This window comes from Gopherus evgoodei, chromosome 12 (genome assembly GCF_007399415.2).
Source record: "Gopherus evgoodei ecotype Sinaloan lineage chromosome 12, rGopEvg1_v1.p, whole genome shotgun sequence".
Lineage (NCBI taxonomy): Eukaryota > Metazoa > Chordata > Testudines > Testudinidae > Gopherus > Gopherus evgoodei.
In genome coordinates this window covers 35,532,355-35,676,533 of record NC_044333.1, presented here as the reverse complement: position 1 = coordinate 35,676,533, position 144,179 = coordinate 35,532,355, and the positions used below count along the sequence as shown (strand labels likewise).

The window sequence follows — 144,179 nt, the reverse complement described above, 5'->3', positions numbered from 1 at the left end:
TAATTGGGTTCTTTGGCTATTCAGAATGATATGGCACTCAATTACTGTCTCTGACTTCAGCATCATCTCGGAATATTTTTGGTCCAGATTAACCTAAATTTATAATGCCACATTCACATGAAACTTAATTTAGGTCCAAAATATTTTACCCAGATCTCTTAAATACCTATAAAAATGTACATCTCCTGGGAGGAACAGAGGTTTAAGGACATCAGAGTGAGACTAAAGCAGAAGGACTGGTCAGATATAGGAAAGTGTATACCAGGCAGATGATCCTTGACTTTGTTGCAAGAATTATGGGGTGAAATTTTGTGGCCTGTGTCATGCAGAAGGTCAGACTAGATGATTATAATGGTCCCTTTGGACCTAAGAATTTGTGAAGAGAAAGATAAATGGCAAAGGATAATCTAGCTGTTAAGGCACTGGAGAGGAATTCAGGAGATCTGGATTCAATTGCAAGCTCTGCCCAAATTTCCTCCTTACCCTTGGCAAGTCACTTAATCTCTCTAGAGGAAATTTATAGCAACATTTCCATTGACTTCAGTGACTCCCAGATTTCAACTTCTGTGCCTGATTTCCCCATCTGTAAAGTGTGGTAATGCTTATTCTATCCCACCTTTTGTGTCTTGTCTGTTAGATTGTAAACGGGGGGGGGGGGGCTTGCTAATTGTCACATTGTCTTTCTGAAAAAACAAAAGCGCCACAAAAGAGTTTGCAATAACACAATAATATAGTCAGAGTAACACAAACAGATGACCATGCTGCCTCCAGGCTTATCCCAGTGGTTTGATGCGCTTCTTGAAATAGACAAATTTAAGAATTTATCTTTCTTCAGACTAAATAAACAGCACGTAAAAATGGATTTGGACTTGTGCTGTGTATTGGGCATAAGGGACAGATTAACTTAGCACACTCACCGTATACAAAGTCAGATACCTTTATATAAAGCTTAGGCTAAAAATTTTTAGCCTTTTTCTTTGCCTTCAACGGGATTTTTGCCTGCAAAAGAACTGTAGGATCACATTGTTAAGTATTAGAATAGTATAAACCACTAAGCAGGGAAAGGAATGATTTAAGGTCTCAAAGAGCAAGGAAAGAGTAATTGGAGGTGGTGAAAAAGGTTATAACAAGGAATAATAAAACGAAATTGAGAAAAAGAAAATTTAGAGTGACTATTAAGGAAACTTTCTTACTGAGAAGATTGAAAATAATTCTATGGTCTGTCTAAGATAAATGACGGAGCTGCCAACATATGAGTAATTTAAAATTAGACCAGTCCCTCCATGCATAGTATATAATACATCTGGGCAAATACCCAAAAAGTTTTATCACTAATAGTTATTCCTTTTTTCAAAATTACTTTTAGAAGGTTTTATGCTTTTTTTGTGCTTACTTTCTGCGAATATTCTAACCAATTAGTCCCCAAAAGCCATTCAAGCTTGAATTGCACATTTCACACTCACCCCCACCATACAAAACTTGTCCTGTTTTTTTCAGTTTCCCGATTGAGGGACTAGCCAACAATACCATGTTATTTATGTAACTAATGAGCACATCCTGAATTTCAAATAGCCAGCATTCTCAAAGAGCTGTGAACAAACAGTCTGCATGCTGAGAATTGTTTGCTGGAAAGATTTATGAATAATTTCTCACAACAAATACATATGAGAATTTTGCAATTTGTCTGCAAATAGGAAAAGTGGCAGAATTTGTTGAATAGATTTGTTATGAATTATTCACCAAAGTCTATTGTATGGAAAGAACAATTCTGCACTGATACATAGAATGTAGATTATGACCTAACAGGTCTTTTCCATCTTTGGTTGCTATGGATCATTGATGACGCTGAAGGTATGGCTTATATATCATACTCCACAACACTTAACACTGACATCCACCTGAAACTAATAAGGAATACTTGCTATAAAACTACTGGCATGGCACAGTGTATAAAATGGTTCCCAATTATCTATCCAATCTGATTAATTTAAAAGCACATTACAATTTAATATTTCAATTCTCAGTCATTTTAAAACTTTGCCACACACTAGTTTGTCTGTACACCAGTTCCAGACAGTCCTTTATAGCGATTTTACTCCAGGGCCTACATGAAACCAATCAATCACTTCCTCCTCTCACCCGCATAATTTTGTTTTAAGCTGTAATTGAAAGTGGTTTCATCTGCTTTAAAAGTCACAGAGCAGCAGCTGGTGATCAGTCCTCTTCATGGAAGCCACAAGTCTGCAGGTTTTAGGAATATTGTCCTGGTCAACTCAGTCAAAATTAATTACAACCTAGATGGGATTAATTAGTGGCTATCTTTATTTCATCTCTATTGTTGCACAGGCAATTGTTTAGCATTTGTTCACATGATTTGGCAATTACAGTAAAATGAAACCACTTTAAATGAAGTGCCTTGAATACGCTGTGATAGATTTACAAGGGTGGGTATTGTTCAGTAAGTAAATAATTGATATAAATACATAAAAGGGAATTGCCAATTCTTGTTACCACTCAGTAAGGCACCATATGATGAAAGTGACATCAGAAAAATACATTTCCAGAAAGACATGTCAGAAACGTAAACAGCTGGTTATGTAGTTCGGGGAACATAAGTCCACATATTCAGTAGACCTTCATCCTTTTGCTTAAGCTCAGGATCTGAACCATCATTTCTAAGACAAAACTGAGCAGCTAGTGAGGACTAAGGAGACCAAGATCAGAGAAGACGGACAGAAGACAAAGATAAAGAAGAGTGAGGAGCTGCACAAAAGAAACATTGCCAGGGAGAGTAGGTTGATTAACCCCAGGTTATAGCAATAAAAAAAGTACCTCCAGCATCTTATCCATGTACTTGTTATTGTTGTATAGGCATTTTATAGCAGCATTTCTATAATGTGTACATACTGTTCTATGGTAGTAGGTCATCAGTGAAATGATACCAACATATTTTTCATCTCAAAGTGAGAATGGCAGTCTTCTGCAGTGTCACCATATTTAGACAGTTAGAGAAAATCCTTTTTTTTATTCACAAGCTGCTTTTTCTAGCTCTGAACGATCCTTCCCATCTGTCAGAGACATTGTGTGAGACTCAAGCCTCTTGAGTGGAATTTTGTTACAACGATTGAGGAGAGGTACTTTTCCTGTTGATTATTATGTCTGAGGGACTTCCACAGATAGGTATGAGGAACAATGGACTTTCTGATATCAGACATATGCAGAGAAACTATATCGTCATCTTGCATTGCAGGAGTGAATTCTAATCCAGATGATCTGGTTCTGGTTAGCATTTCCACAAGCTGTTACACTCTGTGACTGTGGATAAGTGGCATCAAAATTGCCACTTTTGGTCTTTGGAATCTATGAAAATAGCCAAGAAATAATTTCTGCTCTGATCCTTACAGCTGAAACCCCATAAGTAGGGGGCAAACACACCAGCTCACATATGAGCTGAACTTCTGAAAAGCAAGATGTGATGCACTGGGCTCATTATAGATGTTAATTAGAAAAGCCAAATTGCACTAAGATAATGAAAAGAGCTTCTCTTTGGGCTTGTCTACACTGGCACTTTACAGGGCTGTAACTTTCTCGCTCAGGGGTGTGAAAAAACACCCCCCTGCGCACAGCATGTTTCAGCGCTGTAAAGTGCCAGTGTAGACAGTGCACCAGCACTGGTAGCTACGCCCCTTGTGGAGGTGGGTGTTTTTAGAGCACTGGGAAAGCTCTTCCAGCGCTGCGCCACGACTACACAAGCCGCGTTAAAGTTGTAGACTAGTCGTCTTTTGATGATTGCTTGTGATAGCCTTAGAACCTGGTGGCTCTCTCACCAGAGGCAACTACTTCATGCTACCAGGGACAATAAATGAATGGTCTTAAGGATTCCATTAGCAAAGGCAGGACGGGTACTTATGAGCTTACTCCTGAGCTCAAAGTGGGGATGGAGAAGGATGCTTAATTTATCTCTGTTCCTGCAGCTAAGAAACCACAGAGGCGTAGGGTCATGGAGAGGCTATTTTTGGAGACTTGAACCTTATGAAATTATCATGAGTTTCAAATGCATAATACATGAGAGGCCAGAAAGATGCAGCCCCTGCCTTCTGATCCAGCTTGTCATGCACTTTGCCGTTTATGGTGGTATTTTTGCCTAATCAGTCACATGACAAGCTCAGTCAAAAGAAGGAAGGAAGCAAAGAAGGAATTTATCTCCTTTACAGCAACAAAATTCCCTTTCCAAGTAACTAGCCTTCTACTTCCTGAAAGTCGTCCCTCTTAAAAGAAGGTGTAACATCTTTCAACAGAAATTCAAAAGAGGACAATTTTGTAATTTTTGTGCTAATAAAGGTCCTTTCCCCCATCCTGTGAAGCTACGTCAAGGATGCCCAGGAGATGGCACATAAAGAACAAATATTTAAAAATAATCTCAAAACTTTTCCAGGAGTCTAGTAAGGTTAAAACTCAGTCACAGGGTCAATATGACTCTGAGTTATACTATAACACTGATTTAACTGATGTAATTCTGGATTTACACCATCGTAAGTTGGATCCCTGTAGTTTTTCTGCAATGATGATTTTAATAACACTCCTGAAACTGAAGAAGCTAGACAAATTCATTAAGTAAAGTGACATCTTTTTCCTAAAGCTATCGTAAGTGTGTGGGAGCAATATAACATGCCCCCAAATGACAATAAAATGTGAAGATACAGAGAATTGTCAACTGCTGAGGAAAATGTATCCATTTGAATTGAATTTAGAAATACAGATTTTTTCCTTTCAGTTCTTAAGAGGATCAATAGCTATTTATTGCAGGTCCCCCAAATGCCCCCTCCCCCGAATTACTGCAGTAAAAAATTAAAGCAGCTGGAAGTCTTGACGTTGGAAAAGGTCATTACTTTCATTATGTTCATTGGAGCAGGGACATATATGATTAATTCAAATAAACTAAAATAAAAAAGGGTAATGTTCTCATTGGTTTATTGAGCAGGAAGTTTAATCAAAAAACAAATTGGGTGACAAAGATTCCCCATAAAATAGCAATGTATTAAACAGAAGATCTCCTTGCACACACAAATTTCTAAATATTACAGCCATCATATTGCTGACAGATTCCTGACTGTGCTGCAGCAGCCTCATTTTGACCTGAACTGGGTGATGTTGGCGATTTGCAATCTCTTTTCCACCTTGAAATAGGATTTAGAGCTGAGTTGCCGAAATGTAAAAGCACATTGCCCATTTTTATTGAGATCAGGCTATGTGAGCTGGCATAGGTTCATTTATTTCAACAGAAGTTAAGTAAGTGATTAAGCCCGTTGCTAGATCAGGGCCTTCGCATTGTAAGGTTTTTGGGTTAGGGACTGTCTATTATGTGTACAGTAGCTAGCACAATGGGCTTCAATACCTGCTTGGGACCTCTAGGTGCAAATACATTATTTGATGTTATGATGTAATTCCACTGAAGTCAGTGGAATTACACTAGGAAGGAATATAGCCTATTACCTACACTTATTACGGAGAATTACATATGCAATTAATTGACAATCTGTAATGGCTCATGGAAACCAAAATTCCAGATGGACAGGCTACGTCCAGACTACCCGCCATATCGGCAGGTTAAAATCGATTGCTCGGGGATCGATATATCACGTTCCGGAATCGACACGGAGAGCCGTGAACATCGATCCTGCACAGTGTGGACGGGTGAGTAATCCGATCTTAGATATTCGACTTCAGCTACGTTATTCACGACCAACCCTGTCTCTTGAACCTTTGTTCTTGGTAACTTGCCCCTCTCAATTTATATATTATATCTATTTTTCAAATTGGTAATCATGTGCTCTTTAAATTACCTTTAAACCTTTAAACACATCAGCACTTCCAGTGAATGAAATCTACAAATCACTTCCACTATGTGTTAATATGAATAATAGATGAGACCAGCTGATGGTTCCAAATGACCAATTTATCACAGGTTCTGCATTCACATGTGACCCTGCAGAATTCAATATTAAGTTTCAGCACCAAAAACCCTTAATGGAAATCTCTATTTCTCTCAGTAGGATTTCTATTTCCATTGAGAGGGGGCCCTCATAACTATGTGGCCTATCAAGCAGATCTTACAGTGATCAGAGTTTTGTGAACATAACCTATAATATCCTTTTTCATTATGTGACATTTTCCAGGGCTTCACTGACACTTAGGTATCAATGGGGCAGTACTATTAACACTTGATGGATGATAATCAAGATGAAAAAGGATTGGGAGGGAATATGCTAGCAAGGAGGATTAGGGGAAATAAGAAGAACTGAGGATATAAGGAAAATAATGTTGGTATATAAGGAGTGCTACAATTAAGAGGGGGAGTAACTGTCCTCATTAGGTGTAGAAATAATGGATTTGAATGAAAATGAGTAACATCCAATGTAAATATTAGAATAAAAATAATTGTGTGATCAGCTAGAGAATAGACCTGATTTCTGATTCTGAAACAGGACAGTTTACTGGTTGACCAACAATAGTAGCAGATGGTATATCAGAGGCCTACAAAAAGGTTGGGGGCTGGGCCAGGTGATGTAGAGTACTTAGTCCTTTCGAATCTCAGTCGTTCTTTGATTACATGCCTATTTCTTTTCAGATTAAAGTTGTCCTCTGTCATAAAGTGCCTGTCCCAGAAACATGGAAGGACTGCAGAGTTCCTTGTAGTTGTAGTTTCTACCTAGGCATGCTATTTATGTGGCCTTTTATGTATCAAGACAGAATCTTACTGTTTGGAAAAAAAATTGATATTTTACAATCTGTAGAATCAGCATGCCCACTGAGAAAACAAAGGACAGCTCATGAATGTATCCCATGTCACGAGAAATGTTTTACTGAAGGCATCATTGCAGTACCTTGTTGTAAGCATCCAATCACCGCATGGCTCTACTCCTTCATAATTATAAGTTTAAAAGCAACTAATTCCTCATTACGTCCTATTTGTCCCTTAAAACTATCCTTTGGGAACTGGAAAATAGCAAACAGACAATCATTTCCAATAATTTCCAGCTGGAAAAGAAACAAGAAAAGCTTAGAAAGCTTGCACTTAGTCCAACCATACCACTATCTCAGCATGAGATACACCCATTTCAGTGAGATACAGGAAACCGTAACAAGAGGCATTTTGAAATTCTCTCTTTTCCAATCGTACAGGCTACAAAACTGCATGAAAACTTTCTTGCTTGGGTTGTGTTTAAAAAACCAAATTATCTAAAATACAGAACATTCAAACTCCAACTGCAAAGCTGCATTATGTTCAATGAACCTTCTGTCTTTTATTTTTTTTCTCCCCTTGATTTAAACAAAGCAAAACTTCTCATAGTGTTTTTATAATCAGCTTTTTACAGGATGTATAATTTTTCCTAAGATTTATCCTAATGGCATGGGCTTGATATAATTTCAGGGGAGGGTTACATTTTTAAAGCCATTTGATCACAACAACTTGGTAGGGCATGCAGCACAAATTGCTTTCTACTGTTTCCACTTGGCTGGTTGGCTACAGATTGTACAGCTGTGACTTCATTCCCACTGAGGGACCTGCTGCTACTGCAGACAGATCATCATGTTTTAGTCATAACAAAGGGGGGAAAACATGCATGGTTATTTAAGGCAATTGCCTCCATTGCTTTTTGTGTTGTGTCTGATATTGATTCACTCTTAATCATGCTTGGCTTTGAATGACCCTTATGTGTAATAAGCAATTTAATCCAGCCATGAGGAACACTCTAGGTTGGTTTATAGTTTATAGACAAAGTATTGTGTGTTTGGGACAATTGTATTTATTTAGATCAGTGGTTCTTAACCTGGGGTTCACACTGCCCCTTGTCATAAACAGATAGTTAAGGGTTAATGTCTCTTTTACCTGTAAAGGGTTAACAAACAGGGACCCAAACACCTGACCAGAGGACCAATCAGGAAACAAGATACTTTCAAATCTAGGTGGAGGGAAGCCTTTGTTTGTGGGTTTTGGGTTTGTGCGTTGTTCTCTCGGGGTCCTGGACGGGACTAGAGTTGTAACCAGGTTTCTGCCAATCTCCCTGCTACAGTCTCTTATCTATTCAGAATAGTTAGTAAGTAAAAAAGGCGGTTATAGTCTTTTAACTTGTTTTTCTTATTTGCAGATGTGTACTTGCTGGAAGTAGCTTAAATTGTGTTTCTGCTGGAAAAAGCTTCTTTCTATTGTTTATAAGCTATAAAACCCCTGTATATTTACCATCTTGATTACAGAGACAATTTTTATGTTTTTTCCTTCTTTATTAAAGTTTTCCTCTTTTTTAGAACCTAATTGATTTTTTTGGGTTATCTTTTGTAAGACTCCAGGGAAGGGAGTCTGCACTCACCAGGGAATTTGTGGGAGAAAGGAAAGGGAGGAGGGAAGAAAAACCTGCTCTCTGCGTTTATCTCTGTATCTCTCTCCGGGGAAGAAGGGAGGGGGAAGGGAACATTCCTTTCAGGTGGGGATTCAAGGAATTGAATCACGGTGGTCTCCTAGTGTACCCAGGGCGGGAAGGAGCTGGGAGAAAGAAAGGAGGGGGAAGGGAAATGGCTTATTCTCCCTTTGTTTTGAGACTCAAGGAATCTGGGTTTTGGGGGTCCCCAAGGAAGGTTTTGGTGGGACCAGAGGGTATCAGGCCCTGGAATTTCCTGATTGGTGGCAGCGCTACAGAATCTAAGCTGGTAATTAAGCTTAGGGGAATTCATGCTAGTACCCATATTTTGGACGCTAAGGTCCAGATTTGGGAATTATACTATGACAACCCTTGGGGCGCGAGATGCCCTTTCTGGGGGTGCGAGACATGCCAGATTTTTTTAGAAGGTAGATAATTAAGCACAGGCACATAAGTACAACTACTTTGTTTAATCAAACCTATGTATTTATTAACATTATACATTTTAATGATTACTGTAATATACGAACAAAAATATATCTAGGTTTAAAGAACGGACCTACTTCAATGATTTTTGATAAGGGGTGCGAGACCTTATTTTGAGAACCAAACGGGTGCAGGCTGCAGCAAAGGTTAAGAACCACTGATTTAGATGAAAAGAGTCAAAAGTGTTAACATGACCCTGTAAATGTCCCAAATTAAAGTTTTAGGGTTTGGTATTCAGAGACCTCAGCCTGCTTAGTAGAATGGCAAACACACAGCTGAAAATCCTTCCAACCTTTTATTAAAGATATGGGGTGTGATGCTGCACGAAGATGACCATTTGTATCATTGTTGCTACCACTGTTGCATAAGTGCACTACATCTGATACAAAGTATGTCATGTAAGGTACCAATGGAATGGAATTGCCAAGTATTATAATCCTGTTTACATGCATGTATCATCTTTGTATCTGAAGTTATGAATATTTGATATGTATTTGTATCCCAAACATGTGTTGTGTTCCTGGGTAACACCTCCCTAGACAGATTTGCATCAAGGCAAGCCAGCCTGCTTGATGGCCCATTAAAGACAATCAACTATACTAGTGCTGCTCAAAGCAGGTCCGCTGCTTGTTCAGGGAAAGCCCCTGGCATTCCGGGCCAGTTTGTTTACCTGGTGCATCCACAGGTTCGGGCGATTGTGGCTCCCACTGGCACAGCCCATGGTTTTATCAGCCACTGCAAGATCTGGCAAACTTGAGAGCAGCATCAGGCTGTTCAGGGCGTTGCATTTAGCTGTCTTTCTGATCACAGGCTTACAGCAGTGATGCAAAATATGCAGGTTTGGCCAGCTAAGCCAGACTGTTATTAAACAGAAAGAAAAAATGAGAGAATTAGGAAAAGGAAGAAATAAGGCAGGGAAGGGAAAGAACACACGGGGGAGAGGAGACAAAGTCTCACATCCCAGGTGTCTGGAATTTAGCCAGAGCTGGTGGAGATGGGGGCACCCGCTGGGCCCCTGTGTCTGCCCAGTTCGGTCAGGACATCTCTCAGGAACAATGATGTCGTTCTTGATCCCGAGCTCCCAGAGACAGTGGGGGTGACAGTCATCATGGTGAAGCTTGCTCCTTCCCCTTCTCTTGTCTTTCAGGCAGTCAGTGTTTGTATCTGTCCATCTGCCAAAGGCTTTTTGAGGACCTCAAAAGGGAGTGATGGATAGAATAGTCCATCATCTCATTATTTTGTTCATCAATAAGGTTTAATTTCCGACACACCAATTTTGGTTCATTGATTGCCAATCCCACACTCCTCTTGTTTACCAGGTATGATTTTAACACAGGCCTTTTATGTTCATAGGCTTTGCACCTTTTCCCTTCAATATTTGTTATTGTAGGTTATTGTGACGTCTTATGAACTGTCAATTACTTTTCACCGTTGATCTCAGAATTAGGGTAAATCTGTAGGCCCAATTATCACAACAGGACTCTCAGGTTATCCATTAAACAAGTTAAGGTTTAGCTCCCTTTCTATATGAGCCACAGTAGCACACAGGACGGTGAGGCCTCTAGCAGGGGACCTCATAAGGCCTGGCACACCATCAGACTAAGCATTCCTTGTCTTAAGGGTGTTAGAAGACCAGGACTGAGGGTATGTCTACATCTAAAATTTTGCAGCGCTGGTTGTTACAGCTGTATTAGTACAGCTGTATAGGGCCAGCGCTGCAGAGTGGCCACACTTACAGCAACCAGCGCTGCAAGTGGTGTTAGATGTGGCCACACTGCAGCGCTGTTGGGCGGCTTCAAGGGGGGTTCGGGGAACGCGAGAGCAAACCGGGGAAGGAGACCAGCTTCGCCGCGGTTTGCTCTCGCGTTCCCCAACCCCCCCTGCAAACCACAGGGAAGGAGACCTGCTTGCTCGGGGATTCGGGGAACGTGAGAGCAAACCACAGGGAAGGAGACCTGCTTGCACGGAGGTTCGGGGAACGCGAGAGCAAACCGGGGAAGGAGACCTGCTTGCACGGGGGTTCGGGGAACGCGAGAGCAAACCGGGGAAGGAGACCAGCTTCGCCGCGGTTTGCTCTCGCGTTCCCCGAACCACTCTGCAAACCGCAGGGAAGGAGACCTGCTTGTTCAGGGAACGTGACAGCAAACCAGGGAAGGAGACCAGCTTCGCCGCGGTTTGCTCTCGCGTTCCCCGAACCACCCTGCAAACCGCAGGGAAGGAGACCTGCTTGCTCGGGGTTCGGGGAACGCGAGAGCAAACCGGGGAAGGAGACCAGCTTGATTACCAGAGGCTTCCTCAGGTATGTTGGGATACCTGCTTATTCCACGGAGGTCAAGAAAAGCGCTGGTAAGTGTCTACACTTGATTACCAGCGCTGGATCACCAGCGCTGGATCCTCTACACCCGAGACAAAACGGGAGTACGGCCAGCGCTGCAAACAGGGAGTTGCAGCGCTGGTGATGCCCTGCAGATGTGTACACCTCCTAAGTTGCAGCGCTGTAACCCCCTCACCAGCGCTGCAACTTTGTGATGTAGACAAGCCCTGAGTTTTGCATCTTGGGCCCTCTATGTGTTCTATACACAATGGACAAAACATCCACTTTCAATCCAGAGAGCATATATTTTAAATCAAGGAAGTAATAAAGAAAGGAAGACAACACATTTTTGTGATTAATTTTTTCTTGATTTTCATAAAGGAACAGACAATGAAATGTATAAAAAGGTAAATGACTTACAATCAGTATATATTTTTCCAAATACTGCATACTTCATGGGATCTCCAATACAATTAAGCAATTATGCAATTTTTCAACTTGTCAAAGGTTCAATGTAAAAAACTACAAAACCAAACAATACCACATTTAACAGTGGCGGTACCAATAATAAAATATGACAGACATATGTGAATAGGGGGAGGAGAGAAGGAGGGGACTGGGGGAAGGGAAAGGGGAAAGAAAAGGGATTAGGTGGGCTGGCGCTCTGGTATTCTTTGACCCCTCTCAACACTTTTTATCCAAATGTATCTAGAAACGGGGTTCAGATTTCTTCAAAATCATATAATTGCTCTCTACAGCCATAAGTTGTTCTTTTTGGCTGCTAACTTAGACAGGGCCAAATACCATTGCTGTATTCTGGGCACAGGCCTACTCTTCCAAGGTGGACAAGAGTTAAACTCATGCTTGGCTTCAGCAGCCAAACCTCAGCTGAAATTACATCCTAAATTATTTGCCTACTAACCTGGGTTTAATTCCAACGACTTGGGTTCTTGAGGACTGCAGTGATCACCGACGCAAGAAGAGACACATTTCCATGAGAGAGAACACAGTGTGCGTAATTTACTTCATGACGGCAGCCATCTTGAACTAATTTTTGCCTTCCTGCAAAAATGGACTCACTTTGCAGTTAAGGGTGAAAAGCAATGTGGTTTAGTAGAATGGGCACTAAATTAAGTCTCTGGAGACCTGCAGTCTATTCCAGTTCTGCTACTGACTTGTTGTGTGACCTTGGGCAAGTTAGTTCCTCTCTTTCCCCTTTCACTCTTTGGGGAAGGGATTGTCTCCTAAGTGTTGTACAATGCCTAGCACAATGGGACCCTGATTTCAGTGGAGGCCTCTAAGCGCTACTGTAATATAAATAGCAACAGCACAAAAAGCAGTCTTGCAGCACAGTTACATGCACCACCGAGTCCATCGTTACCTTGTATTCAACCTAATACTATTCCTGTTCCCTTTTCTTGAGTGCACATCAGAATCCTTCCATACTATTATCTATAATACACCTAAAAAGTGGAGTAGTCACATAAAAGGAGATACCCCTAATCCAGCACGGTAAAGCATATCACCAAACAACAGGACAAATAGTTTTTATTGGTGAGAGTGAGGTCACTTGCAATATTGTCCTTTACACAATACTTTACACCACTTGGGAAGTATGATCCGTTTCTATGACAACCATTCTCTCTCTCTCTCTGACATACACAAAAGTGCCATTTACTCCATTGTATTACAGAAAATAATTGCTCACCTGGTGCCCTTCACTACATTTTGGTGAGTGAGTGGGTTCAAGTGTTTGACCATCCCATAAGTGCGTTTTCCACTCAAGGATATATGTTTAACTGGGATGTTCATAGGGATGGAAGGGATGTTTCTCAATGCACATCTCTGATTTATGAGTACATCTGTGTAGGCCTCCAAAACGATTCTGGTTTCTATGACAACATTCTTGATTTTGAGATTAATATTGCCTCGTCCCATGTTATCCTATGTCACAATGCTTGGGGAATCAGAATAATTGTCTTAAAGGAAAGTATGCAAAGATAAATCTATACAAGTTGACAAATCTTTTGGAACATGCTTGAGTCACATGCGAAGTCCCTGACCCTTCAAACACATTCTTCGGGCTTGGGATTTTTATGTGCAGAAAGTCAAGCATCCGTTTAAGTGCAGGACAGGGACCATTTATATTGTATATTATTGTAAATACCACTAAGTGCTCATTGACACGCCTCCAAAATTATACTGCACAGCTATAGCTACACAGGACAAAAAACCAAGCAGGTAGGAGCCAGCCAATCCTTACAGATCTCATATCTAGCCATACACTGCAAAGCATTCACACACTTTGAGGTAGGATCTCATTGCTCTTTGCATGTTTTGGAATGGATCTCATTTTCAGACATGAGTTTTTAGGAATTCTCCCTTATTCATTATCAGTTTTAAAAAAAGTATTTTATCAGAAATCTAGCTGCAAAGTGGTGTGATCAGATGTCAAACCCAGTTAGGTATCATCACAAAGGAATTGAAAATACTCAGCTACTGAGTTATATGATTTACATAAATGAAGTTAATATATTAAATAAATAGATTAAATAGATGTTTGCAAATATCAAAATCACTGTAGATGTAGTATTATAATTTTACCTTTGATTTTTTTTTTAAAATGTGCTCAATTTGATTAAAGAGTCAGTAATATGACAATCTTATTTCTTCCTAGTTTTTCTGACTCTGAATTAATACGGAAGTTTCTTTCATGTGATTTACTTTTCTCAGGGATTTTGATTGAAAGAAAGGAGACAGAAAATGGCTGCCTCACAGAGGTCATGATAATCTGCTTGGCAGCTGGCTTCCTTTCCCTGAAGAGGCGAGCTGACCAGCAGTAGACATGTACCATAATATGCTTTCAAAATCATGAGTGCTGCTAAAGGTACAGTAGTTGGCACTAGAGAAGAGAGAGTGGTGCTGTGTCTCTTCTCTTTTATACCAATGTAACTATGGGCTGCTACACTAGCAGGGAGGGTCGATGTAAGATACGCAGCTTCAGCTACGGGAATAGCGTAGCCGAGTCGACATATCTTATTTCGACTTACCTCCCATCCTCACGGCACGGGATCGACAGCTGCAGCTCCCCCGTTGACTCCACTTCCGCCTCTCGCCCTGGTGGAGTTCTGGAGTCGACAGGAGCGCATTCGGGGATCGATTTATTGCATCTAGACGAAATGTGATAAATTGATCCCCGATAAATCGATCGCTATCCGAAGTACCCTATTTTGTCTCCCTTGGAGTTCCTCCTGATTTACGCCATGGTAGAATAGTGCAGAATCAGCTCCAGTAACTTTAACAGCAGACCAATGGGTTTATATTTCCAGGCTGTGTGGGAAGAGGTCATTGTATGACGCATAGTCTTGTATATGAAGCATCAAAATTCTACAAATTAGAGATGGTATAGACTTGTCAGGCCATTTAGTCCATCCGCCAAGATTGTTTCAAGTGTTTAGGTTATGTAAACACTGGAGCATCCATTACTCTTTTTGGGATGCTATGTCCTAGTCCTGTATAGTATTGTTTCTGAAACTAAAACAAAGATGTTCTCATAACTGTGCTACCAGGGCCGGCTCCAGGCCACAGCACGCCAAGTGCGTGCTTGGGGCGGCATGCCACAGGGGGCACTCTGCCGGTTGCCGGGAGGGCGGCAGGTGGCTCCGGTGGACCTCTCGCAGGCGTCCCTGCAGAGGGTCCGCTGGTCCCGCGGCTCTGGTGGCATGCCGCCATGCTTGGGGCAGGAAATTGCATGACATGCATCTGACAAAGTGGGTATTCACCCACGAAAGCTCATGCTCCAAAACGTCTGTTAGTCTATAAGGTGCCACAGGATTCTTTGCTGCTTTTATAGATCCAGACTGACACGTTTACCCTTCTGATACTTTACTGTTTAAGTTATGGAGAGAGATGTCACCTCTCAGCAGGAGCAGAATTAGTCGAGTGAGGAGAAATGACCAGAGTGGAGCGTGAGCGCTGTGATATGGTTGAAATCATGTTCTTAAGTGGGAATGCTGAAGTTACTGAAGAAACTGAAGTATCAGCAAATTAATCTCTTCATCGTGTACTTTGAACATTTTATTCTCATACTTTAGAAAGTGATTCAACTTCTGGAGTAGAGATCACAGTATTTGCCAGTCAATGACAATTGGGTGCTCTCAGATCTTCCCAGTAGTATTACTTTTGGAAGTAATACTTTGGCCACTGTTATGGGTTGGATGTAATTATCACCCTTTATTTAAGATAGTTGTAAAAAAAAACCCTATTTAGCTCCTTTATGGATCCAGGTAGCTGAAACAATAGGAGTCTCCACCCAGAACACAAGCGTATCACCATCAAAACAAAGGCAGATTCAAGGCTTTTTTTAACTGGGTATTGCTTTGGTAAAAAAGAGAGAGAGAGAGAGAGGTAATGAGAAACATCACTGAAACAGGCAGGGAAGGAGCAGAAAGTCAAGCACCCATCCTGAACAAGGATTGGGAGCCTGGCCTTGGGAAAAAAAGAGAGACCTTTTGGGGCTGACTGCTGGCTGAAAGAGGCTTGGAACTGTGAGCAAAGAAACTGTCTTCTGTTCGATTACTTCCGTGTCCAGGAAAACGAGACTTTATTCATTCTTTGTAATTAAAGAGAATTGCATCAGAGATACCTGACTTTATAATCAATTTTTCCTGAAATAACCCACAGAATCTCTATTTTTGGCTAATTGCCCAAGTCAAAAGTGGGGGTAACAATGCCACTCAACATGTTGGCAACTACTTGTTCAGTGAAGGTTAGGTGGCCAAAATACCCTAACTATTCATGGGTCTCTGATAGACTAGGTTTGGACATATATACTTCATGTTTATTCATATGGAAAAATGTGTAAAGTAGTTGAAAAAAAAAGATTAAGTACCCTGGAAAATAAACGGCATTGAACATGAGAATATAAAAGCACACAAAATTTGGAGTATAGAAGGTAGAACAGAAATTACAGCAAGTGACTATTTCAGGTCTGCAGCATTAGTTGCCAGGAAACACTACAATTTACAGATTTACCTGATCACATTTCTGTCACTTGGGACTGTAGTTTGTTTTCAAAGCCCAAGAGTTCCTCATTCAACATACAGCAAAACACTAGTTTCTTCTTGCATGATCGATGTAAATACTACACTGTGCCAAGGATCACAGCTGTCCTGCTGAAAGATTTCCTTTACTTGTAATCACAAGTCTAAAATGTCTGTATGGGGTTTTTCCTTCACTACTTGGAGAATGATTGTGTGTGTGTGTGACAGAAGTGAACAAGGGTGAGACTGGGTTCCGGAATTTTACATTAGAGTCCCTCTCCTCCCACTCACACACTTCTTGTTTCTGGATACAACCATCTATAATTGTTATACTCCTTACTGCCTTTCCACCACATTGCCTTCTTCATTATTAACACAGGCCCAGATTTTTGGAGCTATGTGCACAATTTCAGTCAGACAGCTAACCAGCCACATGCGGGCACAATCATGATCATTGCACACCAAAATTAAGCATGTGCATGCCCCATTTTAAAAATCTGGCCCATGATGTTACTGTGCATGACACTTTCTGTACCAAAAACTGAAAAAGACAAAATGTAGGCTGTGTTCTGAGAAAATTAGACCTCCCTTTCCCATCGGGGGCAGAAGGATCCTCTGATTTTGGAAGTGAAATATTGTTGGAGGAAATATATAAGGTTCTGAATTGTAGGCCACTAGGGAAAACCTCATTGATGAGATTTTTGCCCTAAATTCTAGAAAGCCTTCAAGGACCAACAAGCCTCATTTTGCTAAAACTCTTTATATTCACATAAATATAGAGTCTCCCCCTCCTCTCCCAACTCCTTACCCAGCTTTGTCCTTCTTACAGATCCCACTGAACGCCTGTTACAGATATTTGCAAATAATGAGGCAAACTGATTAAGCAATGTAGTAACTGGGACATTTGAATCAAACCAGATTTGTGATAAGCAGAAAACATCCAGAAAATATATGCCAATGTGACTGTATAGTGCTTATATGTAATTTATAAGCCTCGATCAGAGTATTTTAATGGGAAATGTTACCCTTGTGAAAGGGTGAAATGTCTTATCAAAGGTATTTCTACTTGTACTGAGTTCACAGCAGATAATTTCTTATACTCAGTTGACCCTGTCTTTTTTACAGCTGACATTGCGGATTCATTTAAATCACACATGAGTTATAGGTGTATATTGTATCCTAAACTCTACATTAAAAGAGTGTTAAGGTTGTGTGTGTTTGTGTGTGTGTTTGGGGGTTACTTGCTGTGTGCTGAGCTTGTGTTTGTCAGTCTGTTTGGTTTGTTTGTTTGAAGGACCGTGTGCTGTAGCTGGCAGTTGGAGGTGGAGCTACTAGGAAGGTTTGAAAGCTAGAAGCCTCTGGTAATTGGCTGAACCTTAACCAGTGGGCGGGGCATTCGCTCAGGCCAGGGCTTTATAAAGCTGCGCACAAGCGACCAGGGAGCTTAGCGAACAGGAGCTGCTAACAGGGAGTTTTGCAAGGGAGTTCTCCAGGTGAAGGAGAAGCACCTACAGCATCTGTGGGGTAAGTGACTGTCTGCAGTGTTTGGGTTTGTGTGTGTGTTTGGGGGTTACTTGCTGTGTGCTGAGCTTGTGTTTGTCAGTCTGTTTGGTTTGTTTGTTTGAAGGACCGTGTGCTGTAGCTGGCAGTTGGAGGTGGAGCTACTAGGAAGGTTTGAAAGCTAGAAGCCTCTGGTAATTGGCTGAACCTTAACCAGTGGGCGGGGCATTCGCTCAGGCCAGGGCTTTATAAAGCTGCGCACAAGCGACCAGGGAGCTTAGCGAACAGGAGCTGCTAACAGGGAGTTTTGCAAGGGAGTTCTCCAGGTGAAGGAGAAGCACCTACAGCATCTGTGGGGTAAGTGACTGTCTGCAGTGTTTGGGTTTGTGTGTGTGTTTGGGGGTTACTTGCTGTGTGCTGAGCTTGTGTTTGTCAGTCTGTTTGGTTTGTTTGTTTGAAGGACCGTGTGCTGTAGCTGGCAGTTGGAGGTGGAGCTACTAGGAAGGTTTGAAAGCTAGAAGCCTCTGGTAATTGGCTGAACCTTAACCAGTGGGCGGGGCATTCGCTCAGGCCAGGGCTTTATAAAGCTGCGCACAAGCGACCAGGGAGCTTAGCGAACAGGAGCTGCTAACAGGGAGTTTTGCAAGGGAGTTCTCCAGGTGAAGGAGAAGCACCTACAGCATCTGTGGGGTAAGTGACTGTCTGCAGTGTTTGGGTTTGTGTGTGTGTTTGGGGGTTACTTGCTGTGTGCTGAGCTTGTGTTTGTCAGTCTGTTTGGTTTGTTTGTTTGAAGGACCGTGTGCTGTAGCTGGCAGTTGGAGGTGGAGCTACTAGGAAGGTTTGAAAGCTAGAAGCCTCTGGTAATTGGCTGAACCTTAACCAGTGGGCGGGGCATTCGCTCAGGCCAGGGCTTTATAAAGCTGCGCACAAGCGACCAGGGAGCTTAGCGAACAGGAGCTGCTAACAGGGAGTTTTGCAAGGGAGTTCTCCAGGTGAAGGAGAAGCACCTACAGCATCTGTGGGGTAAGTGACTGTCTGCAGTGTTTGGGTTTGTGTGTGTGTTTGGGGGTTACTTGCTGTGTGCTGAGCTTGTGTTTGTCAGTCTGTTTGGTTTGTTTGTTTGAAGGACCGTGTGCTGTAGCTGGCAGTTGGAGGTGGAGCTACTAGGAAGGTTTGAAAGCTAGAAGCCTCTGGTAATTGGCTGAACCTTAACCAGTGGGCGGGGCATTCGCTCAGGCCAGGGCTTTATAAAGCTGCGCACAAGCGACCAGGGAGCTTAGCGAACAGGAGCTGCTAACAGGGAGTTTTGCAAGGGAGTTCTCCAGGTGAAGGAGAAGCACCTACAGCATCTGTGGGGTAAGTGACTGTCTGCAGTGTTTGGGTTTGTGTGTGTGTTTGGGGGTTACTTGCTGTGTGCTGAGCTTGTGTTTGTCAGTCTGTTTGGTTTGTTTGTTTGAAGGACCGTGTGCTGTAGCTGGCAGTTGGAGGTGGAGCTACTAGGAAGGTTTGAAAGCTAGAAGCCTCTGGTAATTGGCTGAACCTTAACCAGTGGGCGGGGCATTCGCTCAGGCCAGGGCTTTATAAAGCTGCGCACAAGCGACCAGGGAGCTTAGCGAACAGGAGCTGCTAACAGGGAGTTTTGCAAGGGAGTTCTCCAGGTGAAGGAGAAGCACCTACAGCATCTGTGGGGTAAGTGACTGTCTGCAGTGTTTGGGTTTGTGTGTGTGTTTGGGGGTTACTTGCTGTGTGCTGAGCTTGTGTTTGTCAGTCTGTTTGGTTTGTTTGTTTGAAGGACCGTGTGCTGTAGCTGGCAGTTGGAGGTGGAGCTACTAGGAAGGTTTGAAAGCTAGAAGCCTCTGGTAATTGGCTGAACCTTAACCAGTGGGCGGGGCATTCGCTCAGGCCAGGGCTTTATAAAGCTGCGCACAAGCGACCAGGGAGCTTAGCGAACAGGAGCTGCTAACAGGGAGTTTTGCAAGGGAGTTCTCCAGGTGAAGGAGAAGCACCTACAGCATCTGTGGGGTAAGTGACTGTCTGCAGTGTTTGGGTTTGTGTGTGTGTTTGGGGGTTACTTGCTGTGTGCTGAGCTTGTGTTTGTCAGTCTGTTTGGTTTGTTTGTTTGAAGGACCGTGTGCTGTAGCTGGCAGTTGGAGGTGGAGCTACTAGGAAGGTTTGAAAGCTAGAAGCCTCTGGTAATTGGCTGAACCTTAACCAGTGGGCGGGGCATTCGCTCAGGCCAGGGCTTTATAAAGCTGCGCACAAGCGACCAGGGAGCTTAGCGAACAGGAGCTGCTAACAGGGAGTTTTGCAAGGGAGTTCTCCAGGTGAAGGAGAAGCACCTACAGCATCTGTGGGGTAAGTGACTGTCTGCAGTGTTTGGGTTTGTGTGTGTGTTTGGGGGTTACTTGCTGTGTGCTGAGCTTGTGTTTGTCAGTCTGTTTGGTTTGTTTGTTTGAAGGACCGTGTGCTGTAGCTGGCAGTTGGAGGTGGAGCTACTAGGAAGGTTTGAAAGCTAGAAGCCTCTGGTAATTGGCTGAACCTTAACCAGTGGGCGGGGCATTCGCTCAGGCCAGGGCTTTATAAAGCTGCGCACAAGCGACCAGGGAGCTTAGCGAACAGGAGCTGCTAACAGGGAGTTTTGCAAGGGAGTTCTCCAGGTGAAGGAGAAGCACCTACAGCATCTGTGGGGTAAGTGACTGTCTGCAGTGTTTGGGTTTGTGTGTGTGTTTGGGGGTTACTTGCTGTGTGCTGAGCTTGTGTTTGTCAGTCTGTTTGGTTTGTTTGTTTGAAGGACCGTGTGCTGTAGCTGGCAGTTGGAGGTGGAGCTACTAGGAAGGTTTGAAAGCTAGAAGCCTCTGGTAATTGGCTGAACCTTAACCAGTGGGCGGGGCATTCGCTCAGGCCAGGGCTTTATAAAGCTGCGCACAAGCGACCAGGGAGCTTAGCGAACAGGAGCTGCTAACAGGGAGTTTTGCAAGGGAGTTCTCCAGGTGAAGGAGAAGCACCTACAGCATCTGTGGGGTAAGTGACTGTCTGCAGTGTTTGGGTTTGTGTGTGTGTTTGGGGGTTACTTGCTGTGTGCTGAGCTTGTGTTTGTCAGTCTGTTTGGTTTGTTTGTTTGAAGGACCGTGTGCTGTAGCTGGCAGTTGGAGGTGGAGCTACTAGGAAGGTTTGAAAGCTAGAAGCCTCTGGTAATTGGCTGAACCTTAACCAGTGGGCGGGGCATTCGCTCAGGCCAGGGCTTTATAAAGCTGCGCACAAGCGACCAGGGAGCTTAGCGAACAGGAGCTGCTAACAGGGAGTTTTGCAAGGGAGTTCTCCAGGTGAAGGAGAAGCACCTACAGCATCTGTGGGGTAAGTGACTGTCTGCAGTGTTTGGGTTTGTGTGTGTGTTTGGGGGTTACTTGCTGTGTGCTGAGCTTGTGTTTGTCAGTCTGTTTGGTTTGTTTGTTTGAAGGACCGTGTGCTGTAGCTGGCAGTTGGAGGTGGAGCTACTAGGAAGGTTTGAAAGCTAGAAGCCTCTGGTAATTGGCTGAACCTTAACCAGTGGGCGGGGCATTCGCTCAGGCCAGGGCTTTATAAAGCTGCGCACAAGCGACCAGGGAGCTTAGCGAACAGGAGCTGCTAACAGGGAGTTTTGCAAGGGAGTTCTCCAGGTGAAGGAGAAGCACCTACAGCATCTGTGGGGTAAGTGACTGTCTGCAGTGTTTGGGTTTGTGTGTGTGTTTGGGGGTTACTTGCTGTGTGCTGAGCTTGTGTTTGTCAGTCTGTTTGGTTTGTTTGTTTGAAGGACCGTGTGCTGTAGCTGGCAGTTGGAGGTGGAGCTACTAGGAAGGTTTGAAAGCTAGAAGCCTCTGGTAATTGGCTGAACCTTAACCAGTGGGCGGGGCATTCACTCAGGCCAGGGCTTTATAAAGCTGCGCACAAGCGACCAGGGAGCTTAGCGAACAGGAGCTGCTAACAGGGAGTTTTGCAAGGGAGTTCTCCAGGTGAAGGAGAAGCACCTACAGCATCTGTGGGGTAAGTGACTGTCTGCAGTGTTTGGGTTTGTGTGTGTGTTTGGGGGTTACTTGCTGTGTGCTGAGCTTGTGTTTGTCAGTCTGTTTGGTTTGTTTGTTTGAAGGACCGTGTGCTGTAGCTGGCAGTTGGAGGTGGAGCTACTAGGAAGGTTTGAAAGCTAGAAGCCTCTGGTAATTGGCTGAACCTTAACCAGTGGGCGGGGCATTCGCTCAGGCCAGGGCTTTATAAAGCTGCGCACAAGCGACCAGGGAGCTTAGCGAACAGGAGCTGCTAACAGGGAGTTTTGCAAGGGAGTTTGGAAGGGGAGTAGGAAGGGAGGGGGTGTCCCTTGTCGGTCTCATCTGTGACCCATTGGTCCCCTGAACCCATAACCTGACCACATTGAAAACCTTTCTGTTTACAGCAGAGAGGACTTTGAGAGAGATTGACAGAGGGAGGCTTACAATGGTGAGGAGGACCCGCAACACCTGTGCTAGCACTACTTCTGTCTCCTCCACCTGTGCCTGTAGCCAGACAGAGCACCAAAGCATGGATGCTTTTACCCAGATTCTGGTGTGGGCTTGCAAAGACTGTAATTTGCAATTTCCACTTACTGATATCCAGGCTGGGGGTGGCATCCAATGTGAAAGGTGCCTGCTGGTGGAATCTCTCAGGCAGCAGGTGGGAGAGCTACAGGAGGAGGTGGCCAGGCTGAGGAACATCCATGCCCATGAGCAATTCCTGGACAGTATCCATGTGGAGACAGCTGATGGTGCTGTCCCTGTTGACAGGACTACTGACACTCCAGAGGAGGAGGAGATGCTTCACACTCCAGTGGAGGAGGAGGCTCAGGGCGGACACAGCCAGCTGGTTACTTCTAGCAGCAGGCAGTGCTCCACCGCTGCTGCGAACCCTCCTGTTGTGGTAAAAGATAACCATTATGCTCTTCTTGATACAGGAGAGAAGAAATCACCCCCAGTAGTTAAGGGGGTGAAGCCTCGTACCCCTAAGGCTGGGAGGACTGCTGCCACCACTGCTAAGAAACGTAGGGTAGTGGTGGTTGGAGACTCTCTGCTGAGGGGGACGGAGACACCAATCTGTCGCCCTGACCGTTCATCCCGGGAGGTATGCTGTCTGCCAGGGGCCCGTATCCGAGATGTTACAGAGGCTTTGTCGAGGATTATCCGGCCTTCTGACTACTATCCCATGCTACTCATCCATGTAGGCACAAATGATACTGCGAGGTGTGATGCTGAGCAGATCAAGAGTGACTACAGGGCTCTGGGAGTACGGGTTAAGGAGTTTGGAGTGCAGGTGGTATTCTCTTCGATTCTTCCTGTTGAAGGTAGGGGTCCGGGCAGAAACAGATGCATCGTGGAGGTGAATGCCTGGCTGCGAGGATGGTGTCGCCAGGAGGGCTTTGGCTTCCTCGACCACGGGATGCTATTTGAGGAAGGACTGCTAGGAACAGATGGCGTTCACCTTTCGAAGCGGGGAAAGGCCTTATTTGCGCACAGACTGGCTAACCTAGTAAGGAGGGCTTTAAACTAGGTTCGACGGGGACAGGTGAGCAAAGCCCACAGGTAAGTGGGGAACAAGACCTGGGAGATGGGTTGGAAACAGGAGGGAGCACGGGCTATAATGGCAGAGAGGAAGGAGGGTCAGGGCAAAGCTGGGAGGCGAGATCAAACCAGTATCTTAGATGCCTTTATACAAATGCAAGAAGCATGGGTAATAAGCAGGAAGAACTGGAAGTGCTAATAAATAAATACAACTATGACATTATTGGCATTACTGAAACTTGGTGGGATAATACACACGACTGGAATGTTGGTGTGGATGGGTATAGTTTGCTCAGGAAGGATAGACAGGGGAAAAAGGGAGGAGGTGTTGCCTTATATATTAAAAATGTACACACTTGGTCTGAGGTGGAGATGGACATAGGAGACAGAAGGGTGGAGAGTCTCTGGGTTAGGCTAAAAGGGGTAAAAAACACAGGTGATGTCGTGCTGGGAGTCTACTACAGGCCACCTAATCAGGCGGAAGAGGTGGATGAGGCTTTTTTCAAACAATTAACAAAATCATCCAAAGCCCAAGATTTGGTGGTGATGGGGGACTTCAACTACCCAGATATATGTTGGGAAAATAACACCGCGGGGCACAGACTATCCAATAAGTTCCTGGACTGCATTGCAGACAACTTTTTATTTCAGAAAGTTGAAAAAGCTACTAGGGGGGAAGCTGTTCTAGACTTGATCTTAACTAATAGGGAGGAACTTGTTGAGAATTTGAAAGTAGAAGGAAGCTTGGGTGAAAGTGATCATGAACTCATAGAATTTGCAATTCTAAGGAAAGGTAGAAGGGAGTACAGCAGAATAGAGACCATGGATTTCAGGAAGGCGGATTTTGGTAAGCTCAGAGAGCTGATAGGCAAGGTCCCATGGGAATTAAGACTGAGGGGAAAAACAACTGAGGAAAGTTGGCAGTTTTTCAAAGGGACGCTATTAAGGGCCCAAAAGCAAGTTATTCCGATGGTTAGGAAAGATAGAAAATGTGGCAAAAGACCACCTTGGCTTACCCTTGAGATCTTGCGGGACCTACAAAATAAAAGGGCATCATATAAAAAATGGAAACTAGGTCAGATCACGAAGGATGAATATAGGCAAATAACCCAGGAATGCAGAGGCAAGATTAGACAAGCAAAGGCACAAAATGAGCTCAAACTAGCTATGGGAATAAAGGGAAACAAGAAGACTTTTTATCAATACATTAGAAGCAAGAGGAAGACTAAGGACAGGGTAGGCCCACTGCTCAATGAGGAGGGGGGAACAGTAACGGGAGACTTGGAAATGGCAGAGATGCTTAATGACTTCTTTGTTTCGGTCTTCACTGAGAAGTCTGAAGGAATGTCTAGTATAGTGAATGCTTACGAGAAGAGGGTAGGTTTAGAAGAGAAAATAACGAAAGAGCAAGTAAAAAATCACTTAGAAAAGTTAAATGCCTGCAAGTCACCAGGGCCTGATGAAATGCATCCTAGAATACTCAAGGAGTTAATAGAAGAGGTATCTGAGCCTCTAGCTATTATCTTTGGGAAATCATGGGAGACGGGGGAGATTCCAGAAGACTGGAAGGGGGCAAATATAGTGCCCATCTATAAAAAGGGAAATAAAAACAACCCAGGAAATTACAGACCTGTTAGTTTAACTTCTGTGCCAGGGAAGATAATGGAGCAGGTAATCAAAGGCATCATCTGCAAACACTTGGAAGGTGGTAAGGTAATAGGGAATAGCCAGCATGGATTTGTAAAGAACAAATCGTGTCAAACCAATCTGATAGCGTTCTTTGATAGGATAACGAGCCTTGTGGATAAGGGAGAAGCGGTGGATGTGATATACCTAGACTTTAGTAAGGCATTTGATACGGTCTCGCATGATATTCTTATAGATAAGCTAGGAAAGTACAACTTAGATGGGGCTACTATAAGGTGGGTGCATAACTGGCTGGATAACCGTACTCAGAGAGTAGTTGTTAATGGCTCCCAATCCTGCTGGAAAGGTATAACAAGTGGGGTTCCGCAGGGGTCTGTTTTGGGGCCGGTTCTGTTCAATATCTTCATCAACGATTTAGATGTTGGCATAGAAAGTACACTTATTAAGTTTGCGGATGATACCAAACTGGGAGGGATTGCAACTGCTTTGGAGGACAGGGTCAAAATTCAAAATGATCTGGACAAGTTGGAGAAATGGTCTGAGGTAAACAGGATGAAGTTCAATAAAGATAAATGCAAAGTGCTCCACTTAGGAAGGAACAATCAGTTTCACACATACAGAATGGGAAGAGACTGTCTAGGAAGAAGTATGGCAGAAAGAGATCTAGGGGTCATAGTGGACCACAAGCTTAATATGAGTCAACAGTGTGATACTGTTGCAAAAAAAGCAAACGTGATTCTGGGATGCATAAACAGGTGTGTTGTAAACAAGACACGAGAAGTCATTCTTCCGCTTTACTCTGCGCTGGTTAGGCCTCAACTGGAGTATTGTGTCCAGTTCTGGGCACCGCATTTCAAGAAAGATGTGGAGAAATTGGAGAGGGTCCAGAGAAGAGCAACAAGAATGATTAAAGGTCTTGAGAACATGACCTATGAAGGAAGGCTGAAGGAATTGGGTTTGTTTAGTTTGGAAAAGAGAAGACTGAGAGGGGACCTGATAGCAGTTTTCAGGTATCTAAAAGGGTGTCATCAGGAGGAGGGAGAAAACTTGTTCACGTTAGCCTCTAATGATAGAACAAGAAACAATGGGCTTAAACTGCAGCAAGGGAGATTTAGGTTGGACATTAGGAAAAAGTTCCTAACTGTCAGGGTAGTTAAACACTGGAATAGATTGCCTAGGGAAGTTGTGGAATCTCCATCGCTGGAGATATTTAAGAGTAGGTTAGATAAATGTCTATCAGGGATGGTCTAGACAGTATTTGGTCCTGCCATGAGGGCAGGGGACTGGACTCGATGACCTCTCGAGGTCCCTTCCAGTCCTAGAGTCTATGAGTCTATGAGTCTATGAGTCTATGAGTCTATGAGTCTATGAGTCTATGAGTTGCTAAGTCAAGCTCTCAGAAATTAGGAAGTGCCAGAACTAAGGTTGTCTGTGCCTAGCAGGAACTCATATTCTGACACTTGGACAGATCTTTCTTTACCTATAAACTGAATAAATTTCTTTGGAAATTTGTGGGGCCCCTTGACGATCAAAATACAAAAGGATCGCTTAAAGACGATAAAGTCATTGCAGAGAAACTAAATGGATTCTTTGCTTCAGTCTTCACAGCTGAGGTTGTTAGGGAGATTCCCAAACCTGAGCCAGCTTTCGTAGGTGACAAATCTGAGGAACTGTCACAGATTGAAGTGTCACTAGAGGAGGTTTTGGAATTAATTGATAAACTCAACATTAACAAGTCACTGGGACCAGATGGCATTCACCCAAGAGTTCTGAAAGAACTCAAATGTGAAGTTGCAGAACTATTAACTAAGGTTTGTAACCTGTCCTTTAAATTGGCTTTGGTACCCAATGACTGGAAGTTAGCTAATGTAACGCCAATATTTTAAAAGGGCTCTAGAGGTGATCCCAGCAATTACAGACCGGTAAGTCTAACGTCGGTACCGGGCAAATTAGTCGAAACAATAGTAAAGAATAAAATTGTCAGACACATAGAAAAACATAAACTGTTGAGCAATAGTCAACATGCTTTCTGTAAAGGGAAATCGTGTCTTACTAATCTATTAGAGTTCTTTGAAGGGGTCAACAAACATGTGGACAAGAGGGATCCAGTGGACATAGTGTACTTAGATTTCCAGAAAGCCTTTGACAAGGTCCCTCACCAAAGGCTCTTATGTAAATTAAGCTGTTATGGGATAAAAGGGAAGGTCCTTTCATGGATTGAGAACTGCTTAAAAGACAGGGAACAAAGGGTAGGAATTAATGATAAATTATCAGAATGGAGAGGGGTAGGGTAACTAGTGGTGTTCCCCAAGGGTCAGTATGGAGGCATTAGAGCTTTGTCAGGATACCATCGTGTCCAGTGGATCCCCAGTGGCTCAAAAAGCAGCACAACACAGAGCAGCCTAGAGATGCTTGCCAAAGCTGGGTTCAAAGGGCTGTAGCAGTGGCTTGTCATGTTTTCCCCATCCCATAGACTTATGCTGAGCCCAACCTTGCCAGTCTTTAGGATCAGGTGCATAAAATTAACCATAGCAAAAGCCAAGAGAATCTGTATTAAAATACTGCTTCTGAATATGAGACTGCTTAAACAGAAGATTTATAGTGAAATAAAGTAAATATCACTGCTGTTATATCTAAATATTCTTGCAAGAATACTTCATGATTATTTATTTGACCGGTACTTCCACTATAATAAGTATGACTATACAGCAGAGGTGGCCAACCTGTGGCTCCGGAGCCACATGCGGCTCTTCAGAAGTTAATATGCGGCTCCTTGTATAGGCACAAACTCCAAGGCTGGAGCTACAGGTGCCAACTTTCCAATATGCCGGGGAGTGCTCACTGCTCAACCCCTGGCTCTCCTACAGGCCCTGCCCCACACTCCACCCCTTCTCGCCTGCTCCCCGAGCCACCATGCCCTCACTCCTCCCCATCCCTGCCCCAGAGCCTCCTGCATGCCACGAAACAGCTGATTGGGAGGGACGGGGAGGCGCTGATTGGTGGGGCTGCCGGTGGGTGGGAAGCGCTGGGAGCAGGGTGGGGGAGCTAATGAGGTGCTGCTGACATATTACTGTCGCTCTTTGGCAATGTACATTGGTAAATTCTGGCTCCTTCTCAGGCTCAGGCTGGCCAACCCTGCTACAAAGCACTTTTATAACAACATATTGCCGTACAAACACCAGTTAATTCTCTCAATATTCTTGAGAGGAAAGTAAGCAACCGAGACAAAAGAAGCTTATATACCCTGCCCAATACAACATAATTAGGTCCATAATTATATTTGGCATTAACACTATTGATTTTTCAATGGTATATAACAATTGTAAATATTGTAAATGTGGACTAACATTATGGTTTATCTGAAACAGAATGAAAACATTGCTTTTGCAGCATCACACACGACCAAGTTTTATTACCTCTGCTACCAGGAGGAAGAATAATTTGTGATTAGAGTGCAAAACTGGGAGTCAAGAGATAAGGCTTCAGTTACCAACTCTTTCACAAACTTTCCTTGTGAACATGGGCATGTTACTTAACTTCTGTGTCTTTGTTTCCCCAGGTAAAATGAGAATTTCTACCACCTCACAGGGTGGTGCGAGCCTTAATTAAGAGTTGAATACTACTTTAATATCCTCAGATAGAAGGTGCTATCAAAATGCAAATGTTGTTACTGCACCATGAAAGAGTCTATGAAACCCTTACAGAAGAATAAAAACCTTAACGGTTTCTACCCTGAAAAAAAGAAGCATAAAATATAATGGAAATGCATTTTAAAGGGAATCTCTCCTCAACAGCTAATATGCATCATTTAACTTCATTTCCTTCCCTAACAGAATGTGATGAACATGCTTTAAAAAGGAGTGGTTGGAACACTCATTTCCTGCTCACAGCAGCATCAGTTTGAGAACATGACACATTAACTTAAGCAAGAGGAGCAGACTGCAGTCAGCATTAAGTGAAATCAGGCTAGAATAATTCAGCCCAGACAGCCATCAGGCAGGACAACAAACTCTAACTGTCTCTTCCACGCTTTCAACATTTATGCTTTTGGATGATATGTAAAAAGAGTGACTCTGAGAACCTGCAGACATTAAAAATGCCCTGGCACTTTTCAGAGGAGTTGGGGACTTAATTCTTGCGTGCTGGCCACACTACATCTCTGCCAACTAAATTCCTGCTTCTGTTTCAAGTAGATTAACTATTCCCCCCAGTTCAATGCACGGCTGTGCATCCAACTTGGATGAACGATTACCACAACTGTGTGCACAAATGCACTAGCAGCACAGGTAATGATACACACTTGTGAACATATGGATATTTTGTGAAATACTGAACATCTGGGCCAAAATATCACTCTGATGTCTTATCTACCCTGTAGTTTCCATACAGTAGACAGCAACGGACGCGTATTTTAAATGCTGTTGTACCCTCATGTAGAATTTGCTTTTGAAAATATTATAGTTGCTCCTTGTTCACGGCTTTTGTTTCGTTAAACAAAACATCTAATGAGAGTGTTTTATAAAGAGGAGCCAATAAAAAGCAATAGCCATTTTCTCTGGATTACCTCAGAGTGGAAGCACCACAAATATCACTTCTTCCTCCTGTTAGGGGATTTTTCACCATTTCAGCTGATGGAACAGCACATTGGTTCTATCAAACTGTGTTTCATTTGTTTTAATTCTGTCCTTCATCCATTCTTCAAAGTGTTGGTAAAACCAAGTTTCAGAGTAGTAGCTGTGTTAGTCTGTATCAGCAAAAACAACAAGGAGTACTTGTACTTTGTTAGTCTCTAAGGTGCCACAAGTACTCCTCGTTGTTTTTGGTAAAGCCAAAGTTATTCTTAATGGATAATGGCAGTTAAAAAAAGAGCACAGCCAACATGCCTTTATTTGCACATTGAGATCTCTGTTAAAGTTAAATACAAATGTACTGCATTGTCTTTAAAAAATCTGTTGGGAACATGAACAGAAGTCACTACTAGGTCAGGAAACCTATGAATTTAAATAGATAAAGTCCATTTTTTGACTGCTTGGCCATGCCCTGTAAAATCCCTCCATTGATCCTCTAATGAAAGACCTTCAGACAACACTTTCCATGATGTTCGGAGGCAGGGAGATTCAGAGTGATGCTGAACAACTACTTACAAACATACTCTGCTACCCATGGTACTTCTCTCGTGCGCCTGTAGTAACACTGACAGACCCTGCCGTCGGCAGGTGGGATCGAATCGGGGACCTCTGGAGAATAGTGCATTAGCCTCTACCGCATGAGCTAAAAGCCAACTGGCTGTTAGCTAAGGCTGTAGAGCAAACTCATTAATCTCTCTCTCTAAGTGGTCTTGGTGCCACTAGATGGGACAGAACACCACACCTGGCTGGTGTGTGGTTTACATGTGCACTTGCCAGAATTCAGGCCGTGGTTTTGAGTGGCTTTCATAGATGCATAACATGCAATATAATACGATTTCATTTTAGTACACTAGAGCATTGAAATTTGTTGCCGTTGCTGTAAGAGGCTGCTACTTCTACCGTTGGTGACAAAACACTTCTTGCTTTATGGATTATGGGATGAGATTTTCACTCCACTAGAAACCTAGTGCTCTGAGTTATTGCATAGTCATGCATCTTCCCTGCCCCCGCTTTAACACAAGATAATGTCAAGAGTGTCCAGTTCTTTCTTTGAGACTAGTTGCAAATTAAGTATTTTCTACTTCTGTAAAAGGGAGTTGGCTGCCAGCAGGCAAAGTATTTTGCAGAGAGGAGTGCAAAGCCTCTTGCAAAACCCAGAACTTCCTTTGTGAGTACCTAAGGACACACTTCTGATTCACAGCAAGACTCTCTTTTTTTAGCCATATATGGCAATCCCTTAAAAGAAAAGCAAATCAGGTAAAAATCGAGGACATCACAGAGAAAACCACAGGAGATGGCTAAATGCAGAGCTTAATGATTCATGCATGACAGCAGCAGCATGTAGGCTTAGATTATTTATACCTTTTATGGTAAGGCTCTGGTGCCATTCTACTATACAAAGGTCAGATTACACAGGGAATCAGTGGTCTGGGCCTGTGGCAGTTCTGTATTACTCAGCATTTTAGCAATACTCCAGCAATGCTGTAAGTATATATGTGCATTCTGAAAAGCCACTTAAAGCCACAGTAAAAGCCAGAACTCAATGACATGAATTACAGGTATAATATAATGACTCTGTGCAGTGTTCATGAGACCTAGCTGGGAATGGGTGATAGGATGGATCACGTGATGATTGCCTGTTCTGTTCATTCCCTCTGAAGCATGTGGCATTGCCACTGTCGGAAGACAGGATCCTGAGCTAGATGGACCTTTGGTCTGACCCAGGATTGTTCTAGTGACAACCTGGACCAAATTCATCCATGGTTTAATTGCACTGTGTTCAAGAGATGAATCTGGCCCCATCACAAGTCAGAGTTTTGCAATACAACAATTAAAATTATGAATATTCAGAAACTAAAGGCAGCAGCAAACACATATTTCTTCCATTTGGTTTTAAATGATAAGAAAGATGGATTATTTTGAATAATGCTAGGAAGTAAATTCCATAACCAAAGCCTGATAACCCGACTGCAAGTGCACTGTACTACAGCCTGATAAATCGAGGTTCCAGGCTATCCAGGGGTACTTGGGATGATAGGGTGATGAAAATGACACTGCCTTTGATTACACAGACTCTCTCTAATAACTGCAATCTCTGAGAGGCTAGTGTGCCTCCAGATACATATGTCAATGCTGACACAAGGGAAGGTGCATGATGAAGGTAAATTAAAAGTTCTCTATCCTGTTTCATTGCCCCACAGGGTGATAGCCCCTTTGATACATATATTAGGCCAGTGTGAGTCCAATGACAAAGAAACAATTCAGGTATAGCCTCTGATTCAAGAAGACAAAAAAAAAATTGGTTCAAAGAAATATTAAAATTTAGGTAGCTAATTCTGCTGGATAAAAATACATAGACTGCTAAATGTATCATTTAAATTCTAGGTTAAGTTGTCAGACTGAAAAAAGGCTCTGCCTTAAGTGACACTTAACAGTAGCTTTAGGAAGCAATTTATTACTCTGGAATTAAAACCTGGAGATTTCCTTTTCAAGACACTGATTACTTTTGATGAAGCATTATCTAGAGTATTTATCCAGCTGCAACCAAAATCCTTCATTCTTGAAATTTAGGTTTTCTCTAGCCTTGGTAAAGGAATAAAAAATAAACCCTAAGCTACCTCTTTGAATATTCTATCATTTGTTTTTTGGTAGTGATGGTTGGATTTTTGTTCTGCTTTGTTTACAATGACTAACTACAGTTTTGTAAAAATCTTTGGTCTTGCAAACCAATACACATTTATCTCTAGCTTACAGTGCTGGCCACAAATGCTTCCTGGACTTTGTGGTTTTCTTTTTCTTACTTCTTTCTTTCTTAATTTTCCAGCATTTGCTCCAGTTTCCTTAAATGGCTATTTTATATGTACTCTTCATTTCTCAGTAGAGCCCTATCACTTAAGATATTTAAACTAGATTGGACAGAGCATTAAAAAATACTCTGAAGGGAATGCTCTTTCATTTGCAAGGGGGATGGTCTAGTTATTAACCAGGTTCTCAGCCACGCTATTCGCTGTTTGTACGGGCTCATGTTGTAAAGGTCCAGAAAGCTTCTTAACCAGCTGGTTTTCTGGAGATTTGCCAAGTGTTGGGGGGAAATCTAGGTGGCAGCAAGCCAGTGAACAGAGGCTCAAAGTCACTCTCTTTGTAGGCCTGTTGCAGAGGGGATGTGGCTAAAGAAAAGGGGCTTTCTAGCAATCTCTGTCTACTGGTCTGGAATGGTCTCTTGAGACTGGCCATTTGAAGTTGAATTAGAAGCCAAATTGACCATAGGATTAGGGATTTGCAAAGGACACCTTCCCTCCCCCCATCCGTGCTCCTGGGCCAAACAAAGCTCAGAAGGATTAGAGTACCTGGCCTCCAGTTTATATGATTAATCCATAAAAAAAGTTAGGAAAATCAATGCAACAGAAAAACAAGAATGTGTAAAACCATACATTCACCGAGTTATTGACCTTCAAGGGCTAATTAAAGGTGGAAGAAAAACGTAACTCAGATTAAGATGCCTGGCCTTCCCTTATCCTGATTGCATAATTTTTCTCATTGGCATTAATGGGAAATCCATATACAGATTCAGGGGGAAGTTAAAACGTAACTCATGGAAGTCTGGAATTAACATGATCCTAACAATCCTCTACTCAATCCCCAAAATGTATTTTGCAATAGCAAAAATGAGTACTCTATAGCATCCCCATATAGTGCCACTAATTGTTTCTAAATCTGAGCAATAAAAAAACTCTTCGTAAATCTAGTTAGAATTTTAGCTTGAACACTTGTCATTAGAATACCCAATGATGGTTTGTCAGCTACACAACATGCATGTTAACTAGCATCAAAGGTATTTTAATTATACTGTATATTTATTACAAAAAAATTTCATGTAGCTTCCTGAGAGAGTCAAACCAAGGATGGAGTTTGGCTTATATTTTACATGTTGTCTTTAGAGATCATGGGAAAAATTCTGCTTAAAGACATATAAAATGTCCATCTATACACATAAGCATAGATTTGAGCACTCAGATATGGGCTCCATGAAGGCATACAGATTTGAAAATTAGGATTGATGTATTTCTCTTTATTAAGAGACTTCTTGTATTTCTTTATTAAAAAGGCATTTTTCTTTTGCATGAAACAGTCTTAATTTCTGGACACCATCTGCTTCTATTGCTTATTCCACACCTACAGTTATAATCCTGCTGAGTGTGAATTTGTAATTGTTCCTATCACTGCCAAGTCTGATGTCACAATCATGGCAAATTTAAAATAATCTTTACTGTCTACTTTTCTGTTGTAAGCACACTATTGCCACCTTGTGGATGTAGGACCAATTTGTGTAAGGAATTTGGAAAATCTATAAACAAGCCACTAACTTCTATAAGTTTTTACTTTTATTATACCAACTTACCATTAATTTTTAGGGCATTCGTCACAGCAATATATGATGCCTTTTACAAGGCTTAAATTTAGCCAGTAAAGTTTCATTGGTTTTTTTCATGTTATCCTACAGTAATGTCAGTTTGGCACACGAGCTTTTTCATCCTAACACTACATCATAGCTTTTACAATACCAGTGGAAGTGGAAAGAATTATGTACATCACTGAAGTGACAAGAGGAATTATTTCCTTTAAGGTAGGCAGAATGTAATTAATCACATTAGAATAAGATAACACCCTTGTGTTTTAGAGAAAGCACCATGGGATTTCAGCAGTTACAAGTGGTCGGGTAAGCCCCCTGGCAGGCCGGACTGGTTTGTTTATCTGCCACGTTTGCAGGTTCAGCCAATCGTGGCTCCCACTGGCCGTGGTTTGCCGTCCCAGGCAATGGGGGCTGCGGGAAGCGGCATAGGCCAAGGGATGTGCTGGCCTCCCCATTGGCCTGGAGTGGCGAACCGTGGCCAGTGGGAGCCGCGATCGGCTGAACCTGTGGACACGGCAGGTAAACAAACCGGTCCAGTCTGACAGGGGGCTTACCCTGGCGGGCCATGTGTCAAAGGTTGCTGATTCCTGCTCTAAGGATTATGGTGCCATCAAATAACTTTTAACTCTATTAGTGACAGTAATTTAAAAAAGAAACAAAAAACAATTTCTATTGATTTAATACCAGAGCGAGGTATTATTATTATACAGAGAGAAAGCACTCTTTTTCATCAGTAGATCTCAAAGCACTTTACTAAGGAGGTCAGTATTCTCAGCATGGAGAGACTTGCCCAACGTCACCCAGTAGGCCAGTGGCAGAATTGGAAATAAAACCCACAGTCTCCGGAGTCCCAGTCCTGAGGTCAAACCCTCCAGTTTTAATAGGATGCATTCAGCACGAGTATTTCTGTAGGACTCGAACTCCACATTAAAGGTTTAAAAAGAAAAGTGATGAAGAATCTGCTTGAAATATTATATTATAATAGATTTGTCTCTAATTTGCTTGTGTGTGGAAAAAGTGACATGGTTGGGTGTAGAAGAGGCTGAATCATGACGGTTATTGAATGTTAAATGATGAAGCTGATAACCAGTCCCCTGTCTAGCACCTGATTTGTGAAATGGCACCAATGGCTTTGAAGGAAGTTACTCATCTTCCTCTCAAGCCTAAGCCTCAGCACTGAAGTTTGATGGGAGACCAAAAAAGTGAACTAGAAAGGGGGTAAATAAGGGCAATTTAAGCAGCATATCTCTGCTGAAGGTTACTTTCCCTGAAGTCAAAAGAAATCCTTGAAACAATTATTGATTTGAAAATAGCAAGTTCTATGAACAATTATGTATCAACTTCAGCTTAGTCAGGTAATAATAGTCTCATAAATGTTTATATTTCAGATTCAAAGAATGCCCCATTCCCAGCACTGACCCTGTAACCTTGCTTTCCACTCTCAGCACATTATTTATAGCCTTTTTTTTGCAGTCAGCAAACTGGCATAAGACTAATCATTTTTTCAACAGCAGGACTGCAGCTTAACTCTTAGAACCTGAGGTTTTTTGTATATCGTTCCTCTAATGGTTTTAACCTGAAGGACATGCCAAGAAAACTCTGCTCTACTCTCATATCCCACCCTCTTGTCCCTAGTCTCTCCCAGCTATATCTTTAGCCCTTCCTACGTCTTGCAAGAAAGCTCTTTCTACAGTCCCCCACATCTAGCTACCACTGAGCCCTGTTTAGCTGCTCTTGCAAGCTTCCTGCTGAATCACTGCCTGCTGGCTGTTAATTGCATAACCTTAGCACTACCGCAAGGTGAGGCCAGTCAACACTCACTGCAGTCAAGTCACAACTTGACTCTGCCTCCTAGTGATGAGAAATTCTCCCTCCTCCTGCAACAGTGCTCCATAGCAGTCTAACTGCAGACCTTTAAGAAATGTTTAATACTCAATTAATGGTTAATCCTTTGGGGGTCAGGCAGAATTATGAATCAACTTAAATAAAGAAGGACCATAAGTTTCTTCCAGGACCAGGGACTTTGAATCTTATTCTTTTTTATATCTTATACCATTTTCTTTATCCTTTCTCTTACCTGACCTGGGCAGAACTCATCTTTTCCTATGTACAGAGGAAAGCAAAAAGTGTATTTACCACTTCCTATCCTATTTCCAGATGAACAGCCCTGAATTTAAATAACTCAGGGGGTTCTTTTATTCATTCTTCGAAAAGGGCTGTTCTTTTTTTTGCAGTTCACCATCTATCTTCTTTTATTATTCTGTTCCTATTAGAACTTCCCAGGTCTTGGATTTCTTAAATATTCCATTTCATCTCTACAGATTTCACCTCCCCCTTTACCCAGATTTTACTGACCTGTTGGGTCAAACTTTTAAAACAGCCTGACCTATTGCAAGCATTCAACTTGATTGCATGCAGACACTGATGTGTGTGCCAGTCCTGATATATGTGAGTGTATACTAGTGTCCAAATTATGGGTTATATGAGCGTACTAGAATTTCTTTACATGCCCTATTGCAAGTATGGTCTCTGACTGTGGGCTCTGCTCCTGAACAGTATCTGTAATTCATCCTAGTTTTCCACTTTTGATTTCCCATCAGCTCCAACCAATTTCCTTAAATGAATCATAATATTTCTACACTAGTCTTGTTAAAGTCCATTATCGCTGTGTTTTACACTCAGCTTTTCAAACCAGAAGACATGATCACTGTATCTGAGGCCCCTGTAAACTTACGCTGTGTGTAGTCCTGAAGATTATTTAAAAAACTTGATTCACAGCAGCCTCTCCCTGTGCTATTCATGATGTAAATCACACGGTAAAGGAGAGGCTGAAATCCATGTGATACTGTCACAAATCCATGGCTACCTACGTCATGGCTGTCCCTGAGGTGCACAGAGGGGACATACAGAATGTCATGGCAACAACAGAGACAAGCGGGAAAGAAAGCCTACATCCTCCTGCCCCAGAGCAGACCCCTCCTAGCACTATAGGGGGAGACTCTCTGAAGGGCCAGCAGCACACTGCTTATGGCATAGGCTGACCCCACTTTAGGCTCTGTACTGCTGGCCCCTTCTGCCCATGAAAAAAAGGCTGGCCCCAGCACTAGAGCAGTATGGGATTTTCCCTAAGGGACCAGCAGTTTGGGACCTATGACTCGGGGGCTTGCCTGGCACAATAGGGCCTATGACATGTAGGCTGGTCCTGCAACACAGGGCTTTTGACATGTAGGCTGGTCCTGGCCCTGATGACACAGAGTCTGGCCTGCCAGTACAGGGACTATGACACATGGGCTGGCCTACAGTGCAAGGCTTATGAGACACAAGCTGGCCTCGCAACACAGAACCTATGACACACGGGCTGACTCTGGTGACACAGGGTCTGGCCTGGTAGTACAAGGACTATGACACATGGACTGGCCCTGCAGTACAGGGCTTATGAGACACAGGCTGGTCTTGCAATACAGGGCCTCTGACACATGCACTGGCCCTGCAGTACTGGGCTTATGAGACACAAGCTGGCCTCGCAACACAGAACCTATGACACACGGGCTGACTCTGGTGACACAGGGTCTGGCCTGGTAGTACAGGGACTATGACACATGGACTGGCCCTGCAGTACAGGGCTTATGAGACACAGGCTGGTCTTGCAATACAGGGCCTCTGACACATGCACTGGCCCTGCAGCACTGGGCTTATGAGACACAGGCTGGCCTCGCAACACAGAACCTATGACACACGGGCTGACTCTGGTGACACAGGGTCTGGCCTGGTAGTACAGGGACTATGACACATGGACTGGCCCTGCAGTACAGGGCTTATGAGACACAGGCTGGTCTTGCAATACAGGGCCTCTGACACATGCACTGGCCCTGCAGTACTGGGCTTATGAGACACAAGCTGGCCTCGCAACACAGAACCTATGACACACGGGCTGACTCTGGTGACACAGGGTCTGGCCTGGTAGTACAGGGACTATGACACATGGACTGGCCCTGCAGTACAGGGCTTATGAGACACAGGCTGGTCTTGCAATACAGGGCCTCTGACACATGCACTGGCCCTGCAGTACTGGGCTTATGAGACACAAGCTGGCCTCGCAACACAGAACCTATGACACACAGGCTGACTCTGGTGACACAGGGTCTGGCCTGGTAGTACAGGGACTATAACATATGGACTGGCCCTGCAGTACAGGGCCTCTGACACATGGACTGGCCCTGCAGTACTGGGCTACGACCCCTGGCAGGGGGCGGGGGCTCTCGCTCTCCCTCTCCCTCTCCTAGGCACAGAACCCTACTCCCTCACCTCAAGTCGGCCTTAGCGATGAAGTAAAGGGGCGTGGCCAGGGCGGCCATCTTTGGAGGAGCCCTGCAGCAGAGACCCCGCCCTCCAACCTGACGTCACGCCTCAGACCCGGCCCACTCACATGATCGCGGCACAGCCCCTCCCACAGATACTGGGACCCTACCCGGAGCCGCCCTCCTATTAGCGGAGCGACCCATCCGTCAGGCCTCGGGCCCGCCCCTCACGGGTGGCTGCCGCCCCGGCAGGAGGCCCGTCTAGGCTGAGGGGCGGGCACGTCATTCGCTGCCGCTCGGGACCGGGAGTCAGGCGGCCGCTGCGGAGAGACGCCGGGGAGCGCAGCCGCGGCCAGGTGAGGGGAGGAGAATCGGGGACAAAGGGAGCTGTGAATATTAATGAGGGGGCGTGCTCATGAATATTCATTGAGACGGGGTAATGTTATGAATTAGGGGCCCTCCCGTAACTATTAATAACCGTTAATCGTAACGGTTAATGACGTCTGCTGTTCGTTAGTGCGGATCAGGAGCTAATCTGCATATCGTGCGCCTGTGCAGAGGGTGCGCCTATTAACGAGGGGTGGATCGCGTATATTCACAGGCCGGCTGTGCATATTAATTAGTTGGCGTGTGTCTAACCAGGGCTAATTATTCATATGAATGAGATTGGCACGTTAATATTCATAACGGGGGCCCTAGATTCTAGCCATTGGTGGCCCCCCTTAGCAATACCCCTAGGGGAGAGCTCCTGGCACGAATGGGGAGTGGTGAGTGCTCCTGTTGCTAGAGCCCAGGGATTATTGGCCTGGGGGGCCGAGGTGCTACTTTAGGCCTGGCCAAACATCTGTCTTTAAGCCTGGCAAAACAAACTGTCCATTTTTGTTATAACAGCGATGCTTATTTCTAAGCATTTTTTAAATTTTTATCAATTTCAAGTGTTCACAGTTGTGAGATGGGGGGCGAGGGGACGCACAGGCCGGAACTCGTTAATGACAGCAGGTACTGAGAGTCACAGAGTCAAAGCTTTTGAACCATTAAAACACACATTGTCAGCGCCAGACTACATAAAATAAATATCCTTACATCAAACTCTAATAAGTTCTCAAGCAGTGCGCTCAAAGCAGGTGGCTTTGCCCGTCTGTTAGTTTTGATCATCATCCACGGAAATGTTTATTGGCTATTTGCCTGGGGAAATCAACGTTTCTGGTTCTTCCAAGCCTGCTCATGTCCATTGGAGGTGCTGGCTGGGCAGTGGCAGGTGCTGCTCTTGGCTGGGGTTGTGTAGCCTGCACCCAGGGGTGGTCTCACTGTGAGACTTTTCAGGAAGCTCCTGCCCAGCAGCTGTTAGGACAGGACAGTAAATCTGTTTGAAACCCTTGAGTGCTTCCATAGGGCCGAATCTCAGCCCTTGCTCAGAATTTGAGTGACCAGGCTGTGCACACGATCTGCAGGGGATGAGGGGGCTGGGCAGGGAATCCTCCTCCAGGCTCAGTAGCCCAGGCAGGAGTGGCTAGTGGATCTGCTTAGTTAAGGATCCTTGTCCCAACAGCTGCTAGCCTGTGGTTTGTTGGATTTTCTGAAAAGCCTTGAGTTTGCGTGGGTGCATGCTGAACTGCCCCAGCACACAGGGCAGCAGCCCATCTCCAATCCATCCCATCCCTGTTCACCCAGCATCCTCTTATGGATGTGAACAGGAGTATTTGTGGCACCTTAGAGACTAACAAATTTATTTCAGCATGAGCTTTCGTGAGCTACAGCTCACTTCTGCATCTGAAGAAGTGAGCTGTAGCTCATGAAAGCTCATGCTGAAATAAATTTGTTAGTCTCTAAGGTGCCACAAGTACTCCTGTTCTTTTTGCAGATACAGACTAACACGGCTGCTACTCTGATATCTGTCATTATGGATATGAGTCTCTTTACCCCTCCCACATGAACCCTTGCACTCTGGAGTACAGGGAGCCCATCCAGAACACAGTTTTGCAGTATATGGGCAATACAAACCCCTGTGTGTGGTCCTACCTCTCTTCTGCTCTCCATAAAGTAGACCTTCATCAGTTCTGCTGCAGCCATGGAGGGAGTGAGACCAGGATTTGTTTTCTAGTGTGCGTTTGTGATATTCTGTACCTCGGGGGAGTGTTCTGGAATCCTCATATTCCTCATTTTATATAATCGTGATGTTACCTTATTTTATATGCTTTATATGTATCGGGGAAAGGTTATGATCTGCTGAAACTCATTTCTCTATCCATATATTTGGGGTGACCAGATGTCCCATTTTTAAGGGACAGTCTCGTTTTTTGGGACTTTTTCTTATATAGGCGCATATTACTCCCCACCACGTATCCTGTTTTTTCACAGGTTTCTATCTGATAACCCTACATATATGTATATCATTAATGTATATGAAGTTATGAGAAGTATGTTATATGGTTGTCACTAAAACATGCTGTAAGATGGGGAATCAGCCAGATATTACCTCCCCAGAGGCAACAGCAGGAAAAGTAACCAACACCGGGGCTGGGTGTCAAACAACCCATCAACAACCATTGTACAGCAAGGGAGCTACAATGCAATGACTCATCTGCATGAGGCCACACCAGGACAATTGCTCAACCTTGCCTGGGGACTCAGCAATGCCCACCCAGACGTGCCTGGACTTGTGTTTTCCAAGCACCTGAACTGAGGATAAAAACCGAACACAGGCCAAGCATGGGCCCCCTTTCTCCTTCACCGACCTCCATTGCAAGCAACAAGGACACTCTGAAGACTCTAACTGAGGGAACTGGCTCAGATTTCAAGGGTGAAATCTGTATACTATGAACTGCAATATCCAGTGGGGTGAGAAAACTGCTTAATCTAGATGTTGCCCAGTCTAACAGGGGTGAGAGTTTAGACTGTATGCTTATATTTTATTTCTTTTGGTAACTAACTCTGACTTTCTGCCTATCACTTAATTTTACTTAAAATCTCTCTTTTGTAGTCAATAAATTTGTTTTATTGTTTATCTTTACCAGTGAGTTTGTATGAAGTGTGTGGCAAATTTGCTCTGGTTTTGCAAAGGCTGGTGTATGTCCACTTTCCATTGATGAAGTGGTGAACCAATTAATAAATCTGCATTGCTCGTCTTGAGCAGTGCAAGACGGTATATTCCTGCGGTACAGTGTTGGGAGCTGGGGAGATTTGGCTCTGGTGCCTTTCTCTGTGTTATTCATGAGTGGCTCTGGGAGCATTCACGCAAACTAGCTGGGTGTTGGGTCTCCACATCCGGTTGTGATGAGTGATAACAGCACCTGGAGGGGTTTGGTGCTGGTCACTAGCAAGGCATTATGAGACACAGCCCAGGCTGGAGAGAGAGAAAGGGGCACAGTCTCAGGCTGCACCTTGGGGATCTCGTCACAGCCTGTTTTCAACTTTGCCTCAAATACCTAGCTAACACCACATCAGAATTAATTCAGCAGCGCTAGAACTTAGGCCCGGGAAATCATTTCATGCTGAATTTCCTTCCTTTACTATTTCCCTGTGGCTTGTTTGCTAGAAGTTGTTGTTGATATTTAGCTTTGTGTGTTTGTATGGAAAGATAACTTGGGAAGGGGCAAATGTGCAGGTAAAGCTTTGGTAGTTTGTTGATTCCACTGCGTTGTAGATAGATGACTTCTTAGACTGTAGAGTTGTCCAGTAAGAAGGGTGAAAAAGGTGGTGGTGGTGGCATCTGAGAGAAGGGGTTTTGGTTCTAGAGAAGCCAAGAAGGGTTTGCAAACTTTGAAAAAACGTGTCTAAATCAGCGTGGATGAAGAAGGTTTATTGGTAGCCACTAAAGTAGACTTATTCATCACTAATACCTTTTTCAAAACTAAATGGAAGTTAGCAAATCTTTTCCTAAAATATGCGGAGCCCTATTGAGTGTCCTGGCTGAACTATGCTCAACGCAGAAACAGAATGGAGGTATAGGAAAGGTGGCTTTTCCAAAAGTAGGTCCTGTTCCTGTTGTTCCTCCCTTTCAAAGTTCTCAGCCTTTGAGTTTTGAAATGGCTGTTGTGCTTTTGGAAATTTTCCTCTTGAGCTCTGGAGAGAACTAGTTTTATGTGGGTTGCAGCTGTCCCTTTGTGCTCCCAGGGCTAGGCTTGTTCATTTGCTGAGAGTCCTTAATAACTGTCTTGTTCAAAATTAGACATTAAGGCACCATTCCCTTCCTCCTGTGCAGAGGAAGTGTCTACTACTCAGGATAGTGTTAAGCAGATTACCTATCTACATAGTATGGAAACTCATGTTAGCATTGGGGTGTTGTAGTTTAACATAATAATCCTGTGGGTTGGGTACTATCTCTCATAAGTTACCAGCACCATACGAACCAGATTCTTGAGCCCTTATCTATGAGTGCTTTGTCATGTCATTTTCCTTGGCTGTTGTTTGAATGACTTATGAAGTCAGTCTATAGAAAAAGAAATTAGCAGCTGTTCTTCACTGAGACCCTACCTATGACCGATGTGTTTTTTCCTGTCATGTTCTACTGGCAGAGTTGTCTTCAGTCCATAAACCCATCAGAAAGAAACAACATAATCCGTCATAAAGATTCCATAACCAACTTGTTCACTAGCATTTACTGATGTATTCCAACTGACAGTTTTACATTAACTCTGTTGAAACTAATTTAATCATTAAATCATATTATTTTTTTCCATTTGATAAGCCCCAAATGATGTTTGTATTGGTAGAAAGGGTGGGCTCTTACACTTACACTACGTGTTGTTTTTTTAATGTTCACATTTTTCTTCAAGTGTGTTCAATCTCTGTTTTCACAGAGTCCTAATGGCGATATTTTATGACTAATTTGATTATTTCCCCCCTTCACAAAACTTGCACATACAGTAACTTTTCACTTAATGCTGTACTTATGTACCTGAAAAATGTGACTTTAAGTGAATCCAATTTTCCCATAAGAATGAATGTAAGTGGGGGGGTTACGTTCCAGGGAATTAATTTTTTTTGCCATAGAGTGCAGTACTATAGTTGGGAGGTGCCCCTGCCTTACCCCACACAGGCACAGCCCACTGGCACTGGAGACAATGAGGCAGGCGAGGAGGCTGAAGGTGCTGTAGGCTAGGAGAAGCACGTTGCACAGCAGCAGCTTCTCTACTCTGCAAGCACCAGGGGCGGGAGTTCAACTCTCAGCCCACCCACTCCACCCCTTCCCCCAAGCCCCCACCCTTAACCTGCCTCTTCTTCCCCTCCTCTCCCTTTAGTCCACACAATGCATCCTTGCTCTTCCCCCCTCCCTCCTGCCTGTGGCAATCAGCTGGTTTGCAGCATTCAGGAGGGAGGGGGGAGAAGCAAGGGCTCAGCACATAGGCTCCTCCCTCCCTCCCCTGCCTCCTGCCCATGGCAGTCAGCTGGTTTGTGGCATTCAGGAGGCAGGGAAGTGAGGGGAAGCCTGCGCACCAAGTTCTCACTCCTCCCTGTCGCGAGTAGGAGGAGAGGGAAGGTGCTGATCCGCGGGGTCTGCCGGCAGGCGGGAGGCACTGTGTGGGGCAGGGCGGGGCGGGGGTACAGCAGCTGATTGGGGGGCTGCCAGCTGTGGACAAAGCAGGCAGCCAAACAACGTTATAGCGAAGCATTGCACAACTTTAAATGGAGCATGGTCTGTAATTGAGCAGAGACATGAGATCAAAACAATGTTAAGCGAGAAGACGTTAAGTAGGGAGTTATTGTATATGTGAGGAGTTTTTTCTATTCAGTGTTGAGGTATTTCCCCCCCCCCCAAAAAAAAAAAATTACTTGTTTTTCCCATGCTTTTATCCTTCTTTTTTCCTTTCATCTTCCTCATAGGATTCCATCACTTTTTTTAAAAGATGGGAAATGTGGAAAGCGGTTGCTATGAGAACCACCTTTCAAGGTTCTTTCCTGAGGAAAAGACAGATATCGATGGAGTATTTGATACCTTATCTGGGTTGGATGGATCAGGAGAAGTAAAGATTGGAAAAGCTCCCAGAAAAGCTGTGACCCTGGCAATGTTAAAGGCAAGAAAACCTATCATGCTTAATATATCTGTAATGTAATTTATTGAATATTTTTCTAGAGAAAAAAGAGATTAAGGTAGTAGTTAATTTTAGGTGTTGTTTCACTTTAATTGCATGTTAAATATTGCTTTTTGAGGGGGAAGGATATATTTAATTTTTTTTCTTACAGTTCAAGATTATTAATAACTGAGGTTTATTTGTACTCAATATCTCTTCAGTTGCACCCAACTGAAAACAACAGGTCTGATTCTGATGTATCTTAGCAGCAATATGAATATGCTTTGCAGAAGCCAACAAATGGAGAGAATATTTCTCTTATCCAGAATTTATGGGTGTGTTGTAATTTACAGAATTTCTTGGCAAGTTGTAACATAATTAGATTCATGTTTGGTTATGTCTTTCTTGACTGCTCTCACAGCCACTAATCTTCACCCTTGTACTGAAGTGAGAACATTTAATTTTGCGTGATTAAGCCATGTAAATTAACATATTACACTCTGTGATTAACTTTGCATTAATTTTCTAATCAAGTAAAAGGAGGAAAAATATTTTTGTAGCATTTGACAACTTTAGTGTGACAGCAGTCAAATGCCTAAATGTACATCAATCTAGATACATCACCCAAGTCTGCGAAAAATATACACTCCTGAGTAGTGTAATTAAGCCCCCCAACTCCTGGTGTAGACACAGCTAGGTCAATGGAAAAATTCTTCTGTTGAACTAGCTACCACTGCTTGGGGAAGTGGATTACCTACATCAACGGAAAAGCCCCTTCCATCAATATAGGACGCATTTACATTACACTCAATAGTGGCATCCTGCAGCTGTGCACTCTAGCACCCATAGTGTAGACATGGCATAAGTTCCTGCTACTTGTCTCACTTCAAGATCCTATGGCACTTTTAGAAAACCTCTTTACGTACCAGTACCCTAGGTGTCAGTCCCTCTTTCGATATAATATGCTTAATGTCTAAGGGCAGGTCTAACCTAGAAGCTCTCCACTGGCGCACCAATGCAGCTGCACCACTGTAGCACATCTGGTGAAGATGCTCTGTGCTGACAGGAGAGCGTTCTCCTGTCAGTATAGTGCCGGAGTGGACAGCGCTTGAGTTGCTGTAACTTGTGTCACTCTAGGGGGTAGGGGGGTGTGTCTCTTTTTCACACCCCTGAGCGACGTAAATTAGATGGACTTAAGCGGCAGTGTAAACCTGCCCTAAGACTGTGGGTTCCAGTTCTGCGGCGGCTGAAATCAATGGGAGTTCTACCACTGACATCAGTGGGACTGAACCCTGCATATTGGCTTTGCTGTACATATAGCGTGTGGTCCAGCTTCCACAGATGTCCACAGGAGTGTGGACATTTATTTCACTGGGACTACTAGAAGGGGCACTGCACTGAAGGAACCCGATTCTGATCTCTGACTGCTATTACACCAGTGGAAATTAGAGATGAATTAGGCCGAAGGTATTGAACATATTATGTGAAGTGCTTTACATTCTGTCCCTTAGGTGTTATGCCAGTGGAGGGCAAACTTTTTGGCCTGAGGGCCGCATCTGGGTATGGAAGTTGCATAGCGGGCCATGAACGCGCATGAAATTAACAATTCCGAGATATTCAAATAAACTCTATTGAATAAAGATACATTTTAGTGGAAATAAAAATAAAAAACTTTATTTTTTATAAATATGCCATCATAACAATGTATTACAATAATTAAACCAAACTTAACCCCTTTCCACGCCCTCTTTGAATAATGTGAACAGTGCAGCTAGTCACCTTTTTTTACAATGGCATCAAAGTCCGGTTTCATTCTCGTTGCGGAACTCTGCAATACTGAGCAGAGATGCTGGTCAGTTAAATGGGATCTGTAGCGAGATTTATTGTAATTCAGCAGGGAAAAATGTTTGTTCACACACAAACAAAATGCTTGTTCAACAAAGCAAGGATTTTCTGTGCCACCTTGCAGATATTTGGGAACTTAGTTTCTCTCAAGAAGGCATAAAACTCATCCAGTTTTTCTGAATTGTACTTTTCCTTCAAGGTGGAATTGCACTGGAGATCAATAAGCTTCAGTTGTAATTCTTGTGGAGCTTTCTTGTAGTCAAATGACAGTGGGCATGACACCAGCTGTCTTCATCTTCTGAAAGTCAGAGAATCAATGAGAAAATTCTCTGGGCAAGTCACTCAAAATTTTGCTGTACTTTTCTCTCTGTTTTGGTGACACTTCCAAGTACTTTCCAACAGTGAAATAAGCGAACACTTTGTCCTTAATTTGTTTTGAAAACAAGACTAACTTGGCTTTGAAAGCTGTCACACTAGAATACAATTTGTGTACAAACACATTATTTTCTTGCAAGTTTACACTGAGTTCATTTAGATGGGTCAAGATAGCCACACCAAAAGCAAGGTCGCACACCCAGTTTGAATTCTTTAATTCAGGGAAATCATTTTCTTTCCCCTGCATCTCTAGAAAAGTGCAAATTTCATCTCTGAGCTCCCACACTTGCTGCAATACCTTTCCAGGGCTGAGCAAGCGGACATTTGTATGATAAAGTAAGTCAGGGTGTTGGACGTCAGTGTCTTCAAGAAGGGAAATGAATTGCTGATGATTAAGTCCCCTCGCTCTTATATAGTTCACTATTTTTCACTACTGTGTGAACAACACGATCAGTGTCCAGAACATTTTTGCAGATGTATATAATACAATGCAGAAAAATCACCTCTTTATCAGGGTCTTACTCTTTTACTTTGTCCTGAATTCTTTTGAAAAGTCCTACATTTTTCCCAGTTAAATTTGGTAATCCATCTGTGGTTATGTTTGCCAGTTTACTCCAGGGGAGCTTCAGATGTTCAAGGAACCAGACACCTCTCATATAAATCCTTAGCTGTGCGTTTCATTGATTCCATTGATAAAGATTCCTCTGTGATTTCAAATTTGTTGTCAATTCCTCTGACAAAATTCAGTAACTGCTGTGTCCTTCCTGTCAGTGCTGTCATTGAGAGCTGACGGAAACAATGTAAAGCCCTGTGCTTTTTTGTTCTACTCAGAAGCCAAATGTTCATCAGCTACTTCTTCACGGCGAGTAACAGTTCTTTGTGGCAAACTAATGTTCTCAAATGTATTTTGGTATTCCAGTCACAGCATGCCAGCAACATCAACCATGCATTCTTTCAAAAACTCCCCTTCAGCAAAAGGCTTATTTTGTTTAGTGATTTTAAATGCTGGAACATAACTTGCCTTTGTAGTGGCTTCCTGAACTGCAGCTTGTCGCACATAAGTATTTTGCTCAGTTTTTAAGTTTGTGGTGAGTTTCAGCTTTTCTTGCCCTTTCTTCAGTTGTTAAATTGCTGACATAATTAGGATGTTTAGTAGAAAAATGGCAATTCAAATTGTATTCCTTGAACACCACGATGCTTTCCTGACAAATCAGGCATACAGCCTTCGAGTTCACGTTTGTGAAAAAATATTTTGCGTTCCATTCTTTGTTAAAAACCCAACACTCACTGTCCACTTTCCTTTTTTTTTTTTTGCAGCACTCGTTTTTGAAAGGGAAAAGAAAATCCTAACTGCTGCCCTTATTTCAAACTGCTGTTTTACAAGGTGGCATGCACTGTGAAAAAACTGGGCCCTCTCTCTAGCCTGGATTTGTCGGGGGTCAGTGCCCCTGACAATTTTGAGCCATGGCACACTATCCCAAAACCCATGTGAACGAAAAGAGGCAGGTGTAAACTCACCTGTAACTTTATGCCCCAGCCTTCCCCCAAAAATGTTCTTACTGTTGTACTTTGAGTTCTGTTTACACTGTTGCATTCATTAAACGTTTGTATGTAGTAAGGGATGTTACCGCGTTGTGGTGAGAGGACTCATGAGGTGTGGTGCATGGGGGGGGCTCCACGGGGCGGTAGCAGGGATTCCTAGGGGCCCTGCTGGAAGTGTGACACCAAGGCAGCTGTGCCACATGCGGAGGCCCCTGAGTTAAGATGGGAGCAGTTGCGGCCCCTGGGCGGTTACCTTCCACTCGAGGCTCTCGAGGGTGGGGCCATAGGAAACCAGGAGGGGATTTGGCACACTGCTGCATAGGGGTGGTGAAGTCATACCTGTGCAATGTGGCGTTTTGCTTGCCAGAAGAATCTTCCCAGAAGATGGTGCTCAAAATGAACTGCTCATCACTGAGGTCAGGGCTGGGAGCGCTAGGCAGAGCACGGCAAGCCCCCAGCCCCACTCCCCCAGAGAGAGTGCGGCAAGCCCCTGGCCCCACTCCCCCAGATGGAGCGTGGCAAGCCCCTGTCCCCACTCCCCTGGCCAGAGCTCAATGGCTGGATAAAAAGGTCCCCAGCCCGCGGGCCATAGTTTGCTCACCTCTGTATTATGCTATGTAATCACATTCTGTTCTAGTGTATGTATATATTTTGTACACTTCAGTTAGTTTATATACTGTGAAAGCTTCTCAAGTCAAGAGCCAGAGATCTCCTTGAATATTATGTCTATGATATATTCTATGAAGCTCTATAGAAATTAGACAGTAATCCAATTCTTGCTCATCTTACTCTCATGATCAGTCCCTTTGATTTCTGTTGTACAGCATCAGTGGGACTCTTTACATGAGTAAGGTGAACTAGATTTGGCCCAATGATTGAATTTAATATGCTGTGCAGAGTAAAAATCCTTCTAAAGATAGTTACTATACATGCATCTTAGTTACTTTTCAGAGTTAATTATCTTGTCTGCATTTAGTTTTTAAGAGGCAAAATTAGACAGGGGAAATTTCACTTACTTATTTCTGTAAATGCATTTGTGAGCTATATTTCCAAAAAGACGCATCTTAGACTGGCATAATACAGTCAAAACTTTGGTTTCACTAACTGAGCCACAGGTCTTTGAAACGGTGTTTTCTTATGGAAATCCTTCACTTGCATGTTTTTAACTTTTTACAAGTTCTAGTTTAAGATAGTTACAATAAAATGACCCTGGCCTTTACATAAGAATGGCCATACTAGGTCAGACAGGTGGTCCATCCAGGCCAGTATCCTGTCTCTGAGAGTGGCCTGTGCCAGATGCTTCAGAGAGAACGAACAAAACAGGGCATTTTTGAGCGATCCAGCCCATCCCATCTTCCAGTCCCAGCTTCTGGCAGTTGGAGGTTTAGGAACTCCCAGAACATGGGGTTGTATCCCTGACCATCTTGGCTAAATAGCAATTGATGGACCTATCCTCCATGAACTTACTTCATTCTTTTTTTAGCACGGCTATACCTTTGGCCTTCACAACATCCCCTGGCAACAAGTTCCACGGGTTGACTGTGTGTTGTGCGAAGAAATACTTCCTTTTGTTTGTTTTGAACCAATGGCCTATTAATTTCTAAGTAACTAAAGGTCTTACAAAATTCTGCTGGAAGCCTTAGGGATACTATAAAGTAGTTGATGAAGATGGAGACTGCCTCTTTGAGAAGTGATCTTCTGTGAAGGTTTCACTCTAATATATATATTAGATAGTAGGATATTCAGTTCCTAACCAGTACACCTAAGCACAGATCAGCTGGACTGTTTTAGCTGCCTATAGATGTCTTGTTCTTCCCAGTTAAAAATCTGTCCTTAACTCTTCTTTCTCTGACAGGCCCACGTCCAGGAAGCATTACCAGAGCAAATGACCTTTAGGCTATACAATGGAATGAAAAGTGTTGACCTGACTGGGAAGTCACCTGGCTCAAGTGAACAGATTGTTAAGGAGCAGTTCATAGTTTTTATGTCAGCCCTTTTAAAAGGCAACGTAGAGGAGAAGTGTAGCATAATAATGAGAATGATATCTAGTATCGAAGGGCCTGTGAAGGGAAAACAAATCCAAGAGGTAAAGGGAAAAAAAAATCATTTGTGTGTATTTTGCTTTTCTTAAGTGTTTTGGGGAGGTAGTGGTCAGAGCCCCGGGCTGAGATTCAGGACTCCAGGGCTTTTCCTAGCTCAGCCACTGGCTCCCTCTGACCTTGGGGAAATAATCTGGCAGTAGTGCTGTGGGGATGGACTTACATAAGCCCCCTGTGAATCAGTCTCAAAAGTCAGTGGCTGCACGAGGAGGAGCATATAGACTGCTCCCTTGAGGCACACTCAGGGTTCACACACCCAAAGTGGGTGTAGAGGAACCCAGAGGGAGGAGAACAAGCTGCACAAACAAACGGGTTGATGCAGCCCGAGCGCTCCCAAGTCCCTCTGGGGGCAGTATAGCTCCACTTCACCTCCAATATAGGCCAGATAGTGTAAATTACACTATCTGACCCTCTGTTTCTTCTCAGTTTACCCATGTGTAAAAGTTGTTTAATAGTTACTATACCGTGGAAGGATGTTTGAGAATTAAGGTTTATACTTGAGATCATTAGGGGAAGGGTGCTTAACAAATGCAAACTATGATTATTTATGAAATTTAACTATACTGGACAGGTGTTATTAATAACATTTACTTATGGCAACGACGTCCATATCACCCAGACCACTGTGATAAGCACCGATTAATACCCTTGTGGGGTGCTCTGTGGTGTTCTTGACAAATTTTCTTTTAAATATGGAAAGAAGAAGGTTGTAATGGCAGCATTATGCCCTTTAAGTTCACAGAGGATCTGATCACCTCTGTAGTCCATGTACTGAGATCCAGAAATCTGCTGAAGGGCTGGAATCTGGAGATGACTCAAGATCCTGCCAGTGGAGTAAAGACTCTGGCTTCTCAGCTGTTATCAGAACTGAAACTTGAAGGTAAGCAGTGAAACTACTGAAATAATTTATGCCAAAATGGTGCAAATATTGCAGAGTCAGCCGTTTTTGCAAGATATTTACTCTCTCTGACCTGGAGTTCGAAATTCAGATTAAGAACCAAAACAAGAGGGTTGAACTCAGATCTGGAGATTTTAATTACCCACCTACACTTCCTGATAGAATTTGGGATCCGTTTGAGTTTGAATTCCCAGTTCAATCTAATTTGTAGTCATGCAGATTTATGGCTACGTGTTTTATCTCATTAGGTCTCATCAGCGTTGTAGAATTACATGGCTTACAGTTGATTGATGTTTTGTGCATTTATATCCATTCATGGCTGTCTTTGCTTATGCTGGATGAACGAGACCATGCTTTGCTATGCCATGGTATTAGACCTGGCTTGAGCATTGGCCTGATAAACCCAGGGTTGTGAGTTCAATCCTTGAGGGGGCCATTTAGGGATCTGGGGCAAAAATCTGTCTGGGGATTGGTCCTTGTAAACGGGTTGGGACTCACCACCCGCGGCGCCTCCTGCTGGTGATTTTGAGAATTAGCTCAATTCCAGTGGCGCGCCCCCTCCTGGTGGTGTCCCATCCATTGTTCTGCCCTCTGCTGTCGCTGGACCCACGTTGCTCCCTGCTCGGCGGCATCCTCTTCGAGGCCACTGCCCTCCAGCAGTGTCCCTTAGTCCATCTGGACCCCCCTTCCGGGGATCAATGGATCAGCAGTTTGACATTCCAGCCACCATATGCAACCACACACCCCAAAGTCTAATCCCTCTTGTCAGGGATCGGGCGTAGTCTATAATGGCCACTCCCTACGGCTAATGGCTGAGTGTACTGCAAGGAGGAAGGGGGAGGGGGTCCCAGCCCAGGGGCCCTCTACTCTGGGTCCCGACCCAGGGACCCTCTGGCGTCAGCCTCGCTGTCTTCTTTCTTTCCCCTCCTCTGTCTGTTCCCCTGGGCTGCTTCCCCTACGGCCCCTTGCACCCGCTAGGCCCTTCCCTTCAGGGCCTGCAGCCTGGCAGCTATGGGCTAGAGCCGTCTAGCCTCCCTGAGCCTGCCCAGCACTGCAATGTCCGCAGTGCTATTCTCCCCCTTGGAGACTGACCTTCCCCTGTCAAAGGCCTGGGACAGACTGACTGCTCCCTTCCTGAGCAGCCTTTATATATGGGTGAGCCTGGCCCTGATTGGTTCCCTCCAATCTGGGCCCTGATTGGCTCCCCATAAGCCCTTTTCTGATTGGCTCCCAGGCTGCGCAGGCTCCCTGGCCTGCCACAGCCTATCATCCCAGGGAGTGGGGCAGTCTGCCCCACTACAGTCCTGCTTTGAGCAGGGGGTTGGACTAGATGACCTCCTGAGGTCCCTTCCAACCCTGATATTCTGTGATTCCATGATCTTGTAGAAGCCATCTGATATCTTATAACTGAGGCGTCATATTTTTCAACCATCTTTCCAGCACAGCTAGAGGTTGTCCCAAATTACCAAGAGTTCTGCCCCTTTCCAATGCATACATTCACTTAATCTTGCAGACAGTATTAGCTCCTTCCATATGCAGTTTAATATTTGTTTGAATAATGAACAAATGCGAATAAGTGTTTCCACTGTAAAAAATTAGAAGGCAAGTAACTATATACTTGAATGCTATAAGCATCTTTGCAGATCCCTTGTGAGAAATGTACAAGTTATCTTGTGTTAATGCATTCATTATGTAGATGGGAAGAAACTCGTGGGACCTTCTCTCATGGATGCCATGTGTGATCAAAGTACCATTGAGAACTGGGTGTTCCAGGTTCCACAGATCTCTACTTTCCTCAATGTTATCATCAGGCAGGGGCTCCTTGTCCTGCATTCACTCCCAGATCAGGCTAACGACCTCGTCAAATTGGTTCCAAAGTGCAAGGGCATCAAAGGAAGAGGATTTGTTAGTCTTCTTGACATCCCTTCTATCATATACATCAACTCACACCTGCCCTCGGAACTACAGCATAAGTGGAGGCTTTTGTTTTCTTCTCGGGTTCACGGAGAAAGTTTTTCACAGCTCTGTGGGCAAATCATAAATCAGGGTCCCTGTATATTGGTCTTAAAGGACTTGGATGGATATATCTTTGGTGGGTTTGCATCAGACTCATGGGAAGTTAAACCACAATTTCAAGGTAAGAATTTCTTTATTTTTCTAGAAAATCTCATGGCTTAGAGTAGCTGCATGGCATGTGTTAATGAAGACTTTTTATCAAGGGAGCGAAGGGAAAGGAACTCTTGCAAGACAGTTGAATCTGTCCTCTTCCAAATGTTAACATGTGGCTATCTTTTGACTTAATTTCAAAAGCTTATCTGTCTCAGTGGAAGAATAATTTGTTGACCCTGTAGTTCTCCACTCTTTATTTTCTGTTTTCTCACATACAGAATTGCCCATGATATTGGTACGAGAACATCCGGTAGATAGAATCATAGACTTCAAGGTCAGAAGGGACCATTATGATCAGATGAACCCTTACAAAACATAGTTTAATCATACCATTCTTTCTGTCGTTTATTGTTTTCCCTTAGAAAATGTCTCTTCACCTGCTAGGCTGATGCTCTAACAAAACCCGAATGTAGCCGTACTGGTCGTTGATGTGTGGTTCATCGGTATCTGTTGCATTGCATGTTGTTTAGCAGGAATACCTTTCTATATCTACTTCCTGAACTCAGGAATTTTACTGGGCTAAGATATCATGCTTCTCTAAAACGTAGGAAATGCTTGCTTCCTTACTTCAAAATGAAATTATAATTCTGTATGTTGGTAAAAACGTGGCTAGTTCCTCTGTCCTATTACGAATGCAGACTCAACACTGATGGTTGCTTTATAGTTTGTATCTGTTATTCATTGACAATTTTTAAATCCGCAGGACTTACTGACCACAAAATAAATACCCTAGAACAAATTATCTTTTCAGTTCTACTTACTGACTTCACTGGAGCGCCATTGGTATAAACGAGAGATTTATACCAGATTTCATTATTTAATAGATTAAAATAAACGTCCACTAGATGGCGGTCTTGTGTTTGTTTGGCTGTTGCTCTACATCAGGGGTCGGCAACCTTTCAGAAGTGGTGTGCGGAGTCTTCATTCATTCACTCTAATTTAAGGTTTCACGTGCCGGTAATACATTTTAACGTTTTTAGAAGGTCTCTTTATATAAGTCTATAATATATAACTAAATTATTATTGTATGTAAATTAAATAAGGTTTTAAAAATGTTTGAGAAGCTTCATTTAAAATTAAATAAAATGCAGAGCCCCCCGGACCAGTGACCAGGACCTGGGCAGTGTGAGTGCCACTGAAAATCAGCTTGTGTGCCGCCTTCGGCACCTGTGCCATAGGTTGCTTACCCCTGCTCTACACAGTGAAAAAATATACCAATACACACACACGCTCGGCCAAATTCCGCTCTGTATCGCTGGAAAGGCTCCAGATTTACATTGCTGAAGCTCAGCAGAATTTGTCTCAGTATGTTTACATCTAACAGATGGATATTTCTGTAGATGGATGGATGGATATTTATGTTCCTGTTTAAAATACAGCAACAAGGGGTTTCCCTTGGATCTAAAAGCTCTCACTCATGCTAGCTGAACCCTTTATTTTCCCTTTACAAAACTTGGGCAGAGGGGACTTTAGCTTTTGAAGTAGTAACTGAAGAAAAAATACACACAAGGTAACATATAAATATGATTTTTGTGTTTCTCTCACTCCAGCAGGTTAATTTACAAAATATATTGCCTTGCCAATTGCTCATCGTGTGGTTTAATCAGTGCCTTTGGGATGGCTGGGATTTGAGAGGCGAGGATTTGAAGAATTTTAAATGGCCAAGTTGTTTTCTTTTCAAATGCAGCTTGCCTCATGCAGTTATCACCGTTATTTTCTGGTGAGAATTCATGCACCAGGTCTTTAGCAGTTGCCCTTAGAGAACAGTTATGGCAGACACGTTGCAGAAACTGATGACATCTTATTGCAGGGGACACTTTTTAACTTGTAAATATTGATTCAAACACGCCTTGATCTGATAAATTAGACAGGAAAAATGAGGTTTGATTAAAATCCTTGTGAAGTTTTGCAGAGAAAATTGATTTGTGAGTGTAGAAACTCTGTTTGCATTGATTTAATAGATAACTTACCCTGCTGAACGTTCTCATTTATTAATACAACTCCCTAAGTTATATATTTACTCATTTGACTTCATATTACACGTTTTTAAAACCTTTGCTCGTTTTAATTAACCTTCCAGTCTGGATCCCTTGCCAACTGTTCAGTAGGGCATTATCCAAGATATTGTTTCATATTTTTAGTTCTGTGTTTCTTAAACTCAGGGAAAATGCTAGCTGAGGTCTTGATTCAGCAAAGAACTTAAGCACATACTTTGCTGAATTGGAAAACGTAGGCCCTGATTCGCCAATGTCTTGTACTGTGTGTAAATACACCTGTACAAGATAAAAATATGCTACATGCTGTTTACGTGGCATTTTACACCTAGCTTGTACAGGTGTAAACAACAACAGTGGTGCAAGGCGGTGAAGCATCAGTCCCTTACACCTTCATATTAAACTTGCATCAAGCTTAACTATAAAAGTTTTTTACGTCGATCAAGCTGAGTTGATGCATCCCAGTTGTAGATAGAACCAGGAGTGTCCACACATAAGGGTTTGCACTGCTCTAACTGAATGGATTTAAAAACTATGTAGGTGAACCCGTGCATGTTTTGTGGGTAGCCCAGTCATTACATTGTAATCAAACATACCCATGGTCTCTAGATTCTGTCCTCATTTACAGCTATGCAATCCCATTGATGTCTGTAGTGCTGCACAGTTATAACGGAGAACTTTGGCTATGTGTCTTGACTAAGCATCGGTACTCGTGCTGCTGACATACCCGTACTTGTTCTGAACTGTTTTGCTGTTCCTTTTTGGGATCTTGCTTTCCTGTCCTATTCATAAGTAAGTCACACTTTGTCCATTGTTTTGTCTCTGATACTTTACACGGATGCGATTTATAGGTGACAACAGATGCTTTTTGTTCTCCGTTTCTCCCTCTCTTATGGTGTACACATACACTGGATACAATGACCACTACATGTATTTGAATCATGGGCAGCAAACTATCCCAAATGGACTCGTAAGTACTAAGAAATGACAGTTTGGAAATCAGATTCGTGGCTGGTCTTTGAAAGTGTCTTGTGTATTTGTTTCTGCCTTTTTAAGCTGACATATTTCATGTGCTGTGGTTCTTAAAGGAAGTTTTCATCTTGTGTATTCGCTCAGCACTTTTACTACAAGGATTTCTCATCTTAATACATTTTCATTCAGAGTAAAGATGCCAGTTTATCTGATTATTTACAGCTGATGTTCATATTTAAACAGTAAATTGTTTAGGGTAAAATCCATTTGATGCATTTCTAACCCAAGTAACTGGGCTTTGGGCAGGTGCAGTTTCTGGGGAGTTAAGGAGTAGAATCCATCCTCAGGTTGTGAACAATGTTCAGTGTTGGTGTGCACCCATCTGGATGCGACCACTCCAACCTGTTGGCTGGAAGAGTTGGTTGCACATGTCCACACCACTTGCGTGGTGTTAGATTCCCTAGACCTGCATAATTGAAGATCCATATGACCCATCCTTAGTCTCTACTCACTGCCATCCTCATGCTGGTTTATGCATGGCTGGCATAAAGAAACCTCCATCAAAAACTATGCACAAAGGTTGTAAAGTTTGTCTCTGTGTACTACTCCCTGGAAGTTCTCTGTTGAGTCCCACACAGGGTCTTACAGGTGGAGAGGACTTTTGCACCAGTTCTCAGCACCATGGTGGATTTCAGTTATTTTAAAAAAGCAGGCAAATGTTTTAAGACAGAATGTGTCAGCATTGCCTCATTAGTTACTTCAGTAATCACTGCATCCCAGTGAAATCTTGCTTTAAAGAAAGCCACATCAAATTGTTCATGTTGCTTTAAATGGGAAAGACTTGGCTAAAATGGGTATGTTGTCAAACAAACAGTAGCTGTTAAACTACATAGCGGGTTACATTTCCAAAGCAAGGTACAGCTGATGTATCTGCAGAATTGTCATGCTCCTATAGGACATGCAAGGTGGGTATTGTACAGATAGTTTGCACACGCAAAGATTCAATGTAGATATATAAACAGAAGTTTATCTGAAATGCCCTATTTTACCAGCTTTGGAAATTTGGCCATGAATACTAAAACTAGCAACTTACAATCTACCGCTGAGCCCTGGCCTAGTTTCTGGTTTATATTTGTTTAATAAGCATTTACTGTGATGCTTTATTTCACAGGGCATGGGAGGACAGCATGATTACTTTGGGCTCTGGATAGACAGTAACTATGGGAAGGGACACAGCAGAGCGAAACCTACCTGTACCACCTACAACAGTCCTCAGCTGTCAGCTAATGAAAACTTTACGCTAGATGCCATGGAGGTGTGGGCAGTGGGAGATCTCCCAGAAGGCGCAGTGGTAGGTGAATACAGTGTTTCAAACGCTGGCAAAATTCGCCTACATGTGTAGAAACATACAAGGGAGAATATATTGAACATATTTCGATGATGTTTTAAATATGTTGACTTTTTGTCCATATTGTGAGAAATCACATTTTATTTATTTCTTTAGCACCCATTGCTATGGCAGCTAAATACTTGCAGAAATGTAAAACACGTAAAGTATGTATGCCAACTGGAACGAGAGGCATAAATGGAACAAACCAGGACTACTGCAGCTGTCTGTATGAAACATTGGCTGTGCTGTTGTAATCCTTTTAAATGACTCTATCATGCTATATATTTGAAGTATGTAAATATCAAGGAGGCAGTGGGATTATTTTGGGTGTTAAAGAGAAGAGAATCTAGAGAGCCATCATTTAGTCAGGGGTGCAGGAAATCTTTGTGGGGCTTGGTTTCAATAAGAACAAGTGGGGAAGGTCTTGTTGCCTATGATGTGCATAAATAAACTTGCATGAAAGTTTCTCTGCTCCTGAGGCCAAGTTGAGAACTCTGTATAGTAAATCTTCCTCAGTTGTGCCTGTTACATTGTCTATTTTATGCAGCTGATATTTTCTTTTCACATTATGTAAACATGCCCAGAGGCTATACAGTGCACACACATCTGTAAATAGAAACAGAACTGGTCTTTTAGGAAGACTGTCAAATTGTATTTGAACCACTTAAAAGTTCATGTCTGTACTTGAAATATTGTGTCAGATTAACCAGTATACTCTGACTGGTTTGTAAACCAAAGCATCCGTAAACAGTAAACTGGCCTGCTGAGCCAACTTTACAGCTGACTTGTGTCACTGGAGTGGCACAAAGTAGTTGGTATGTCCTAGTGAATCATTTCCGTTTACGTTCACCTGGGAAATCATCATAACAATCTTTAAAACCAAACAAACAGTTTATGGATATTCAAGGTGACCTGACCTTGTTGTCATTTGTGATGACATTTTAAATTGCCTTTTTGATTTTGTTTAAGATAAAGGGTAAGAAGAGCATCCTCAATACAGACCCTGAGGCTCAGGCCTTGTTAGAAATGACTGGAAAAAGTCGTCAGAGCGATGGTTTGCGAGAGCAGATTGAAGATGATGACGACAACTAAGATGACCCATGTGATTTGGATCGTTCTGCTTGATCCCATCAAGTGCTGATATTCCTTGGACAGGATATTTTCTCATCTGTTTCCACTTGTATGATTAGCTTAAACAAAATTACAGTGTAAAGAGTACTAGCGTAATAAGTCCAGGAAGATGTCATGACTGCATGTGGTTTCTTTTGGAAGAGTGGGAATTTAGATAGCTGGCTAACTCCTGGCTGTAGCTGGAAATAAATTTGATAGCATTTGCAATAGGTTCATTTTTCTCTCTGTGTGCAGATATTAAGCACAAATATTATTATTGCTGTTGAGTCACCTGGCGTATTAACTGTTACTATATATAGAATTTTAAAGATGTCACGCTTTTAATACCTCAGCTGAAAATAATTCCTTGCATGCAGTGAAATCAGCTTCATTATTTAAATGTCTATGCAGTGTACAAATCGTTATTTTAAAATGATATCTGTAGAACCGTCCAGTTCAGTCTTTATAAAGGGTGTGCTTCATTTGATGCTGTAAAAGCTGCTTCAAAGTAGGATCTATTTCTAAGCTCAGCTTTTCCATAAATTACGGTATATGGATTGTACGCAGAAACCTAGAACTCTGGATACACTGCATCCAGTTCTGCACTGTCTTATGCTAGATTTCATTTGAGTGAAATTTCCCTTAATTAATAAGCCAGCACAGAATTTGGCGCTTTGTAAAATAGTTTTAGAGTGATTCAGGGATTCAACCGCAAAGACTCCTATCAGTGGGCCCAATCCTGTGGTTCTTACTCAGGCATAACTCCCATTGAAGTAAATGGAAATTCTCTTGAAAAATGCCTTCAGAGGTAGTCTCGCTTGAGACTGGAGTGCGCGATTACGCTATAAGGCGTCATACAGCTAAAATCCAATACAAATGCCTTAAAAATGTTGGCGTTAATGTCTATAACTTCTGAAAATATTTTCTAATTACAGATTTTGTTGCAATGAAATCAATGATCACTAATTTTTAAAAAAATATGTTGACCTCTATCTTTTTTTTTTTTTTGGCTCCTTCTCTGTCATTTACAACACTCGTCTGTGCTGGTGAGTAGCTACAATCAGTCACATTCAGGGCTTTTTTCTACTAGAATCAATTGGCAGCTATCAATATTTCAGTACCTTGAGTATTGCTAACCCTCTAGCTATGTAATTTACTTGCCAAACAAACCGACTTCTACTGAGAACTAGAATTTTCGCCCCAGCAAGTGACATGGGGAATTGAAAATCAAGTATTTATCTCTTTATTGATATGAATAACTGAGGAATCTTTCTCCCAGTAAAGCAGATCATCACATGAAAGCATCTTTGTATTAGACTGGATTCACTGTCATATAAAGGGTCTAGGTTTTCCCTGTTGACACTGCATGGTGCACAAAATATACTTTAACAGTGTATATGGTCATTTACTACTTTGATCAAGTTCCAATGAACTCTAATGCCACCCTGAAAGTATTTTCTGGTGTACCCTTACCTATCTGCTTCTTCATTGGGTGCCAAAGTAGGACATTCAAATTAGCTTGTATTTGCGCCTTTGCTTTATAATGTGAGAAGTAGGTGGTATTCATGATTATTATACATAAATTATTGTTGAAAGGGGAACATGGACAAATCCTTCCTGCTATAGACCCTGGTAATCATCTATGCATTTTATACCCTACCCATAATAATGGTTAGCGCAGGAGTCGGCAACCTCTGGCACGTGGGTCGCCAGGGTAAGCACCCTGGTGGGCCGGGCCAGTTTGTTTACCTGCCACGTCGGCAGGTTCAGCCGACCATGGCTCCCACTGGCCGCGGTTCACCGTCCCAGGCCAATGGGGGTGGCAGGAAGCAGTGCAGGCGAGGGATGTGCTGGCCGCAGCTTCCCTGGGGTTAGAGTATACGTGGTGCCTATTCATCAGTATATGTTGGGAAGGCCTACGCTAATATTATGTGTTTATCTAAATGATCGTTATGTTCCAGAGTCTTTAATGTGCTCAAAATTCTATGTTGAGTAATTATACTGAAATTTTTACACAATTTTGTCCTCTGAATGTTTTTATAATAATTTTTAAATGATATGTAGCCGAACTACTGTAGAAAATTATATAATAAATATATTTGGTTCTTTCTGTAACAGGTTTTTTTTTTTTTTTTACATCCTGCCTCCTGAAATTTCCCCAACAATTTCAATTAACTATTATTCACTGCCTGAACTGGACGATTGTGTAGTGTGACTGAGTGCTGTTAAAATAGCTTCTGGGCTCCATGCCAGAGATTGCTACATTTCTGGAATCTTCTAGAAGAAAACTTTAGTAAGTTATCTGAGAGGTGGAGGGGGGAGTTAAAGCAATTTTTAAGCAAACCAAAGAGCCAGTTCATAGTTTTTGATAAGCTGGAACAAAAGAATTGTCACCAAAGAATAGCTACTGTGGTTAGTTGTGTTTAATTTTGTTTAGTGAATTGCAGAAAACTTCTCTTCACCAAAAACTTAACATCTGAAGATCTGACTTGTCTTTGAACCAGTCTGAGTCAGCGCAAAAAGGAGCCAAACTGGATTGGTATTGTGAAGGAAATTCATGTTGAGCTACACTTTATTGTACATCAGCGTAGCATTTGACTGCATTGAAGTCCTGTGATTTGTGACCTTGGAGGAGCTGGACTTTTTTATCTTTCAGTCAGATCATATAAGGTGAAGGTGGTTGGTGGGGGAGAGAGAACTCGAACAGGGTGATGCTTTTAGTGAGTGTTCTGAAGGAGGATCTATTTACAGACTTGCCCAGCAAGATGATGCTGATACAAGGCACTTCCTGGTAAGTGAACAAGGAACTTTGGATGTTGTAATTGCTGACAAAATGCTTACTGTATTGCAAAAGTTGTATTCTGCCACAATAACCTTGCCCAACCCTCTCCATGCTGTTTAAACAAAGGGAACAAAAACTGCTTTATATTTTAGCAGTTCTAAAAAAAAACCCCTCATACATCAGCAAGTGTAACTTTAACAAAGTGAACAAACTTAGGGATGGAGTGATGTTCCAAGAAGTGTTTCAGCAATATCTTCTGTATGGAAATGAAGCTCCCAAGTTCTGTAATTACATAGAATCTTATGGATAGAAGGGATCACAAGGCCTCTCTAGTCTATACCCCCTGCCACGATGTAGGATTTGTTGTATCTAGACCATCCAAGACAGATGGCTATCCAGCCTCCTTTTGTAAACCAACAGTGAAGGAGATTCTACAGCCTCCCTCCGCAGCCTGTCCATTGTCCTACTGTTCTTGCAGTTAGGAAGTTTTTCCTGAGATTTAACTCAGTCTGCTAAGCTGCAGACATGGGGGTGCAGAAACGGAACACGCCAGTGTACAAAACAAGCAGTCCATTTGCAAGTGAGTATCTTTCCCCCCTGGTCTTGTCTGTCAAGCCCAAGGCTGTTTCCCATGCACCACTGCATTCCAGTGCAAGGATGTAGAAAGGAATGAGCTAGCAATGAAAACATCCCCTCATAGGTTTTCATTGTTGTTCCGGGTTTTCATAATGCCTCCCTCCCACCAAAATATTGTGCACCTTATCTACTGGCCAACAGTAAGCTGTATCACAACCCCTATCCTAGGCTACGGTAAAGGTCTTTGAATGATGAAGGGCAGCAACTCCTAGGTCAGTATAACCATCGTTCCATGGTGCTCCATTACTGTATTTAGCACTGCAACACCTAATCTGATTTTCAAAAGGGATAGAAGCGTTTAGGAGCTTAAACCCCATTAACTGTCAATAGGATTTAGGCTCCTAAATGCTTAAATCTCAGTTAAAAAATGAGATCTAGGCTCCTCAATAAGTGCTGAGCACAGAAATGCTTAACTAGCTTTACAAATCTGGCCCACAGCCTGTAAATCCAAGAAGCTTTTGATCTAAAGATTACTGTAGGGGTGTGAAAGAAGATGAGCAGTGCTGAGTCACAGATGAAGCTGCCGAGGATCTTGCTTCATTACACTCCTATAAGGTGAAGGCAGCTGAAAGGCTTGGATTCTGCAGCCTGATGGGGAGGACAACCTAAAACAAAGCCACTGTTAAGCCCCTATTCAGCAAGCATGTACAGCTCTTGAAAAATGAATGTAAGAATCCCCAAGCTAGGCACTTGTTTAAGACCGTTGCTGAATCAATGTCAGCTAGTCACAGCCTTCATCAAGGGAAATGAGATAAGGTGTCCTGGTAATAAAGGCAAAAGAATGGAGAGACACTTTTAAAAGTGGAGGTTACGGCCTAAGTCAGGGGTGGCCAGCCTGAGCCTGAGAAGGAGCCAGAATTTACCACTGTACATGGCCAAAGAGCCACAGTAATATGTCAACAGCCCCGCATCAGCTCCCGCCCCCAGCGCCTCCCACCGGCAGCCGATCAGCATCTCCCGCTCCCTCCCCCACCTGCCGAGCAACTGTTTCGTGGCATGCAGGAGGCTCTGGGGGGAGGGGGAGGAGCGAGGGCATGGCAGGCTCAGGGGAGGGGGCAGGAAGGGATGGAGTGGGGGCAGGGCCTGTGGCAGAGCCAGGGGTTGAGCAGTGAGCACCCCCCAGCACATTGGAAAGTTGGCACCTCTAGCTCTAGCCCCCAAGTTGCTGCCTATACAAGGAGCCGCATATTAACTTCAGAGCCACATGCAGCTCTTCAGGAGTCACAGGTTGGCCACCCCTGGCCTAAATAACAGCAAGATTCTCCCTCAGACGATCACTAGTTAACTTTTTAAATCCAGATTTTATTAACAAAAATCCTTGTGATTTAAATAAACAAACATCAGCTATGTGCAGTAGATTGTTCTGTACAGGTGCATGGTCACACTGAGCTGGAGCTATCACTCTGCACAAGTGGACTGGTCAGCATTGTATGAAAATATATATAAATCTGTGCAACAGAGGTAGTGCTTACACCCTGGGGCAGACCGCTTGAAATAGCCTAGGTGAAGAAAGTGGCAGGAATATTATCTGATATGGGAAGGGCTATTGGTCTAGATTCACTTTAATACTTTCCACAAGGATTTGCACAGTCACAAAAGGACGCATTTGAATTACAAAATAGCAGTTTAATTCAAAGAACGTTCTTTAGAGAGGTCTGTATCCGTTATACTTCATGAAGATTCTTCACTTTCTTCGTTCTGCAGCAATGCTTTTCACACACTTTGATAAGCTCCGACACAATAAAAACTGAAGACGACAGGCCAGTGAGAAACAACAGATCTGCCCAGGAGTGAGGGAAGAAAGGGGAACACAGTGGGTCAGCTGCATTTTTGTGCTGGGCAAGAGTATTCAGATAAGGCTCTGTCTACATTAGAGAAATTTGCACTGATGTAACAACATTGATCTACAGCTGAACCCTGATCTTATAAACAACCAGTTATATGACCATCTTTTGGCTGCCAAATGTGATTTCGATCCTTCAGTTAATGGTCAAGCGGCTGTACAGTTTGAAAAGGCTGAGAGATTTGGCAGCAAAGAAGAGATGCAGCTTTCTCAAACAAAGAGAAAAATCAGGCCCACTGTATCCATTCATTACCAGTTGTTATGTACACTATCACTGAATGATTAAAAAATAACTCAGGGACTGGCCCTGCTGTCATTTGGACATATTTCATTTTATGAACTTTTGGATTTTATGAACTCCTCATTCCCCAGTTACTTCATAAAATAGGAGTTCTGCTATAGTAAGAGTAGCACGACCATTTATGCACCAGTGTGAAGGAGGCTTTACATTGCTATGACTTAGGGCTGGTCCACACTGGGGGGGGGGGGAAAATCGATCTTAGATACGCAACTTTAGCTACGTGAATAACGTAGCTGAAGTCGAATATCTAAGGTCGGATTACTCATCCGTCCACACGGCGCAGGATCGATGTTCGCGGCTCTCCGTGTCGATTCCGGAACTCCGTTGGGGTTGATGGAGTTCCGGAATTGATATAAGCGCGCTCGGGGATCGATATATCGTGTCTAGATTAGACGCGATATATCGATCCCCGAGCAATCGATTTTAACCCGCCAATACGGCAGGTAGTCTGGACGTGGCCTTAGTCTGGTAGTAAAAACACACTCTCATAAACCTTGACACAGGTGCATTAGGGGTTTGCACTGGTGTCATGATTCAAGATATTTCCACCAGCACAAATGTCTATAACGGAGACTGAGGCTAATCTACAAAGTTGTGTGAAGCACTTGATGTGTCTAAATATGAAAACATGAATACAACCACTCAGATATTTTGTCTGGTATATGAGGGGAGTTGGATAAGGGCATGAACATAAACATTTATAACCTGTGCAACCAGAAATAAGAACAATCAAATCAAACTGATAGCCTGGAGGGAAGAATCTTCCTCCTCCCCAGCAATGTGCAACAAACACAGCTGGCTGGCTGCACTGTTTCCCCACCTTCTTCTGAGTCATCATGTAACAATGAGAGCTGCACGAGATGGCACAGAGGTCTAATCTGATCTGATAAATCTCATATTTCTCTTAAATAGCTTAAAACCACAAGATTATTGCTATTTCCCTAATAACTTACCTAATGCGCCTAAATTCTCTGTTAGGAAGATCTTTTGTAAAGGCGGGATGTAAATGACAGCCATCTGCCCCAACAGTGACCCCAGCACAGAATATAAGAACATGCGGTTTCGGAAAAAGCCAATTTCAAAGATCAACTTTGTCTGGGGAAAAAAAAAAATGAAATGTCAAATCTTTCTGCTTCTTGTTTGTATGTGAATCTACATGTTTTCAGTCTGCCTGTCCAACAGCCAACATAAATATCCCTTTAAACAAATTAAAGTTGTGTATGCTAACTCAGGTAAGCGTAACTTTGTTGTAAATTGGTTAATTGTTACAAAACCTAGTTGGTTAATAAGATAAAACCTGAACTTTTTTTCCCAGTTACAATGAAGAAAACATGCCACTTCCTGTTCAGAATATTTAGATTACCACTAACTTGAAGCATACATTTAAGCTGCTATTTAAAGACAATGCTGACATGGCTATTGTCTGTCTCACCTGAGAACGACATGTCAGGGCATTGAAGAGGTCAAAGAACACAAAACAAGTAAAAGTCATTGTTGTGGTCCTGGGAGTTGTGCCACTTTCAGGAATCTGCAAAACACATGTAAAATTCAAAGTTATTAAAAAAAAGTTTGGGCCTTATAAAAGCATGTTAACACAGCACTTTAGTTTAATAATAGCTACTTTGTTTAAAAAGAAGTCACGATCAACTTAATCTAATCCATTTATAAAAAGAGAGATAACAGTAGTTCCAGGCACTGCAGTGAGCACCAACCTCAGATTTCAATGCCAGGTACCTAAATACCATTGTGGAATTGGGCCTCTCTCACTACTGCCACTATTTCTGTTTTACAATCAAATCTTCAAATATTTTAAAATCAGTGGTGAATTTAGCCAAAAGACCTTTAGAGAATTTATTTTCATGTTATGTCTAATTAGCAATAATTATTTATGTACTACTATACAGATAAAATATATTCCAAATCTAGCATCATATAGAGGTGTCTCATTTAGGGGTCAAGTGCTGAAATTTTAAGTTTCTCAGTAATTGGGATTAACCTAATATTACTGAACCTGGGCATCAGGATCAGTTGGTAGCCTGACATTTCCCTTCAAAAGGGTAATAACTGATACTTGTGTGGTTTATGGTGATTTTACTTGGGTACAAATACTCCAGTGAAGGACCCAATTGCAAAGAGATTACACTGAAGCTAAATTTAGTGGCATAAAAAGTCAGAAGCTAAAACCCTGCAGCCAAAAACGTACTCCTTGAAATACCTAATAATAGTATTTGTAGTACCTGACACGTACATAGTACTTTTAATCTCTAGACCTCAATGAACTTTAGAAGGGAGGTTAAGCATTCTCATCCTCATATTATAGGTGGAAAACTCAGATACTGAAAGGTGAAGAGACTGCACAGCAAATTAGTGGCAGAGCCAAGTTTCTTGACCCTCGTCTGGAGTCCTCTCCACTGGACATTCTACCTTCTGAGAAAATTGTCCTTAAAATGTGATGAATTGTGCCCCATGTCAGTGCAAACAAGATGGGATTAAATATTTCTCACCTCTTTCCAAAAGACAAAGAGGGTCCCACTGATGATAATTATAGCAGACATAAAAATTTTCAGGATCAATGCTCTGCTGAGAATTGTATCTGTAATATTTCGAGGGGGTTGTTTGATGGCATCTTTGTCAACTGGTTCAACTCCCAGGCTGTCATCAAACAAAACAACATGCAACATGTTTAGCAGATACAGATCTGTTACATGTGTTCTAAAACTTTAGTGCTGGTGCAAGGAAACAGACAAAGCCCAGGAGGCTGAAATCTTTTGCTTAGTCGCTGAAGGTGCAAAGCACGAGAAACATTAGTGCTAGCTCCTCTATGGTGTCGTCATGCCTCAATCCTGTCCGGGATGGGTGGGGGGCGAATGTAGGGGTGTCTAGTAAGGAGTTACTGATTTGTGCCCCAACATGTGATTTATGTATTAGACTTGCAAAATGTTGTGCTGGATTAACAGAGGGGCGCTGACAATTTCTATACACCAACCCACGAGTAGATTCAGTCACAAGACCAGTGATTACAAGGCATGAAGGCTTTCTTTCAACTGCTACATAAACATATTTTGTTTTTAAAAAGTTGCTGGGTGCTGTATTACTGGACACAGGTTGCCGAAGGCAAGAAAACCAGATGACCAAAACCCAGCTGGACCTGCGTCTGATTGGTGGTGGGTACACATAGGGTAGTGGATCCACTCCCAGTCTATAGGTGGGAGAATTTGGCGATTCCACCCCAAGAGGCCCAGCACCTGACCATGACAGCTTTTGTTAAAGCGTTGTTAATGCCTTTCAAGACAATGGAGTTGCACCACTTTTCTCCAAGGCTAATTTTGGCTCAATGTGTAATTTCATTACCTTTGAGCTGGGGGTCCATCCATTATAATGTTGATCCACAAGATCTGCATGGCGTTGAGTGGATTTGGTAAATTCAACACTGTCGACAGAGTGATTAAGCTCAATGCTGAAATGCTCCTGCAAAGCAGATGGAGCAGGAACACCACATTACTTCATCCAGCCAAGCCAAAAAGCTGCCCATCACTGGAGCTTCAGCAAGTGTCTACTTACGTGCTAAGCTGAAACCGGACAAAGTTTTTTATATTGTAAAATATTCCCTTTCCCTCCTCTATGGCATTCCTGGAAAGGAGAGATGTGGTAATTTATAAACTGATGGGTATTCATGACATTTCATATCTAACCTAGTAATCACCTAAGAAACTTTATAGACAAGAGAACAGCCTCCTAGTTTATATTCTCCCCTTCCCTTTCATTTCAATGGAAGTCCAATATCAGGTTAGGACAACTCTAACATGAGAGGGATATCTATACAACCCTTTGATTAAGGGGTTGCTGTTGGAACTAGGAAGCCTGAGATGAGATCGGTCCATTCTGTTTTGGTACATGGACCTAAGTGTACATGAAGTATATGTCATTCTGACCACTCTGCCTGCTAGCTCTATTCTTGTGAACCACAGGGTATTACAAGCTACAGGAGTCCTTTCTATGAGCTTCCTGGGGAGGCAGGCAAAATGGAGCAAGATATGGTGGATGTAATCCTCCATATGTGCCTCCAAAGACACAATGGGCTAGACCAGCAGTGAGTGTAAATTGGCATAACTCCATAGATTGCATGCAGATTTGCACCAGGTGAGGATCTGGCCTTTGACATATTTTCAGTGCTAGTCACACAGAAACTCATTGCATTCAATGTCAAGAAAATATCTGAAGCGCAACCTACATTATAGTTGAGAAGTCATCGTCCACCAGTATCATGTTGGCAGCCTCCTTGCTGACATCTGTGCCTGCTTGTCCCATTGCAACCCCAATATCAGCAGATTTTAGGGCCACTGCATCATTGACCCCATCTCCTGTCATTCCCACAATGGCACCAGTGCCTTGCAAAGCCTGTGGAAATGGAGAGATGAATAAATTCAATGCCACCAGGATGGGCTCTTCAAAATAAACGTGGTCCTGCAGTGATTACAATGTTTGTAATTTATATTCCACTGCAGAAGAAGGGTTGCACATCTCAGATGGGAATATGGACTTTAGCAACCCAGAGGTGCACAAAGTACCATGGGTAGTGCACAGAGAAACAAATGAGATAGTCTACTTAGGGGTTGATTTCCAGAAGTGCACAGCCCCCAGTATTTCAGCTAGAGCAGTGGATACTTCCACTCTCATAGATATTAAGTTGCCCATGTAATCATAGCTCTATTCTATTGACTGCTGTTTCAAAGAGCCCAGTCCTATTCAGCAGGAGACCTGCCAGTGCAATGGGCTGGAACAGTATCGGTGCCCTAGTTTGGGTTTCAATTTCATATAACAGTGTTGGGAGGAAATCAGTACCTTTATGATTTTTAGCTTGTGCTTTGGGCTTGTTCTGAAGAAAACAGAAACCTGGACAATGAAGAGGAAAAAAAGCTCTCAGACTCATGCTGTTTTACGTGGAATCCTACAGCACTATTGGAAACAGTTTAAAAAGTTTACATTTTTGACTGCAGATGATAACTCTGACTCTGCCACATGGTCCAGCTCTTGCCCAGACATGGCTTTCAGTTTCCCATTACTGAGTCCAATACTTCGTCCTGCACAGAAAACCCAACAGAAGAGCAGTCCATTACCACCAGGAGTGGCTAATTATTTTCTGATTTGAAACAAAAGACTCCATTCAAGAGGATCACAGAAAATGACTATGATGAGCTGGTGTCACCTATGGAGGCATGGGAAAAAAAATTCTTTCAAGGTCTCTAATGTGTCAATCATGCATTTCTTACTCATTGAGAATTTTGCATGAGCAAAGCGTTAGATGTACAGAACTGGGTACAATATTAAGGTGCATTTCCACAGAGAGTAATTTGGTTTTGCAGAGGAATAACCCTCGGAGAGAACAGGATACTTCATGTGTTTCATTTGCAGAGACTCCTTCTAATCGTTTTCTTTGGGTGAAAACAAGGCAGCATTTAAATGCCTCTGCCATGGACTTTGCAATGGATTCATCTCCTGAACATACAGTAAGCAGAAGAGAGTCACACTTGGCTAAGTATGAGATCATTGGGCCAGACCCTCAGCTGCCGTCAATCAGCAAATTTCCAGTGATTATAGTTAGAACAACGAAAATTGACACCATCTGAGGATTTGTTGTTCCAGTTTCTGCTGCATGCATGATTTATTTCTATGTAAGCTTGGGGCAGATGTCCAGTGCAGGTATTTCGATGGGAATGGATACAATTATCTGATCAAATGGATTGGAAAAGGATTTAATGGAGGTATTCTTTAATAGAGTGGAAACAATGGGAGTTCAGGGCTTCTAGGACCGGTACAGCAAGGAGCCAATGCTGTCCTCCTTTATAGCTCCCCTTCCCCTCTTAACTCTTGTTCAAGAGGGATGAGGTCCCAGCAGCAGACTGGCTTGGGACCAGGATAGGTACAGGGGAGGGCTGCCAGCAGCCCCCCAGGTATATATAAATGATCATGGAATTATCTGCACTGTACAATTTTATCTGCCAGGAATAAAGCTGCAACCTAATTAAACCACACCCAGCATCTCCTGACCTTCCGACATAGCCAGACAAAGTGCACTACTGTATAATGTCACATCTGTAACTCAAGGAATCTAATGCAACAAATCATTAATGATCTGGATGATGGGATGGATTCCACCCTTAGCAAGTTCATGGATGACACTAAACTGGAGGAAAGGTAGATGCACTGGAGGGTAGGGATAGGGTACAGAGCAACCTAGAAAAATTGGAGGATTGGGCCAAAAGAAATCTGATGAGGTTCAGTGAGGAAAAAGTGCAGAGTCCTGCACTTAGGACAGAAGAATCTTATGCACTGCTACAGGCTGGGGACCGACTGGCTAAGTGGCAGTTCTGCCGAAAAGGACCTGAGGATTACAGTGGATGAGAAGCTGGATATATGAGTCAACACTGTGCCCTTGTTACCAAAAAGGCTAATGGCATATTGGGTTGCATAAGTCAGAGCATTGCCAGCAGATCGAGGGAAGTGATTATTCCCCTCTATTTGGCACTAGTGAGGCCACATCTGGAATATTGTATCCAGTTTTGGGCCCCCCCTATAGAAAGGTCACAAATTAGAGAGAGTCCAACGGAGGGCAATGAAAATTATTAGAGGGCTGGGGCACACGACTTATTAGGAGAGGCTGAGGGAACTAGGCTTATTTAGTCAACAGAAAAGAAGAGTGAGGGGGAATTTGATAGCAGCCTTCAGCTACCTGAAGGGGGTGTCCAAAGAAGATGGAGCTAGGCTTTTCTCAGTGATGGCAGATGACAGAACAAGGAGCAATGGTCTCAAGTTGCAGTGGGAGAGGTCTACGTTGGATATTAGGAAACACTATTTCACTAGGAGGATGGTGAAGCACTGGAATGGGTTACCTAGGGAGGTGGTGGAATCTCCATCCTTAGAGGTTTTTAAGGCCCGGCTTGTCAAAGCCTTGGCTGGGATGACTTAGTTGGGGTTGGTCCTGCTTTGAACAGGGGTTGGGTGAAATGACCTCCTGAGGTCTCTTCCAACCCTAATCTTCTATGATTCTATGAAATGAAAAGAAAGGTAAATGGGCTAAGTTTTTCTTATGAAGTTCAATAAAATATAAGATTTGGTATTGATCTGAGAGACAGACAATGCAAAATGTGGGGAAATAGCTAAATTGTTACCGATAGCCATGGCAGTTTCCAAGGCATCTCCAGTTATCATCTTCACGGATACACCACACTCAAAGAGGAGTTGAACGGCTTCTTTAACTCCGGCTCTTGGTGGGTCAATTATTCCAACCAGCCCTAAAAATGTTAGTCTGCCAAGTTCTGGACCTGAAGCCAGAGCAAGTACTAAAGAAAGAGAGAGAGAGAGGGGGGAAAGGATCAAGTTATTCCACATTAGTTTCCATATAAGAATCCATATTACATTTAGTTTGACATTTTCAAAGATTCTTAATCAGACTTCCACTTTTGCAGATGAAAATCAGGTAGACAGACCATATCTAGTCACGAATTTATCAGGGCTTAATTGGGCTGGTTTAGTTATACCAATGCAACTTTCATGTGTGGATTCTCTTCTCTTGGTTTAAAATTCAGTTTCTTAGTTCAGGTTGAGTCTGTAAACTTACCAACACTGGTAAGAGAGTGCCTACACACAAAGGTGCACTGATTTAAGTAAATCAGGACAAAATTATATGTTTAAACTTGTGCATAGACCAGGATCCTTGACTGGAGCTAAACCAAAATAAGCTACACTTCAATTAAATAAGTGTCTACACAGAGGCTTGCATCAGTTGAACTAAATCAGTTAAAAGTCATGTCTTTAGTTAAAACTATGCAACTTTCCAGGTAGACAAGGCCACAAACATTTAGATGCTGTAATTTGTGTCTAAAAATCTAATTCTACAGTTCTTGAATTTTATCGCATTGATTTACAGATGTAACTTTCAGAATATGTCATCAGATGTGTGTATGAAAGTGTTTCAAATGATCTTTCTCACTCATCACAAGTGCCACATCAGTTGCCAGAGCCAATCACTTTTCTGCAGGACAGTAATTCAAGATTCATACTGTGAGATCATGGTAATGTTCCTGTGTCGCCTGCTTTTTGTAACTTGTGAAATTTATAAATATTCAAAAATACATGTATTTATATACAAGAGAAGACCAAAGGGTGGGATGGACCTGATAACAGTCTTCAAACCTCTAAAAGGTTGCTATAAAGACAACAGTGGTCAATTGTTCTCCATGTCCAGTAATTGGCTTTGTTTGAAGCAGGGAAGATCTAGGTTAGATATTAGGAAAAATTTTCTGTCAGGATAGGTAAGTACTGGAATAAGGCTCCAAAGGAGGCCGTGGAATCCCTGTCATCGGAGGTTTTTAAGAACAGGTTAGACAAACACCTGGCAGGGATAGTCTAGATATATTTGGTCCTGCCTCACCACAAGAGACTGGACTAGATGACCTCTTGAGGCTCCTATGACTTTTCTCTGATTCTATATGTCCCACAGACAGACTATATGTTGATATGAAGTAAGAGTCAAACTGAGGGCAAGATATTTCCCTAATTAAAAAACAAAACAATCAACCAACTTCACTTGTAAAAACTTGATGCTGAAATATAGGGCCTGATCCCATTCTCAGTGAAATCACTGGGAGGGATTTCAAATGGGGCTGCAGCCGGCCCACAGGGCTAAGTCCTGAAATCCTGACACAGACTATGATCAGTCTTTACAAAGGCAAGATTCCCATTGGCTTCCATACATCACTTCCAAATGTGCTTTTTATTGCTGTTGAAGTAGCTTCTCAGACCAAAATCTGGCTACAGAACAGACTATGCAAGGTACGGTGTTCAGTTTGTTAGTGACAACATTAACCTGTGTCTCAGACTATTGCAACTGTTTGTGGAGGACAATTGTTCACACTCTTCAGTGGTTGTGTACAGTCCCTTTGCATTTCACTGATATTTCTTGGTGGTTTATATTAGAAAATGAGCAGCCAACACACTCAGAACAAGGCTCTTGGAAACAGAGGGGAAATATAAAAACCATCAGGCCTGATCCTGCTGCTGTTACTCATAGGAGTAATGATAATAACCGACACTATATTTTCTAACCATCTCCCCCAAACTCTTCCTAGTGTTAAATACAGTAAGTATTCTTGCGCTCATTTCACAGGCGAGATCTGAAGCAGGTAGGTGCTGTGACTTGACTCAAAAACACAGTCACTACCAGAGTTGGGCCTGGAAATCAGGAATTCCTGACTCTCAATCTGTGCTGATTTCCCTAAAACACCCAGCCCTTCCTTGGGACAACTAACATAAGGGCCAAGTGACTGATCCTTTTATGTTTCACTACGCAGGAATAAATTGCACCCAAAGCTTTTTACAATGGGCCAGATCCTCTCCTGGCCAGTACTTTTAGAGACAGCTAGGACACTGGCAGATGCCTGGTTATTGCTATGGGGTGAAAATAGGGGGTGATTCTCACTGAAAAGTACTTTACTGCTGCTATATAAAGAATCATCCTTCTCCTGCAACTTGTGCATGAGGCACTAGAGAAGCAAAGAGTTATTCTTATTCGAAAATATACAGAAAGAATAACCTGTAAGCTTAAAAGGATGCAATACTAACTGACCCCGCAGGCCTAGAGATCCCATTCTTCTCTCTTCCTGGACGTAGGAGGCTTTCTGCTGTGGCGTGAGAGGCAGTGAGATGCCATTATTGTTATACATGGTACAATACTGAATAACTTCTTCAAAGGCTCCCTTCATAAAATAAACATCTTCCTGTCCCTTTAAAATAAGAAGACAAGTTACGTCATTAAAAAATATTGACAATATTAAACCCTTTACATCTTAGATGTGCAGGTTCCCTTGTTTGTGCCTTTATCTATCCCATAAAACACAGACACTTGCCTCTTAAATAATGCATCATTTCTGTGGTGAACGCTTTATATACTGAATCTGAGTGACCCTTGTAGTGAAAAAAGTTTTTTTTGTTTGTTTTGTTTTTTAAATAGAGAATAAAATTAACTCAATTAAAGCAGGCAGGACAACAAAGGATGCAGTTTCTCAGAAATGTCTATTTTTCCCTATTGAAATTTTGATGTAAAAAAATAAAATAAAAATGTTAATGATTTTTTGCAGTTTTACAGTTGTTTGCAAAACAGGATGAATTTTTCTCAAAAATTCACATTGAAATCTCATCCTGGTTTTTTTTTTCAGTGCTATCCACAATGTCAAAACAAAGTGTCACTGAAATAGTGGCTTTTGAAAATGATGATGTAATTTATGAAAGCACCATCTACCTGTGTCTGGAACCCTGTGTATGGCTACTGCCTATGAAACGTCACTTCATTTTCATAGATATTTACATACAAGATAGGAAACACGAAACCAGTCTATATAACTGTTGTACCTGATTTTTCAGCATGCATTTTACTGCCATCCACTTTTGCTCCGAGCTAAATGGAATTTCCTTCTTTCTTATATAAATATCTTTTATATCACTTAATTCCATCTAAAATAAGGAAATTAAAAATATTATTGTAATACTAAACAATGCTAGTTTTTGCGCATACTCTGTATAGCACTTTTACATACAGCGAGTTACCAACATTAAACAATGATCACATGTCCTTATGCAGTAGTGTTTTACAGATGAGGACACAGAAGCAAAGAGAGAGATCAAGGCCCACAGTTTCAGAAGCTTTTGCTTATCTGGGCTGCCTAATTTGATATCTCTTAAGCCTGTGTGGAGGTTTGTCTGAAAGATCTGCTCTAGGAATTGTTTTGGGGAAGTTCTATGACTATGCCGCAGGTCAGATCAGAAGATCCCAATGGTTCCTCCTGGCTTTGGAATTTATGAAAAGCCCAATTTTCAGACATGCTGAATAGCCATGATGCTCATTGACTTCATCTGCAGTTGTGGATGTTCAACTCTGAAATTCAGGGCCTTGGTGTCTTAATCCAGGAATGCAAAAATTAATCAACATTTATGAAAATTTAGGCCTATGTAGCTTTCCCAAGTCTGTGTCAAAGCTCAGAATAGAAACCAAAATTCCTAACTCCTGGTCTTGTGCTTTAATTACAGGACTATAGTTCCGTTGATTCATTCATATTCCAGCCTTCAAAAAAGAGGGAGACTACAAATAATGGGTCATGGTTTCATTTATTTCCTGTAGTCTCAGCTTAGAAAGGAACTTGAACTCCAAAAAGCCCCCTCAGGGTGTTCCTCTAGGGAGCTGACAACTTGAAAAACAATTCAAATCTAAAAATATATTCTGTCCAAATTGACACACACTGATTCATATTTAACATGCCGAATATCACAGAGTCAAATAAGACATGCCCTGCACTGCAAATAAGACTGCTACATTCCAAAAGTTCTGTTTTGGGGTGTGTTTCCTGCCACTCTGGTTTTGACTGCTTTGTAAAAGTCCACTCAGCTCTGGTACTTTTCCAAATCACAGTGGTAGCATTCATACAGGCGAAAGTGACTACATAAGGTGCAATGAAGTGCTAAATCAGCCCATTATTTGTTGTGGACAGTATTTTGCACTCCACACGAGAAGGTCAATAGAACATTCAACAGAATTCTTTGTTTTTCCACAACTGTAGGAAAAAGGTAAGAAAGTAGCAGATGACAAAAATACAAGAAAACCCTAGGCCATGACTTCTAATTTGACTTGTGCCTGTTCATTTGTCTGCTGTTTTCTCACTGGTGTCTGCAAAACAATGGAAAGGAGCCTGATTCCAGCCCAAAAGACATCCATCGTGCAGTGTAATTACACAAACCAGCCAAGTAAAACCATTATTGCTATAGCATGGAAACGCTTGGTGAAGGTGTTTTGCCTGTGGAGGCTAGTGTAGATGCCTGTGTGTGTAAGCTGGGGTACAGGAGACAAAGGTTCTTGCAAGAAGGACCAAAAAGAAGCAAGAAGAATATGAAGTCAGTCTGTTCAATTACTCGCTACAATTAATAATATCCAACAAATTCAGTTTATTTTGCAAGTTTCTGGGTTACTAAAGGATCATATTCTCTATCTTTCTCCCCAGCACTTATAAGGGAGCTATTATTTTACTGCCTACACAGAACCTGACTCTAGCTTGAAGAAATCTGCAAAAGACAAACAAATATAAGAAACCCTACCTTCATTGCCAAAGCAATAAGGGCTCCCTCCGTTGGCTGACCCATCACAGTATTTTTTTTGATAATAGCATTATTAGCCACACAGCCAGCCTAAAAGTGATATATTTGCATACATTATTTTTATATAAAATAGTATACATTACATATCTCCCTCTAATTAGTTGGTAAGATACTGCAGAGCTATAATGGCTGCATTGTGACAACTTTCAATTCATGTCAAGTAGAGCAAAACTAAGGAGGTGGGAATTTGGCATCAAGGCTGAATCTGAGGGCTAAGGATCAAGTTCGGGGCACAACCATCGCATAATATTTTGAATCAAAATACTTGCAATTTCACAAGATGGTTCTTGCACTTTTCTACCATTTTGAGGCACTTCCAAATGAGTAGAACTGGTAAAAAATATTTAAATATTTCGAATTTTGAAAAATGAACAAGAAAATGTTGGACTATATTTTCATGATTTCCCCCTCTTTGAATCAGTTCTACAAATCAGACCTGGAAATTAGTCCCTTCTAATTGTGGCTTTAACATGAAATACAAATCTGAGGGGTGGGTTTGGATTAAATGCGAGGTTCCAGTTCAGGTCATTTGCATATGCAAGTATCTGATTTCCCCATACAATGGTGTGTGCAAAATTAGTGGTAAAATTGCACGTGTGTCTTTAAAAATCAGATCCTCAGTACCCTTTGAAATCAATAAAGATTCTGCCTAACCAGCTGTATTTTGGAATTGCAGCTACTCCATAGAAATAAAAATGTATAATGTTAATTGCTCCTTGCTCTATGCATCACCACTGCACAAATTGTCATCCAAAACTGGAAAGCATTTCTGCAAGCCAATGTCTCTGGCTTCTCCCTAGATATTTTTGATGACTGTCACCTGCTATAAAATCACTGTCATGTCTGATATAGTAACAGCACAGAGTCCTTCTTTAGGTCCTCTTGCTGTAGCAAGGACATGTTCAATTAGAGTCTATAAAAGTGCAGTTTCAGTAACATTCATCGTACAAGGAGAGCATCATAAACTATAATCGAGTGAAAATGGAGCAATTTGACTTATATTTTATACTTACCTCCACTAGCTTTCCTACTGAGGCATTGGAAAATTCCTTAATAACTTTCTTTGATGGTAACAGACATACACTTCCTTTCCCACTGTATCCAACCCCGCTCACCTAGGGGGAAATAAATTTGGAAGGTGCATACATAAAATTTCCCAGCATCTAGCTGAAATATATGACTATCAATATTTTCTCCTTATACAGCACAACATCTCTGGGGACATTTATGATCTATTTTCAAAGCATGCTGGGATTAATGTGTTTTGCTGGGAGCAATATTTATAGCTAAGGTTGCAACTACTGTAATAATCAAAGTGCAGTACTGTCTAGGGATGAGAAAACTCACTTTGCAGTATTTCAGTCCTATTTGTTCATCATGCGTACCATTCAATCAACAGGCCAAATTCTTAGTTAGGTGCAGCTACATTAGATTTGCCAGCTGGAATACAATAGACTAACCTATGCTTCTGTTTTATGATTATTGAAGGTGTGATTCTTCACTGTCTTATATGGTAAGAGTTTACACCCAGTATGCACTGGTGTGATGATAACATGTAAGGACATGGCTAATCAGGCCCCATGGCTATAAATAAAAATAATGAATAACTATAAAAAAGGAGGGTCAACCTGCTAGAAAATGGTTGAAAATGTTTCTGCTCTAAATGCCAACAGCAGTATTAGCACTGGTGGCAGGAACAACTAAATATTCTAACATTTGTGTTTATGCTCATGATATTGCTGGGAGCGTTGTGTGCAAAGGATGTGTGATTTCATCACACACGCTCTTTCAAGTACAGCATGGTCACTTTGTGTGAGCAGCTTCTGTGACTATGGGGCCTCATTCTGCATTCCTTTGACACCCCACTCTCTCATTCATGTTAGCGGGAACTTCAAATGCACAAGGAATAAGCCCGTAGTCTAATATAAATACACATACGTTTAGAACAACTTATACAGGAGTTGACCATGCAAAGAACTGAGACTGTTGGATGTCCAGGACTGGAATTTGAGCAATCTTTTGTGGGCTTGACCTATGAAGTTTGTATAATTTCATGGACCATACCTCTGCCTGGAATCCATCTGAGGTTACTAGCTGAGTTACTGTCATCTCATTGGCTGTCAAAGTCCCTGTCTTATCTGAACAGATAACATTGCAGCAACCTGATGGGAGGAACATTTTTTTTTAATCAAAGCTAATACAATATGCAAATAAGCAACTAGATTAAATGCCATAGAAATGTTATAACATGTTACTTGTACGTTACAAACACAAGCCGTTACCGGCAAAGATCTGTGTGTGAGAAAGAACAATACACAAAAAGCTGGGTGAATTTTCTAACCCATCATTAAGGACTAAGAGAAAACCAGTGCAAACCTGTTTGTGCCTCTCTCGTGGCTTGATAAGGCATTTTACTACCATGTATATGATTTGGGTTTGGGATCTGGTAGGAGACAGCTGTTGGAAGGAAGGTTCCATCACTCTTGAACATCAGTGTTGCATGGTTCAGAGAAGGTGTTAATTTCTGAGAGAGCGATCAGTTTCTCAGAGCTGCAAGGTCATGACTGACAAGCTGAGAGGAAATATGGGGAAAAAAGATAAAAACCCAGCAGCCTAAGAGAGAGATGGTGAGACAAGGGGTGCTGAGGTGCCCAAAGACTCACTCAGCAGTTCATCATTCTCTTGGACGATGGTGCAAGGGGGATCCCAGTGACACTTATTTTTGTTTTGGGTCAAGATGGATTCAGTCCCTGCTCCACCACAAACTCTTTATGGGACCTTGGGCAAGTCATTTAGCCTCACAGGGTATGTCCACACTGCAATAAAACACCCACAGCTGGCCCAACTCAGCTAACTCAGGTTTGCAGGGCCTGGGCTGTGGGCTACAAAATTGCAATTTAAATGCCTGAGCTCGGAGAGCTACATGACAATTTTATAGCCCACTGCCCAATCCCCTCAAGTCTGTGTCAGCTGACACAGGCCATCTACGGGTGCTTTGGTGCAGTCTAGACATACCCTCTGTATCTCAGGGTACGTCTACACTACCCGCTGGATCGGTGTGTAGTGATCGATCTATTGGGGAATCGATTTATCACTTCTAGTGTAGATGCAATATATCAATCCCTGATCACTCTGCCATCGACTCCTGTACTCCACTACGGCGAGAGGTGGAAGTGGAGTCAATGGCCGAGCAGTGGCAGTCAACCCTGCGCTGTGAGGACTCAAGGTAAGTCGACCTAAGATACGCAGCTTCAGCTACGAGAATAGCATAGCTGAAGTCGGCGTATCTTAGATCGATCCCACCCCCCCAGTGTAGACCAGGCCTCAGTTCCCTATTTGTACAATGGGGATAAAAGCTGTTCCCTACCTCACAGGTGTGTTGTGAGGATAAATATATTGAAGATTGTGACGTGCTTAGTTATGACAATAATGGGGGCCATAAGAGTCCCTAAGGCAGATAGGATGCTGAGAGAGGCAATTCCACATTCAAACTCTGCTTTGAAATAATAAAACACTCAATACAAATATAATATAATTCAGCACAAATTCTGGACCTGATTCTCATTTATACTAATGCCTCTTTGCACTGCACTGACAATTTAAGCAGATTTAGAGTGGGAGTGAATTAGACTGATGTCCACTGCATGGCTAATTTACACTGCTAAAGCAGGACAAAGAGGCTTTAATGTAAAGGAAAATCAGGTCCTCTAATTTTAGTCACTTAAATGGACGGAATCATTTCCACCGGAGCTGGCAAAATGGGTTGAGCTCAGATACCGTGATAATGACGAGGGCCATATAAGAACCCAGACAGAAGAAAGCAGATTGGCCTGTGATTAAGTTAATTGCAATTTTGAAGGATTAGTTCAGACCAAATCATTATCTTTAATTAGTCTGAATTTAATTATTTGCAGAATTAAATAAAAAGTTGAATGAAGGACAAATATGCTCTTTACAAAAGTTCTGTGGACTTGTGTCGTTAACCAGTAGAAGAACGTTGCTCCTTGTTATGCTTGGACATTATCACAAAGGTTCTAGTTATTGGCTGAAGAGGCCCATTTAGGGCTGGAAATTTTTGGAATCCTATCAATTCTTTTATGAGTTTGGGGCAGGCAGCTCCACATGTCCTGGCATTAGAATCAGTGCAGATAAGATGGAGATAAGGGTGAGAGGACTGTTTCTTAGCAAGCAGGGTCCCTGATCCTGGAGACCTAACGGGTAAAAAAGGAACACAACTGCTTTCAATATCAGGGAGATAAATACCAGGGAGAGAGAAGAACCATTTAAGCTAAGGACAATATTGGCAGAAGAACAAATGGGACTAAAACAGGCCATGAATAAATTTAGCCTGGAAATTAGAAGGTTTCTTGCCATCAGAGAAGTAAGGTACTAGAACAGCCTTTCAATGCAAGTAGAGGGGGCAAACCAACTAACTCGTTTTAAGATGGAACTTGATAAATTTATAAATAGGATTATGAGACAGGGTTGCCTGTGATAGCCAGGGACTGGACTCAGAGTCAGGAGATCCGTTCCAGTCCTACGTTCTGTGTTCCTGAGTCAACGGGAGTTATATCTGTGTCATAAATGACGGGTAAGGCTCTTCAGTAGCCATGTGAAGCTCCATGATGCTATCTTGTGCTCCTAGACCCTTGTAGTTAAATGCATTCCATCATCAGAATTTAGAGTGGTGCTCAATATAGGAAATCTCCGTTTCCCCTCATGCAATGCTCCGTACTAACCCACAGGGCCAGAGACCCTACTAGGAGACAGTGATTTTGGGCATGCCATTGTGAAGAGGAGGCAGAGGAGTATCAGTGAGGTGGGCAGGTAGACTGGGAAGAACAGCAGTTGAATTGGCCTATACCATTGTGCCAGTTGCTCTAGTGCAGGGGCAGCAGCTGCCTTCCAGCCAGGTACAGGACAGGAGAAGCATATGGACCAACAGAGTGGGACGGAAGTGAAGAGGCAGGCCTGGGGCATTAGCAAGATAGGCAGGTCTTAGGAGGAGAGAACAGCTGGTCAAGGACAGCCAATTCCATGGAAAGAAAGGGTTACAATAGCACATTAGCCTTTTGATCTCAGCAGTGTTCCTGGTGTGCCACTTTAGTGGCCCTTGGAACTAAAGAAGGGGATGAAGAACATATTGGAGAGTGAAGAGGAAGAGAGACACAATTTCAAAGAATTTGGGTTATTGGGTTGCTCCAGCCCTTGATTCAAATTACAACACCCGTCCCCTGGGTTAGCTAAGCAAGCTAGTAGCCAATTGAGTTGCAGATTTGTATAGACTGGACAGATGAATACATGGCTTTGTTTTTGAATGTGACCATCAACAGCCTTACCTAGAGTTTCTACTATGGGCAGCTTCTTCACAATCACTCTTTTCTTGGCCATCCTTAGAACGCCCAGCACCAGCGTCACCGTGACCACAATGGGCAGCCCCTCTGGAATGGCAGCCACAGCCAGGCTGGGTTGCAATATAGCAAAAGAATAGGTTTCCAGTTACAACAACGTGTCACACCACAAGGCACTGCACCCAAGCATACACTCCAACATGGCAAATAAGCATTTCCAGAAGGCATGAATGTCCTCTTGACTAGGACGGTCTGGAATGGAAATCTTGTGACCGTTGAATATTAGCAGCTCAAATTCCCAATACATAAATGAAATATAAAATATGTACAATAATCCTCTACATGTCCTTCCCCATTTTAATGAGTCTGAAGAGTGAGCACAATTTTGAACATTGCTAGAGATAGTTCATTTCCTTACATCTGGGATCTTTAATCTCTGAAGATGAAGGTTCAACCTTGCTTGGCAGCATGGTTCAATCATACCCACTGACTTACTCTCCTAGATGCATCAAAGCCATACTCAGAGAGTTAATTCTATTCTGAGCAGCCTGGAATCCCAAATGATCTCTTGGTGCCATAGGCTACGCCTACCCTACAGCTGGGATTGACACTCTGAGATCACTCTACTAGTGGTCATTTTAGCAGGTCTAGTGAAGACCCACCAAATTGACAGCAGATCGCTCTACAGTCGACCCCCGTACTCATGTAGCTGGAGTTGCGTATCATAGGTTGACTTACCGTGGTAGTGTAGACATAGCCCTAGAAAACCAGACTGGCCTCTGGCACTGTGCACAGTTATGCCAGAGAAAATACAAACTGACAATCATTTTATAACCCTCTGTTGTTCTGTAGGCAGGTACGAATGGGTCATAAAGGATATCAACTGTTATAAGGCAATAAATGTTTATATTAAGCATAAAAACTAACTCAGGAATAAAACATGTGTTAAGGCAAACATTTTCAAAAGTGACTACTGAATTTAATTGCCTGAATTTCCGGGTGTCAAATTTCAGACAACTCGGGCAGGCTTAGTTTCCTGGGGTGATTAGTACTAAGGCTGGCCAGAAAGCAACAATTCCATTTTGCGGAAAATGTTGAAACTTTGAAATTTGTTTTCATTTAGATAAGGAGTGAAACTGAGACCTTTGGAAGTGTGTGTGTGTGTGTGTGTGTGTGTGTGTGTGTGTGTGTGTGTGTGTGTGTGTGTGTGTGTGTGTGTGTGTGTGTGTGTGTGTGAGAGAGAGAGAGAGAAAAAGAAAGCAAGAGACCCCAGAATAGCCAATAAACTGGTGGTCAGAGCACTGGCTTAGGATGTAGTAGACCCAGATTCAACCCCAACTGGAGTGAGTTGGAGCTTTGTGTCTCAGCACCTGTGAAATTCTTAGTCAAGAAATGCTGACAAACTCTTTTCTCCTTTGTCAATGTCCCCTTAGCCATTGTGAGTATGAAACCGAACTACTTTAGTTTCTTCCATGCTGACCTCCACCCATATTTTTATTTCCACGCAGTGCTGGATAATGAATAATCTTAGAGCTATGGCAACACTTAAGGATACATTTTCCAAATATTACTCAAACAGATGGTTTATAGTATTTGATTAAGGGGTTGTGCATGTATTGCCATGTGTCAGGTACAAATGTAACATCCCCGGCTTTATAAACACGTCAGAGAAGGGCGAATATTTGTCGATGTAGCATTCCTCTTAATTTATAGCATAGACATAAGACTAGAACAATGGCCATACTGCGTCAGACCTATAGTCTATCTAGGCTAGTATCCTGTCTCTGACAGTGGCCAGTGCCAGATGCTTCAGAGAGAATGAACAGAACAAGGCAATTTTGAGTGGTCCATCCCCTGTCATCCAGTCCCATCTTCTGGCAGTTGGAGGTTTAGGGACAACCAGAACACAGGGTTGTATGCCTGATCATCTTGGCTGAATAGCCATTGATGGGTGTATCCTCCATGAACTTATCTAATTCTTTGTTGAACCCAGTTATATTTTTGGTCTTCACAACATCCCCTGGCAACGACTTGCACAGGTTGACTGTACATTGTGTGAAGAAGTGCTTTCTTGTATTTGTTTTAAAATTGCTGCCTCCTAAGACGTTCCAGGACTTTTATGGCAGGGATCAAGGTGGGGAAGGCTATTCTTATGTGGATGTCTTCCAAGGCAAAGCTCAGTGGAAATATGTTCATGGCAGAATTTGGACTTTAGGGAAATTATGCACCAGTCTGTTGCCCCACCAAAATAAAATAAAACCTCAAGCCTTTTTTTGTTCCTTCATTTGACATTAAATGAATAGTAAGGTCAGATTCTACATTCACTGAAATCAATGGAAAAAACTCCCATTGGCTTCTGTGGAGCAGAACCAAGCCACATATTTAGAGACTAACACAAATATTGAGGTTTTTTTCCCCCCCTCATAGAAAAAAAGTGCCTTCCATTGTTTCAAGCAACCTCTTAAATGCAACCACTCAGCGGGACGTGTTTCACTGTAATAATAAAAAAGTTCTTTCCAATCCTCACCTCACTCCAATAGTGAACATACTGAGAAGATGCTTTCCTTGCAACCAGCCAATCAGCATTATTAAACCTAGGAGAGGGGAAGAAAAGCCAGTTAAAAAATGGAAGTTAAGAATCTGTGAGGGATTTCAAGAGATTTCCCATCTCAAGGCGTCGCAGGCCAGACACTCAAAAACTGAGACACTCTACGTAAAAGGGCCCTTTTGAAAAAGTTGCTCCAGGGACCCGGGAATGCATTCATAATGGAATGCATCATAGTTTATACAGGGCATTCGGGCAAACTCACCAATTATGCAAAAGGAGAAAAGAGTAAGTTGTTTCCCCAGTTTATCCATGCTTTTCTGTAGAGGAGTTTTAGGGGTCTGGAAACGTGAAGAGAAAAAAACCTCTAAGTTGGTTTCCATTATGTAAAATGAGGCGCGTGAGTAGAATCAGTGACAAGAAATACAACAATGATCATCATCACTGGAGCAACCCTAAACTGAGATCCGGGGCTTATTGTGCAGGCACTGTACACCATATACACGGTGAGAGAAAAATGCCCATTAGAGTTGATAATCTCAATAGACAAGACAGAAGCATTAGTCAGTTCACAGATGGGGACCAGAGGCATAGAGAGAATAAGTGACATGCCCAAGGTCACCAAAGTTTGTGGCAGAGCTGGGACTTGAACCCAGCTCTCTTAAATCCTACCGCAAAGCCTAAAGCTCGTGACCACCCTCCCTACAAACAGCACTTGGACCTTCAGTATTTGAGTAACAATATGGAGACTTGGGTCCTACGACAGTACCACACAGCTCTGTACCAACAAAACAAACAGAATTCTTGTCCCTTACCTCTTCTGCTTGCATCAATTTAAACACCTCTCCAAACTGTGAGTTTTCACCAGTTCCGATAACTATCCCCTGGATTAGGAAAATAGCAATGAGAATCACGCAAAATACTGACCTTACTTAAAAGACTCTCTAGCTATTATTTACAGGTGGATGATATGGAGAGTATATAGGACTCACTTTTCCCTTCCCATATCGCACCAGTGTTCCCATGAAAACAACATTACTCAGCGTTGTTAGGTCTCCGGCTTCCAGTAAGGGATCATCAGTCTTACTGCAAGGCTCAGCTTCTCCAGTAAAACTAGATTCGTCCACCAGCAGGTCTGTAACCTAATTAAAAATGTAACTACGTGGAGCCTTTATCACAATATAGACGAACAAATCGATGTTATCGTTTATGTGTGAGCTGGTGTTTACCTCTATCAGTCTGATATCTGCAGGAACCCTGTCTCCAATAGAAAGACACACAATGTCTCCTGGGACCAGGTCTCGGGCGAGAAGATGCTGCAGTTTTCCTTCCCTTATGCTGCAGTACATTGAGAAAATGATACTATTTAAATAGGCCAAACAGCGTGCTAGGCAAATATAAGGAGCAGGTCCTTGCCCCAGAGATATTCCGATCTAAATAAGAGTTTATCATCTAACTAAGGATGAGGAAAGGAGATTATATTCCTATCCCAAATTTAGCTTTAATGCACAAACACATGAGTGGATTATGGAAGCTTTAGATTTCAGTAATAATGTACATTTAACCTGAATATCATGAATTGGAGTGCTTTCCCCCCTGTTTGAACTTTAAAGACCGCTTACAGGCAGATGCAAGGGACTATAATACTTGGCAAGCTGTTTAAAGGTAGAATTACTGAACTGGTGTTTTTCCGTGTTGTTGTACTAAATGTTCACCTTTGAAAAGATTAGGTACTTACTCTGTGAAATTCACTGAAGGAAATAGGCAAAGGTAACCAGAGTATTTGTAAGGTACAAAGTTCAATGACCATTGAAGTAGAAAAGACCACGCCTCCTTTTTGACACAATAATTATAACCTCAACATGAACCATTTCTTTGTATTGGTCCTGACAGGACTGATTTTCAAAGATACAAGACTGATGTTGCACTCCATATGCTTTATGAATGCGAATATGATGTAACTGGAATATGCTTTATGCAAAAGGCCTCTTGTAAGGTATCATTACAAAGGTTAGGATGAATGTATTCAGTAGATTATATTTGTTTGAATGTATCATTCTTGTATCTGAAGCTAGAAATATGAAGTATAACTCTGAGGTCCTATTGTAATTATGCAAAGTGTGGGCCATCAATGGTAGCTTAAAATCTTGATGGCTCCCATTGACTAGGACAATTGGTTGTAAACGGCTGTTTACTTGCAAACCTTCCAGGGTACGTGCAAGGCCAGCCCTTTAGAAAATGGAGACTAGGGGTCTCACAGGACATGTGACCATGTCACATGATACTGGAACTCATCTTAAACCTGGTGCTTTTCCATTTAGAAGGAGGGTGGGGAGTCAGAGAGATAAAGGATTCCTGCCTTATGCCAAAGCTATAAAAGTGGATGGAGCAGAAGAAGGGTGGTCCCAGTCATGAGAAAGCCCTTGCTTTTCACCTAAAATGCCTGCTGGAACTGATGAGGACTGTACCAGGGGAAAGGACTGGGCCCAGACTGGGAAGGAGTCTAGTCTGTGAAAGAAGCATATTGGAACATCTCTGAGGATGAGATTTACTTGAATGTATGCAAATCCCTAATATGCACACCAATGGGCCAGGTCCTTCTGTCCATTAGAGTTGTTTTTTGTGAGTCTTCCAGGGCAAAGGTATCCTAATGTCAGAGACCATGGCCAGTGGGGGATTCTCCTTGTACTGGGGAATCATCAGATAGTGTAAACTTGCTATAGTGACTTCTTTGCCAGTCCCTCCAGATTCCAATTTGGGGGGGGGGTTGTATCCAAGGAAAAGGGGATATGTCTGGGCCATCCTTATACTTCAGGAATTTCCAGATGATGGATTTATCCTTGGCGGGGGGCGGGGTCGCTGGCAGCTGGTACAACTGAATTACAGACAGCAGTGGTGCAAAGATGGTACAAGAGTGGGGGGAAGAGACTAGTTCAAGGATTCAGTCACAGGGCCAAAAAAACAAAAGGAAATGGAAATAAGATTTGTATAAAATAGGATGAGAAATCCTACTTCTCCCCTAGGGCACATTAATGGGAGTTGAGAAGCCTAACAAATATGGTAGGATCATTTCTCAGCCCATCAGGCACAAATGCCAACCTAGGATTAATGGTTATTTCCATATGCTCACTGACAAAAATTTGTTTACTGCACAACTGAGAAACCAGTATTGACTTGCAGGTGTAGCTGGACTCTCAGCCCTATTGACTGAAGCTAGCTCGTCCTTTGGATCACGTGTAAGGAACCTTTGGCTACTCACATATAAACCTCATGCTAATCACTGGGGCTCAAACCCAGGAATGTAAGCACTAAAACACGAACTTCAGCCATCTCCACTATAGGGGAACTCCTGCAACTGCAAACACCAGGGCAAATCATAAGAGGGAGATATAATTCCATGCACTAAGGCAATGTATTACCAACTGAACATCTGTAAAATGCTCCATCCAAAAAGACAGTTATCAGCAATTCATTATATGCACAAGCATCAGAATTGTTGCCTTCATTATCTGGCTTTTCCCCCACAACTGGAACTAAAAGAAAATGAATACCTATGCATGACTTACCAGTTGCATTCTGGGGGGACTAGTTTGTTGAGCTCTTCCAAAGATTTTTCAGAGCGATACTCCTTATGAGAGAGCAGCATAAAACTAAGTTACAAAAGCAGGATTACTCCAAAAGGGCCATAAACTGAGATGCAGAGCTCTGCTGCAAAGTTAAGGATTCTTAGGACATACCTGAATGAAGGCCACTGTAACCACAATTAGTACTGCCTAAGGAGAAAGAGGTATTAAATTCATGGGCATGTTAATTTCAGCTAATGCAGTGCTTGCATTACAGGTGATTCTGAGATTCTAAGGCCAGAGAGGGCCACTGTGAGCATCTAAGTCTGACCACAAGCCATAGAACTTCCCCCAAATAATTCCTAGAGCAGCTCTTATAGAAAATAAACCATCCAACCTCAATTTAAAAATTGCCAGTGATGGAGAATTCTCCATAAACCTGATCCACTGGTTAATTACCCTCACTGTTAAAACCATCTGCCTTATTTCCTGTCTGAATTTGTCTAGCTTCAATTTCCAGGTGATTCCACTTCCAGGTGAATAACTTACCATTGCAATACTCACAGCATCCTCATACTCTTTAGTAATTACACTTACTAACGCAGAAGCCAGCAGCAATAGAATGAGTGGATTCTTAAACTAAAATAAAGAAATAAGAGATTTTGGTTTTAGTTCAAAAAACCATTTTATTTAAAAAAAAAATAAGGCTCATTAGTTCCCCGTTAGTGACACATTTTAATGACGGACTTCTTTACAAAGACGAACAAACGTGAATGGGATGAAGAATTCCTTTAATTAGTGCTACTGCATAATTCTTGCAAATCAATAGGAACTGTTGGATGCTCAGGTCTTTTGAAAACCTTGTCACTTATTTAGGGACCTAAATATGGATTTAGGAGCCTAATTTTAAGCTTAATTTGTGAAAATCTTGACCTCACTTAGAGTATGTCTACACTACCCGCCAATCCGGCGAGTAGTGATCGATCCCCGAATGTGCTCCCCGGCGACTCTGGAAGTCCACCAGGGCGAAAGGCAGAAGCGGAGTCCATGGGGGAGCGGCAGCCATCAATCCCACACCGCGAGGATGTGAAGTAAGTCAATCTAAGTTGATTTAAGATACACAACTTCAGCTATGAGAATAGCATAGCTGAAGTTGACGTATCTTAGTTCAATTCTCCCCCCAGTGTAGACCAGGCCTTAGTAACCACTGGAAGTGATGTAATTGAATTAAGTAAGATAAAGAACAAAAAAGAAAAGAAAAGAAACGCTCCCCCCCCACACACCCCCCACAATAGGTTATGAAGATACACCCTATAGGAATTCGGGCTTGAGCCAGCTCTCATTGAAATCAGTCATGAAACTCAAGTCCTTAGTTCCCATTCTTAACAAAAGATTGAGCATAGATGCATAAAATACAGTAAGTGAAAGGAGCCAGGCCATTGGACATTTAAAAATGCATGTTACGGGTCATTCAAATTTATGAGCGTGAATTGTGTACTCCAACAAGTAACATTTCCAAGGAGACTGAAGGGTTGTTAGAGAGCATGACTGTACTAAACAAAAAAAAAAAAAAAAATCCGTTCTGTACTCTGAAAAGAAAATCCCTTGTTAAAAGGGTCAAGCTGGTGAAGGGCAAAGCACCAATGTGTCATTTTTAATTAGGTGCAAAGTATGCTTTAGAAACAAGCTTAGAAAATTTATAGATGGTTATATGAAGCTGCTTGAAGGACTCTGAATAAGGAGGAGAGGAATGAAATCAGTGAAACAAAAGTGAACCCTTAAATAAAATAAACAAAATTTACAATCCTTAGCATCCATCTAAAGTGAAACCAAAGGCAAAACTGATTAGTAAGAAAAGTCAAAACAAAACAATAAATCTCTATCAAAACATAATCCCTGTTTTGGTAAAAGCTCCAAGGCACAGACGAAAGTTACATTCAGCTTGTGAGATCCGTTAATACGCATGAGATTCCATGTGCCCCTAATGAACGATAACTCAGCCTAGGATGAATAAGATCAAAGACATCACCCCTATAGTTTGTTTCTTCCATTATTTGAATCACTCGATCTTCAAAGGGATATCGCAATATTGCATTTATTACACTTGCACAAGAGCTGAAGTTAACTTTCATCTGAGCTTTAAACTTCATCCTTTCTTGCTGAAGATTTAGTGCTCATCAGTTTCATGCACTGAAATGTGTCGTAACTGAAATCAGAATATGCCTCAGTTATCACTGTTTTTATAGAAACTTCCTTTCTTTTATCATTGGCCTGAGAAGGAAATGAATATCGTTATTCAATAACAATATTGTTATTGTTTTGCAGCTGGTGCAAAGCATGGTAAGGCTCTTGATTTATACAGAGCATGCAGCATCTTAAGGAAAGGGTGGATCTTTAAATCTATCTCCATGCAATACACACATGGACCATGATCTTGCCATGATTTTCCCCCAGGCTCAGTGAGTCCCTGTGTCTCTATGCAGAGCTCATTGCTGGATTGGGGCCATAGAAAGCCATACAATTTCTAATATATGGAAATGGTTCAGATCCGATCAGAACAGATTTTCTCACTGGTGAGTACTACTGTGTACCACAGAAATTTGAAACCACCTTTTAATGGGCTGCACCACAGCTACACATGTAATCCTTACCTGGTCTAGATATTTCTTCCATATTGGTTCTGTATTGTCTACTATAAACTCATTCCATCCATGCGTTATTCTGCGTTGTAGCACAGAAAACTCAGAGAGTCCAGTTTGTAAATCAACCTATTGGGAAATTAAAATCAGTGTAAAATGATCCAGGAAAACTGCATCATGCAATCAAGCTGCATTAAAAATAATAAATAAGTTTGGCCAGAAGTTCAGATCTAATATTTGACCAAGTCTTACAGATTTCATTTATCTGTGTGGGGTGTACGGCACTGATCAAATATCCAGAATGATCAGACATGAAAGACAACAATAAAAGAGAACCACTGCTTTTGTACCAACTACAAATCTTTGGAAGCTACTATCATAGATCCAGTAGAGGGAGCACAAATTCATTAACAAATCCTATTTCCAGTAGGGTGATCAGACAGCAAGTGTGAAAAATCAGGACAGGGCTGGGGGGTGAATGGAGCCCATACAAAAAAAAAAAAAAGCCCCAAATATCAGGACTGTCCCTATAAAATCAGGACATCTGGTCACCCTAATTTCCAGATTTGTGATGCCATTTGATGAATGACAAAATAAAAATCAACTAAGAAAATAAACTAACTGCTAGGTTCACTAGAAACACAAGAAAAAATAATCAATGTTTTGCCAAAAAAAAAAAAAAAAAGCAAATAAACATGGAAATAAATTGTGTCTGCAAGTTTGAGAGATGGCAGCAGTGGAGAATAAACCAAAAAAATATCAAATACTCAGTACTGCAATATTCCCTGGTCCCTAGTTTTAGCGGATCAGCATTTCCTAGATTTCTATCCTCCAGCATATTTTTTTCATACATATATGATCATGTATATATTCCTTACAGTATATTATTAATTTTCCCCATTGCAAACTGTACTATAAATTGAGTATTTAAAATATTCCTCCAGAGATAGAATGCAATCCAGTGTTCCTTTCAGGGCAGTGTACATGTGTGCTTTCCCCCACATCATTTCTTACACATGGCTATGTGTAAATCACGTGATCCAAGCCCAGTGAAAGCCCCATGTATTATTTCAGGGAATTGTCTATGGTTCTAGAGCCATGACATGAATATCATTGATTTAGATGCTAGGAATGCTGTGGGACTACGGGAAGAAAATAGGACCATATGAGTGTAAACTGGGTATAAACTGGACATGAATGAATTTAGGCTGGAAATTAGAAGGTGGTTCCTAACCATCGTGGAACAGCCTCCCAATAGAAGTAGTGCGGGCAAACCACCTAACAAGTTTTAAGTTGGAGCTGGGTAAAATTTAAAAAAGGGATTACATGACAGGGTTGCCTGCGATAACAAGGGGCTGGACTTGATGACCCAGCAGGTCCTTTCCAGTCCTGTGGCCTACATGCACTAAGATTTTATGACGAGTTTGCTAGAACTGAGCTGGGGCAGAGTGTGACACCTGAAGTGCTGTGCATAAATTTGCGTAACTATGCTAAATCCTCTACCCGTTGGTGATGGACCAAAAGCAGTTAGTTGTCTGTGCTGCCCAAGCTTTAACTCAAGTCATTTGCAGTTCAGAGGTTCACTTAACTCACCATCATCACTAATCAGAACAAAGTAAATCAATTGTTCAACTGTTAATTGAATTCAACTGTTCATTCAGAAAGCCACCCAAATGAAAAGGATAGATCTGAACCCCACCAGACCCTTGAGGAAGTTTGCATCTAAAACTAGACATGAATTTCACAGGTTGTCCCCCTCTCTGAGTAAAATAATGTGGGATATTGGGGTGAGTCCATATTTCCACAAAGTACAGTTATGCATTGTGTAATGAGCCTTACATGTAAACTGTTTGCCAAGTCTTCTTTGTGGCATTTGCAAGCTTCTTTGGGGGGAAGAGCTATCACTTCTTTCTCTTGTTCAATTGCTGTCAGTGCCCGTTCTTCATCTGTCTGAGTAATACAGATAAATTGTTAGGGAAGAAGAACTTAGCTAGTACAGTCATTTCATTTATCTTTTGGTTCCTCCCTTTATCTGGCCTCTCTTCCCTTATCCTTCAGTCATAGAGGTTTTCACACTTATCTAACAGTTAAATAATTAACCCTTGTAACCCCTCTCCCCCTCCTGTGGCAGGTACATGTTATCTCTGTTTCTGCAGGTTCTCATCCTGAGCTGCTGCTCTGGCAATCACAGTCCACATGGCCTGTGAGACCTGAGAGTTTTCTATTAAAATCAAATTGACATGCATAATGGCTAGCTCTGGACTTTGTGCCATGGTACTTTGGCTGAATGCTCTCCAGAGAGCGTCTGGCGCCATCAAACCTCTCCCAGGTTTGTACTGAATTTGCAAATCACACCATTAAGTGAAAAACTAAGATCTGTATTCTCGGCAGGAAGGGGAAGGGGAAGGGAAAGGCCCTTTTGGCAATAATAAGTGCTTTATGGTCAGTTTCAGCTAACACTGTCTTCCCGTAAATAAAGACAAAACTTTTTACACACATGGACTGAGGTCAAAACCTTCTTCTCTGAGCATATTGACACTCAGCTTTTGTTAGCACCTTTGATGCACAAGCCACTTGACCTCTGGTATTTGAGTATGGTCCAGTTTTGACCATTCTGCTTTAAGAGGACTGCATTAATACCCTCCTTGGAGTCATCTGAGGATAACTTGGCACAAGCGATATACTAACTATGATGGCTTTATGCTGCCATAACTTCTGTCGACCCAAGCTTGTAGCATAGATCTGGCTCTAGTGCGTACTGTCAGTACCTCAGGACTGGGGCCTCTTTAACTCATTTAGTTTCTCAAACTTTTTATTCAGGATTTCCATCCCAAGTCCATTGGACTCCTTTGTGCAGTAGCACTCAGGTTGCTGGGTCGGGCAGCTAGATTAGGCACACATTTCGCTACTATATCAGTATCCAGATAAATTTACAGTTCTTCTTTGTCCTTTAAATGTGTTGACTCCCTCTAAAGCACTCAGATACCACCCCAATGAAAGCTGGACGTGCCCCTACATGGATAGAGAGAAAAAATTCTGCTAAGGAGAAACAGCGTGATTTTCCTTTACAGAAACAGTGGTGGTTAGGCAATGTCATGTTCATTATTAAAGTATTATTTGTATTACAGTAGGTTTTAGACACTTTAGTTGAGGATAGGAATCCGTTGTGCTGGAAACTGTATATAGAAGTAGTGATAGATTGTACCTTTACAATCTAAATAGGCAATCCAAACAAAGGGTGGAGGAGGAAACTGAGGCACAAAGAAGGAAAGTGATTTTCTCAGAGTCACACAGCTGATTAATGACAGAGCCACATATAGAACCCAGGTCACCTGAGTCCCAACACAGTGCCTTATCTAGATGTTTTACAATCTCTTTAATATTATCTATAATTGTAATTCACTCCTTTTAATAAGGTGGACAGATGTCATACCCACGGATCTGAAATTTGGACTGAGATATACATAGAAAGCCATTACATTTTTTATTTTGCTGATATATAGTTATAGGTTTTGCTTAAAATAAACTGTATTGTTACAAAGGCACAATTATTAAAATGAGTTTATCTCAATGTAGTGGGACAGGACACTCAGAATGATCTTTGTCTGGGAAAGCCACAGTGTTTGAAGTGAGTTGGCATGTGCTGGACTAGCATGTAGATACAACCTGCTTTAAACACAACAAAGAGTGCATCACTCAAGGAGGGGTTGCCAGGAGAAAATAAAAATTATTAGCGTTAACTATTGTTTGACAAGCTTAGACAGTGCTGCAAGTTACAAAGGAGCAGACATTTAGGCTACAAGTCATGCCTAGTGTTCTGCACCACCACCCCTTACAAAAGGTCACATCTTCTTTTAGCTCGCTGGCTACTATTGTTTTCGATCTATGATTCATTACAGATCACACTGGGACACAAAGCAAATCTGGTAAGGGTGATAAAGGCAGAGCTGTCTACAAATCTCAAATGCTCATCTCCTCACCATTCACCAGGGCATATGAAGACTTTTAGTTTCTTTTTTGGTTAGGGTTGTTCATTCTGGGGTATTGTTTGCTCCCTTCTCCTTCCTATATTTAGTCGGGCAGTAGATTGCAATTTGGTGAAGTGCAAGCGTGAAAAGTTCTATTCTGCATGGCACTACAGCAATGGACCTAGTACAAAAACCTGGGAAGAAAACTAGAATCCCACAGCAAGATATTTCCCCTGCCTCCCTAATCTGTGGTGCTGTGTCACTAGTGCTGTTTAATCCTGCTTAAGTACTGTTGCCAATTCTTCCACTCTCGTTGCGAGTCTCACAATATTTAGTGTTTTTCTTACAGCCCTAGGCCCTGAAGTCCTGTGAATATACCAGAATTGCAGCTTTCACTTAAAAAAAGTTTCTAGCCTTCATGGTTGCAGAGATAAGCCTGAAAATGTGAATGCAGATGGTTGTAAAGCCACAAGACACATAAACTTTAAATATTTTTAAAAAATATTTTAAAAATGATTTTAAAGCCAGGCTCATGATTTTGATGGCCTCACTCATAGCTTTTGAATGTTTGCAGCTAGCAATGCAGTTGACAGGTCCCACGTACAGAGATCCCTTCACCCCAACCCACTTGCCCCCCCCATTAGTTAGTTCAACACTGCTGCCATACAGCATATCACACACAAACACACAGTGCTCTCTCACTCTTCCCTTGAGAGAGATTTTAAATGTGTTCCTTCTTGTTCTCATTGGGTTTCCTGACTTTAAAGTAAAGACAGGCAGACTGGAAGTACTTCACTCATGCCTTAGAGGGTGCAGATTACAAACACAGATCCACACAAAGTGCAGTTCCACCCACTCCACTCAGCAACAGGGTGGGACCCTGGAAGCTCAGCTTTGTAAGGTAGCTGCTTATTATAGAGTTTCCTGGGTTTCCTCTGAGGGCTTGATTAGGGCTTCAAGCCTCAGCCCTACTTCATTACTCCACCCTGTAAACCTGCGTGGGAGATGCAGAGAATGAAGTTAACCCCCAGCTTACTGGAAAACATTAGGGCTACTGCTCCTTTTCATGCCCTGTTGGGGACAAGCTGCTTTTCTTTTTGTTAAAGGAAGTTAGTGTTTGCCAAAGACTCGACTCCGGCACCTGACTAGGAACCAAAATGTATTCGTTATAACAATAGACTGGTTTCCATGGCAGCATTTTTCTCCTTTGGTATTTCTGGGGGCAAATTCAGAAGGATCAAGGGCAAGATGACCCCTAAAGAGCTAAATGTGTCAGCCAGCAAACTTGTTCCTTTAGAAAATCTTTAATCAAATGCTTAAAGACTATGTAAATAGGCTCTGACTTTTTGCTAATGTGTGATATGCTGTGCTGACCTTTCACGTTGTCTGTTTTTAAACAGCACTCCTTTCCTTCCTGTAATTTTCTTCTAAAGGGCACATTTTACCAACTTCACTGCCAGTGTATAAACATACAGTTGAGCAATAAAACTAGTAAGTAAAGAGTGATAACAATGGGCCGTCCCCTACCCCTCTGTTGAGTGGTGAATGAGTAGCAGGGCAAAGCACATACCCCATTACAGTAGATGCTGGGGAAAAAAAAAAAGGCAGGCTTATACTGTAATTGTAAGTCAGCACTACATTTAGGGCAAAGAACAAAAGCCAACCCATTTCCATTACCTGATGGACAGGAAACTTAAGTCCTGATCCTGCAAACCCATACATATATTTGTAGAGCTGGTAGAAAAAAACAGTTTTGTTTCCATGAAGAACTTCAATCAAATGGTTTTGTTTAACATGTTTTGTAGAAGATTTTGATTTTTTTTTAAATGAAAAAACCCTCACCACACCATTTTTTATTCTGCTTTGAATGGAAATTTTAATTTTGTTTTGGGTTTTCAAACACCAGAATTAAACAACAAAAATAATTTGAAATGAACTGCTTTGTTTCTTTTCAATATTTTTTTTAGAAAAAAATAAAAATCAATATTTTCAAAAAATATTTCAACTTTCAATAAAATTGCATTTTTTGTTAAAAAACAAACAGGTTGGAACATTTTGACCCTGTGTGTATGTATGCATGTGAGGAATCCTTACAGTCCTGGAGCTATTTGTGTGAGTGTTTGCAGCACCCGGTCCACTAAGAGGAAACTAAATTAAGAAAAATTCATTGACATGAATAAATTGCAACACAGAGAATAAGCACAACAAGTATAAGGCACAGTAGAATGAAAGGAATGGAAAAACAGACTAAGCAACAGAACTGGTAGAAAAATGGGAAACATATCATGAAATTTTTCCTCCCTCCTCCCCCCAACAAAAAAATGTCAAGCTTTGACATTTTTAAACAAGAGCTACCGTTTAAGAAGTTCAGTGGAAAGGGACACATTTTCCAATCCAGTTGTGGGAGCAAACATTTAACTGGAGATGCAAGGAATCTGATTTGAACCCTAATTCATTTTGTCAGGTCACATATATTTTAGATGTAAATTTTGCCTGAAACAGGGGTGATGGACCTTTTGAAAATCCCATCCAAAATGTTAGATAGTCAACTTTGTCTTGACTTTAAATTCAAAAGTATTGATTCAGGGTTTACACTATCTTTGCCTAGGGCTTTGGAATTGAAAGATTATATTTGCGAGGCCCATGTCATTGTTAGTGGCTTTTGTGTGACTGCAGCAAATGATAATTCCAGGCAAAGAGGGCATTTTTCCCCTCTTAAAAGAGAGGGAAACGCCTCACCTATGTTCATATATAACTGAGCATCTCTCTCTATTTTCTCTACAGTGTTTACAATGCTCATGCACACAAAGCTATGGAAATCATAGAAATGTCGGTCTGGGCGGAACCTTGAGAAATCATCAAGTCCAGTCCCCTGCACTGAGGCAGGACCAAGTAAACCTAGCCCATCCCTGACAGGGGTTTGTCCAACCTGTTCTTAAAACCCTGTTCTGGGGATGGAGATTCCACCACCTCTCTTGGAAGCCTATTCTAGAGCTTAACTAGCCTTCTAGTTGGAAAGTTATTCCTAATATCTAACCTAACTCTCTTTTGCGGCAGAATTTCCCGGGGCTGGATGATATCCAACAATGCTCACAGAGGACAGAAAAAGAAGGAAGCATCAGATTAATGGCATGCTGGTTCCCACTCCAGGAGCTCATCAAGGTCCCTCTACATGCATACTATGTGTTGGGGTCTCTCTATATTTGTGGAGGCATGTTGGAAATCTAGGGAGCAGCCAATCAATGCATCATACTCCCCTTTAAGCCTCTTCATAAACCTTTAACCCTCCCACTGACTTTTTTCTCCCTTCTAGCTTGAAAGTGAGGAGGATGGGGACCAGGGGTAAGCCAGTGGCAGCATAAAAAAAAAAAAATTGGAGTTATACCCATCTCTTAGAACTGGAAGGAATGGTCATTGAGTCCAGTTCCCTGCCTTCCCTAGCAGGGCCAAATACTGATTTTTGCCCCAGATCCCTAAGTGGCCCCCAAGGATTGAACTCACAACCCTGGGTTTAACAGGCCAATGCTCAAACCACTGAGCTATCCCTTCCCCCAGCAGCACCCTGGTGATACAAACTATGGTCTGGGGCACCATCCCCTTGAAGGGACGCTAGATAGGAAGCAAACCTTGCAGGCCAACCATCATTCTCCTCCTGGGAGTGTTGTTGCAGTAGGAGACTATGATAGCTACTGAACAGATTCATCTCCATTTGATATCAAGCACCATCTATGCGGGGAAAGCACCATTAGAGATCTGTGAAACTACTATAACCCAGCTCAGAAACTGATCTCTGCAGTTTGGTTTTAGAAGAGACCAGCACTTGGTGTTGTTCATGGAGGTTAGAGGTGGACAAACTCCACCCTCTGTTCTAAACTTTCCACTTTTTAAGTTTCCTGTTTGAATCATGTTTGTGCCTTAGCTCACATATAATTGCTGTTTGTGTTACTCCAGCCACTGAGATCAGAGCACCATTTTCCTAGGCCCTGTGCGCATGTATTTTCGGAAACAAACTCAGATCTGAGACGTTAACAATTTTAAACAGAAGTTTAAACAACAAATTTAAATAGAAAAAACAAAGAATTATTATTCCCATTTTAGTGATGAATAACTGAGGTACACAGATATTAAATGACTTCGAGTGTGATGACATAAGTAGGAACTGAACTTCAGTATACTAGGTCCCAAGTTAGTGCCTTAACCGTTACACCATAACAGGCAGAGACTGGGTCAAGGGGCGCTTGAACTTTTTAAATCCCTCTATTTGTCACAGTAAAAAAGTGTTTCCAACTAGAAAGTAGACGGCGTATTAGTCAATTACCAGATAATAACAAAAGCAGGGAATTTAGTCTTGAGTTATCACATTGTTTAAATTATGCCATGTTAATGGTTATAACAGCAACAACAACAACAACAGTCAATAGCACCAATATAATAAAGTCTTTGAGCACTTGTGTGTGTAGTAAATTAAAACCTTTCTTCCGCTTGGATGTAACAACCATATTTGGCATTATGCTTTCAGAATATAATGGCATCCTAATGGATTCTCCATGGATTACCACTGAAATTGTTTTGATGTGTTAATATCACATCCTAATGACATTGTGGAAAGGTCTCCAGTTGTATATTTAAATGATTTTAGTAACTTTGATTTCAGTACAAGTCTACATTCTGACATTGTATTTGCATTGTAATGAGGTCTCTGTGGTCTTGAATGGAAATCATTTTCCCATTGTCTCAGATTCTTCCCAGGCTTACACTGAAAATGTAGGCCTTTTGGAACATAGGAATGGTCATACTGGGTCTGACCAATGGTCCATCTAGTCCAGTATCCTGTCTTTTAACGGCAACCAGTGCCAGATGCTTCAGAGAGAATGAACAGAACAGGGCAAATGTCAAGCGATCCACCCCCGTTATCCAGTCCCAGCTTCAGGTAGGCAGATCTTTAGGGAATCCCAGAGCATGGGGTTGCATCCTGGCCATCCTGACCAATAGCCATTGATGGACCTGTCCTCCATTAACTTATCTAATTTTTTTTTGAATCCAATTATACCTTTGGCCTTCACAACATCCCCCAGCAATGAGTTCCACAGGCGTGCATTGTGTGAAAAAATACTTCATTTTATTTTTTTAAAACCTACTGCCTATTAAATTCATTGGGTGACCTCTGATTCTTGTGTTATGTGAAGGGGTAAATAATAACACTTCCTCATTCACTGTCTCCATAACAGTCAAGATTTTATAGACCTCTATCAGATCCCCAGGCCCCTCCCTTAGTTGTCTCTTTTCTAAGCTGACAAGTCCCAGTCTTATTCATCTCTCCTCATATGGAAGCTGTTCCATACCCCTAATCATTTTTGTTGCCCTTCTCTGTACTTTTTCCAATTCTAATATATCATTCTGGAGATGGGGCAACCAGAAACTGCATGCAGTATTCATGGTATGGGTGTACCATGGATTTAGATAGTGGCATTATGATATTTTCTGTCTTATCTATTTTCTTCCCTAATACTTCCTAACATTGTTAGCTTTTTTGACTGCTGCTGCACCGTGAGTGGATGTTTTCAGAGAACTATCCACACTAACTCCAAGATCTCTTTCTGGAGTGGTAACAGCTAATTTAGACTCCATCATTTTGTATGCATTGTTGGGATTATGTTTTCCAATGTGCATTACTTACCATTGATCAACAATGAATTTCATCTGCCATTTTGTTGCCCAGTCACCCAGTTTTGTGAGATCCCTTTGTAACTCTTCACAGTCAGCTTTGGATTTAACTATCTTGTGTAATCATAGAAGATTAGGATTGGAACAGACCTCACGAAGTCATCTAGTCCAACCCCCTGCTCAATGCAGGACCAACCCCAGCTAAATCATCCCAGCCAGGGCTTAAACTTTGCCACCTCACTGTTTACTCTGTTATCCAGATCATTTATGAATATGAATACCAGTACCAGTACTGATCCTTGAGGGACCCACCTATTTACCTCTGTCCACTGTGTAAACTGATCATTTATTCCTACCCTTTGTATCCTATCTTTTAACCAGTTACTGATCTGTGAGAGGACCCACGCTCTTATCCCAGGACTGCTCATGAGCCTTTTGCATGGGACTTGGTCAAAGGCTTTTTGACGGTACAAATACACTGTATGCACAGGATCACCTTTTTTCCCCACATGCTAGTCCACATTGTAGTGTCATATTATAATGGTATCATGTTCTGCATAGACAAACTGGAATTCAAGGCGATCATGTGCTCACAGAGATCCCAAATATTTGTATTTATTTACAATGCTGTAGAGAGAATGGCAGAGCCAGAAGACCGCAAGTTGTAATTCAGAATCAGTTACTGACTGACTATATTTCCCTGACTGTGGACAAGTGACTGGACCCTCACTCGAATATTCGCCAAATCAGTGGACCGGAGTTTAAAAACTGCATCTACATTCCTCTTTATTGAGTTACCAAAAGAGAGAGATTATTTTGCTGTCTTAATCTCCCATCACAGCAAGATCAGAATAATTTTTGGCATCCCAGCCATGTCTCCATTTTACTCTGTGAAGTTGGGCTGTGTATGCCGTAGCATCACGTACAGGCACAGAAAGAGGATGGTCTCGGTCTCCCTCTCACACATATAATACTGCTACAGTTTTGGCCAACTTGATACTGGAAAGAAGATAACAAATGGGAAGGAATGAAGAGCAGAGTAGAGAGCTGGAGGGAATAGCTTCTGAAGAAAGAGATTAAGAATATTATCTGCAATATACAGAGCTTGGGCAAATGATGATTAAGGGGCACATAACTGCCTATAAGTATTTGGAAGGTGCAAATGCCAAGGAGGGAAAGCAAAGTAGTGCTATAATCAGAAGGAATCAGTCCAGGTATGGAAGAAAGGATGGAATCAGATTCCTCTTACCCATGTGAATGGGTCCAAAGGTCAACACCTCACACGAGCCTGGCAAGGATCAGGATTCAGCGCACACCTTGTTACTTGAAAATATACAATCCTGTCATTATCATTAATTCTATTACAACAGACCCTAGAGACCTCAACAGAAATCAGAGCACCATTGCACTGAACAAATCCATAGTAATAAGAGGCAGGCACAGCCTCAGAGAGCTTACAGAGTGATCAGAGAAAAAATGTAAAAGAAGAAAAGTTGAACAACAGAAACCAACAATTTCATTCTCTCACATTCAGTGGCCAATAGAGGGGACACCAAAAATGTATATTTCAGAAAGGTTCCAAACCACATTTCAAGAACATTTTTGGGAAAACAAAATAATCATTCTGAAAATGAGTGATGTTTTGAAAATGTCCATGGATTGTTTTGTAATAAAAATAAATGATAAAGTGCCATCCGAGCAGCTGGATGTCTTATCCCACCCACTGATAGGCTCTATTCTGAACCAAAGGAATCACCCATTTGAAAGTTCAACCTCAGGACTCATTCACGTCCTTGGGCCCTTTTTGCTCAGAATACTGGCCTGCATTGTTTAAATCTGTTTGACCCTGAAGTCAGTGCAAACACAGTGACATATGCTTCAAATCTGAGTATAGTTAGCTAAGTCTTGACATAAAGATCAATGTTAATACTTAGGATTTATCACAGAAGTATTCAGTTTGCACACACTTTAATTAACCCACACAACACTCCAATAGGCAGGTCAATGTCATTGTTAATATTATCCTCCATTTTACATATGATGATAAAACAAAGTAGCACCACAAAACTGCCATAGCTATAGAAATGTAACGTTGCCAGCAATGCACTGTAGGCTTAGCCCCATCTATATACCACATTTCATAACTCACAGGCAAGAGGCATAGGGAATCCTTACCTCCCCTTCTGGCACTCCATTCCCAATTGGCTGGTATTTCTGGGCTAAGTGGAAAGGTGACCCTTTCTGGAAGAGTTTGGAGAAGCATCTTTCTTCCATCTTCGCTTTGCCTCAGCAGCAGCAGCTCCTCATTCTGCTGCTGCTGCTGCTAGAATGTCACCTGTTCCTAGCTGTAGCTCAAATTCCTTTGCAAGCCTAGGGTTGTAGCTAGGCAAGAGGGATAGGCAGGTGTTACTTGATGCCTACAGAGGAAGCCACGCCCACTACAGGTGCTTGGGAGAGGCTACACACCCTCCTTCACTCTGGCTGCTCAGCACAGCAGATACCTACAGAGTGTGCAGCTTATTCAATGCCATGCCAAAGGATTCCTGTGTGTGCTTAGTCAAAAACATGGTTAGTATTTGTATGGAGCAGTCTTAGCTGTAAAGCTGTTAAGGGAGTGTAAAGCAATTAACTTTTGCACCTGGAGGTCTTTTAGCTCTATTGTTTTCTACACTCTGATAAAATGCAACAGCAGCACCTTGTGCTGCATTTCAGCATTAGGCAGAAATGGTGGATTGTTTTCCACAGGCAGCTCCATGCAAATGCAGGTTATAGTCACTGCTGAGCTGAGGGAATGAACAGAACAGGGCAAATATCAAGTAATCCACCTCCCTGTTATCCAGTTCCAGCTTTAGGTAGGCAGATATTTAAGGACTCCCAGAGCAGGGGGTTGCATCCCTGGCTAATAGCCATTGATGGACCTATCCTCCACTAACTTATCTAATTCTTTTTTAAATCCAGTTATACCTTTGGCCTTCACAACATCCCCTGGCAATGAGTTCCACAGGCTGACTTTGTGTTGTTTGATAAAATACTTCAGTTTATTATTTTTAAACCTACTGCCCACTAAATTCATTGGGTGACCCCCGGTTCTTGTGTTATGTGAAGGGGTAAATAACACTTCCTCATTCACTGTTTGTAAGTTCACAAGGTGAGTGTGGGGAAATCACTGGGGAAAAGCTTTCTTAAGAAATATTTGAATCAGTGTGAGTGAGTGGTGAGGGAATATCTTTGATTGGACCTTTTTCCCTTAGTGAGAGAGGCAGCACCCTTCTTCAGGTCTGGGAAACTTATTTGGTGTGTCCCAGCTAAATACAACATGGAACAGATTGCTTAGCATATAGTTAACACATATTTAAAGGACGTTTCAAGGTGAAGTATATCAGTGTCAGGGAAGATGGAGGAAACTGCAAACTCCTAATATACTTGTTGGAAGACTGTGACACTCCCAACTTGTTAAAAACTGGCATGAATTCAAGATGTTTGTCTCCTAATAAAAATGTCCTGTTTAATTTTATGTAGGCTTACTTGTACATCCTTTCCCTATTTGGGGAGCATTTCTGTGGTGGATTACAACCTGCTGGAACAATACTTAATCAGTTACCCCTTTCCTGTTGCTCACAAATTCTGATCTGTTGACATGGAGCATTGCCTTGTGGTTTGAACCAGAGCAGCTGAATCAGAATTCCTGGGTTCTCTCCATGATACTTTCATTGACTTGTTAGGTAACTCACTTCGCTCTAAATTGCTAGCTAGGTCTAACTTTGTTTAATTAAAGCACAGCCCAGAGTTTTTGGTGGTATGAAGATTAGAGCTGTGCTGGAAATAGAATTTCCCTCCCCCCAGCAAATTTTGCATTTTTGAAAAAAAAATCCTTCTGAATCTGAATGAAAAGTCAGATATGCAAAATTTCCCGCAAAATGGTCATTAAAAAAAATCAGTTTGGGAATTTTTCAAAAACGTCCAGTCCCAGCTTCCTGGCTCCATTGCAACCCACCTGGTGAGCTGCTAAGGAGCCACTACCCAGGGTGCCCTAAAATCCTTGAAGTCTCAGGTCTGCGGCAGCCTGCCAGGTAGGAATCCTGTCTCGGTTCTGTCTCAAATTTTGTCAAAAGCAACACACTGACAAAATTTCAATTTTCATTTTCCATTATCTGTCCTTTTCTAATGGGAAGATGTTTCATTAAAAATTTCCAGCCAACTATAGTGGAAATGCACCATCCCAATGGGATATGTGGAAGCTTTATGTCTCAGGCAGGACTTCCAGGAGCCCTGGGCATCACAGAAATTACATCTCATTCAAAGGGTATATGCTACAGACCTATCTCCATTGAGCCTACCTCAAAGATTATGGGAACGGCTCCAGGTGGAGAAGGCATGGGCTAGTTCTTACTTCAGAGGGGTATTGTGAAATGTAATTGATTGATTGCAGATCATTTGGAGACCTTTAAACAGAATGTTCCTTAGAGTATTGAACACAATTATACTATTCTTAGCCATTTTGGCTGCCTACTGAGAAGTTCTTGCCTGCTGAACTGATCTGGATGTGCCATAGGCTAAATGAAAGGATTTAATGAATTACTGGAATGTGGTTATGCTTATTCACCTGGGAAGACACCAGAGGATGGTGTTGGACATCTACTTTCAGATCTGTAAAAAGCAACAAAGAGTCCTGTGGCACCTTAAAGACTAACAGATGTATTGGAGCATAAGCTTTCGTGGGTGAATGCCCACTTATACTTTCAGATCTGTCACACCCAGCTCTTGTTCAATTGTTTGAGGGAGGACCCTGTGCAAGATTGCTTGGTATTTAGAGCCATGGTGTCACCAGTATGTTAAAGACGCTAAGCTCCATATCTGCTTTAACTCTGTTTCCTGATTTCCTAAGAATAGGTAAGGATCTAGACAAAAGCCAGCTGGCTCAGCTGAGTGCAGATAAAGCGTAGGTGGTGCTGTTTGTCAGGGAAATAAATTCTGCTCAGAAGGTGAGTTATTAACTACTCCTTTGAATGTGTCTGTTGCAGGTTTTAGTCTCAGGACCGTACCAGATGGCTCCCGGTTTCCCAGATAGCAAAAGCATCTGGAAATATTTTCTTTCATCATTAGTTAACAAAGAGACTATTTTTTCTGATAGATCTCACCAGATACCCACATGTCTAGACTACTGCAATTACTCTCTTAGGGACCCACATGCAGGGCCAATATATAGATCATGAAAGTGATCAGGGCGCTGGGGCACATGACATGGAGGAGAGGCTGAGGGACCTGGGCTTGTTTAGTCTGCAGAACAGAAGAGTGAGGGGGGATTTCATAGCAGCCTTCAACTACCTGAAGGGAAGTTCCAAAGAGGATGGAGCTTGGCTGTTCTCAATGGTAGCAGATGACAGAGCAAGGAGCAATGGTCTCAAGTTGCAATGGGGGAGGTTTAGGTTGGATATTAGGAAACACTATTTCACTAGGAGGGTGGTGAAACACTGGAATGGGTTACCTAGGGAGGTGATGGAATCTCCATCCTTGGAGATTTAACAGAGCCCTGGCTGGGATGATTTAGTTGGGATTGGTTCTGCTTTGAGCAAGGGGTGGGAATAGATGACCTCCTGAGGTCTCTTCCAATCCTATGATCATGTCAATTTCCTACCGGGTATACAATTCATGTATTTTGTGCAATGTGCCTGAACACAGGTTTCCTTACCCAGGCACAGATGGCTGGCAAGTTATTATCTGCTGATATCTATGCTTCACTGATTTGTCTGGCAAAAGCAGATGGAAGGCCAAATTGTCTGTTTGTGTAAATGAGTGCAGTACTATTGACTTCGAATCCAGTTATACCATGGGACCCTTTGGCCTGAAATTTTCATTTCCTTGACATTATATGAGCTGAGAATAATCTGTGCGGAGGAGATAGAATGGTATAGTATGACAAAAAACACAGACAGCCTGACCACAGAAGTGGAGTGGTACAACTGGACAAGCTTTGTCAGCCTTTCTCTGGTAATTTAGGCCTGTTTGAATCAATTGTATTTTAGTATCCATTTAGCTGAATTATACAGCTGAATAAATACAGATTGAATGTGTACTCAGAATATTCACTAGGCATTTCACAGGAATTATGGAGTGGATGAAGTTTTCTCTTCCTGTTGCCTTCGATTTCTATGTGTCATGCACTTAAAAGGAAGTACCACTCCTTTGGCCATTACAATGCATGGAAAATTTGTGGCGCAAAGAATCCTTGTAGAGACAGTAACATTAACAACAAGGCCCTGATACAACTTGTATTTCCTAAGTGCTGACATAGCAACTCAGATCCTTATTATATCATATTATTATTATTTTATTATATTATGCCTGGGTTGTTTTTTTTAAGTAAAATAAATCTAGGAAAGCTAATATTTTAAATAGGCAGGAATCTCTTTTTCTCCAAAGCACACAAAAGGCAGAATCATTATAAATTAACATTCTTCTAGGCTACAGGAATGCAAAATGTCACATCAGGGAAAAGTAAGATGCCACTCGATTGCCAGTGATCTAAAGCAAAGCTGATCACTATTAAGGCAAATAGTCTGTAGTTACATAAGGTGACAAGGAGCAGGGAATCATGTAATACGCAATTGCACCCTCTGTCAAAGAGAGCAAATTGAGGGGTGAAGGCTAATATCTGGCTCCACAGTATTCTAAGGAGGCTTCTCTGCATACTGTGTTAATGAGGATAATGTATACGTGACTCATAGCAATGAAACGTTAACATTTAAGAGAGACTAAAATGGAGATATGCTTGCAAATATGTGTCGTCACCATTTCAAAATCGGCTGACTCATGGCTTTATTTAGTCTTGGCAACCAGCTTTTGGCACATGCCAAATCCTGCCCTCAGCATGAAAAGGCGTAGATCTACACAAGACTTTCAAGGGAAGCTCTCTTCTAGTAAGCGATAGGTCCTGTGCAGAGCAGAGAACTCAAGGTTTGTGTGTCGGGGGGTATTGCGTATGGCTAGTGCGACAGATATTGCAACCCTATGCAGTATCTTTGGGGACCACTGTATTGCATTTATGAATGGTTTATGTAAAAGTGTTTTATTCCATGGGGGATGCTTACCACAGGTCCTTCAGGAACTAAAAACAGATGAGTTATGATTACCCTGGGGACTGTAAACAACTGCTGCAAAGCACCCCCCGAGGAAAGGACTTTTGATATAAAAAGCTGAGCTTGAACTGACACAGGGCCTCTTTCTAATTCAGCAAACAGACAGGATCTTCTGTCCAAGGGGAGCCCCCGTGCTCACAGAAGGCCCCACCAAGGCCCCACCAACTGATGGGTGATTCCTGGTATTTTTAATGTGCAGTTAAATCTGTGCATTATTCTTATCATTGTTTTTCTCTGTGATGCTTTTTCCTTCTACAGTACTTGTTTCCTGCTGTTGGCACTTTACAGCAATTCACACCATCATAGACCCCACACCCGCTCCCACTATAGTGTCACAGTTTCAGGGTTAACTGTACCTTTGACAGCCCCTGCTCTAATTTTTCCCATCCATGTGCAGAATGAATTTTGTTACGTGCACCACTGTCAAGGTAATGTGCAGATGTGTGCCATCAGTAGAAACCAAAAACCTAGATATGCGTCCCTTCCAGTCCTACACTTCTATGCTTCTGTGCTGTGAGCCTCACAGTGAGATCTGTTCTGCCATGAGAGAAGCAGCACCCATTAAAATGAAAATTGTTTTGCCAATTGCCAGTGAGCCTTCTGAAGCCAAGCCTGTTACCCAAATCCTCTCTTTGGCCTCAGGGAAGCGTGTGTGTGGAGCCTTCGGACCTCACTGTGCCTCTTGTGTTTGTGTAAGCTGGAAAAGTCATAAAATAAACAGGAATCTGACATAGCCCACAGAAGAATGTAACCAGAGTGCTCAGTGTGGGTGTGAGATGGTTATACAATCAATATGCATTAGCTAGATCCAACCAGTTGGATTGAAGGAGGCTCCCCAGCTAAGCAGACAAACCAGACTTTCTTGCTCTGCTGAGCCATGTTAAAAGCAGAATATTTCAGGACTAGCACTAGATCTACCGCAGGGTTTCTCAAACAGGGGTCGCCATTTGTGTAGGGAAAACCCCTGGTGGGCCGGGCCGATTTGTTTACCTGCCCCGTCTGCAGGTCTGGCCAAACTTGGCTCCCACTGGCCACGCATTGCTGCTCCAGGCCAATTGTGGCTGCTGGAAGCGGTGCAGGCCGAGGGTCGTACTGGCCGCCGCTTCCAGCAACTCCACTTGGCCCAGAGCAGCAATCCGTTACCAGTGGTAGCCATGATCGGCAGGACCTGTGGATGGGGCAGGTAAACACACCGGTCTGGCCCACTAGGGGCTTTCCCTACAGAAGCGGTGACTCCTGTTTGAGAAACTCTGATCTTATTCCCATCTGATCTCATCCGACCCCAATGCCATTGAACCCCTTCCCCAAACACAATTAAAAACGATTCTCTTTCTCCTCGGTGGGTAAACTGATGGTTCATTGCTCTTACTACATTTATAATTATGGAGATGTGAGACGAGCTGCACCCCTTGCTATACCTATACAGCAGGCGCAGCAAATACAGGGCACCCATCTAGAGTGTGGGTGGAAGAGCTGGGGGAATGGGGTCAGGGCTCTGCTCGCATCTAGAAACACCTTGGTTAGCAGCATCCAGCCCCCCACTCCACACTGAGCTGAGACCAGCCGGTGCTGAGAGCTGGTGTCTGGTGGGAGCGCTGGGGTGGAGACTCTGTGCCCTTTCCCCCTTCTTTAGCTCAGTCACGTAGGGGAAGGTATAATTTAGCCCTTACTCTCCTGAAACATTCTTGTTCACTCTGATACAGAGTAGGGCATCTCTAATGGGAAGTGAAGCCTCTCGTCATTCAAGCCCATCAGTAGTGACCACACATTTCCAAGCCAATGGCTGGTGAGGTAAGTGAAATGAGCTGAGTGGAATCAGTTCCCAGCTGGCAACATCGCAATAATCCACCCTGATAATCAATGGGCTCTTGCAGCAGAAAAGCCAAGGACTGACTGACCCATGGCAACTCAACCTTCTGGCCCCTCCAGGCATAGATGCTGGAACTATGGGTGCTGCCACAACCCCTGCCTTGAAGAGGTGTCCAGCATACACAGGGTTTACCGTTTGGTTCAGTGGCTCTCAAATTGTTCCAGCACCCCTGCCTTCAGGTGGTCAAGGTACGTTAGTGAGAAGGGCAAAGATTAAGGAAAGCTCAGGCTGCTGCCAGCTATACTGTCCTACAGATAAATGAAGGGCTTTGGTCATCAGGGCTTTTGCTCTGGCAGCTTTCATAAGGACTCAAATTCATCGTAAAATTTACTTTCTTTTACTTTAAAGAAGAGCGGAGTTGGTGTTAAAAACACACACCTGAAACTAGACAGAGTTGAAAAATATACTGGATTTGTTTTTATTGAGCACCAAGGTAGGAGAACCTACATTTCTAATCACAAGCAGTACAAAACATGAGTGATAGTATGGAAGAGTCTTTGGGCCAGATTCTCACATAGTGGAGGTCAGAGCGGCTCCATTGAAGGCACCGATTGACACCAGCTGAGACTCTGGCAGCTCATGAGCACCGTGGGCATATAACGTTACATGAAAAGTTTATTGTAGCACCAGACAAGCCTTAAAATATACCAAACACACATATTTAAAAGCTAACATTACCAATTTCCTATTGAGCTTTTACAGTGTTGCCTTAAAACCATTTGTTTTCTGGGCAGCAGTAAGAACTCAGGAAAATTTGTCTTGCAAGATATGGTGTCGTCAAAAGTAGTATGAATGTTAATATTGGAAACGTAGCCTTCAGATCTTCACTCTGGCTGATTTTTTCTAAGTTTGACAATTTAAAAGAACTTTAAAAGAAAAATTAACATCCTAGCACCATTAGGTAGGCTGGATTTTCTACAGCATGTAGTAAACAACAAACATTCAGCAGTTTTATCAGTTTTCCACCTTTTTGTTTTTTTAGATTCATTTTGCAATTAAATTCTTGCTCTACAGCTTCTATCCAGCAAAGTACTCAGCCATGAGCTTAACTAGCACTGCAAAGCAAAATGCCCACCTCGAGTTAAGCATGTGCTCGAGTGTTTTGCTCAATGAGACCAGAGCCTAGATGTTTGATCCTGAAAGGTCCTTAAAACACATGCCATTGACTAAAACCAATAGGAGTTGAGGGCACTGAGCTCTAGAGCTGATTTAAAAATAATAAAATGTTTTGTACATGTTTTTCACGAGGGGGTTTTGTGGGAGGAGGGTCAGGAAGAAATTTCATTGGCAGAGACCCTGGTTGTTTGTTTTTTTTCTCCTTCCACTGCAGCGTAGGCAGGGATCACTTGCTGGCTTAAACTAGAGTAAATGGTGGAGTCTCTGTAATTTGAAGTCTTTAAATGATGATTTGAGGACTTCAGTAACTCAGCCAGAGTTTAGGGGTCTATTTCAGGAGTGGGTGGGGTTCTGTGGCCTGCGATGTGCAGGAGATCAGACTAGATGATCACGATGGTCCCTTCTGGCCTCAGTCTCTCCTGTTCTTTTAACACTGGAATGAAATTTTTCAAAACCTGACAATTTTAACTGGTCAAAAAATAAACAGAAAGAAACACTCAGTATTTTCAACTTCCCCTTTGCTATATAGGGACTCCAAACTCTAGGGGAAGAATAAATATTTGCATATACCATAGTACTTAAGGGAATATTAGACAAAGCATCATGGCAGGCCATTTCCAGCCTAATGCTGTTAAATACATAGATCACCTTGTAGACTAAATCATAAAAGGATAGTTGTTCCCAGTTGTTCACTGGGGCAAATTCATCCCTGGTGTAGCTTCCACTGATTTCAGTGGTGACACAACAGAGACAAATTTGTCCCATTTTCTTTAATGAACATATTAAAGTCATTCATGCTATTCATAAACTACCAGTCGATTCATTTCCTTTAAGGTAAGAGACCTCTGAGTTCTGTTAATATGATGTACGTGCAGTATGAAAGTCATTGATTGTATTCAGCACACTTATATTAGAAATTTCAAGCAGGCTGTATATACCTAGGGCCTGATTTTAAACCTGCGTGCACCATTTTTAAACCAGTGTCACTCCTGAGTTACACCTATGTAAGCGAAATCAGACTCAAGTCCCCTCATGTGCATTATAGCATGTACTGTGCTGATACAGATCTGAAATGAAATTGTGGATCAGACTGGTTATCTGTTTCAGTTGTAAATGTGCTGCTCATAAACACGACAGCTGCTGTCAAAGGAATGGATTTCTCCCCCTCTTCACCGGGCTGAGTTCTAGAATAGCTGCTCTTGCACCAGGCAGGTCTTTAATTAACAACTTGCAGAGATCAGGAAGATGCTGAATAGCTGTATCTAGAGCCCGATGGCTGCAGTTCATCTGAACCAGACAACTACTGGGTATTTCTTTCTTTAAAAGCTCCTTAATAGTTAGGTCCCACTGCATGAAAATCAATTTTTTTAAAAAAGGGATTGAAATGTTTATCATCGCTGTGGTGTTTGCATAGAACATATTCTTACTCAACCATGTAACCTCAGCAATTGGTTTGACTTAGGCCTAATGAAAAGTTAACTGATTCATTTTGTCCCTGTTGTTTTAACGCAGCCGCATCCGATTCTGAAAGATAAAGACACCATCAGTTTGGGACAGATTGTCTGATAATGCAAATTCTTACATATGAGCCTGACCCAAAAACCTACTGAAGTCACTGGAGGTCTTTCCACTGTTTTCAGTGGGCTTTGGATCAGGCCCTGTGTGAGTGTGCGTATTCAGGTGAAGAATCCATGGTGCTCAGTAGCACTACTATAAAGTTATTCCCATGCCTAAGTGTTTGCAAGGTTGAGTTCCACTGTAGGCTCCTCTAAACTACCGGTCTCTGCGTTTTCTCATTCGGGATCAGACGTGGCTGCCTTAGAGTTGGGCCCTTAAACATGCAGTATAAAACATTTGGGCATTTACCATAAAAAGACTTGTACACATTGCATGGGCATGAATGTTAATCTTTGGCTAACTGCTGTTTTGAGAATCCCCAAATTCTGCTGCATGGTCCTATTCTACATGAGAAAAGAAAACCCACCAAATGTAAGAGGTTTTTTCAGGAAGCTGGACAAATATTGAGAAATCAAAACCAAATGAAAAGGAACCTGAAGAGATGAATTTCACCATGAATATTTTGCAGAGATCCCTCTGCAGCACAGACCAGCCTTGGGATGGTGAATAACATTTCCTGTTTGTCAGCATATGCCTTTCAGCTAAATTCACTTAGGGTATGTCTGCACGGCATTGTAACTCTGGGGCTGTGGGACCTGCGTTTGTGGACTTGATTTTTCCAAGCCTGTGCTTGAGCATCCACATTGCATCGTAAACCTGGGTTTAAAATTGCTGGATCCAGGTCTCACAGTCATGCTAACATGGCCACCCTGCAGCATGCAGCTCTTCTGACTGGAGTCTGCATCTTGAGCTGCATTCACACTGCAAAATGACAGGGTTTGGACTCGAGCCTTAGCAGGACTCAGACTCTGACCCACCCCTCCAGCAGGGTTCACAGGCCTGAATCCAGTGGGGGTCCTGGCCTGAGTTAGACTGATTTGTGTGTGGATGGAAGGGAGGGTTGGGTTCAAAACTGAGACTGAGCATGGGCTTACAGTGTAGTGTAGACATACCCCTAGAGTGAATTTCAACCCTGTGTGGAGGGCCAGTGTAATCCGTTCATTCCTTCTGAAGCATCTGGCACTGGCCACTGTCAGAAGACAGGATACTAGGCTAGATGGACCATTGGTCTGGCCCAGTATGGCCATTCTTATGGTCTCAGCACCATCGGGGCTTTAAGGACACCTAAGTGAACAATATGCCTGATGCTAGAGAGGGGTAATTTCACCTGTAAAAGACTATGTCTTTAAATCACTGTACATTGAGGAGTTGTCAGGCACAGGGGGAAGGAATAGCTCAGTGGTTTGAGCATTAGCCTCCTAAACCCAAGGTTATGAGCTCAATCCTTGAGGGGACCATTTAGGGATCTAGGGTAAAAATCTATCAGGGATGGTACTTGGTCCTGCTGTGAAGGCAGGGGACTAGACTCAACTCAGTGACCTTTCAAGGTCACTTCTAGCTCTATGAGATCAGTATATCTGCATATAATTCTCACACATCCATTCCTTTATTCAGAAGGTACTTACCCAAGTTAACCTAAGTGCTTCTGCTGTTGTTTCACATAGCCAAGTACATTATTGGAATTACTCCCTGTAAAACAAAACTCTGCCAAATTAGGGTTTACAGCATGTCCTTTCAGTAATGAATGCTTCAGAAAGATTTCTAGCTGCATATTTTAAATGGTCTGTCTCTTATTTTCCAGTTCTTTGGTGGGGCTGTTGCAGCAGTGGTAGGTTTAAATTACACCAGTGAAGTCCCCAAATTCTGCCTTTGGTTTCTCCCAGCACATCAGTTAGGTTGCATAGGACTAAGCAAGGGGAGATTGACCATTCAATTCTAGAGCTGAGAGTTATCATGATCTAAGGTATGGAAAACCAGCAAGATGAAAAAAAAAGGTCCAAAGTAGTGGGTAGCTTTTCCTAACTTTTCGCCTTCCAAGAACAGGATTACTTTCCTGATTAAATCAAAGGTTAAAATGAATTTGATTGGGTGTTTCCCATTCCAGACGTGACATCCCTGTCATAAACCCACCATACATTGCAGCACTGGTGACAGTCTCAGCTCTGGAGGACCTTGATGTAGAGGCCTCACATGTCTGCTCTGAGATGCACTGGCAAAGGGATGCTGAGAAGCTTCCGAGGAATATCTCCCCACTGTGCCATTTCATAAGCAGCAAATTCCTCATAAACAATTGGACCAGTGTAAAGCTCAGCAATACCAAAGACCCACAGATGGTGTCTTACCAAAATACTCCTTGTAATATTTATGCCTTAGGTTGCGTCCATCTGCAAAACAAGAAGATACATTATGATCAGGTTTGGCAGAATTTGATTTTTTAAAAATTGACAGATGCTATCCATGTTTATTTTTAAACATTTTTCTCTATTTTTATTGATTTTAAATGTTTTACAGTTGTGCAAAATTATGGTTTCTAAGCAATTTTGTTGGCTAATTTCATCAGTTTAAATTTTCACAGTCACTGAAAATTGGGGTGTGTATGGGGAGGTCAGACAATAATTATTTAAGGACAGTAGGTGTTGAGATTAAAAAAGATAAAGCTTGATAACCATTAACACAAAATATATAAGGTAAATATCTTTAAATCAAACTCTGATAAGTTCACAAGCAGCAGTTTTCTTACTTCGCCGATCTATACATTTAGAATATTATTGGTGGAAGTATTTTTCATCAGTTTTTGGGTGTATGGTGAAATCGACATTTACTGATAAAAACTGAATCCATCCAAGCCTAGTTATGATAACGTATCCTACCAGGCTTTACACTTAACTGCTTCCTTTGGATTAAATCCTGGCCCCTGTGCAGAGCCTGAAAACTCTACAGGGAACTAAGGGGACCAAGATTCCTACCCTCAACATTTGGGTAGGGAACAGAGCATGCATCTCGCCTTCCCATGGCTGCACCTGTGTTATCTGAGTATCCGTAGGCTGCTATGCAGCTCCGACCAGTACATTTCGACCAGCGGATCCATGCAGTCACCTCCGCCTCCTAAATACTCTGACCACTAAAAGCAGTCATGATCTAAGGAACCAGTCTTTCTTACACAGAAAGCATTTATTAAAGAAAACATAGCTAGAATCTGAGACAATATAACTGGCTTCTGCACAGTTCAAGTTCCAGCTTCATCTCCTTTGTTTACCAGGGACCACACTGTGTCTGAAACTTTTACAGCTCAGAGAGACATCTAGTGCACGAACACCATAAACACAGGTACATATCATTACATTAGTGACTAGAGCAGTATTTTCTCAAAGTCAGTCCGCCGCTTGTTCAGGGAAAGCCCCTGGCAGGCCAGGCCAGTTTGTTTACCTGCCGTGTCTACAGATTTGACTGATCATGGTTCCCACTGGCCGCGGTTTGCCGCTCCAGGGCAATGGGGGCTGCAGGAAGCCGTGGCCAGCACATCCCTCAGCCTGTGCCGCTTCCCGCAGCCCTCATTGGGCTGGAGCGGTGAACTGAGGCCACTGGGAGCCGTGATTGGCTGAACCTGCAGATGCGGCAGGTAAACAAACCAGCCTGGCCCACCAGGAGCTTTCCCTAAATAAGCGGCAGACTGGCTTTGAGAACCACTGCACTAGAGGACATTAAAAAAAACCCCAAAAGACAGAAGAAAGGCAAAGGAAGTTGAAATTCTTAAGCCTTTAGTCTTTATGGCCAGAAAAAAAAACAACACAAAAGGGCTCTGGTTTGATACTTCTACTGGTTTTTACTGTGGTTAAGCAGGAAAAGGAGCTGCTGATGTTTTTGGGCTGTGATGAGTTGCATCAGAGTATACAGTCCATTAATCTTTTACAGAAGCTGCACACTCCTGTATAGGTTGAAAACAGTCTCAGAAAACACATCGTATGTGAGCTCCCTTATTGGTAAACAGTCCAGTGGAGAAAAAAAAGGATGATCTTTGTGACTACTATGGGCAGACGACAGAAAACAATTTCAATCTTGATTTTTCTACTGTTGTTTAAGAACTTTACTGTCTGGTATTTAAATAGAATGCGCTGAGGTTTACTATGTCTGTAGATGGGAATAAATGCTTTCCTGTTCCAGCCAAAATGCAAATGCAAAGACATTGATAAAATACATTTACAGGGCCTATTCCTCAGCTTGTAAATTGGCCTAGCTCCATTGATGCCAAGTAAATTAAAGAGCTCAGTGGAGCTGTGCTGAGAATTTGGCTTACAGTCCAGAATGTCATGTACTGCAAATGTGAAGAAAAAGAGAGAAAAGTAAATTGCAGCTAGGATTTATTTAGGGGCTGATCCTGAATGGTGCCAAACACCCAACTCCCTTTGGCTTCCATGGGGACTGAGGTCAGTCAGCACCTTTCCAGAAGCCCTGAAAGACCATGAACATGAGCTATTTATATTGATTGTACCCTTTGCATTTTTCAAAGGCAGCAGTTTAATTTTCTCTTGTAATTTAAGGCATTACACATAGACAGCTTTTAGCTGTTCAGTGGTTCCCCCAATTAAATGGTTTCCTATACTACATCCTCATGGCGCCTTATCCTTGAGTATCATACTAGTATGATCAAAAGAACACACAGTAAAGACTAGCCACAAAAACATATGCTCCGGATTCTGCCCCCCAGTTACACAATGGCAACCCACTGTTCTCTCAGTGGGGTGGCTAATGTATAACTAGGCTCTGATGTTAGCCCCCCACGTTTATACAGGGTGTTCATCTCACTCTGAACTCCCTCACTTCCCCCCCCACCCCAGCCCCCGAATTTAGCTCACACATTTGGTCTTTTGGCATTTTCTTTTCAGGTCAAAGCAATGACTTGGTTGCCAGCACCACGTGCATGTGAGACTTGGGTTCTGAAGCAGCCACTCGACTGAGACAGCAGGGAATGGAGAGGCTGCAAGAGGGGATGATGTTCACTCTTGGGGGGATAGCTGCCTGCAAAGCAGCAGGAACATTTCCTTTATCATATGGAAATGTGATGAAGCCATGGTGGAAAGATCAGATACATCGCTGAAGAAACCCAGGATTAAAAAGAGAGAGGAGGTGAAAACCCAGGAACTCTACTTAGCTTGACTTGACATTTTGAGTCGTTATCTGCTTCAGGGCAGGCGAGAGACCCTGCAGCATAGCCCCTAAGTTGGATAGAGCAAGCGAGAACGGATGTTTTTGAATGAACTGACCGGGATTTCCACGTAGCTTGATGCACTGACCCCTGTTGGGGATTCCTTCAGCTGTGTTGCCAGGATTGATGATGTGGCATTCATATCCCGTAGGGCAATGCAGAGGCTCATCCCCATCCTCAGTGGTGCTGCAGGCCTCCGCTGGAAAACAAACCTGTGTCATAAATCTAGATCTCATTACACTGGGCTAACCGGAGAAGGATAATCCCGCTGTGTTCTTCGGTAGCCCTTCCCAGACAAAGATCTCAATGTGTTTTACAAACAATAATACTGAATATTTAACATGTATAGAGAGCTTGACGCAACATGCTATCTGCTTTACTCCATTTAAAGAGAGGGAAGAATGACTGCTTCCGCTAACTGGTGAGTCCCTGATGAGGGGGAGTGCCCCGCAGCTGTGGAACCAACCTAGCTAGCTGCCTTTCCATTCTTCCTGCAACCCATTCTACAGGGTGTGTGCTGGGGCTGGGGACTGGTGGAAAAGAGGGGTGGCTGGCCGTGCTCTGAACAGTGGGTAGCCTCTTCAGGACTCCAGCTGGCACAATTTAGAGCAGTCATCAAGCTGCTCTAAGCAGCACCCGGGATTGGATCAAGAACCAGGGAACCATTACCAACTCCCTGGTAGTTCTCCCCTTCTTCTGTGCCCAGAGGTCGCTGGGCAAAGCAAGGCAAAATGGTTCCAAAATATTCAAGATGCTCTACATCTATTAACTAATGAATTAATTCTCACACACGACTCCTGCAGGGTAACCCGGTATTATCCCCATCTGTAAGATGTGGAAACTGAAGCACAGAGAGGTTAAGTGACATGGCCAAGGTTATGCAGCAAGTGCATATCAGAGCTGGGAACAGAACCTGGGTCTCCTAATGCCGGTTTCTGTACTTTAACCACAAGACCATCCCACACTTTCTTGCTTTCATTTGTTGGCATATTAATTTCAGGAGAGTCTCCTATAATGCCCATGCCTTGATTGAGGGTACTCACTTCTGGAGCACTTCTTGCTAACTGCTCCATTCAGCTGTGATCAAATTAAAAAAGAGTCAAAAATAAATACAGGGGGAGGAGAGGTATATTTTACTGACACTTGTACAACCCCTGTGAAGTCAGTGGACTTGAAGACAGACTTTTCTCATTAGGAATTTCCAGTCTGGATCAGAGCTGGCTTCCATATATTCTGTCTCTGATAGTGACCAGTCACAGATATTTCAGAGAAAGGTGGAAGGACCCCCACAGATGTGAGATAATCTGCCCCATTTCTTAGGTCTCATTCTGGTCTCTAATAAGCCTTGAAGCAAGACTGTCTGAGTACTTTAGAATCATTGATTAATTAAACAAACCTGTGAGGTAGATAATTTATACATCTGGAAACTGAGGCAATGAGGTTAAAGGCCTGATTTTCAGACTTCAGGCCTGCTCTTACTTTAGGAACCTACTTTCCGCATGCTCAGCTGTGCATGCATGGGAAACACGCACGGAACTGCATGAACAACATCTGGAATCTGAAAATCAGGCCCCAAGACACTGGCTTAAGGCCACCAAGGGTGTCAGTGTCAGGGTTGGGAATGACAATTCTCAGGTTCCTACTTTCCAGGCCCGTGGTCAGATCACACCTTCCTCAACTGAGGTGGGATTGGATGGCTCAGATAATTGGTAATGGGGTGTGATTTCATCTTTATTTAAGAAGTGACATGACCATGATCTATAAGTACCTATACAGGCAAAATATTTCTGATAATAGAGGGGTCTTTAATCTAGAAGACCAAGCCTAACAAAATTGGGTGGCTGGAAGCTGATACTATACAAATTCAGGCTAGAAATGATATAAAGATAATAGCATCTAGCCCTTACATAGAGCTTTTCATCAGTAGATCTCAAAGCATTTTAAAAATGAGGTCAGTATCATTATCCCCATTTTACAGATGGGGAAACTGAGGCACAGATCAGGGTCATGACTTGCTCAAGGGCTTGATGCAGGAATTTACTGTGTGAAATCCTCTGGTCTGTGTTATAGAGGAGATCAGGCTAGAAGGTTACAATAGTCCCTTCTGGCCTTGAAATCTATTAATCTAAAACTCGTTTGAATAAAGTGCATCTCAAGTGTTGGAAAACAGTGCAATGAACTGTGTTAGTCCAATATATATATTAAACAGTGTTGGAGAAATGAATTATACAAAGAGCAGAAAAATATAAAGGAATTTTTGCTTTTCTGTGTGTTCCTGCTGAGGCAACATTCAGAGCTTAGTTATAACAGCTTCAGGGTTATGTAAACCATGAAACCTAGACTGTGTGTCTTGCTTTGTAAAACCTTATCTATGTAAATAACAGAGTGAAACAGATCATCATGAGGGAATTGTTAACTTCAGGTGCCCCCTAAGAGAAGCTAACAAGCAAAAACCCAAGGTCACAAAACCAAACCAGTAAGATAAAACTAGATGGAGCCAGTAAAATTAACAGCAGTGCATACAAAGGAGATCAGTATGGAAGTAGACAAAAAAAAAGTTTTAACAGGGTAAGCAAAAATGTATTAGTTTAGGTTAGTTATGATTTTGCATAAAAATGTTTAGTCGGGTTTAGAATGGGTAGGTACACAGATGAGGTAACCGAGGCTGAGTAAAGTCACGGAACAGGGTATAAAAGACAGTGGTAGACAACAAGAGAGTGAAGAAGACACAGCAGAAGAACATAGCAGAGGCCAGAGATTTGCAAAAGAAGTCATCCTGTCCCTTCTTCTTAGCATATACACAATGTTCCTCAGGTAGCACACGACCAGGATTTATCACTTGTTGGATCATTAGCTTCCACAGCCCAGGCCAGGTACTGATGGGGAGTGAGCCAGGAGAGGTAACTTGATCAATTATTTTCCTGGGCTTATCTGTTTTTGCATGTATATGCAGCGTAGTTGTAGCTGTGTCAGTCCTAGGATGTCAGAGACACAAGGGGAATGATGTAATATCTTTTATTGGACCCTTGGTGAGAGAGGCAAGATAAGACAAGAGCGCTGTGTGGCTTCAAAGCTTGTCTCTCTCACTAACAGAAATTGAGCCAATAAAAGATATGACCTCACCCACCTTGTCTCTTTGCATGTATATGTCATTCATAGGTGGCAATAGCACTGTCTTAAAATGCACAAAATATAGGCTACATGAAGCTGTGTAAGCTTTAACGGGAGTGGATTGTGTTTGTCACCAAATACACTACACAAACTAATCTCGCCATTGAGTCACGTAAGTCAGTTCTATGTAGCTGGGAAGGAAATGGCTCTCCCTTATTCACCCGTCCATCTAACCCAAACACCTACGCATACAGAATGACATGCAATATTGTATTGTCAGGTTATACTATCATGTCATACCCAGCTCTGAGGGCAAAATCTTCTTCTACAAGTTGCATTGGGTATATGCTTTGCTCATCCTGTTCACATCACTTTCTCTGACATTAATCACATTTTCATTCACTAATGAGCAATGGTTATGCATCTGCATGGCAGATGAAGAGGAGAATTTTCCCCTTACTAAGGAGGCTCTCAGCAGAGCTGTATATTAAAAACAAATCTTTTGCTTTAGATTTCAAAGACTGTTCACTGCACAAGCCCTGGGGTCACCTTTCTGCACGGGGTACAATCACAAATTGGTTATTATTTGGCCTTTTGCACTGTACATCTGTATCTCATTTAATGGACAGTTAGTTTACAGGATGTGTTCTTTCCAGGTTAACACTGAGTCCGCAGTGTAGATTAAGCGATGTTTCAAAGGAGCCCGAGGCTCTGAACTGAAACCAAAGTACTTACTATTCTCGCTCAAAAAAGGGCTGATTTATTGGCACTGAACTGCATCTGACTTGAATATTATTTTCCAAATTAGTGTCCTTCATCCTGCAGAATTCAACAACCCACAATGCCCAGGTGATTAAAATGCCGAGTTGGACTCACAGTACCTTGTAAAACTTCCTCTGGTCCGTCTAACAACCAACCGTTTCCTCCAAGCCAACGTGGTTTTGGCTGCACCAACCAGTCTAAAACTATTAAAAAAACCCACATTGTTAAGGATGAGCAGTCACAGGGCACACAGTTATTTTCATGCCACTGATTTTCTCCAGTCCCTGATGATAAGGCAGGCGGAGTTCTTCAGGGAGGGTTTTGCTGTGTGTGTTTCAGTGACGTATATACATTCACAGTCATTCAAAATGTCCTGGCCGCAGCCTGATTGCAGCAAGGACCCCTGCAACGTGGTGGCACAAAGGGCTTAAGCCTGCAAAATGCTGAGCAACCTTTGAGACCCTGATCCAAAATCCATTGAAGTTAATGGAAGGACTCTCGTTGTCTTCCATTGGCTTTGGATTGAGCCAGGACTCAGCACCTTGTAAGATCTGGCCCAAACTGGATAGGGCGTCACTGAGTGCTGCTAAAAGTCATAGCAAATACCCACCCCGGAGCATGCTCAGAAGCTTCATTCTTGCTCCCTGTGTAACCCAAGAGAAGTCATAGTTCAAAGAGAACAATGCCCATGCCAAATTTCAAGCCATTTTCACTGTATCCCTGGCTATGTCTAAACTTGTGTTGGAGTGTAGAGTACAGGCATTCCATGTGCCACTACCCACTGCCTGGCAGACAGGCTGTGTCCATACCTGTCACTGCAGTGCATAGCTCAACATGGCAACGACTGTCTCTGGCAGCTGGGAGGCAACGGGAAAGGTTTTGGCAGGGAGGAGGCCGTGGGGAGCTGATGGAGCCTTTCACCACTGCCAGGGCCTTTCATTGCAGGGGGAAAGGCTCCGGCAGCAAGACACTATACTGCTAAAAATAGCAACATAGGCATGATAGGTACTGCTTGGGTAAGGAGACTGCCATGTCGGGTATGTACCCTGGGGGTTCAGGCATGTAGGGCACTTACTGTATTCTACTTACCTAAGCTGTGCCTCACCATCTACACTGCTATTTATATCTGTACTAACTGGGTGTGCAGCATCTGTACACGCTGCAGTAAGTGTACAAATATGGTGTTAGCAGGGCCGCCCAGGAGGGGGCAAGTGGGGCAATCTGCCCCAGGCCCTGGGCGCCACTGGGGCCCCTGCGAGAGTTTTTCAGGGCCCCTGGAGTGGGGTTCTTCCCTCGCTCTGGGGCCCTTGGAAAACTCTTGCGGGGCCCAGGCCCCCAGAGCTTCTTCCACTCTGGGTCTTCGGCGGCAATTCGGTGGCGGGGGTCCTTCCGCTCCAGGACCCGCCGCTGAAGGGCCCTGAAGACCCGCGGCAGGGGGTCCTTCTGCCCTGGGACCCGCCACCAAAGTACCAGGTCTTCGGCCCGCTGCCGAAGACCCCAGACCCCCTGAATCTTCTGGGTGCCAGAATTATTTCATAGCTGGAAATGAATATCTCTTTGAACTGTTCTTTAACCTGGAAATAGAAGAAAGGATTTTGCCCAAACTTTTCAAATAAATTCGTCTACAGACAGAGACTAAATACATTGCAACATTAAGAGTATCCACTATAATAAAAAGAAAAATGACTGTCCTGAAGCTAGTTCTCAACTATAATCAAAATCTCTGACTTTGGCAAGTAGCTGGTTAAAGCAGCTTGGCCTTGCCTATAAAAAGGTTACCAGCAGAACTGGTCGAAAAATGCAGAAAACCTTTTCCAAACACTTTTTGGCATAATTTTGAATTTTGGAAAAGTTCTAAACTGATTGAAGACCAGCAGAAAATGTTCTCACATTTTTTTCAAAGTTTTCACTTACATTTTGTATATTCAAAAATTGTCCACTCTCTCTCATTACCAGCCATGTTCCCATGAACTTGGGCTAATGTATAATACAGTGAAAATAACTGATCTCGTGATTTCTGCCATTCCAGTTGGTGGAAATTTTGCAAGATCAACAGATCGTGTGTAACTTTCTCTCTCTTGAGCCAAAAATCACACAAGGGCAGCTTTCAACTGTTCACCGCCATAGAACCAAAGCTTAGTTCTTAATACAGTCTCAAACCCCAAGTCCTAATTTAGACATAATATATACGGGGCTATACCCCCCTTTTACAGCCTACCATTGTTATTGCAGCTGTTTCTATTTGTATCTGATCTCACAGCCCACCATACCTGGAGGTGGCTGTACTGATTCTAAGCAGGCATAGATGCACCCATTGTAACAACAACGCTTGTGTCTTTCACATTCGGAATCTGAACGGCAGCTGGGCACCTCACATGCTCGCTCTGGTAAAGTCTGCGGGGGCGGAGGGCAGCGGTCATTCTTCTGGTAGTGGGCACTGTGAGAATGAAGAGGGTACTCATAATCCTTGCAAAAAAAGACAAAAAGGGAAAACACAGATTTGGCATAAGGGAGAACATTTGGTCAACACCAAACATATTGCAAACTGAAATAGCTGGAGTGAGCATTAAGAAGCACCTGACTTCAAGTATTCATCAAGGAAGTGACCCCATCATCCTATGCCTCAGTTTATTCACCTGTAAAATGAAGATTCTAATCTGTCGCTACCATAGCAAAGTGTTTGGAGATCAGCTGATGAAATGGGTTCCCCAGTACTACTATTTATTACATTGTTTTAATGATGTGGAAGCATTCAGGAGTCTAATTTTTAAATCCTTAAAATGTCCATTACACTTGTCTGAGAGAGTAAGAGAGAAAGGCAGTAGGCACTTCAGCAACTGGTGCCTTAAAAATACTCTAACGAGAAAGAAAGATAAATTGAAATGAAGATGATGATAAAAGCCTTATTATTCCTGTGTTTCATAACCATTCTGTGTTTGTTGTGATTATTTCCAGCAGCCTTTTACTAATTTGAAATCTTCCTGTAAAGTGAGATTAGTAACTGAAGGCCTTGAAAAGAAGCTTAATCTTTCTTTCATGCATTTGGTGCTTAATCTGTTCCCTTTCTGGCCAATATCTTATGCCTCACCTGTAGTATCAGCGTTCTGAATGTTCTACTTTGCCCCTCCTCTGAGCTTTTAAACTAGCTTACTTCAGGGGGGTTATGGGAGTTTTCAGGCATGCTCACCATGGGATTAGAGATTTTTGGTTGGAAGACTATGTTATCAAACACATGATGATCTGGCTAGGTGACAGCATGGTTGGAGGAAGACTGGGATGTTCTGCAGGTCTGAAAATCTGTCTGCCTGTGGATTAAGCAGGCTAAATATTGTCTCTTATTTTTGAAAATCCTGGGGAAGAGTCATGATCTGGGATGCCATAGTTTATGTCCAACATATGGCATCTTTAAGGGGCCTCTTTTTCCGAGTGCAGGTGCTCAGTGTCGTTTGAAAATCAGGCCTCTTAATCAGCAGTTATTTTTGAAAGTTGTGCCTACGCTTGGCCTTAAGTTTTTGTTTTTAAATTTTGTATAACACTCAGGACTTGGGATTCCCTGTGTGTGAAACATCCAGCTTTGTACCAGAAGCTGCAGAGGAGGACACATGCCCACTTAATACTATGCCAAGTCAAACTGTATTTGGATATGGGGAAAATATGGCCTATCACACACAAACGATGAGGAAAACTCTCAAGCAGAAATAGCAGAGCGTGGCACTTTCCCTGAAAAGCATAAGCAGCAGCATGCAAAGTAGTATGATTCACACAGATGGCATTTGGATGAGGAGCCAACTCCCTGCGTGCCACAAACTGACAAGCCACTCAAACCCAGTTTCTACTCACCATGGGCCAAACCCCTCATCCCTGTGCTCAGACATGCTGTTTGAGGTGGGGGAGTTCTGTGGGAAAGGAGGAGGAAGAAATTTCCCCACCTCAGGTGTTCTGCAGACACGACTGCTGCCTCAGCTTCCACCTGTCCTGGTGGGTGGGGCTGTGTAGGTGGATCAGCCCCAGCCACCAGCCACGCTTCTACTCCTGTGCTTCCCTCCTTATGGTGGTGCCTAGCGACTTGTGCACTCAGGTCTGGGAGACACTGATGGTGCAAAGCCTCTCTGCACAGGCTGCTCAGATCAGGAGAACCCGCTCTCACCCCCTGGAAAGGGAATTCAGTGGCTCAGATCCTGGTCTGTAGCTGAGAAGCACACAGCACAACAAAGGAAGGGTGTGTGTACGCGGGTGTGCATGCACACAAAGTTGGCTCTAAGTCACCTATGTAACCTTCCAACCATCAGCTGTCTGTGTGCCAGTCCCATCCCATGGTGTCAATTAGAGCAACTTGGCAGCTGCTATCATTTGCACTAGCTGCCAACTTCCCTAAGGAGCTAATATGGAGAGCCTGCCCCCAGACATGCCTTTTTCCCTTGATCACACCCCTTTCCCCAAGGGGAAAAGAATATGATTGGGTCCACCCTCTTCTCAGCGGTTGGAAAGCTATGCAGAGGGCTGGGAAGAGGGTAGCCAAGGATCAGATATACTGGCTCTATGGCCACGTCCAGACTAGGTATTAAAATCGATTTTAGATACGCAACTTCAGCTATGGGAATAACGTAGCTGAAGTCGAATTTCTAAAATCGAGGTACTCACCCGTCTGGACGGCGCGGCATCGATGTCCGCGGCTCTCCGTGTCGATTCCGGAACTCCGTTCGGGTTGATGGAGTTCCGGAATCGATGTAAGCGCGCTCGGGGATCGATACATCGCGTCCAGACTAGACGCGATATATCGATCCCTGAGCAATCGATTTTAACCCGCCGATGCCACGGGTTAGTCTGGACGTGGGCTATGTCACAACAGGTGGCTCTGACACATCATGGCAAGCATTCCCTGGCTAGCTACATCAGCCTTAGGGCTGCTTTGTGTGGGTGGGACAATGCAAAGCATCTTCAGTGAAAGGAAAATCAGACCCATTGTCTAAATAATACATCACTCCTCGGAGGAATGATTTTTGACTTCCGAATTTTTATGTTCTTCAGACACAAAGATTTTTGTCTCATTTGCTATCTAACTATTACCAAATGCTACCAGCAAAGTGTCTATCAATGCTCTGGAGTATGAAAAAAAACACCTTTTGTTGGATTTGCAAAAGAATATGGTGTCAGTGTGTGTGAGCACGTGAGAAAGGCAGAGAACCTGGGGAGCATAAGTGAAACTAAGCTAAACTGAACAGAGGAAACTTCAGAAATAGAATAGAAAAATTTGACTATAATCAAATAGTGGGATCAAACTAGACTCAGAGAGCCAGATTCAGCTTTCATGAACACAGGTGTAATGCCAAATAAGCTCCACCGAAGCCAAAGGCATTACTCTGAATTTACACCCTGTAACTGAAATCAGCATTTGGCCCAAAATGATAAAGCTGCATAAGAACATAAGAACGGCCATACTGGGTCAGACCAAAGGTCCATCTAGCCCAGTATCTGTCTACCGACAGTGGCCAATGCCAGGTGCCCCAGAGGGAGTGAACCTAACAGGCAATGATCATGTGATCTCTCTCCTGCCATCCATCTCCATCCTCTGACAAACATACGTTAGGGACACCATTTCTTACCCATCCTGGCTAATAGCCATTTATAGACTTAATCACCATGAATTTATCCAGTTCTCTTTTAAACGCTGTTATTGCAAATGGAGACAAGAAAAGAACTTGCTGTCAGAGTGTTTGGTTTAAGAATCTACCTACACTCTCATAATGATGTCCTAGCCATTGCAAATCAGTCACAAAGGGCCAGATTCTTCGCAGATTTAACTCAGTGTCTGCGCTGGGGCATCTAAGTGTGCCTGCGTACTGGCCAGCGGCATTTCAGCGGTGATGCCTCTGGACGATGCTGCTTGTCGGCGGCATTTCAGCAGATGTTTGTCCGCCGCCATGGTCATCCATGGCTCGTTGTCTGGCACCTGCCAGACGAAAAAGGTCGGGGATCACTTGTCTACTGTATTGCACTGCTCTAGTCAAGCTTTTCTCAAGAGGGCACCATCAGGTTATAGAGGAACTTGGATTGACACAGAGATTCTCTCCATGTCTGGGCACTGTTAAATCATCCCTGCCAGAGGTATCCTCTCCCTGGGACTCAACAACGCTTCTGGAAAGCAAATGTTTGTCTTTAGGGTACTGCCAATTGAACCAGGTGTTGTCAAATCAAACTTCCTGGGAAAGGATACCAATAAGATCCACTGCATGACCTTGAACTCCCAAGCTGGATACCGCCCTGTAGTATCAATATACTCAGTATGTTTATCAGGTATAATGTGTAAGCATTTCCCATCATTTGCACCTAAGTCCGCTTGCCAAGAGTTTCTGCCTCTCTCCTTGGGCCTGGTAATGGTTATATGTGGGAAACTGCTTTTGTTTAAATAAGAACACAAATAGATTTTCCAATCACTCTTTCTTCTCCTTTCCAAATAAATGCACCCAGCGAACATAGGTTAAGAGGGAAAAATCATGACAGCCATTTAGAGGTCTGGGGATTGGTCCTGCTTTGAGCAGGGGGTTGGACTAGATGATCTCCTGAGGTCCCTTCCAACCCTGACATTCCATGATTCAAATATTGTCATTACATCAATGTACAAGGAAACACTAAAGGCTTAACTGCAATGCTTTTCGATTCCAACAGATGGTGTCAGTTTACAACGGTTGAGAGCCAGTGCACAAAGAACTCGATTTATTAACATTGGGACTGGCTGCTGCTACTATGGCCTTGTTGTTAGGAATGACTGGATTGTAATCAGTTATTTTAAAACAGAATTAGACATAATTAATAGATCATTTAATAGAAAACTGATGCAATTCAGTTCAACGCGATAAGGGGAAATGATGTATATTATTTGTAATGCTGACATGATAGATTTTACCTCCACTTTCTTTGTAATGGATCATGCATAACATATAGTGACTATGATATGGTATTTCTTTATTTCAGCCAATATCCTACATTTGTGCAATGACAAGAACCACCCTTAATAATAGGGCACATTCCCAGATGTCTGAAATGTCCTCTGATCGAGCTGCATCCAGTATATTACCTGGAAACTGTAGTGTAAACCCACCCACGTTCTAAATAAACAAACAATGCAGCTTGTAGATCATGAGGTGTGGTAGGGAAAATCCAGATCATGATTGGTTTTTAATTTGTTGAGAAGTGAGGGAATAAAACCTAATTCACCAGCATTTCCACAAATGAAAGCCCCAAATTCTATTCACGCTGTCAGGTTCTAATGTACCTACTGTAACCATGTTGACAAGCACCTTATTCCACTAGCAGTCCATGTATTTAACAGGCACTACTCATGGAGTAAGGTGCTGCTCAAAGTGAGGAAAGGCATCAGAATCTCTTCCTATGAATTGATGGGTCACATTATTAATCATGAGAGCTCTTTGATTTTTTTTCAAGATCAATATTTTGATTTCAAATGCAAAGCAACAACAGCAACAACAAAAAGAAAAATTTTGATGAAGCTATCCCCAATTTCTCCCTCTCCCCTGTATTTTTAACCAGCAATAGAGTTGGTCAGAACACTGACTTCCAGTTTTGAAGTTTTGAATTTCAAAAAAATAAAAAAAAATCCAAGTTAAAATTTTGGGAAATTAGTTTTTTTTTTTTTTAATCACAACATATTTTTTTATTTGTCTGGAACCAGGTCTATTCATAATTCATAATCCAGTCCAAACACTGGGTATCAGTGAAAATGTTCAGGAATCCCAAAAGTTCCATAGACTTTAGCAGGGACAACCATTCATCAAAGCATTCATTTTGGAAGTTCATTATTTGTTATTCTCCCATTTAAAACGTTATCACTCAACCCATAGTCTGAAATGTATTTACCCAAAATATTTAGCAAATGCAGATGGGTAACTGATGCTAAAAGAAAATGAATAAGATTGATTCACAGATGATTCACTAATTGAAAGGGCAAAATTCATAATGAACAGTTGACCATAACGAATGTGGCTTCCCTTTTAGAACAATAAAAGTTCTAAGACCAAGAATTCCCGGAGTGGCCTTTTCCCTACTAAGTTTTCTCCTTACTCTCTCAGTGTTCCTTAAAAATTCATTGCTGCACAGCACATTTGCAAAATGTAACTAATCAACATGCTGCCACTGCTTTGGATATCATAAGATTTTTAGGAAAAAGGGGGGGGGGAGTAATTCCCTCATTTACAAAGTCTTGTATTAATGCTGTCTTGGAATAATGATTTCCACGAATGCCTATTTAATAGCTTGCCTAGGATTTACATTTTGGCTGTGAGCATGACTTGGATTTTTAAATATTATGGACTCTGGCTGTCTTAAAACTTCTGCTCTTGAGGATATTTTTCAATCCTGGAGGCGAGTTGCTGTTTGTCTCAGGAGACTCATGAACCCATTTTAATGGCAATATCTGCATTAAAGACTTCCAAAAATTAGTTAACAGCCGAAAGTTAAAAGTTGAGCTGAGGAACCTGGAACGCCAAATCCAGAGTGACTAGGAAAAAAAAAAAAAAAAAAAGGAATGAAACCTCATTATCCTAAATCACTCACTGTATTCCCAGACTTTCAGTAAAATCTGATCTGACCCGCCTCATAAAAATTCCATCCACCCTTATATTTTTCTTGTCTGCAAATAAGAACCAGTTTGCCTCTAAGCACAATGCTCTGACACTTGAACTCCAAGGAAATCTAAATAGATTTCTGCTCAACATAAGGATTTTACAATGCAGAATGGATCCGGCAAGACATATTTCTAGTTGGGGTTCCTGTTGAGAGAGATTTAGGACCAGATTCTCATCTGGTGTAAATATGCACAGCACCATTGAAGTCAATAATGCTACACCAATGTACACCACATGAGGGTCAGATCCTTTACGTTCAAGGCTGGCTTCCTTTCATTGTTTTAGATGCTTGTCTTAGTGAGACAATGCTTAGAGCCCAATCTTGTCCCCACTACAAATCAATAGGAGTGCTGCCATTGATTTCAATATGTGCTGTATGATTGGTGAGATTTGTTCAGTTCATGGCCACCAGTCATCTTTCATCTGAAACAATAAAGAATAAACATCTTGTGCATGATGTGAACATTCATGGAAATGAGGGATAAGAAATACCTGCTAGAACATCATCTCCATTTCACTGCTACTGCTGGATCTTTGGAAACTTATAGAATCATAGAATCATAGACTCTAGGACTGGAAGGGACCTCGAGAGGTCATCGAGTCCAGTCCCCTGCCCTCATGGCAGGACCAAATACTGTCTAGACCATCCCTGATAGACATTTATCTAACCTACTCTTAAATATCTCCAGCGATGGAGATTCCACAACTTCCCTAGGCAATCTATTCCAGTGTTTAACTACCCTGACAGTTAGGAACTTTTTCCTAATGTCCAACCTAAATCTCCCTTGCTGCAGTTTAAGTCCATTGCTTCTTGTTCTATCATTGGAGGCTAAGGTGAACAAGTTTTCTCCCTCCTCCTGATGACACCCTTTTAGATACCTGAAAACTGCTATCAGGTCCCCTCTCAGTCTTCTCTTTTCCAAACTAAACAAACCCAATTCCTTCAGCCTTCCTTCATAGGTCATGTTCTCAAGACCTTTAATCATTCTTGTTGCTCTTCTCTGGACCCTCTCCAATTTCTCCACATCTTTCTTGAAATGCGGTGCCCAGAACTGGACACAATACTCCAGTTGAGGCCTAACCAGCGCAGAGTAAAGCGGAAGAATGACTTCTCGTGTCTTGTTTACAACACACCTGTTAATGCATCCCAGAATCATGTTTGCTTTTTTTGCAACAGTATCACACTTTTCACTCATATTAAGCTTGTGGTCCACTATGACCCCTAGATCTCTTTCTGCCATACTCCTTCCTAGACAGTCTCTTCCCATTCTGTATGTGTGAAACTGATTGTTCCTTCCTAAGTGGAGCACTTTGCATTTATCTTTATTGAACTTCATCCTGTTTACCTCAGACCATTTTTCCAATTTGTCCAGATCATTTTGAATTTTGACCCTGTCCTCCAGAGCAGTTGCAATCCCTCCCAGTTTGGTATCGTCCGCAAACTTAATAAGCGTACTTTCTATGCCAACATCTAAATCGTTGATGAAGATATTGAACAGAACCGGTCCCAAAACAGACCCCTGCGGAACCCCACTTGTTATACCTTTCCAGCAGGATTGGGAGCCATTAACAACTACTCTCTGAGTACGGTTATCCAGCCAGTTATGCACCCACCTTATAGTAGCCCCATCTAAATTGTACTTTCCTAGCTTATCTATAAGAATATCATGCGAAACTGTATCAAATGCCTTACTAAAGTCTAGGTATATCACATCCACCGCTTCTCCCTTATCCACAAGGCTCGTTATCCTATCAAAGAACGCTATCAGATTAGTTTGACATGATTTGTTCTTTACAAATCCATGCTGGCTATTCCCTATCACCTTACCACCTTCCAAGTGTTTGCAGATGATTTCTTTGATTACCTGCTCGATTATCTTCCCTGGCACAGAAGTTAAACTAACTGGTCTGTAGTTTCCTGGGTTGTTTTTATTTCCCTTTTTATAGATGGGCACTATATTTGCCCCCTTCCAGTCTTCTGGAATCTCCCCCGTCTCCCATGATTTCCCACAGATAATAGCTAGAGGCTCAGAGACCTCCTCTATTAACTCCTTGAGTATTCTAGGATGCATTTCATCAGGCCCTGGTGACTTGCAGGCATCTAACTTTTCTAAGTGATTTTTTACTTGCTCTTTTCTTATTTTCTCTTCTAAACCTACCCTCTTCCCGTAAGCATTCACTATACTAGACATTCCTTCAGACTTCTCAGTGAAGACCGAAACAAAGAAGTCATTAAGCATCTCTGCCATTTCCAAGTCTCCTGTTACTGTTACCCCCTCCTCATTGAGCAGTGGGCCTACCCTGTCCTTAGTCTTCCTCTTGCTTCTAATGTATTGATAAAAAGTCTTCTTGTTTCCCTTTATTCCCATAGCTAGTTTGAGTTCATTTTGTGCCTTTGCTTTTCTAATCTTGCCTCTGCATTCCTGTGTTATTTGCCTATATTCATCCTTCGTGATCTGACCTAGTTTCCATTTTTTATATGACGCCTTTTTATTTTGTAGGTCACGCAAGATCTCAAGGGTAAGCCAAGGTGGTCTTTTGCCACATTTTCTATCTTTCCTAACCATCGGAATAACTTGCTTTTGGGCCCTTAATAGCGTCCCTTTGAAAAACTGCCAACTTTCCTCAGTTGTTTTTCCCCTCAGTCTTAATTCCCATGGGACCTTGCCTATCAGCTCTCTGAGCTTACCAAAATCCGCCTTCCTGAAATCCATTGTCTCTATTCTGCTGTACTCCTTTCTACCCTTCCTTAGAATTGCAAATTCTATGATTTCATGATCACTTTCACCCAAGCTTCCTTCTACTTTTAAATTCTCAACAAGTTCCTCCCTATTGGTTAAAATCAAGTCTAGAACAGCTTCCCCCCTAGTAGCTTTTTCAACTTTCTGAAATAAAAAGTTGTCTGCAATGCAGTCCAGGAACTTATTGGATAGTCTGTGCCCCGTGGTGTTATTTTCCCAAATACTTCCAAACTTCTCCCACTCTTGATAGGGATTCCCACTGGGTTACATCCTTGGACCTCTGCTGTCTCACTATGACCTATCCCTCGGGACTCCATCTGATTGCCATTCTAGGTTAATACCGCACAAATCTGCTGTTCCAACCCCAATCTCTTCCGTTTGGCCTGCTCTTATATCACTGACTGCTTCTCTGACATTCCTTCCATCAACTGAAATCTAACATGGCTAAAACGGAATGTCCCAAATATTCCCACTCCTTTTGCTGCCAGAAGCAAAGAATCTGAAACATGATCCTGCATTCATTCTAAATACGGTTCTTGGTATAAGCAGGGGGCAATAAACACATTAGCTTGGGGCAGGTCAAACAAGGGACTAAGTACGTCTCATTTCTCCCCCTCTTCCCCAATAAGACAACCCTGTCCGATGAGATGTGAGGGTCTAGGTGGAGAAAGAAGAAGGCTGATCACAGGAACATTCCCCACTCTGCATGACTGGTGTGCATTCAGCCAGGCATGGAGAATGCAGCACATTGGTGCAGAACCATACACCAGACATAGAGAGACTCCAGGACTAGTGCTCTGCAAAGGGAAAAGTCAGACATTGGAACTCTCCTTCTTCAAGCGTGCAAGGGAAGGGAGAGAGAAATGCAGCTTCCACCCGCTCCTAGAGAAAGTGATTACTCCTGAGCTTGCCAGAGCAGTAGCACCTGGATAAGCTGCTGCCAGAAAAACAGTCCTTTGAAAAGCAGCTGGTTCAAGGAGGAGGGCACATCCCTAAGGGAAAAGATTCTGTGCCTTTATAGAACAAGCTATCTGTCTGGGTCTTTTGCTTCATAGTTTTTGTGGAAAGCAGAAGATTCAGATTTTGACTTCACCGTGGTTTTGCAACATGGCAGAATTATTATTGTTAATAACAATGGTATTTTTTCCAGTGCACCACACTTCACAAAACACCTGTCGTGTGCGCAGAGCAAGTCTGCTACTGAACATGTCATTGTCAGCCTCCTGGGCCATAGCCCCAGGCATTTTGTCTTCATGGCCCTTGGTTGTGCCTCCTGATGTGACTGCCCAACCCCTTGATGTGCACAACCTATTCGCTATGCTGCTCTGGAGTAGCTGGGTGCCTACACCAACAGTGCACACGTAAAACAAGTTTAGCATCTACTTTGTGGGCCCAATCAAACTTCAGCATGCAGAAACAGACGCCAGCTCAACAATGGCTGAAATTTTTACTCAACGTATTCAGGAGGCAAAAGGCATTGGCCAATGTCGGCTTTTAAAAGGACAAGTCAATGTGAAATTGTTTTTTTAATTTGCTACTTTCAAAAAAGCAACATCTTTTCTGAGATCCCCTTTAAATTGCTGCCTTGAATTTTTAACCAGGAATTTTCTTTTTACAAAAATTGTATATTTTCCCCCTTTTTGCTGATGTTTAGAACAGTGTTACCAACTCTCATGATTTTGTCATAAGTCTCATGATAATTGTTTTCCTTAAAGCCCCAGCTCCTGGAGTCAAGTGGATATGTGATTATTTCAGCCTTCATGCTTAAAGAAAAAGGAAGTTTCTTGCCCTCATGACTGTGGAGAAAGCTTCAAAATGTGACTCCAGTGCACCTAAACACCGACCCTAAAGACTCAAAAGGCAGAAGGCAAATAAAAAGAACCCCCAATCTATTGTTTTTTTACAAAAGCTCACGATTTTAAAGCCAATCTCATGATTTTTGAAGAGCCTGACTCATGATTTTTGAATGTTTGGCAATACAGAGAGAAGTCCTTTGGCCTCAGAATATTTTGAACTCCAGAAACATGCTCAGGCCCAACCCCTCCCCTTAGCTTTGCTGCTACTGATCCTGATGGACGACCTTTTAGAGCTGGAACACTGTGGTCATAGTGTCCAGTACCACTTTGGAGACTAACTGCCTGGCTAGTTTTCTCTTTGCAACATACTAATTAGGCACAAAGGGTCTTCAAGTACATTGCAACTAGATTGCGGGGCAGGAAACATTTGAGTCTTGCTAGAAAAACGTGTTGTACTTTTGCAGGAAGTTTCCTGCATTTCACTGGTTTGTTTTCAGCTATAATGGCCTGAAGATAAGAGTGTGGCTGGTCCCAGATGAAGGCATGTCAGCCAGAAACCCACACCAGCAAGCAGTGCTAATGAACACCTGTCAGACGTCTGGGGAGGCAGAATGGAAGAGGTACTTCCAGAGAATAGTCAAGAACAAATCACGTTTGCAGTGTTATAGCCATGTTGGTCCCCTGATATTAGAGAGACAAGGAGAGAGAGACAAGTTTTCAAGTTTACACAGAACTCTTCCTCAGGTCTGGGAAGTGTAGTCAGAGTGTCACAGCTAAATGCAAGGTGGAACAGATTGTTTAGCATGTGCTGTTGACACACATTTCAACGGATCATTCAAGCTGAAGTGGCCCATTAACACCTCTCTAGTCATAGGGGGAAAAGGAAAGTCTGTCTCTCTCGCCAACAGAAGTTGGTCCAATAAAAGATTTAAACATTTTATTAAAGTTATTACATTACCCACTTTATCTCTCAAGAATAAATCAAGCCAAACCAATCTAATTTCTTTTGTTGACAGGGTTACTCTCCTAGTGGATAGGGAGCAAAGCTGTTAGTAAGGCTTTGACACAGTTCCATGTGACATTCTTATAAGCAAACGAGTGAAATGTGGTCTCTAGAGGAAATTTATAGGGTGAGTGAAAACTGGTTGAAAGACTGTACTGAAAGAGTAGTATTAATGGTTCACTGTCAAACTGAGGGGGAAGGCGAGGCATATCTAGTGGAGTCCTGCAGGGGTCTGTCCTGGGTCTGGTGCTATTCAATATTGTCATTAGTGACTGGGATAATGGTGTGGAGAATATGCTTATAACATTTGCAGATGACACCAAGCTGGGAGGGTTTGTCAGCACTTTGGAGGACTGAATTAGAATTTAAAATGACCCCTTGAAAAATTGCAGAATTGGTCTGAAATCAATAAGCTGAAATTCACTAAAGACAAGTGCAAAGTACTACACTCGGGAAGGAACCATCACATGACAAGCTACCAAACGGGGAGTAACTGGCTAAGTGGTAGTACTGTAGAAAATTGGATGAGAGTCAACAATGTGATGCAGTTGCGAAAAAGGCTAATATCCCGGGGTATATTAACAGGAACGCTGTATGCAGGGGTGAAAGTAAAGTGGGATGGGCCGGTACTGCGTACTGGTAAAAAGTAGCCATCAGAACCGGCCCATACCACTAACTTTGGCAGCGCTTTAATGTCGTTGCCCCTTTGGTGCTCCCTCCCTCCTCCCGCTGCCAATGGAGGGGGGGAGAAATAGTTGTCCCTGGGCCGCTATTTAAAATGGCCCGGGGCTCCAGCTGCCACTGCCGCTACCACAGCTGTGGTGGCCAAAGCCCTGGGCCCTTTAAATTGCCGCTGGAGCGCTGGGAGGAGGACTGGCTGGGGGACACTGATCCCAGCCCCGCCCCTTCCACCCAAGGCCCCACCCCTTCTGGGGGGACCAGAGCTGGCCTCGTACCAATAAGAGCTCAATTTTACTTTCACCCATCTGTATGTAGGCCACCGGAGGTAATTGCCCCACTTTATTTGGTACTGGTGAGACCTCAGCTGGAGCACTGTGTCCTGTTCTGGGCAGCACACTAAGTAAGATGTGAACAAATTGCAGAAAGTCCAGAGGAGAGCAACAAAAATGATAAAAGGTTTAGAAAACCTGACCTACGAGGAAAGCTTAAAAAAACTGGGCACGTTTAGTCTTGAGAAAAAAAGACAGAGGGGGGACCTGCTAAGTGCCTCCAAATGTGTTAATGGCTGTGATAAAGAGGATAGTGATCAATTGTTCTCCATGTCCACTGAAGGTAGAACAAGAAGAAATGGGATTAATCGGCAGCAATGGAGATTTAGGTTAAATATCGGGGAATTCTTTCTAACTATAAGGATAGTTAAGCACTGGAATAGGCTTCCAGGGAGGTTGTGGAATCCCCAACATTGGACTGTTTTAAGACCAGGTTAGACAAACACCTGTTGTCAGGGATGGTTCTAGGTATATTTGGTCCTGCCTCAGCACAGGTGGCTGCACTAGATGACCTCTCCAGATCCCTTCCAGCCCTGAATTTCGATGATTCTATAAGAGGAGGCAGACTTGAGAATGGATTCTCCCTTGAACTACTTGCTCCATGACTGGAATGACCTTTTACATGTACATACGTAGTACCTTTTATGTGTGGATCTCAAGACACTTCACAAAATTGTTCATTAGCTAAATGTCACAAAACCCTTGTACCTATTTATCCTTACTTTACAGTGGATGGGTAAAATGAGTCACAGAAAGATGAAGTGACTTACTCTAGATCACACACATACACACACACACACACACCAAGCCAGTGGTCGAGCTGGGCTTAGAACCCAGGAATTCTGACTCCCAGTTCCCCTGCTCTAACCAGTGCACGATGCTACTTTCCTTTTGGTATTTCATGCTAGCACATCTATGTACATTCATATGGGTTTTGCACCTGCAACTACATTCTCCTTTTAAGTTTCCTTGCTCCAGCCTTTCCCAGTGCAGAGCACCTCCGTGGGCTGTGGCTATGGCATTACAAATTTATTTTTCAATGTGTAAAAGTGTACCCTGTCTGTCTGTCTCATGTTGCAGCAAATAGGTGGTAAAAATTTAACACAGCCTAGCAAGCTGGCAAACAGAAAAAGCGTAGGATCCAAATACTGATCATTCCCAAAGGACACACTGGACTGAGAGAACTCACACCATTACATAAGCCTGCCTCTCGCTAGTTCACATGCAATGTGCCCCCCTCAGCTAGGTACTCACATCAGACTTCTCTGCCAGTTTCAGATGGAGAGCACGTTTCCAGAGATTCTTTGCAAAGCCCGATTCTGGTAGTAAGATTGAGACACACAAGGCTGCAGCAAAGATCTTTTTGCAGAAATGCAGCTTGGGCACCAGGCGATTGCTGCTGGAGTCCATGTTCCTGATGAGAAATAAAAAAAATACGGATCCCAGCTTTCAAGGAGCTGGACGAATCAGAGGGAGGGAGAGAACTGACTGCTGAGGCAACCGACTCTTTGCTGGGCAGCTTCTGGGAGGCAAAAAAAACAAACAAAAAAACTTTGGGAGCCCAGAATCAAGAGCCAGGAGCTGCTGTTGAACTTTCTTGTTCAAGGATAGATCAGGTTCTCCCATCTCCTGTTCCCACGAGGCACATATTCCCCTTGCATGATCACTGGACAGATTATTTTTAGACCTTTGTTCACAACATCTGGCTCTCTCAGGGCGCTCCATTCAAAGCCAAAGCATGGGATCAGATGGCAGCTGCTACAGGGGGAAAGAAAGGTCTTGGAGGAGTGCCCCGAGCAGCTTCTAGCTGCAAACTTTCCAAGAAAACAAGTACTCTCACTGTGTATCCTCCCCCACCCCCCAAGGAGATGTACCCTGTTTCTACAGGGTGGTTTATTCTCTGAGGGAGGCTTCGTTTCCAGAAGGAAATTATTTTAAAACCCCGATAAACAAACGGATGTGGTCATTGAAACAAGTTGACTTTAGCTTTCATTTGAAGGTTGATTTAAATTAGGGGAAGAGGGAGCCACTGGGGAAAGATGAGCTGCCAGCTCTGGGAATGAGTTGGAAATGCTGTGCCCAGGGGAAAGGAGTTTATTTAAGGAATATGGAATGAATGGCTGGCTTACAGTGCCATACAATGGGTGGAATTGAGCAGGGACTGGATTTGAGACTGTTCTCTTAGATAACAAGATAGAGCCCTAGTTTCAAACTTGATTGCAGAAATCACTATTTAGGCACCTACATTCCTGTTTTAGCCACTTAAATCCAACCCGAGGTGCCTCTAGAGAAGCAGGTAGCTGCTGATTCCTGAATTTAGGCCCCAATCCTGAGGCACCCACATTTGAAGATTGGATTCACAAATGCCAATGGAAATCCCATGCTTTATGCTCTCTGTGGTTTGGGTGCAACATAATACTTATGGAACGTTAAAACGATTTCAAGTGTTTGTCACAGACCATGCACTTAGGGGCCAGTCCTGTTCCCCACACTCCCAACAAGCATAGAACAAGGGCAGTTCCATTGCCCCAGGTGTGGTGACAGGATTTGAAGAAGCTGCCAGGACTATGTGGAACCCTGCACTTTGTGCAATGCAGATCTGCAGGGGGTCCCTGCATAGCAGTGTCCAGGAAGCCTTTGGAAGTGAGGCCTGGGCAGAGGATCCCATACTGTATAATTCCTCCCGAAGTGAGTGAGTTAGCATGACAGAGTCTAATCAGACCATTAGGCTACGGCATTGGTAGAACAGTTCTACTGCCATAGATCGGCTCTGATGGGAGGACTCACTCTTCCCTCTGCAGATCTTCCCAGAACCCTGCTGAGATTCTAGGCCTGGGCCCTGCCTGGCTCTGCCTCTTAGGGACATATTCTGAACTCTTTACTCAGTCTTAACCTAGGCAAAATCTCCTGTGAATTCAGTGGAGCAGGAGTTACAAAGTGCACTGATGGGGGCCAGTGTGTACTCCCCATAATAAGCCTTCCTGATCTGTGCTGCTCTTGCACCACCGTGACCTGCTGATTAGCAGGACACTGTTTTGCCTGCTTTGCGACCATGGTAGGAAAATGAAAGTGAAACAATGGAGTTTTCAGCCAGAGGGGGGACGGACCTCCTGTGACCCCTCTCCTCAGGAGAATGACCTTAACCTCCTGCCTACAGAGGCCAGGGTGAGTGGCCCAGGGGAGGAGACATTATTGCTTTAACACTGGTCTGTAGCCAGGGATGGAAAGCAGAATTCTGTCAGCGGACACTGTGAGCCAGCCTCCCTGGTTGTCAATAGTGACAGTGGGACCCCATGGAGCAGCCCCCCTCCCAGCAGTTCGGGAGACGTGCTCCTTCTCTGTCCAAGAGTCTTGAAAAGTATTTTGAACTGAATCCCCAGTATCTTGCTGCTCCTAGAAACAGGCCAGTTCTTGTTGTGTCACTTCCAGGTCTGCTTTATCTTATGCTGGGTACAGGCCAGCCAACAGCAATTCCTGGCTCTGGGGACAAGGCCGTCCCTAGGGAGAGTTGGGGCCTGGGGCGGAAGTGATGAAGGCTTCACTTCCGGGACCGACAACGCTGGCCAATCGCACTGGCTTGCGGGACTCCCCAAAGTGTGGGGTCCGGAGCGGTTGAACGCACCTAGGAGCCCTCCCAGGCCCTTTTAAATCACCTGGCCTCACCCAGACAATTGGCCCCCCGTCGGCAGGTCTGGCTGGGCCTGTTGCTGGCCTATAATCCTGAGAATGCAAAGCTGCCTTAACCCCTGTTCTCCCACCTCCCGAGTTGTGATGTATGCGTCTTAGCCACAGCCAAGGATCTAGGCCCTTCTTTTCCATGGTTCATGGAAGGCTCAGTCTTACTGCTTTGTAGAGTCTTTAGAGCTAAGCAGGTGTGGATGTACAGTGTTGTTGTAGCTGGGCTGGTTCCAGGATATTAGAGAGACAAGGTGGGTGAGGTCATATCTTTTATTGGACCAACTTCTGCCGGGGAAAGACACAATTTTGTGTAGCTCAGAAGCTTGCCTCTCTCACCAACAGAAGTTAGTCCAATAAAAGATATTGCCTCATGCCTCTTGCCTCTCCAATGTGCTCTCTTAGACCATTCTAGAAAGCTCTTCCTTTACTTTGGGAAGCAGAGGCGTTACCACCTTCTAGGTTGTGCTGAGCACCTAAGGACTGGCTCTCCTTGAAGGAGGCTATTTGCCACAAAAGCCTTCACTGCTTCCTCTGTGTTTAATAAGGCCCATCTCATGGCTGTGGTTCAGTCTAGCAGGTTACTTTCAGTTACCCCACTGATGGCAAAGACATCAGGCTCATACTCCATGTCTTTATAGTCAGTGAGGGCCTTGAACTGACCTATTTCCTTCTCTTGGAAATTGAGCCCCACCCTGGGTGGTTCCAGTACCAAAGTTAGAGCCCATCATCCTGTGTCTCTTTACAAATCACCATCACCTCTACCCCTGAATCAATCCTAAATTTCGACTGAAATCTATCGCCAGCATAAACCTGGAGTAGTGCCATGATGGCTCAGATATTTAAGTACCTCCAAAGACAAATTTATCCCTCATATAAATCAATCAATCATCTGCTTGTGGCTGGATTTAGAATCTGTTGGAAAGCTTGAATAGCAAGATTTGTCTTCAGCTGACATGATTATGTGCCTCAAACTGTTTTCATTCTTTTTTAGAATGTGGTTCCTCCTTTTGTAGCTGTTAATAATAAAGAACATTTTAATAAAGCTTTGATCATACACAATTGCTAACATCTGAGTATTCTGCCTATTGTGTGTTGGGTGATAAATGCCAGGACTGAATGCTTGAAAGAAACAAGTGATTTTTATTAAAGTTTTTCCACTTCATCTACATGCTTGCGTAGATATTTCTCTTCATCTCTGAAACCAAAAACTGCATTAAATGACAGTTATTCACCATAAATCTCCCGGAGTTCATTATTTTGTTGAATACACGCACATGCCGGATTTGGAGCTACTAATTCTAGAGATTAATGGTCAGGGTAGAAATCATTTGCTGGCCCTTTTCTTGGCAGATATGCAGCTTTGACACATATCCACTAGAAATAAGGGCATTCGTCTATAGTTTATAGATTGCACACTGAGGAAGTAGGAATTCCCTTGCATTACTAAATATCTAGGAGGTGGTTAAGGTCTCAATTTAAAGCCCTCATCTCACTAGCCAACACATGAGTTCTAAGAAATCTTAGCACTTATCTACTTAGTAGTTTTCATCCTAAATTTCCAAAGCACTTTACAAAGCTGTGGGAGCATTATTAACCCCACTTTACAGATGGGAAAACTGAGTCCAAGAGGGGGTTTCTTTGGCTTTTATTTAAAGCGACTTGCTAAATGTCACAGGGTAAATTAGTAGCAGAACAGGTCATGGAGCTCAGATTTCTGACTCCTCCCATGATGCCATATCCACTTAAAGAAATTGTTAAATGCCGGCCCAGTGCCAGTGTTTTTATATGTGAGCACAGTTCCACCTATTTTAGGCCTTGGCTATACTTGCAAGTTAGAGCACATTAAATCAGTCCCGGGCACCCTAACTCCTGAGGTGTCCACACTGGCAAGGCACTTAGAGTGCCTGGACTCCGCGGCTGGAGCGCTCCTGGTAATCCACCTCCACAAGAAGCATAAAGCTTGCTCCTTCCTGGCTGAAATGCCCGGGTGTCAGCGTGGATGACATATTGTATTATTGTGCTGTGATTGGCCTCCAGAAATGTCCCATAATACCTTGAAGTCAAATAGCCACTCTTCTCATTGTTTTGAACTCGGCTGCAGGCAGGGGCGGCTCCAGGCCCCAGCCCGCCAAGCGCTTGCTTGGGGCGGCAAGCCGCCGGGGGTGCTCTGCTGGCGCTGCTAGGGCGGCAGGCAGGCTGCCTCCACGGTTTGCCAGCGAGGGGTCTGCTGGTCCTGCGGTTTCGGCAGACTGTCTGCCATGCTTGGGGCGGCAAAATTCCTAGAGTCGCCCCTGGCTGCAGGCATGCGGATATCCCCTTTCAAAGCTCGGTTTCTGACACCCGGCATGCTTATCTGCTCTGGGACACAAAACAAACCATCACTGTGGAATGCTCCTGCTGCAGAGGCAGGCATTTGTGCATAGTGTGTGAGAAAGAGAGGTGGGGGTGGGGGTGGGGGCTGATGTCATGGTTTTCCCCTTCCCTCTGCTGCTGTCTGAACTTACAAGACAGCATGCTGACACACTCTCTGCCCCCCAACACAGTCTCTCCCCCCACATACACACAACATGCTCCCTGTCACACTCCACCCCTCCGATTTGAAAAGCACACTGCAGCCACTTGCACACTGGGATACGTACCATAATGCACTGCTCTCTGTGGCGTTGCGAGAGCTGCTAATGTTGCCACGCCACTGCGTTTGCAGCTGACAGTGTGAACACAGGGCAGCATTTTCCCTGCTGCCCTCTCCGAGGGCTGGTTTAACTCCCTGCACTCTACACCTGCAAGTGCAGCCATGCCCTTAATCAGTCATACTCTCTATCAGCTGCGAATTCCTCACACCAGTCCCAGCTTCCTTCTCATATGGCATGGCTTTCATTCTTTGCAATACGTTCTAACAGAGCCAGAAAATTCCCTGAGGGCTCAGAGGACGCAGCCCCTTCATGCTAATCTATTTTAGAATCTCAGATGTCAGAGATGGAAGGGAACCACTTGGGCAGATTCACCCTGGCTAGGGCAGGGCCGGACAAATTGTCCTCTGAGAGGGTTCACTCAGGGGTAGTGTTTCCACTTTCTTCCTGCCTTGGAAACTGCTGCTTTATTTCTGCTGTAGACTCAGTAAGAACCCACTAGCTGGTGCAGCTTTGTTCCCCGTTGCTATGTTTTGTCAAATTCACTTTTACGCTTGGATTTAAACAATCCATTCAAAAAAAAACAAAAGGAGCTTTGACTTGCTGAAGAACTCTAGTTTAACAAAGTGGTTTACAGCAGGTTTACGGCTCCCATCATCCGTCTAAAGGATTTCGGCTGCCTGTGATGTAATTATCTTAATCAAGCACAAATCCTTAGTAAAGAGAGAGCCTGGCAATACTTAGAAGTTTAAAAGGAATATCCTCTACCTTCTTATGATCTGTTGAAATCTTTAGTTGAACTGTCTTTACTTCTCAGCAAGGTTCTGAACTGTATGACTTTAACTGCTAGGCATTAAAACAGAGATTGCAATATAGGGATTATGTTAACCGCTTGTTCTGTTCAATTATCTGCACACAGAAGTTGTACCTGTGTAGCTCTATGGGTATAATTAAGCAGTTCTTGTGCTCAGCTTGTGGCTGGCCTCTACAAGGGATGGGAAACAAGAGTGGAGAGAAAGCTGGCCCTAGTCACTCCTGGAGATCCCACGCTTTCATACTCTGAGAGTTCATGCATTAATGCAATGTTACTGGTATATTTTAAGTGTTACCATCCCTCTAGTGGGAGTGCAGTTCAGAGGAGCCAATTCAGATATTTCGTGGGGCGGGGATGGAGGGGGGTAAAATCTGGTTCCTGCCAGTTTCCATGTGCCAGATCACACCATTATTCACAGAAATTCGGCCCAGACATCCATCTATCTGTACAGAAGAGAGGCTGGATCAAAGTTCAGTGGCGTTGCAGCCACACAGCTGGAGAGATGCTCCATACCATTTTGTTAGCGTCTATAGTAATTGAGTATGGAATCATGGCTATGACCCCTGCTGTCTCAGCAACCTATGGAATTTTGAGAATCTGCAAAAACCTTTGGTGGAGGAGAACAGGGGGTTACTCCCCCCACGAAGCCCCCAGTTGGTGCCATTCATGCAGTTATACTAATATAAAGATGCTTATATCAGTATAGTCATTCCCATATGGGAAAAGGAGTCAGATATCTCAGTATAAGCCACCTTTATACCAGTATAATTAATTGAGTGCACATAAACACCAGTATAACCCCAAAGTGAAAAATCACCCCCTAAACAGAAAGTCATACCATAAAAAATAGGTGTAGCCCATGTCTTAGATATATTTGATAAAGCCAGAGACTGTCTTGGGCTCATTTGTAAAAGATCGTTCCCATAATAAAATATTTTATTCTGTATTCTTCATATTTTATCATGGGACAAAACCTGGGGATATGTGATTCCGCAACGAGTCCAGTT

General features: G+C 42.7%; 3 protein-coding genes across 7 annotated transcripts; 1 reads left to right on the top strand and 2 right to left on the bottom strand.

The window, feature by feature from the left end:
• Positions 1 to 38,524: 38,524 nt before the first annotated feature.
• MEAK7 (MTOR associated protein, eak-7 homolog) lies at positions 38,525 to 60,463 on the top strand. Of its 4 annotated transcripts, none has more exons than XM_030581641.1 (8): positions 38,525 to 38,660; positions 44,128 to 44,318; positions 49,933 to 50,163; positions 50,912 to 51,056; positions 52,771 to 53,211; positions 56,089 to 56,207; positions 57,381 to 57,560; positions 58,569 to 60,463. In XM_030581641.1, the coding sequence occupies exons 2-8, from the start codon at positions 44,151 to 44,153 to the stop codon at positions 58,689 to 58,691; spliced, it is 1,407 nt and encodes a 468-aa protein (XP_030437501.1). In that variant the 5' UTR covers positions 38,525 to 38,660; positions 44,128 to 44,150; the 3' UTR covers positions 58,692 to 60,463. The 4 variants fall into 4 exon arrangements, with proteins under 4 accessions (XP_030437501.1, XP_030437502.1, XP_030437503.1 ...); XM_030581642.1 differs by lacking the exon at positions 38,525 to 38,660 and adding an exon at positions 39,240 to 39,303; XM_030581643.1 differs by lacking the exon at positions 38,525 to 38,660 and adding an exon at positions 40,900 to 41,104.
• A 3,020-nt stretch (positions 60,464 to 63,483) lies between these two features.
• On the bottom strand, positions 63,484 to 102,540 carry ATP2C2 (ATPase secretory pathway Ca2+ transporting 2). Of its 2 annotated transcripts, none has more exons than XM_030582082.1 (27): positions 102,378 to 102,540; positions 92,410 to 92,520; positions 90,583 to 90,699; positions 88,481 to 88,570; positions 88,106 to 88,141; positions 87,935 to 87,996; positions 85,598 to 85,706; positions 85,361 to 85,510; positions 85,184 to 85,252; positions 84,634 to 84,709; positions 84,351 to 84,417; positions 81,812 to 81,936; positions 78,537 to 78,634; positions 77,486 to 77,587; positions 76,413 to 76,502; positions 74,679 to 74,780; positions 73,897 to 74,053; positions 71,441 to 71,611; positions 69,255 to 69,352; positions 69,114 to 69,164; positions 68,503 to 68,669; positions 67,833 to 67,901; positions 67,623 to 67,739; positions 66,776 to 66,923; positions 65,704 to 65,799; positions 65,225 to 65,366; positions 63,484 to 63,907 (listed from the first exon to the last, which is right to left on the bottom strand). In XM_030582082.1, the coding sequence occupies exons 1-27, from the start codon at positions 102,474 to 102,476 to the stop codon at positions 63,792 to 63,794; spliced, it is 2,835 nt and encodes a 944-aa protein (XP_030437942.1). In that variant the 5' UTR covers positions 102,477 to 102,540; the 3' UTR covers positions 63,484 to 63,791. The 2 variants fall into 2 exon arrangements, with proteins under 2 accessions (XP_030437942.1, XP_030437943.1); XM_030582083.1 differs by having other exon boundaries at positions 92,410 to 92,516.
• An 8,168-nt stretch (positions 102,541 to 110,708) lies between these two features.
• On the bottom strand, positions 110,709 to 137,647 carry WFDC1 (WAP four-disulfide core domain 1). The gene is made up of 7 exons (XM_030582155.1): positions 137,305 to 137,647; positions 123,129 to 123,324; positions 120,978 to 121,061; positions 117,044 to 117,184; positions 114,125 to 114,166; positions 113,408 to 113,471; positions 110,709 to 111,848 (listed from the first exon to the last, which is right to left on the bottom strand). The coding sequence occupies exons 1-6, from the start codon at positions 137,458 to 137,460 to the stop codon at positions 113,413 to 113,415; spliced, it is 678 nt and encodes a 225-aa protein (XP_030438015.1). The 5' UTR covers positions 137,461 to 137,647; the 3' UTR covers positions 110,709 to 111,848; positions 113,408 to 113,412.
• Positions 137,648 to 144,179: the final 6,532 nt, after the last annotated feature.

Bases quoted from the DNA above. Each gene is read 5' to 3' on its own strand.
- MEAK7 (XM_030581641.1), top strand. From the start codon at position 44,151: ATGGGAAATGTGGAAAGCGGTTGCTATGAGAACCACCTTTCAAGGTTC. The intron at 51,057-52,770 runs GTAAGCAGTGAA...TTCATTATGTAG, and splicing joins ATCAGAACTGAAACTTGAAG to ATGGGAAGAAACTCGTGGGA. The intron at 56,208-57,380 runs GTAAGTACTAAG...TTTATTTCACAG, and splicing joins AAACTATCCCAAATGGACTC to GGCATGGGAGGACAGCATGA.
- ATP2C2 (XM_030582082.1), bottom strand. From the start codon at position 102,476: ATGGAAGAAAGATGCTTCTCCAAACTCTTCCAGAAAGGGTCACCTTTC. The intron at 85,707-87,934 runs GTAAGTCATGCA...AATGTACTGCAG, and splicing joins GTCCCCCCAGAATGCAACTG to CATAAGGGAAGGAAAACTGC. The intron at 78,635-81,811 runs GTAAGGCTGTTG...TCCTCCCATCAG, and splicing joins GCCCATAGTAGAAACTCTAG to GTTGCTGCAATGTTATCTGT.
- WFDC1 (XM_030582155.1), bottom strand. From the start codon at position 137,460: ATGGACTCCAGCAGCAATCGCCTGGTGCCCAAGCTGCATTTCTGCAAA. The intron at 123,325-137,304 runs GTGAGTACCTAG...TTTTTTTGCAAG, and splicing joins AACTGGCAGAGAAGTCTGAT to GATTATGAGTACCCTCTTCA. The intron at 114,167-117,043 runs GTCAGTTCATTC...CTTGTTTTGCAG, and splicing joins CAAGCTACGTGGAAATCCCG to ATGGACGCAACCTAAGGCAT.